This window comes from Mobula hypostoma, chromosome 4 (assembly GCF_963921235.1).
Source record: "Mobula hypostoma chromosome 4, sMobHyp1.1, whole genome shotgun sequence".
Taxonomy (NCBI): domain Eukaryota; kingdom Metazoa; phylum Chordata; class Chondrichthyes; order Myliobatiformes; family Myliobatidae; genus Mobula; species Mobula hypostoma.
Window position 1 is genome coordinate 65,518,481 of NC_086100.1, and position 144,179 is coordinate 65,662,659.

At 41.3% G+C, this 144,179-nt stretch overlaps 1 long non-coding RNA gene across 1 annotated transcript; it reads right to left on the reverse strand.

The window, feature by feature from the left end:
• Positions 1-225: 225 nt before the first annotated feature.
• Positions 226-45,734, reverse strand: LOC134344811 (uncharacterized). The gene is made up of 3 exons (XR_010017529.1): positions 45,546-45,734; positions 40,875-40,928; positions 226-753 (listed from the first exon to the last, which is right to left on the reverse strand). It is a non-coding gene; the product is annotated as an uncharacterized LOC134344811 (long non-coding RNA).
• Between the last annotated feature and the right edge of the window lie 98,445 nt (positions 45,735-144,179).

Sequence of the window (144,179 nt, forward strand, 5' to 3'; positions counted from 1 at the left end):
GGATGCACTGAAACTTGGTGCCACCACTGCAAGGTCTCAGAGTGCAGAGGGAGGGGCTGGGTTGGGGTGAGGAAGTCCCTCAATTATTATAGCAGTATACAACCCCAGAGGGCCACATGAATGATAGCAGTGGAATGGATGTGTAGGAATGTTATAGAACAATACTGAAAGCATTGACTTTGAATGTAAAGAATGACAAGGCATTGCACAGTTTATTTGGGTCAATATTGTTTAGTATGAATAAAGTTTATTTTGATAAAATATATTCAGTCTTTCAGCTACCGCAAGTGGAGGGACCAAGGAGCCAAGCTGGTGGCAATGTTTGTTCTTTTTTATCCTTAAAGCAAGCATTACTGAAACATAAATCCTTTACTTTTGTGGTCAGTATTATTGGATGTACCAACCACAAATGTAAAGCTTTTATTTTGAGCTCCCTGACTCGAGAATTGGCAGCAAACTCTCCCTCACCCTCGAGAGAGAGAGAGAGATGGACTACCGAGAGCAGAGCCCGCTGACAGCCACTCTCGCTGTCCTCAATATTCTGGTTCCCATTATGATTCAGTTCGTGACACCGGTGAGAATTCATGTCCACAGGGCCATGCAAAGCACTGAAGTTGCCCGACTTCAGGCTGAATCTGGACATAGGGAAATGTGACTGATTGTCGAACTCCAAGAACAGGAACACATCGCTGGGCAGAACCGCAGCTTTGAGCGCTGCTGTGGATCGAAAATCCTGACAGGACCGCAGCTACCCTGAAAAGGAAAACAGAAGCATTAGAATAGGAAGAATTTAACTGTTTCTCTGTTGAGCTGGGAGAAGTCACCTTCTGGTGCCATCTTGGCATTTGGAACATTCTGTGACTAGTCTACCCTCAGCACAGGAACAAGTCATGTAGTGGGATTATAAAATATATTTTGATGTTGTTCTTATGAAAACAATGCGTATCACTCTCCAAGAGAAGAAAAAGACTTGAAATCATAAATAATAACTTTGTCTTAGAATTTATGTAGTCTGGAAACAAATGTCTCTGAAAAGTTTTATTGATCCTTTCTACATTTGTAAAAGGATATTTGGCGTGAGCGGAGTGAGCCCATACTTTGAGGAGTTTAAAAGATGGGCTGATGCAATTGAAATATATGAGCTTCTGAGAGCAAATACTAGGTTATGTAGAAAATTACAGGACAAAAGAATACCACTTGGTCCTTCCTAATCACGGCACCAGAAGCTAAAGGAATGTTTTCTCTGATAAAGGAGTCTAGAACTAGGCTCATTCTTTCAGTGTCAAGGTTGATCACTTAAAATTCAGGTATAGTGGCTTATCTTCATTTGGAGCCTTGAGAATCTTTAAAGTTCTTTCAGATTGCTGTGGATGATTTGTCATAAGGTGTATTCAAAACAGCTCTTTAGACTGTAGGATACTGAAAGGTTGCAGGAAATGGAGCAGCAGGTAAAAATCAGATCAGCCCATGATCTTATTGAATGGCAGGGCAAGTTCAAATGACCAAGTGTCTTTTCCTTGTCCTGCTTCCTAGAAACCTCATTTCAGATATTGGTATAATTATACGGTACTAAATTGTTTTAAAATAAAAATACTAATATTTTAAGTGTTGGAGAAACTGAAAGGATTGTTCGGTATTCAGAGTAAAGTGCCCAATTTCAACTTTACTACAAAATTAGTTACCCCTGTTAACTCTTTTTAATTAATATTCCTAACCCTGAGATGTAGCGTAAAAACCTTCAGGACCTTGAAGAAATGGAAAAATCCTACCGCAAGAGGTCTTGTCACCTTGCACACTTGGAATGTTAATTGAATTATTGCGCAATTAATCCAGGTCATCATGATGCTTCACAGGTATTAAAAACTAGCTGGAGCTGTAATTCATCAGTTCAAGAAAATCATGTTACAAAGGCTGTAGACATGAGGAGCTGGCCTTTTGGCCCATCATATCTGTGCTGACCATGAAGCCAGTCTAAACTAATCCCAGCAGGTCAGGTAGCATCTCTGGAAAAGAGTAAACAGTCAACTTTTTGGGCCGAAAGCCTTTATCAAGTACTTATGAAGAGTCTTGGCCCGAAAATTCAACTGTTTACTCTTTTCTATAGATGCTGCTTGGCCTGCTGAGATCCTCCAGCATTTTGTGTGTATTACCTTGATTTCCAGCATCTGCAGATTTTCACTTGTTTGTGATTAAACTAATCCCATGTGCCCACACATGGTCCATATCCCCCTAATCCTGTTTGTTTGCCTGTTGCAATGCGTCTTAAACATTGCTGTGCAACATACTTTTACAACTTGTGGAAACAACCCAGGTGTTTTGTGCTGTTGCAAACTTCACACAAGCATCTTAAATTACCAGTGGAATAAAATTAAACCAAAGGTATATAATGAAAAATTAAAAGAATGCACTTTATTTTTGCCATCAACACAATGCAAAAGGGAAACATTGTAACATCTAAACTAAACATTTTGTAACTAAGGTAGAAGAAATATTAATTTCCAAAGCAAAAACTGCTGGAGGAACTCAGCATACTATGCAGCATCTATGTAAGGGAAAGGAACAGACAATGTCTAATTTCTACCATCTTTCCGACTGCTGCACCGTAATAACATTGGACAATTGACAGATAAGGTACTAGACTAGGAGCGTTCCTATCAGTATGTAAAAGTCCGTCGTTTATATTTCATTTCAATAACGAATATTACCATATGTTGTGACTGTGAACAAAGTTACTGGAGACACACTGAAGTTAGTGGATATAGAAGCCTTTATTCAGCACCACATGCAGTAGGCATCATATTCGAGACACTCTTGGAAGAAGAGGCCTGCCTGACCCATTATTACATGACATATCTATATGCTAAAGATCAAAGGTAACAGCAGGCCAATTCTATACTTCCAATGGATCAACAATGCTTCCTTTGAATTACATATGGTTTTCAGTCGCCTCCCTCTTCATACTCATAATTCAAACATCCGAGATTAGCATTCTCATTCTCTCTGTCTCTCTGTCTCTTTCTCTCTGTGTGTGTCTCTCTCTCTTTCTCTGTGTCTCTCTCTGTCTCTCTGTGTCTGTCTGTCTCTCTCTGTGTCTCTTTCTGAGTCTCTGTCTGTCTGTCTCTCTCTGTCTCTCTCTGTGTCTCTGTGTCCCCTGTCTCTCTCTCTCTCTCTCTCTCTCTCTCTCTACATTCATGTATATGCAGATATCAACTGAATGGGTGTTTCTTGGTTTGCAATCAACCCCAATATGCAACTCCAGGAAGACCATTGTTCAGAGCTGCATTTTAAATTCAAGGTACAATCCACGTTCAGGTCTGAAGACGGGCTGCTGTTGAAATTAGCATTTGCTATATACCATAATCCCAGAACACTCTCTAACACCATATCTATATATTGTAATTTAACTGCCTGCAAAGAACACCTTAAAATATTCTGGTCAGACTGATCTTTTGGATGTCATATAAATTGCATGACATTAATGCTTAAAAAAAACCAGTATGAAGCAGTTATAAGAATAGTCAGTCAATAACATTATTTTAGAAATTACAGTTAAAATTTACTATGACTAAATTTGTTATAAAAATAATCACATAGTTTCTTTGTTGACCAAGGGCATCGGACTTTTTATTCATATTGTAATCATAATCTGATATCCAACTGATTAGAGGATGAAAGTATATTTCACATGATTATTTTCATAGCTTAAACAACAGATAACATAAAAAAAACAGCATTGTTAATTGGACTTAGTAAACTCCAGCCTATTGTTGGTAAAATATCCTGTTACCCTGAAATTTGCCCATTATTTTTGTAGCTATTCTGACTTGCTATTTTTAAATACGTAAAATGTTTCATGATGTTAAATTTCTCTGTCCACAGATGATACTTGATCTGTTGAGAAATTCCAGAATTTTGTGTTTTTCATAATTCCATTGTCATTTTGCAAATAAATCAAAACAGCCACTCACTGGATAACAAAGGGGTTAAAAACGAGAATCAAGATCTATGTTATCTTACCCCTTAAAATAACAATTTTATTTGCAAATATGTGTCAGATTTCCTAAGTAGTTTAATTCTTTCAATTGTATTTTAGTTTTATACATGGTTAAATTGAAATGATAATTTAAAGAAAATGAGACTAACATATCAGTTAATGCTTGAGTAAGTTTTTTTAGATATTATTTAGAAAACTAATAGTTTTCTAAAAATGCTGTACTGTTTCATTTTATTATAAGTTTGTCTTCAGTTTTATCGCTGCAGTTAGTGATAATCAGGATAGATTTCTAACTTAATTTGTTTCTATTTTGCTTTCATGTGTTTTATTGCCGAATCCTAATGGCAAATACAGGCACACTGTAGTTTTTCAGCTATAACACAATACGTACACGTGTAACAGTCATCAGTAGATCAGTTCAGAGGTCATACTTAAAGAAACAGTGTTAAGCTTGCAAAATATTACCATTTTTTAAAAGTGAAAGCTACTTCAAAGTGGCTTTGTGTTTTCTCCCTGATGCCACGACAGCTAGATCACCAAAGCAGCTGTTACTGTCATTTAGTCAAGTAATCTCAATGCGCAGAGATAATGTTTCGCTCTTTGGTAAAACAACAATTTACTTTGGTGCGATGTAACCTGTAAAACATAATACTCATTGAGTGACTCTGACCACTTTACCTTTATCGTGCGGTGGACACATCTGAAGGAAATGCATATTGAGGAGAACTTAACCTTTGCCCCTTGCTTCTTTGACACAGTCTTTCATTTCACTTGGCACTGGCAATCAAAGAACCAAGCTATAGAATACAGAACTGGCCAAAAAGTGTATCTTATTCACCTCAAGGTTCACATTCCAGTCACAAATGAAAGAAAATTAATGTACAATGTCAGCAGATTCCAACTATCACATTACAAACAGTAGGAAGAAAAAAAACCTTGGCAATGTTTCCACTGTACCCTTAACCTGGATAAATGTTTTATTTTGGAACAAACCTTGGAGGTTAGTCCCAAAATAAAACATTTTAACTCTGATGCAAAGCTGACAGTGCAATCTGCCCAAAACATTTAAGGAATTCAACTTTTTAAAATCTATTATTTATGTTAACTAATATGAAGCATGAGAAAAAGCCAATCCTCTAAAAAGAGCCAGGCTATAACAACTATAAAAGGAAACTGTTCCACTCTTATCTTTGTCTTCAAGCAGAGATGAAACCTGTCAGTCCAAAAAGTCTGTGCCAGTTTTGTTTTGTCTATCATCAGTAATCTTCTAGGCCAGCTTGCTTCTCCAGCCCTTCAAGCAACAATCTCATTTTTTGTTTCAAGAAGTTCTGAAATTTGCTTTACTTGGATTGTCATGGAACATTTCACATAATAACACCCTTCGGTGTAAAGATATTTTCTCAGATTTGTTGTTCTAATTGTGAGTATAACCATTGTTCTAATCTAGAAAAAGCATTCAATAGTTATTTAACCTATCCTAAAGTTTCATAGGATATGCCCTTCCCTTATTCTATCTATGAATATTGACCTTTGTCATGGCACGATGGATCTAACAGCCTGTATGTGTGGTAGATGATGATGAGGCTGTGAAATAACTTTTACGTTTATTGATTCTTGACAGAGCATTGGTTCTTTTCAATGAGTTTGAAATATAGTCTGAAAGAAAACCCTTATTAAATAAAAGCAAAAATATATACTTTTTTAATTTTGTAGATTTTGTGGCGGGAGGAGAAGATGGCGGCGCGACGTAGCTCGCAGCGGCCACTCCGGTAGTGATGTCTGTTATTTGTCAAGTAAGGTGCTGTGCACATTCCTGATTTGATGGAGACAGACGTGAGAGCACGGAGGAACATCTGGCAAAACTTCTGAAATGCCTGCTTCACTGCCGCTGCTACTGTGTGATCCAGAATCTCTGGACGGGAAGGCCCGAGTCCTCGGCGGCCGGGACGGGGTCGAAGCACTTGGCAGAGGATGGCGCTCGGTGCTGGGTGTTGGAAGGCTGGTCGGAGGCTCGAAGTTTTCGGATGGATTCAGAGTCCGCTGTGGTCCGGTGCTTCCAATGGTGTGGCATCGGCAAGTTTGCGGCACTTGGAGGTTCATGGCAGGGAGAGTTTCTCCCTTCTACCATCTGCGTGAGATGAGGAGTCTATTGGAACTTTGAGACCTCTTTTTTACCGTGCCCATGTTCTGCTCTTTATCAATTATGGTATTGCTTTGCACTGTTGTAACTATATGTTATAATTATGTGGTTTTGTCAGTTTTAGTCTTGGTTTGTCTTGTCTTTCTGTGATATCACTCTGGAGGAACATTGTATCATTTTTTAATGCATGCATTTCTAAATGACAATAAACGAGGACTGAGTGTCCTCATAATCTAATCTAATCTATAATGTTAGGCATATTAACAAATACAAGACATAATATCAAGGATGCATTTCACCCTAACCATGGACTTTTTACTCTCCTCCCATCCGGTAGGCACGACATGAGCCTCCGCTCCCGCACCAGCAGGCACAGGAAGAGGTTCTTCCCTGAGGCTGTGACCCTGCTGAACCTCACATCACAGCGCTAAGCAGTATTGCACCCATATTGTACTGTCTCAGTACTTTTATATTTGTGTGCTGTAGCACTTACTTTTTATTCACAGTTATTTTGTAAATAACACTATTCTTTGCATTTCTGGTTAGATGCTAACTGCATTTCATTGGCTTTGTATCTGTACTCGGCACAATGACAATAAAGTTGCATCTAATCTAACATAATATCAAAATCCCATGAAGAGTCAGACCTACATTTCCATTAGGCAGTCTTGAAGTGACAACAAATTAGACATAGATACATAACTCTTGTGTGCACAGATTCTCAACCTCCACCATTTCTGAGCACGTTCACAAATAGAGGCTCAAATTCCAATAATTATAAGAACTTCTAATATAAAATTAATACCTCACAGTTACAGTTTCAAATATACATTAGATACCCTTGTGCCACAGTAGAGCAGCAAATAGTGGGGTACTATTACAGCTCAGGGCATCGGAGTTTGGAGTTCAATTCCAGCGCCATCTGTAAGGAGTTTGCATGTTCTCCCCATGACCGCGTGGGTTTCCTCCGAGAGCTTCAGCTTCCTCCCACAGTACAAAGACGGACTGGTCAGGAGGTTAATTGGTTATTGTAACCTGACCTTTGATTAGGCTAGCGTTAAACTGGTGGGTTGCTTGTTGGGCCAGAAGGGTCTGTTCTGCGCTGTATCCTTAAATAAAATAAATAATATTTAAAAACAAATAAATGATACATATTGTGAGTTTGCTTTGCATGTTCAGGTTACTTAACAGGACTCCTTCAAATCAGCTTAATATTTCCAGAGCAAACATTCTCAACATGGATTCAGCACTGGAAAAGATTGAAGCTTTTGGGAAATAACTATAACGCCTTAGAAGATACGAAAAAAACATATATTTTTAGAATAATTCCACTCATCATCTTGGCAGGATAAAAGACTGTGCTGTCCCACAGATGGCAGCATTACCAGGTGCTAAAGAAGCTGGTGGAGATCTTAGAGACCCGCAGGTGGGATGCGAGAAGCAGCCTTTCCCCAGTGAGATGACAACTCAGTCCATTTGTTAAGGCTGGTAAGAGCACCAAATGCACCCGCCTGAGAGCTCCTTCAGGATTTCTCTCCACAGGCAAGCAGGGCAGATCTCAGCAGATAGCTACAGTTCCCCACAAAAATCACCACCACATCTCTCCACCCAGACATAGTACTGTGGTGTACGGCTGCCAGGACAATCCTCCTCATTGAGTTAACCATCCCATGGGAGGGAAGAGTGGAGGCTGCTGATAAGCGGAAGAGGCTGAGGTACTCAGACCTGACAGCTGAGTGTAAGGAAGCTGGATGGAGGGCCGCCACCTGCCCTGTGGAGGTAGGATGTCGGCGCATCGACGACAAGGTTACTCTGTGATATGGCAGTGACCGGAGCGAGGGTCAGGAGTACCACTGGATAGTTGGCTGGAGAGGCAGAAAAGGGCAGCTTTTGGCTGTGACAGAGGAGGAAGGATAGAAATTGGGGGACTGACTGACTGACTAACCCCATCGGAAGCTGCAGGCATCCCTGCCACTAGTCCGCCACCAGGAGCTGTACCAGGGCTAAGGGAGCAAAACATCAATGGGTGATGGTCCCCGGCTGACGACCGTGCAGCTCACCTAAGGAAATTGTGGGAGGTGTGACAGGCAGCAATGCCAAACAGGAAGCAATATCTTCCTGTAAACCTCATTCTTTGATTTTGGAAACATGGCAAAATGGACTGCAAATTTGAGTTTTCCAAACATCTAAGTGGAGATGGGACAGCAGATATCTGGGAGCACCACCACTAAGAAATCCCCCTCCAAGTCGCTCACCAACCTGACTTGGAAATATATCACCGTTCCCTCATTGTTGCTGGGTCAGAATCGTGGGATTCCCTCCCTAACAGCACTGTGGGTGTCCTTACACCTCAGGGACTGCAGCAGTTCAGTTCATCACCACCTTCTCAAGGGCAACTTAGGGATGGGCAATAAGTGCTGGCTTTGTTGGCGACGCCCACATCCTATAAATGAATAAATCTTTAAAAACTGTCATAATTACAGGCATACTATGTTATATATATGTATGCTTATAATGATTATATTAAATATAGATCATATTTATTGCAATTATAATTATGAATTATCTGGTGGAGATATTTGCTATTTACTTGACAGCATTTAACAAAGCTTTGTTAGGATACCTCCTATTTGGTGCAACTAACTGATGCCTTTTGCAGTGAGGAGTTGTATTTTGGCATCATGAAAGAACTATCTAGAATTAAATGATAAATCCTGATATATATTCATATATATCACCATTACACAATTTGTTAATCATAGAACAAAACTAGTTCATATTAAGATAATCTAAATGTTTAGTTTTGTGATTAAAACATTTTTTAAAAGTAGTGTAAATGTCTCTTTGCATTAATAGACCACTTTATGTTGTCAGAATATTATTAAGTTGGACATTAAAAGTTTGTTCCACTATGAACAGGATACATTAGCTTATTGTGTTAATATCAATACAGGCAAAGTCAATGATCACAGCAAAGCAGAGGTTTGCTAGTTTCCTCAAGGATTGAAGGTCAAAGGCCAAAACACTTGAAGCTGCTGTCTCATACCTCATTCAACCAGGAACAAATCAACAGCAGCAGAGGCCTGAGAGGTTATCAGTTTGTCATCTTTTTCATAGATGCATTGGGGTTTTGCACTGATCTTATATTTGGAAATGCTGCTTCTGTTAATGTTTCAAAGTGATATATCCAGAAGTTTGTACTCCAACATAGAGTGCATTATCTAAGATATGTTGTATTATTATTAGGCCACTGCAGTCAGTGAAGGAGCAGCATTCCTTACCAAATCTAGAATTCAGTTATCTCTGGACATGAGTTCACATGCTTGCTTTGGGAGCGCATACAATTTTTCTCAGCGGCACCAAGATGAACACAACAAATTTAATTTCCCTCTTCAAATCATGCTTTGGAAAATTCTTAAAGGAATCTTTAGACAAAAATGATGGATCACAGCTGAATGCAACTGCTTCTGTGGGAAATCTGCAGCAATCCGATGAAAATGCCTACTTTTTTGTCCTCTTTGTGATGTTTTTCTACTCATTCCTGGCATTTGTTGTATTTCTGGGGCATCTGCGAGCAAAGAAAAAGAAATCCCAAACGGATCCTTATGAAGAATTTATGAATGGAAAAGAAAGCAAGAATGGATTTCCTTTCCAAAGTGGATCTGTACTTAAGTTTGACTTTGAAGAAGAAAGTATTTTATAAAGATCTACAAAATATGAAGTAGGAACATTTCCAAAAGTGACCTTATAAAAGCCGTTATTTTACCATTTAACTGACAATTTAGATAATGAAGTGACAAATTAGCAAATTTCTTTTACAGTTACAAAAGTTTAGATGATCTGAAAGAGCAGAATAACATGCAGAAATGTTGATACTTGGCATTCAAAGAATATATGACACATAATGTTGAAGAAATCAGTATTCTCAGAAGAATCTGAATAAATTTAAGTATCTGGTTAATTTTTTTAAATGTGTATTTGTTACTTTCTAGTTTCCTTTGCCATGTAACATTATTGATAATTATTTCAATAGCTTGCATTTATAAATTTTAATACTTGCATATAAAAATAACTTCACTAAATTTTAAATTAGTTTATCGTTTTAAATTTGAATTTTAGTTGGTAATTAGTTAATAACATTTGTAATTTTATGTTGAAATATATTACTTATTCACATTTAAGCAACAATGTTGGTTTTCAATATTCGAACATTTTCCAACTTTGTTGTTAAGTGAGATGTTAAACCTTTGCTCCAGCTGTTATTAGTTTTGTAAAGTGTGCCATGCACAAAGCTTTAACTATCAATAAGTTGCATCAAAACACTGAAAAAGTAATCTATAAACATCATTCTTGAAAGTATGCTGATAAGTACTGGGAGACACACCTAAATAAATTGAAAGGACTGTCCATCAAAACATTTTCATAATTGGTGGAGAAAATAAAATAAAATTTTTGGTACCTTCCTGTTTCTCAGAACTAGTTCTCCACCTTTCACCTGATACAATGGACCTGGTAGGTTTCGAGAGGTGATGATTCAAAGCAGAATCTTGTGACAACCACAAAGGTATCTCCTTCTGTTTTAAGTGTGGCAAATTTCATGTGTCAGGGAAGCCTCTCTGAAGGGGTGGGTTATCTTTATGCTATATATTTGTAATATATTAGCATGTCCTTTATACTTCAGCAGTCATTTAAATTAAATATTGATCGCGGCCTTTTCTAAGTTGCAGAAATCCTAGCAGCTAATGGGAAGTGGGAGCTGCTGGGATGGGCAGGTTTGTTCTTTATATGGTATGAATTGTGGACATGCTGCTCAAGGTCCCTCAAGCAATTCTTCAGCCATGCTCTGTCAACATAATCCCTATCTATACCCTCCTCACCCTTGGTTGGAGTTGCTGCTACCATTCACCATCTTGCCTTACAGGCTCAGTTGCCTTCAACCTGGAATTCTTTCCAATATTTCTACCCCTACCTCAGTTGATTGCCCGCTTCTTGCCCATTTACCCCGTTGACTACCTGCTGGATTCTAACATCAAAATAAAGAGCATCACATTGAAGCCTGCTATACCTACTGAAAACTCTACCAATAAATAATTTTCACAATAAATTCAGATCAGACTCTTCAAAAATTCAACCATGTGTGTTATGTAACTGCATAGTTGACAAGTTGATATGATTGTCACTTAATAACAAATTCAAACTTTGAGTGCGATGTTCAAGAAACACTTGCTTTCTGAAATAAATCAAAAAGCTGCATGCTAGCTGTGTCAGAATTTAATTTCATTCTAACAATTAAAATGCGAAAACACAATTATTCTAAACAGGGCATGAAATTGGCAATAGTAATGCTTGTTATTTTGGTGTTTCTGATTCTATTTGATAGCTATGACTATATTATGACTTTGTGGCTAAGTACAGCTCCAATGCCCTGTTCAAGTTTGCTGATGACACCATTGCCATAGGTGGTGATGAATCAGCAAATGGGAGAGAAATTGAAAATCTGGAAGAGTGGTGTGACGACAACTTCTCACTCAATGTCAGCAAGACCTACTAGCTGATTATTGACCTCAGGAGAAGGAAACCAAAGGTCCATGAGACAGTCCTCATCAGAGGATCAGAGGTAGAGAGGATCAGCAACTTCAAATTCCTCGGTGTTATTATTTTGGAGGACCTGTCCTGGGCCCAGCACTTATGTGCAATAATGAAGAAAGTACGGCAGTGCATTTACTTCCTTAGGAGTTTGTGAAGATTTGGTGTGACATCTACAACTTTGACAAACTTCTATATATATGAGGTGGAGTATACTGACTGGCTGCATCAGAGCCTGGTATGGATACACCAATGCCCTTGAAAGGAAAATCCTACAAAATATACGGCCCAGTACATTACAAGTAAAGCCCTTCCACCACTGAGCACATCTACATGAAATGCTGGCACAGGAAAGCAGTACCCATCATCAGGCACCCCTAAACCCAAGACATGCTCTCTTCTCCCTGCTGCCATCAGGAACAAGGTACAGGAGCTTCAGGACTCACACCACCAGGTTCAGAAACAACCAACAGACTCTTGAACCAAAGGGGACAATTTCACTCAACCCATCATTGAAATATACCCACAATCAATGGACTCACTTTTAAGGACACTTCATCTCATGTTCTTGATATTTATTATTTATTTATTATTATTCTTTCTTTCATTTTGTATTTGCACAGTTTGTTGTCTTTTGCACACTGGTCAAACACCCAATTTGGTGTGGTCTTTCACTGATGATATTATGGTTATTATTCTATTGAGTATCCCAGCAAAAAAGAGTCTTAGGATTGTATATGGTGACATACAAGTACTTCGATAATAAATTTACTTTGAACTTTGGTGTTTAATGTATTGTGTGAATACTTCCGCCAGAATTTCTAAATACACCAGGCTGGTAAAGGTAGTACCAGTAACTAACACCCTCTGGAAGAATACACTGTAAACAGATGATGCTAACCAGTCTGTAACTTGACATTTGACACTGTAATTTTGGAGTTTAACATTTATGTTGCCTTTTAGCTTTAGAGATCAGTGCAGGTTAGGTATCAGGAAAGGAATATCAACAATTTAAAAAGTAGCAGCTGACTGAGTTAATCTTTCTGATGAAACAATTCTACAAGTCTGGACACAAGAGATCATAGATGCTGGAATTCATTTTTGTACTACAGGTCTGGTGGTTTTCTTTGATGCTTTAAATTGCAAGAGACACCTCTCTGGGACTAACGGACTGATTTGCTGACTTTAGTCATAGTCATACTTTATTGATCCCGGGGGAAATTGGTTTTCGTTACAGTTGCACCATAAATAATTAAATAGATAGATAGATATACTTTATTGATCCCGAGAGAAATTGGGTTTCGTTATAGCCGCACCAACCAAGAATAGAGCATAAATATAGCAATACAAAAACCACAAGGAATCAAACAACAAAATGCAAACTATGCCAGATGGGAAAAAGATCAGGACCAGTCTATTGGCTCAGGGTGTCTGACCCTCCACGGGAGGAGCTGCAAGTTCGATGGCCACAGGCAGAAACGACCTCCCGTGCTGCCCAGTGTTGAATCTAGGTGGAATGTGGCCGAAGTCCAACAGTAAAAAGTTCAATATCCGGTCTACAAACACGTTCCTCGATCGTAATATGCCCCGGATTGCACCATCTGTTGTTAACCAGAACAGTAAGCACCCAACTCCTTTACGCTTACCGCTTTCAGTGCACTTCCGGTCAGCCAGAATGGTCTAGAAGCCGTCCATGGAGAAGTTTTGATCAGGTATGTCCTCGTGCAGCCCCGTTCCAGTGAAACACATAACACTGTGCTCCCGAAATGTTCTCTGATGCCTGGCTAGCGCCGTGAACTCGTCCATTTTATTACCCATCGAACTCCTCTTCTCCATAAGTTTCTGTTGTCTCGACCCGGTCCTCTTTCCTCGACTTTGTGATCCCCCTCTGCATCCTCTGTGTGTTTTCCTCCAGATTTTAGCAGGGGTGTCCACCGCTCTGCTCGCTAAACCGGCCGGCATTAGTGCAAGCAGCTGGTCCCTGGAATGAACAATGTGACCATGCTTCTGTCCTGTGTGTCGGGATGTAACTATTTCCAGTGCTAAAAACCCAAATAAAACTCTCTCTAACAGCATGTTAGAGAGGGTGCAGCTTCGACGTGTTACCGTGAAAAAAAAACAAAAAATAACGTAAGTTAAAAGTAAGAAGAAAAAAGCAAGAATCCGATCGGAACGATTGTAACAGGCTGCATGCACAACCGGTGCATGCGCACTAAATAGTAATAAAACCATAAATAATTAAATAGTAATATCTAAGTTACGCCAGGAAATAAGTCCAGGACCAGCCTATTGGCTCTGGGTGTCTGACCCTCCAAGGGAGGAGTTGTAAAGCTTGATGGCCACAGGCAGGAATGACTTCCTATGACGCTCTGTGTTGTATCTCGATGGAATGAGTCTCTGGCTGAATGTACTCCTGTGCCCACCCAGTACATTATGTAGTGGATGGGAGACTTTGTCCAAGAGCTGTTAAGACGCTTACATAAATTGACTGTTACTGGACAAGCAAGATCAGGTAGTTATTCATTACCCATGGACTGTAGTGTGAGTGGCAGAATGAAAACAAAGAACAAGTAAAGCTGGTAACAGTGGGAGGAGGGGGAAGAGGAGTTCTCAGCAGGGGGCATTTTTACCAGGCTGTTTAGGAATTAATTATCTGACTGAGCTTCAGTGAGGAACAATATGTGAGATGCCTGCTCTTTAGTAACCACACCCTCAATGAATCAGAATCAGAATCACAATCAGGTTTACTATCACTGCCTTCCCGAGGCACCACTCCTTGAAGACATCCTGGATACTACAGTGACTAGTACCCATGATGCAGCTGACTAATTTTACAACTTTCTGCAACTTACTTTGATTCTGTGCAGTGAACCCCCTCCACATACCAGACAATGATGCAGCCAGTCAGAATGCTCTCCATGGTACATTTGTGGAAGTTTTCAAGTGTTTTAGTTGACAAACCAAATCTTCTCAAACTCCTAATGAAATATAGCCACTGTCTTGCCTTCTTTATGGTTGTATCAATATGTTGTGACCTGGTTAGGTCCTCAGAGATCTTGACACCCAGGAACTTGAAAATCCTCACTCCCTCCACTTCTGATCCCACTACGAGGATTAGTTTGTATTTCCTCGATTTACCTTTTCTGAAGTTCACAATCAGTTTTTTGGTCTTACTAACACTGAGTGCAAGGTTGTTGCTACAACACCCATTACTGCAATACACTCAAACAACAGGAATTCTGCAGATGCTGGAAATTCAAGCAACACCCATAAAAGTTGCTGGTGAACGCAGCAGGCCAGGCAGCATCTCTAGGAAGAGGTGCAGTCGACATTTCAGGCCGAGACCCTTCGTCAGGACTAACTGAAGGAAGAGTGAGTAAGGGATTTGAAAGTTGGAGGGGGAGGGGGAGATCCAAAATGATAGGAGAAGACAGGAGGGGGAGGGATAGAGCCAAGAGCTGGACAGGTGATAGGCAAAAGGGGATACGAGAGGATCATGGGACAGGAGGTCCGGGAAGAAAGACAAGGGGGGGGGACCCAGAGGATGGGCAAGGGGTATATACAGAGGGACAGAGGGAGAAAAAGGAGAGTGAGAGAAAGAATGTGTGTATAAAAATAAGTAACAGATGGGGTACGAGCGGGAGGTGGGGCATTAGCGGAAGTTAGAGAAGTCGATGTTCATGCCATCAGGTTGGAGGCTACCCAGACGGAATATACTGTAAAGATGAAGCCACACTCAGGTTGGAGGAACAACACCTTATATTCTGTCTGGGTAGCCTCCAATCTGATGGCATGAACATCGACTTCTCTAACTTCCGCTAATGCCCCACCTCCCGCTCGTACCCCATCTGTTACTTATTTTTATACACACATTCTTTCTCTCACTCTCCTTTTTCTCCCTCTGTCCCTCTGTATATACCCCTTGCCCATCCTCTGGGTCCCCCTCCTCCTTGTCTTTCTTCCCGGACCTCCTGTCCCATGATCCTCTCGTATCCCTTTTGCCTATCACCTGTCCAGCTCTCGGCTCCTTCCCTCCCCCTCCTGTCTTCTCCTATCATTTTGGATCTCCCCCTCCCCCTCCCACTTTCAAATCTCTTACTCACTCTTCCTTCAGTTAGTCCTGACGAAGGGTCTCGGCCTGAAACGTCGACTGTACCTCTTCCTAGAGATGCTGCCTGGCCTGCTGCGTTCACCAGCAACTTTGATGTGTGTTACTGCAATACACTCAACGCCTTTTATACACGCTTTGAAGAGGAGAACACAACTACAGCTGTGAAGATCCCTGCTGCACCTGATGACCCTGTGATCTCTGTCTCAGAGGCCAATATTAAGCTGTCTTTAAAGAGACTAAACCCTCGCAAATCAGAAGGTGCTGATGGAGTATCTGGTATCTGAAAACATGTGCCAACCAACTGGCTGGAGTATTCAAGGACATTTTCAACTTCTCACTGCTACGGGCGGAAGTTCTCACGTCAAAAAGGCAACAACTATACCAGTGCCTAAGAAGAATAATGTGGGCTGGCTTTATGACTATCACCTGGTAGCACACATCGACAGTGATGAAATGCTTTGAGAGGTTGATTATGACTAGACTGAACTCCTGCCTCAGCAAGGACCTGGACTCATTGCAGTTTGCCTATCGTCATAATAGGTCAATGGCAGGCGCAATCTCAATGGCTCTCCACACGGCTTTAGACCACCTAGACAACACAAACACCTACGTCAGGATGCTGTCTATCGACTATAGCTCAGCATTTAATACAATTATTCCCACAATCCTGATTGAGAATTTGCAGAACCTGGGCCTCTGTACCTCCCTCTGCAATTGGTTCCTTGACTTCCTAACCGGAAGACCACAATCTGTGCAGATTGGTGATAACATATCCTCCTCGCTGACGATCAACACTGGTGCACCTCAGGGGTGTGTGCTTAGCCCACTGCTCTACTCTCTATATACACATGACTGTGTGGTTAGGCAAAGCTCAAATACTATCTACAAAGTTGCTGAGGATACAACCACTGTTGGTAGAATCTCAGGAGGTGACGAGAGGGCGTACAGGAGTGAGATTATGCCAACTAGTGGAGTAGTGCCACAGCAACAACCTGGCAGCCAACATCACTAAGATGAAAAAGCTGATTGTGGACTTCCGGAAGGGTAAGCTGAAGGAACACCTACCAATCTTCATAGAGATCTCTGAGGATCTAACCTAGTCCCAACATATCGATGTACTTATAAAGACGGCAAGACAGCGGTTGTATTTTATTAGAGGTTTGAAGAGATTTGGCATGTCAACAAATAACACTTCAAAAATATCTACTGTTGTACCGTGGAGAGCATTCTGACAGGCTGCATCACTGTCTGGTATGGAGGGACTACTGCACAGGACTGAAAGAAGCTGCAGAAGGTTGTAAGTCTAGTCAGTTCCACCTTGGGTACTAGCCTCCAAAGTACCCAGGACATCTTTAGGGATCGGTGTCTCAGAAAGGCAGCATCCATTATTAAGGACCTCCAGCACCCAGGGCATGCCCTTTTCTCACTGTTACCATCAGGTAGGAGGTACAGAAGCCTGAAGGCACACACTCAGTGATTCAGGAACAGCTTCTTCCCCTCTGACATCCGATTCTTAAATGGACATTGAATCTTTGGACAGTACCTCACTGATTTTTAATAAACAGTATTTCTGTTTTTGCACGTTTTAAGAAAAATCTATTCAATATACGTAATTGATTTACTTGTTTATTTATTATTATCATTATATATGACAGTGGAACAGCAACGGCAAGTGTTTCTGGGAATAATGCAGAAGGTGCAGGATCAGTTCGTTCCAAAGAGGAAGAAAGATCCTAAGGGGAGTAAGGGGAGGCCGTGGCTGACAAGGAAAGTAATGGACAATATAAAAATAAAAGAGAAGAAGTATAACATAGTAAAGACGAGTGGGAAGCTGGAGGATTGGGAAACTTTTAAAGAGCAACAGAAGGTAACTAAAAAGGCAATACGTGGAGAAAAAATGAGGTACGAAGGTAAACTAGCCAAAAATATAAAGGAGGATAGTAAAAGCTTCTTTAGGTATGTGAAAAGGAAAAAAATAGTTAAGACCAAAATTGGGCCCTTGAAGACTGAAGCGGGTGAATTTATTATGGGGAACAAGGAAATGGCAGACGAGTTGAACAGGTACTTTAGATCTGTCTTCACTAGGGAAGACACAAAGAATCTCCCAGATGTAATAGTGGCCAAAAGACATAGGGTAATGGATGAACTGAAGGAAATTTATATTAGGCAGGAAATGGTGTTGGATAGGCTGTTGGGTCTGAAGGCAGATAAGTCCCCGGGACCTGATGGTCTGCATCCCAGGGTACTTAAGGAGGTGGCTTTAGAAATCGTGGACGCATTGGTAATCATTTTCCAATGTTCTACAGATTCAGGATCAGTTCCTGTGGATTGGAGGGTGGCTAATGTTGTCCCTCTCTTCAAGAAGGGAGGAAGAGAGAAAACAGGGAATTATAGACCGGTTAGCCTGACGTCGGTGGTAGGAAAGATGCTGGAGTCAATTATAAAAGATGAAATTACAACACATCTGGATAGCAGTAACAGGATAGGTCCGAGTCAGCAAGGATTTACGAAGGGGAAATCGTGCTTGACTAATCTTCTGAAATTTTTTGAGGATGTAACTATGAAAATGGACAAGGGAGAGCCAGTGGATGTAGTGTACCTGGACTTTCAGAAAGCCTTTGATAAAGTCCCACATAGGAGATTAGTGGGCAAAATTAGGGCACATGGTATTGGGGCAGAGTACTGACATGGATTGAAAATTGGCTGGCTGACAGAAAACAAAGAGTAGCCATTAACGGGTCCCTTTCGGAATGGCAGGCGGTGACCAGTGGGGTACCGCAGGGTTCAGTGCTCGGACCACAGCTGTTTACAATATATATTAACGATTTAGATGATGGAATTAAAAGTAACATTAGCAAATTTGCCGATGACACAAAGCTGGGAGGCAGTGTGAACTGTGAGGAGGATGTTATGAGAATGCAGGGTGACTTGGACAGGCTGGGTGAGTGGGTAGATGCAGCTTAATGTGGATAAATGTGAGGTTATCCACTTTGGTGGTAAGAACAGGAAGGCAGATTATTATCTAAATGGAGTCAAGTTAGGAAAAGGGGAAGCACAACGAGATCTAGGCGTTCTTGTACATCAGTCACTGAAAGCAAGCATGCAAGTACAGCAGGCAGTGAAGAAAGCTAATGGCATGCTGGCCTTCATAACAAGGGGAATTGAGTATAAGAGCAAAGAGGTCCTTCTGCAGCTGTACAGGGCCCTGGTGAGACCACACCTGGAGTACTGTGTGCAGTTTTGGTCTCCAAATTTGAGGAAGGATATTCTTGCTATTGAGGGAGAGCAGCGTAGGTTCACAAGGTTAATTCCAGGGATGGTGAGACTGTCATATGTCGAAAGATTGGAGCGACTGGGCTTGTATACTCTGGAATTTAGAAGACTGAGAGGGGATCTTATTGAAACATATAAGATTATTAAGGGATTGGACACGCTGCAGGTAGGAAGCATGTTCCCGCTGATGGGTGAGTCTAGAACCAGAGGCCACAGTTTAAAAATTAAGGGTAGGCCATTTAGAACGGAGTTAAGGAAAAACTTTTTCACCCAGAGAGTGGTGGATATATGGAATGCTCTGCCCCAGAAGGCTGTGTAGGCCAAGTCTCTGGATGCTTTCAAAAAAGAGATGGATAGAGCTCTTAAAGATAGCGGAATCAAAGGTTATGGGGATAAGGCAGGAAATGGATACTGATAGCGGATGATCAGCCATGATCACAGTGAATGGTGGTGCTGGCTCGAAGGGCCGAATGGCCTACTCCTGCACTATTGTCTATTTTTTCATTTATTTGTTATTTTTTCTCTCGCTATATTATGTGTCGCATTGAACTGCTGCTGCTAAGTTAACAAATTTCACATCACATGCTGGTGATAATAAACCTGATTCTGATTCTGATTCTGATAGTCACAAGTGCATACTCATAGCAGGGTAAGGTGAAGCCAAACTGAGGAATAAACATGATTTTTCTCCAGCCGGTAGCTACTTTTTTCTTAGACAGTTCCCTGGAATCAGGAATGATTTACTTCCCATCTGGTTATGTTAGTTTTGGGGTAGCTGATGAGGCAAATAGTGAATCTCACAGTTTTCTCTGGATGGACAGGAGGTGGTTGTCAGAGTAGGCAATAGCCACGTAGGCAAGGCTTTTGTGTGCTCCTGATGTTTGGCCTTGAGGTTCTCAGTACCATCTTGAATTTTGCTTCTCTGCTTTACGTGACCACAGGTTAGAGGTTTGCAGGAGTCAGTGGGGATATTGCACTTCTACAGCTAGTGTAAGTAAGTGAATCACATAATTGTTTAGTGTTCTTATGATGACCACAAGCTGTTATTGCCACCTACATGTTTGGCTTCCTGTGACAAACTATGACATAATAAGGATTGGGAGCAGGAGGAGGCCATCCAGTACTTTAAGCCTGTTCCATGATTCATTGAGATTACTGTTGATCTTTTACCTGGTTGTCATTTGCCTCATTCACCCTGTTTGTTTTCCCTTACTATCAGAAGATTTATTGATTTCTGCTTCTTCACAACGCAGTGATTCAGTTAGACAATGAATTTCAAGACATATGCCGGTGATATTAAATCTGTTTCTGATTCTGATCTATCATCAATGCCTCCCACCATCCAGGCCATGCCATCTTCTTTCAGCTACCATTGATCAAGTAGTAGAGAAATATGAAATCTCTCACTGCCAGGTTCAAGAACAATCCTGGTAGAACATAGAGAACAGAGAAAACCTACAACACAATTCAGGCCCTTCGGTCCACAAAGCTGTGCCGAACATGTACTTACTTTAGAAATTACCTAGAGTTACCCATAGCCCTCTATTTTTCTAAGCTCCATGTACCTGTCCAGGAGTCTCTTAAAAGACCCTATCGTATCTGCCTCCACCACTATCGCCAGCAGCCCATTCCACGCATTCCCCACTCTCTGCGTAAAAAACTTACCCCTGACATCTCCTCTGTACCTATGATGAAGGACCTCAGCCCAAAACGTTGACTGTTTATTCCCCTCCGTAGTTGCTGCCTGATTTGCTGAGTTCCTCCAGCTTTTTGTGTGTGTTGCTCAAGAACAGTTACTTCCCTTCAAACATTCAGTTCCAGCGCCAACCTCATAATGCTAATCTCTACCTCAATATAGCAACACTTACGACCACTGTAACCACCTTACACTACAATGGCGACCAACCTTGACGGTATTAGAAAAGATTTGGCAAGCGTGGACTGGGACATTTCTTTTTCTGGCAAAGATGTACTTGGTAAGCCGGAGGCCTTCAAAAGTGGCATTTTGAGAGTACAAAACTTGTTTGTCCCTATCACAGTAAAGGTAAAGCTTGGTTTTCAAGAGTTATTTAGGTCCTGGTTAAGAAAAAAAAGGAGGTGCTTACCTGGTATAGGCAGATAGGAACAAATGAGCTGCTATAAAAATATAAGAGAACATTTAAGAAATAAATCAGCAGGGTTAAAAGAAGGCATAAGGTTGCCCTAGCAGATAAGATGGAGGAGAATCCCAAGGGATTCTGCAGATATGTTAAGAGCAAAAGGAGAGGAAGGGGCAAAAATCGATCCTTTGGAAAGTCAGAATAGTAATCCATGTGTGGAGCTAAAAGAAATGGGGGAGATCTGAAATGAATTCTTTGCATCAGGAGACAGACACAGAGTCTATAGAACTGAGGCAAAGCAGCGTCAACTTCCTGGACCCTACACAGACAGGAGGAGCTGTTTGCTTTCTTAAGGCATACTAGGATGGTTAAATCCCCAGTGCCTGACAAGGTGTTCCATTGGACCCTGTGGGAGGCAAGTGCAGAAATCGCTATGGCCCTAGCAGAGATATTTAAATCAGACAGTGGCAGGTGAGGTAACAGAGCATTGGAGGATAACCAATGTTATTCTGCTGTTTAAGAAAGGATCTAAAATATATATCCTTGTGCATATGACAATAATCTCAACTTTAACTTTGACCTTCATTTCCTCAGATAGATTATTAGCATAGATTGTGAATAGCTGGATGACAGGTGCAGTTCCCTGTGGTATCCCACTGGTTACAACCATAGGATGACAAGGGTTATGGGCCAATGACTTGACTTTTGATTTAGCTCCCAACCCACATAGGTGTGATTATTATGCAAGTACATGTAAAGTTTAATTGCATAACACATTTGCATGCTCTAACAAAGCTGTTGCTAATTTGATTGCTCTGGAGGGTTTTTATCAGAACACGTCTCAAGATTTTTGGCAGTTTGCTGTATGATGGCGGCAGCTCTGATCTTTCCACCAGCAACAACATCAGCAGCTGTGAGCAGGAAAAGGATGAGGAAGAGAAAAAGGAGTGAGCGAATGGGATCAGTCAGATGCAACCTATTTAGTCACACTCTGCATGACTGTTTACAATCAATTCTTCTGATTACATCAGTCCAAATAGAACTGCAGCTCTCCACTTGACAGTGTGAGAGCAAAGGTTTGTGTGTACATTTTGCACAATGAATCTCTGTGATAGGACACCATTTATTCAGCGATCAGCTGGGGGCATGGGATGATGTGGCGAGGGAGAAACATGAGAGTTGAAGAGGATAATTAGAAGAGACAGAAGAATGTGCTAGTATGTTAATTGGCTACTGTAAATTAGTTATTGGTGTAGGTAGATAAGCGGCATTAAAAATAAATGTGGAAAGCAGGCTTAGGAGATCAAATTACAAAGGGACAAGAAAGTAAGGAAAAGGAGAGTGGGATGGATAAAACTTTTTTTTTGGAGGACAGCATGAACCTAATTGACTGAATGCCAACATAGGTAAATAAAAAGCAACCTGCTTTGTAGTTTCCCGCTATGACTCACCAACACACACTTTCCTTGGCTACAAATATAAATGTCTTATAATAAACATTCTGGACTAAATCATGTTTTATTGCATGCAATTATGATTAGATTATGAGGACACTCAGTCCTCTTTTATTGTCATTTAGTAATGCATGCATTAAGAAATGATACAATGTTCCTCCAGAATGATATCACAGAAACACAAAACAAACCAAGACTAAAAAAACTGACAAAAACCACATAATTATAACATATAGTTACAACAGTGCAAAGCAATACCGTAATTTGATAAAGAACAGACCATGGGCAGGTAATAAAAGTTTCAAAGTCTCTCGAAAGTCCCATCATCTCATGCAGATGGTAGAAGGAAGAGAAACTCTCTCCCTGCCATGAACCTCTAGTGTCACAAACTGGAAGCACCCGACCACAGCCGACTCTCGAGTCCGTCTGAAAACTTCGAGCCTCCGACCACCCCTCCGACACTGAGCACCGAGCACCGAGCACCATCTCCGCCAAGCGCTTCAACACTGGCCCTGGCAACAGGCAATAGGCAAAGCCGAGGATTTGGGGCCTTCCCCTCCAGAGATTCTTGATCGCACAGTAGCAACGGCAGCGAAGTAGGCATTTCAGAACTTCCATGCACTCACCACTCTCAACATACAAAACTTACCCCTGGCATCTCCTCTGTTCACTCAGCCTATTCTCATAAGGCATGCTCCCCAATCCAGGCAACATCCTTGTAAATATCGTCTGCACCCTTTCTATAGTTTCCACATCCTTCCTGTAGTAAGGTGACCAGAACTGAGCGCAGTACTCCAAGTGGGGTCTGACCAAGGTCCTATATGCCTCTTGGTTCTTGAACTCAATCACATGGTTGAGGAAGTCCAACGCTCCATATGTCTTCTTAACCACAGAGTCAACCTGCGCAGCAGCTTTGAGTGTCCTATGGACTCAGACCCCAAGACCCCTCGGATCCTTCACACTGCCAAGTCTTACCATCATTACTATACTCTGCCACCATATTTGACCTACCAAAATGAATCACCTCATACTTATCTGGGTTGAACTCCATCTGCCATTTCTCAGCCCAGTTTTGCATCCTATCGATGTCCCGCTGTAACCTCTGACAGCAATCCACACTATCCACAACACTCCCAACCTTTGTGTCATCAGCAAATTTCTATCCCATCCCTCCACTTCCTCATCCAGGTCATTTATAAAAATCACGAAGTGAAGAGGTCCCAGAACAGATCCCTAAGGTACACCATTGGTCACCGACATCCATGTAGAATATGACCCGTCTACAACCACTCCTTCCTTTCTGTGAGCAAGCCAATTCTGGATCTATAAAGCCTCCTTACCTTCTTAATAAGCCTTGCATGGGGTACCTTATCAAATGCCTTGCTGAAATCCTTATACACTATATCTACTGCTCTACCTTCATCAATGTGTTTAGTCACATCCTCAAAAACTTCAATCCTACTCGTAAGGCACGACCTGCCTTTGACCAAGCCATGCTGACTATTCGTAATCATATTATGCCTCTCCAAATGTTCATAAATCCTGCCTCTCAGGATCTTTTCCATCAACTTACCAACCACTGAAGTAAGACTCACTGGTCTATAATTTCCTGGCCTATCTCTACTCCCTTTCTTGAAAAAGGGAACAACATCTGCAACCCTCCAATCCTCCGGAACCTCTCTCGTCCCCATTGATGATGCAAAGATCATCACCAGAGGCTCAGCAATCTCTTTCCTCGCCTCCCACAGTAGCCTGGGGTATATCTCATCAGGTTGTAGAGCTTATCCAACTTGATGCTTTCCAAAAGCTCCAGCACATCCTCTTTCTTAATATCTACATGCTCAAGCTTTTCAGTCCACCATAAGTCATCCCGACAATCGCAAAGGTCCTTTTCCATAATGAATACTGAAGCCAAGTACTCATTAAGTATCTCTGCTATCTCCTCTGGTTCCATACACACTTTTCCACTGTTGCACTTGATTGGTCCTATTCTCTCATGTCTTATCCTCTTGCTCTTCGCATACTTGTCGAATGCCTTTGGGTTTACCTTCATCCTGCTCACCAAGACCTTCTCATGGCCTCTTCTAGCTCTCCTAATTTCATTCTTAAGATCCTAGATTTTTATCATTACCTAGTTTTTTGAACCTTTCATAAGCTTTTCTTTTCTTGACTAGATTTTCAACAGCCTTTGTACACCATGGTTCCTGTACCTTACCATCCTTTCCCTGCCTCATTGGAATGTACCTATGCAGAACACCATGCAAATATCCCCTGAACATTTGCCACATTTCTGCCATACATTTCCCTGAGAACATCTGTTTCCAATTTATGCTTCCAAGTTCCTGCCTGATAACTTCATATTTGACCTTACTCCAATTAAACGCTTTCCTAACTTGTCTGTTCCTATCCGTCTCTAATGCTATGGTAAAGGAGATAGAATTGTGATCATTATCTCAAAAACGCTCTCCCACTAAGAGATCTGACACCTGACCATGTTCATTTCCCAATACCAGATCAAGTACAGCCTCTCCCCTTGTAGGCTTTTCTACATACAATGTCAAGAAACCTTCCTGAACACATCTGACAAACTACACCGCATCTAAACCCCTCGCTCTAGAGAGATGCCAATCAATATTGGAGAAATTAAAATCTCCCACCACAACGACCCTGTTATTATTACACTTTTCTAGAATCTGTCACCCTAGCTGTTCCTTGATGTCCCTGTTCCTATTGGGTGGTCTATAAAAACACCCAGCAGAGTTATTGACCCCCTCCTGTTTCTAACTTCCACCCACAGAGACTCAGTAGACAATCTCTCCATGACTTCCTCCTTTTCTGCAGCCGTGACACTATCTCTGATCAGCAGTGCCGTGCCCCCACCTCTTTTGCCTCCCTCCTTGTCCTGTCTGAAACATCTAAAGCCTGGCCCTCTAAGTAACCATTCCTGCCCCTGAGCCATCCAAGTCTCTGTAATGGCCACAACATCATAGCTCCAAGTACTGATCCATGCTCTAAGCTCATCTGCTTTGCTCATGATGCTTCTTGCATTAAAATAGGCACACCTCAAACCATCAGTCTGAGCACATCCCTTCTCTATCACCTGCCTATCCTCCTTCTTGCACTCTCTCCAAGCTTTCTCTATTTGTAGCCAACAGCCCCTTCCTCTGTCTCTTCAGGTCCGTTCCCAGTCACCAGCAATTCTAGTTTAAACTCTCCCCAATAGCCTTAGCAAACATCTCTGCCAGGATATCGGTCCCCCTCGGATTCAAGTGCAACCCACCCTTTTTGTACAGGTCACGCCTGCCCCAGAAGAGGTCCCAATGATCCAGAAATCTGAATTCCTGCCTGGCTCCAATCCCTTAGCAACGCATTTATCCTCCACCTCACTCTATTCCTTTACTCACTGTCGCGTGGCACAGGCCGTATTCCCGAGATTACTACCTTGGAGGTCCTGCTTCTCAGCTTCCTTCCTAACTCACTGTAGTCTGTTTTCAGGACTTCTTCCCTTTTCCTACTTATGTCGTTGGTACCAATATGTAGCATGACCTCTGGCTGTTCTCCTTTCCACTTCAGGATATCGTGAACACAATCAGAAACATCCTGGACTCTGGCACCTGGGAGGCAAACTACCATCCGTGTTTCTTTCCTGTGTCCACAGAATTGCCTGTCTGACCCCCTTACTATAGAGTCCCCTATCTCTGCTGCCATCTTCTTTCTTTTCCTACCCTTCTGAGCCACAGGGCCAGACTCTGTGCCAGCAGCGCAGCCACTTTTGCTTCCCCCAGGTGGGCCATTCCCCCACCCCCCACTCAACAGTACTCAAACAGGAGTACCTATTGTGAACAGTTTATCTTCAAGATTTTTATTATTACTCTCCTACTATAATAGGCAGAGAGTATCTCGGGCGCCACAGTTGCATAGAGATTGGCGTGACACTATTACAGCTCAGGACGTTTTGGAGCTTGGAGTTCAATATGTAAGGAGTCTGTACCTCCTCCAAGTGGAATACATGGGTTTTCCCTGATATTCCAGTTTCCTCCCTCAGTCCAAAGACATACCAGGTAAGTTTATTGTCCGTTGTAAGTTATCCTGTGGTTAGGTTTGGGGTAACTGGGTTTGTCGGGAGTTGCTGGGGTGGTGTGACTCAAACAGCCATAAAGGCCTATTCTGTGCTGTACCAGTAAATAAATAAATAAATATTTTTCCTAGGGTTGAAATGTATAACACCAGAGGGCATGCATTTAAAGTGGGAGGGGATAAGTTCAAAAGAGATGTGAGGGGCAAGTTTTTTTCACACACAGAGTGGGTGCCTGGAACGCACTGCCTGGGGTGGTGGCAAAGGCAGATACATGAGGGAATTTTAATAAATGTTTAGATAGACAAATGAATTTGAGAGAAATAGAAGGATATGGACTTTTTTGTAGGCAGAATGGATTAGCTTAGTTGCCCATTTAGTTACTAATTTAATGAGTTTGTCACAACATTGTGGGCTGAAGGACTTGTTCCCATGCTGGACTCTTCTGTGCTCTAAATAGAATTAACATTTCAAGTCAATGACTTTTCCTAATAACTGGCTGGGGAGGAAATATTGAAGGAAACCTTAGTGATTGACTGTATCAGATCTACAGTGAAGTCTAGAAGAATGAATGGAGATGAAGAATTATCCAGCTTTAAATAATATTTTGTTTTCTACTTTGCTTGATTACTTCCATAAATGGTTTCAACCATCTGATCATTGAGCAGTTCCAATTGTTTTATTGATGTTGATGGTGTTACTTTAGGAACAGCCAAACTATGTAGATGGATTTGCTGAATGCAGTTTAGGGACATGAAATTAAGAGTTGGCAGTTTAATACTGCAAACATACTGGTTAAAACAGTGTAATGCCAGATACATAACACACTAGCGATTTCACTTTCACACAATAGAGATGTCAGGACAAACCACAATGCAAGATGAAAAGGTAATTTGCACATGGCCCTGAAACCCAGCTATTGCAGTGAAGCTGGCAGTATTTTCTCTCTTGCAGCTCTTGTTTGTTGTGTGAGGCTAAAAAAATACAAAGCAATATAAAATTATGAATTCTATTTACTGTGTATAAAATACAGTTCAACTCACAAGCGTAAAATTAATTTATATTGACAGCCAGTTATATTGATTAAACTGTCATAGTCTTCTCTGATACTAATATCAAAATGCATCACTCTTCTTTCCAGTTTTTCTTTTTAAAGTTTATTTAAAGGTTATTATCCACAGTATGAATGTTGATAATCTCAAAGCTATTAGCAGTAACGCTGGCAAATATCTTAATTTCTTTAAGTTAGATGCTAAGCCTGGGAAAAAATTGAAATGGGATTTGGAAATGCTGGAGGGTAAATATAATGCACTCAAAAGTAATTGGAAGTAGAAAGTCCAGGGGAGAAATCTGTAAAACTGTCTCCATATAGGACTATGCCCTGTAGGTATAGCAGAATAATGCCAAATGCATAAAGGTTGAATACAAAACTGAGACATATGCATTGCAATGAATAGGCTCTGATCAGGCAAATAAAGATCTCGCAGTAAAGCTGAGCTGAGGGTCAAGACAACAGCTAACAAGAAGCCAATTTAAAGGGATGTTTAACATAGACTAAGCACTGCATGATGTGCAAAAAAGTAATTGAAAATGTATTTTTGAAGTTGAAATTTGTAAGACATTTTTCTTTATACACAAAGTGTAGTAGGTGCTTGGAATGTGTTCCCAGGGGAGGTCATTGATTTAGAAACAATAGCAATATTTCAGAGACATTTAGACAAGCTTATGAACAGGCAGCAAACAGAGGGATATGGACCACGTGTAGATGGATGGGATTAGATTCATGATCAATGCAGATGTGAGAGGCTGAAAGGCCTACTCCTGTACTATTATATAATCTATGTTCTAATTTTAAATTGAACTGGCAGCTTTCTCTTACATTTAAAATAAAACTTCATGAAATAAAACTTAGCAAGTAGTTAATACATAAATATAAATTTCAATGATTTCATATATAATAATGAAATAATAGAAAACCTACAGCACAATACAGGTCCATAAAGCTGTGCTGAACATGTCCTTACCTTAGAAATTACCTAGGGTTAGCCATAGTCCTCTATTTTTCTAAGCTCCATGTACCTATCTAGGAGTCTCTTAAAAGACCCTATCGTATCCGCCTCCACCACCGTCACCGGCAGCCCATTCCACGCACTCACCACTCTCTGTGTAAAAAACTTACCCCTGACATCTCTGTACCTACTTCCAAGCACCTTAAAACTGTGCCCTCTCATGCTAGCCATTACAGCCCTGGGAAAAAGCCTCTGACTATCCACATGATCAACGCCTCTCATCTTCTTACGTGCCTCTATCAGGTCACCTCTCATCCTCTGACGCTCCAAGGCAAAAAGGCCGAGTTTACTCAACCTATTCTCATAAGGCATGCTTCCCAATCTAGGCAACATCCTTGTAAATCTAAAAGTCAACTTTGACTTTGACTTGATTCGCCTGTAACTTTACCTTTATATAAGCACATAAGCTATATTTCCCTCATCAAACTTTGCTGTTATTTCACTGTAATATTTGACTTTAATAATTGTACACCATCACTCCATGTTTACAAGTAACTGCTAATTCCATCCCAGATCTCCATTTCTAGAATTTACCCAACTATCAAGTTCAGACAGAGTGCTCCATAGTTATTGGCCCTTTTTCTGAGTAACTTTATGGAACAGCTTTTGTATCGACAGAGTGAAGACTTTGAATTTTGATATATTAATGTTATTATTTCTGGTACCTTACGACGAGAAGGCTGCAGGGTGGCGTGCAAGCCAAAGTTTGAGACCATTTCACCGATTATAGCTTCCACTGATCGCTGATTAACGTGACAACAGTGATTGAAACACCAAGGGGAGTGCGGAACTTTGGAGATCGTTTCAGTGTTCCAGCGCTCTGCAGTCTCCGAGAGGATTCTGGGAGGCAGAGGCAGGATACGCGAATCTTGTACCAGGCAGGCTTTAAGATGGTGTACAAGCCAATGTTTGGCTCCATTTCACCAATTATAGCTTCCATTGTCCGCCAATTAAAGCTGTGAGTGTGAATGAAGCATCGAAGCGAGTGTGGAGGGTAAATGCTGGCTGCTTGCCTTTTGATCAGTGGTTCTGTACCAAAGAGGGGACAGCCAGCTGTGCCTGGAGAGTGTTGCCCAGGTTTTTTTTCCTGTGTTCAGATGTGGGCTTGGACTTCAAAATCTTTCTTTCAGTCTTATAGTTTTTATATTTTGTGTTTTTTCGCCCAATATTCACGATTTTTATGAGGGGTGGGTGACTTGGGGGTCGATGTAAGTGATCTGTTTTGCTTGTTTTTTTTGTGCAGGAGGAGAGATTTAGGGATCAATGAGCCTGATCCATCTTGTTTGTTTTTTGTGAGGGAGGAGGGAGTTGGGGGTTGATGTGCATGTTCCATTTGTGTTCGTTTTTTTGGGGGGGAGATGGGATTGGGGGGGGGTTCATGATCATGCTGCCTTTATTTTCTTTCTTGGTTTCATGGCTACCCGGAGATTTGACGATTTTCAGAGTTGTGTGCTTCGATAGTAAAATGAACCTTTGAACTAATTTACGTACTGTAAAATACATTGTTGCATATTTTTGCACTCACCGATATTAATATGCAGTTACTGCAGCAATACTTTATAAATAAGTGTGATTGACAAAACCACAGTTATAAAACTACTGCTGAGGGATTGGCCAGGGTTGTGGAAAATTTGGTATTTATCCCACCCGATTTTATACCTTGTTCATATTTATAGGTGGATCAATTAAAATACCAGACGCACACAGTATCCCCTTATGCTGACAAAATTAGAATGGTCCAGATGTGTTGATCTCAACAAAAAAAGTAAAATGTATTCAATTTACTGAAATGGGAGTGGGGAATTATTTGCCACTATCATTGACAAAACCATGGAGTTCTCCAGCTGTTTCAATGAATTATTACACTAGGGCATTTTGCTGGAGAACTATTTCTTGGATCAAGTTATCAACAAGTCATACAAAAGCTTGACTTATGTTATGGATCAGAATCACTTATTAAGGGAAAAGTGATTACAATATGGTAAAAAGTTATATTAACTTCAAGAGACATAGCTACAGATGAATACCAGATGGAAAGAAATGTAGGAGGCGGCTTGGCCCAAAAGCAGAACAGAGGGGAGGATTTAGCAGTGAGTGATAAAAAAACAGCAAAATAAGTCACGAAGGGCCATGAAACCAGAGAGAATAGGTACTAAACACTATAGGCATCTGTGTGACTGAAGGGTAGGAGAAAATGGTCAACACCGGCAGGTTTGATGAGTGAACAGGACTGTGGATGAAAGCTGGGCTTAATTTGGCTGCAGGTGATGAGTTAGAAATGAATGGCAGGTGACTCCTATTAGCTGGATGGACACTGGGAGGAGCTTGTATGTTCATGCCTGCCAGGATCTATATTCCATGGCTGGCCCTCAATGGCCCAGAATGATCTGGGTAGGTCCAGTGGAAATCCTTGATGAATGATTGATCGGAGATGAAACTGGATGGTGCCCAAGACCTCCCCTCTGAGCTATACCTTTGCCCATCGGCAAGGAACAACATCCACAGTGATGTGAATCCATCAAGTGGTAAACCATGTACATTGGACTACCTACCACCATCCAAGGTTCCTAATTTGGCAGGGGAATGGGAACCAGACCGATATTGCTGAAGATGAGGTAGTTGATTTACAGAGGTGACGTGTAGTGAGATTTCTAGAAAGAAGAGGCTGATGTTAGAGCAAAATTATAGTCAGAATGATGAGCTGCAATGTAAAAGGCAGACATAATCGAAAAGAGTGAACACAGGACTGAAGGTGTTATATTAGAATGCGCAAAATATATGGATTAAGGCTGATGAACTTGGAGCACAGTTACATATTGGCATGTATGCTGTTGCATGCATCACTGAAGAATGGCTGAAAGAAGATTATAGCTGGGAGATTAATATCTAAGGATACACATTATATCAAATGGAAAGGCAGGAAGGCAGAGGCGGAGGCCTGGCCCTGTTGGTAAAAAACAAAATCAAATCATTAGAAAGAGGTGACGTAGGGTTGGAAGGTGTTAAATCATTGTAGGTAGAGCAAAGGGATTACAAGGCTAAAAAGATGCTGATGGGAGTTATATATAGACCACCAAACAGTACTAAGGATACAGTCTACAAGTTACAATGGGAGATAGAAAATTCATGCTGAAAGGGCAATGTTGCAATAGTCAAGGGGAATTCAATATGTAGGTAGACTGGGAAAATCAGGTTAGTGCAAAATTTCAAAAGGGGGATTTTGTAGAAAGTCTATAAGATGGCTTTTTAGAGCAGCTTGTGGTTGAGCTCACTAGGGTATCTGGATTGGGTGTTGTGTAATGAACCAGATCACTTGCAGGTTGAGTCGGTGGTGAGGAAGGCAAATGCTATGTTAGCATTCATTTCAAGAGGTCTAGAATACAAGAGCAAGGATGTGATGCTGAGGCTTTATAAGGCACTGGTGAGGCCTCACCTCGAGTATTGTGAACAGTTTTGGGCCCCTCATCTTATAAAAGATGTGCTGGCATTGGAGAGGGTCCAGAAGAGGTTCACAAGGATGATTCCAGGGATGAAAGGGTTATCATACGAAGAATGTTTGATGGCTCTGGGTCAGTACTTATTGGAATTCAGAAGGATGAGGGGGGATCTCATTGAAACCTTTCAAATGTTGAAAGACCTAGACAGAGTAGATGTGGAAAGGATGCTTCCCATGGTGGGAGAGTCTAGGACAAGAGGGCACAGCCTCAGGATAGAGTGACGTTTATTCAAAACAGAGATGCTGGGAAATTTCCTTAGCCAAACGGTGGTGAATTTGTGGAATTTGTTGCCACATGCAGCTGTGGAGGCCAGGTTGTTGGATATATTTAAGGCAGAGACTGATAGGCTCTTGATTGGACATGGCATCAAAGTTTATGGGGAGAAGGCCAGAAACTGGGGTTGAGGAGGAGAAAAAAAAGGATCAGTCATGACTGAATGGTGGAGCAGACTCGATGGGCCAGCTGGCCTAATTCTGCTCCCATGTTTTATGGTCTTATGATCTAAGATATCACAACCATGGCTAACAAGGGAAGTCAAAGAGAGGGCATATCATAGAGCAAAAATTAGTGGGCATTTAGAGGATTAAGAAGTTTTTAAAGACCAACAGAAGGCAACTAAAAAGTTATTAAGAAGGTAAAGATGGAATACTAAAGTAAGCTAGCCAATAATAACAAGAGGATACCAAAAGCTTCTTTAGATACATAAAGTGCAAAAGAGGTGGCTTTAGACCACCTGGACAACACAAACACTTACATCAGGATGCTGTTCATCGACTATAACTCAGCATTTAATACCATCAATCCCATAATCCTGATTGAGAAGTTGCAGAACCTGGGCTTCTGTACCTCCCTCTGCAATTGGACCCTCGACTTCTTAACTGGAAGACCACAATCTGTGCAGATTGGTGATAACATATCCTCTTCATCGATGGTCAACACTGGTGCACCTCAGGGGTGTGTGCGTAGCCCACTGCTCTACTCTCTGTATACACATGACTGTGTGGCTAGGCATAGCTCAAATACCATCTATAAATTTGCTGACAATAAAACCATTGTTGGTAGAATCTCAGGTGGTGACGAGAGGGCGTACAGGAGTGAGATATGCCAACTAGTGGAGTGGTGCTGTAGCAACAGCCTGGCACTCAATGTCAGTAAGACAAAAGAGCAGATTGTAGACTTCAGGAAGGGTAAGATGAAGGAACACATACCAATCTTCATAGAGGGATCAGAGAGTGAGCAGCTTTAAGTTCCTTGGTGTCAATATCTCTGAGGATCTAACCTAGTCCCAACATATCAATGTAGTTATAAAGAAACAAGACAGCAGCTATACTTTATTAAGAGTTTGAAGAGATTTGGCATGTCAACAAATACACTCAAAAGCTTCAATTGTTGTATCGTGGAGAGCATTCTGACAAGCTGCATCACTGGCTGGTATGGAGGAGCTACTGCACAGGACTGAAAGAAGCTGCAGAAGGTTGTAAATCCAATCAACTCCATCTTGGATACTAGCCTACAAAGTACCTAGGACATCTTTAGGGAGTAGTGTCTCAGAAAGGCAGCATCCATTATCAAGGACCTCCAGCACCCAGGGCATGCCCTTTTGTCACTGTTACCATCAGGTAGGAAGTGTAGAAGCCTGAAGGCACACACTCAGCAATTCAGGAACAGCTTCTTGCCCTCCACTATCCAATTCCTGAACGGACATTGAATCTTTGGACACTACCTCACTTTAAAAAAAAAACATTATTTCTGTTCTGCACATTTTAAAAATCTATTCAATATACATAATTGATCTACTTGTTTATTTATTTTATTTATTTTATTTATTTATTTTTCTCTGCTAGATTATGTATTGCATTGAACTGCTACTGCTAAGTTAACAAATTTCACGTCACATGCCAGTGATAATAAATCTGATTCTGATTCTGAGGCGAAAGTGGACATTGGACTGCTAGAAAACGATGCTGGAGAGGTAGTAATGTGAGAAAAGGAAATGGCAGATGAACTGAATAAGTATTTTGCATCAGTCTTCACTGTGGAAGAAACTAGCAGTATGGTGGAAGTTCCAGTGTCGGGGATCATGAAGTGTGTGTAGTTACCATTACTAGGGAGAAGGTTCTTTGGAAACCAAAAGGCCTGAAGGTAAATAAGTCACCTGGACCAAATGGTGTATACCCCAGGGTTCTGAAAAGGTACTTGAAGAGATTGTGGAGACATTTGTAATCAACTTTCAAGAATCACTAGATTCTTGAATGGTTCCAGAAGATTGGAACTTTGCACTCCATCTTCAAAAATGGAGAGAGGCTAAAGAAAGGAAATTACAGGCCAGTTAGTTTGATCTCAGTGGTTGGGAAGATGTTGGAGTCGATTGTTAAGGATGTGGTTTCGGGGTACTTGGAGGAACATGATAAAATGGGCCATAGTCAGCATGGTTTCCTCAAGCGAAAATCTTGCCTGACAAATTTGTTGGAATTCTTCGAAGAAATATCAGGTAGGAAAGACAAAGGAGAATTGGTTGATATTATGTACTTGGCGGTGTCTGGGAGGAGGTCAATCGCACAGTTGTGTGGTCTGTGAGGTGGCAGTGTGCTGGCTTTCCTCTCACTGAAGGCAGTGGAAAGGTCACAGCACTCTTGTGGGAGCTTGGTAAGGTTGAGAGTTTCCTCCATCGCCAAGGATTTATGGTGTTTAGGCAGGTGGGACCCGAACTCAGCAGTGAACCAGGTGAAGTGAGAGTTATCATTCTAGAGCCAGAAGTAACCGGAGATGAGAGAAGTGTTGGGTGAGGCTATCAGGAGGAATTAAATGGATTCGCAGTGCTCTCCAGTGCTCATGTCCACAGACTGTGTGCATACTCTGACCATCTTAGATCCCAAGGGACATCCATCAATTGCTGTGATATAGAAGGGATGAGAGATAGGATCAGTAGGACGTCCAAGCTGCACACAGAGTATCCAGTCCAGAAAGCTGCCTGCTGCACTGGAATCTACCACATCCTCCTGTGCTCATGGAAACGTTGGGGTGTGGAGGAGGACAGAGAATGTGAGCCAGGCTATGGTGCTGGAACAAGGGGCTAGAGAGAGCTTGCCAGATAGAAGGCTTCTCATCTCTGGTGATGAGAAATCTGGTGTTGTTGCTTGGACGTAGTGAGCATTTGGTGTGTTAGTGGCAAGTTGCTCCAAATTAGTTGCACAGGTTCTTTCTTCACCGATACTCACACTCTAGGGCCATTAAGGGAGCTCTCCTTAGATGCTTGGGCTCTGGAGACATGCTGAGGAACGTCACGCAGCTTAAAGTGGTTCTGGGAACATAGCTGAGGGTCTGGCTGATGCCCTGGAGGATTGTTTCATAAGACACCTGTCAATACAGAGAGCCAGAGTGATGAGGCTTTTGATGTTGGTGGGCATCTCCTGGGTAGATGGTTCCAGTGGCCCATGAGGCCATGATGGTAATGGGCCAGCAGTGTTTCTGCATTCTAGCCGCACTCTGCAGTGAGTGTTGTGAATTCCACAGTGTAATTCAGCCTTGAGCGTGAGCCTTGATGAAGGTGAAGCATCTGATTACTTCCTGGATGATTGAAAACCTGGCAGATCTCAGCTGTGAAATCCTCATATCTGTTGCAAACGGGAATCTTATTGTCCCAGTTAGTGGCAGCCCAGGTCAGAGCTTACCCTGTCAAGAGAGAGATGAAGAAGGCAATCTTGGATTGATCTGTAAAATATGAGCTGGATGGAAGTCAGAGTGCAAGGTGTACTGGGACAGGAAGATGCGGCATCAAGTTGGGGATCCGTCGAAGCACTCGGGTACCAGAATCCTGATCTCTGAAGGAGGAAGCTGACCGATGTGGGTTTGCTGTATCAAGATGGAGAGTTGGTTGAGAGTGGCAAGCAGATGGTCAGTGGTTTCCTTCTGCTTCTGGATTATTTGATCATGGAGACAAACAGTTTCCTTTAGGCAAGTAAGCTCTGCTGGGTCAATCACTGGTTCACTCATCCTGTCTAGAAATGTAGAGGAGGCTTGACCCAAAAGCAGAGCGGCAGAGACAATTTACCGGTGAGTGGTCACTTTAATATTAAACTGCAAAATTATAAGCCCTAAAGGGCCACAAAAAAAAAGAGAGAACAGGTACTAAACACCACAGACAACAAGATAGCTGAAAGCCAGGAGCAACTGATTGAGGCTAGCTGATTCGTATTAGTGAGCAAGGACTGTAGATGAGTGCTGGGTTTAAATAGGCTGCCTGTGTTGAGTTAGAAATGAGTGGCAGGTGACTCCTTTCTTTATTTTTAAATCTTTTTATTGTTATATTATACAGAAAAAATAACATGAGAACATTGAAGTAACAACACTCACAATGTCTCAAAAAAGACATTATCTTAAAGATTGAAAAAATATTTTGTGATAACAAAAAAAACCTACTAAGCAGACAAGTGAGAAAAAAAAGAACCCATTAGGTGTACAACCCCGGAGTCATGCGTCATACAAAAAGCTTCTAAAAATAAACATCAAACTGTCAGCAAGAAAAGAAAGTATACTAAAAAATTTACAATTAGATCATGGAAAAATTATATCAATTAGCTCAAATGATAATAACGAGCAAATGAGCCCCATCTTTTCTCAAAATCAAATAAAGGTTCAAAGGTTCGACTTCAAATTTTCTCCAAACTAAGACATAGCATCACTTGAGAGAACCATTGTGACAAAATGGGAGCTGATGTATCCTTCCACTTCAACAAAATGGCCCTCCTAGCTATCAATGTAACAAATGCAATAACATGTTAGTCAGACACAGAAATACCATGAATATTTTGAGGAATTATTCCAAAAAATAATTTTGGAAATAATAGTTAATTAATAGTTAATTTATTAGGTTGTAGATTAATTTTAAGTGCTTTAGAAATTGTTGAAAAAACTGACTTTCAAAACTGTTCCAATATAGAACAAGACCAAAACATATGTGTCAGTGTAGCTATCTCAGTTTTACATCTATCACAATGACTATCAACATTAGAAAAGATTTTAGAAAGTCTCTCCTTCGTCAAATGATAATGATGTACAATTCTAAATTGAATCAATGAATGGCTAGCACAAATTGAAGAAGAGTTAACCAACTTCAAAATCTTCACCCAATCCTCCGTCATAAAAGTCAAATTAGCTTCCTTTTCCTATTCCCGTTTAATCTTAGATAAAGGACGCTTATCCCATTGTAATAATAAATTATAAATTCTTCCAATAGAACACTTGATTGAAGGATTCATACTAATAATAGTATCTAACAGGTCAGCCTCCAATACGTAAGGAAAGTTACTTAAATATTTTTGTAAAAAATGTCTAACTTGAAGGTATTGCAGAAAGTGTGAGTATGAAAGAGAATATTTATCAATTAATTGCTCAAAAGACATCAATCTATCTTCTTTAAATAAATCCAAAGAAGTATTAATACCTTTATTTTTCCAAAGTAAAAAAATTGGATCACTCAAAGAAGGCTTAAAAAAGTAATTTCGATAAATTAAACTACAAAGTTTAAATTTTTTAAGATTAAAAAATTGCGGAACTGGAGCCAAATTTGTAAAGAATACTTAATCACAGGATATAGGTTTAAATTAACAACTTTAACTAATTGCATTGGTAAAGCAGCTCCCAATAACGAGGTTAAATAAAACTGTTTTACATCTTTCAGTTCCAGGTCTACCCAAATTGGTCAATCACTCTTATCAATCCAGTATAACCAAAAAGACATGTATTGCACATTAACAGCCCAATAATACATTCTTAGATTAGGCAAAGCAAGACCTCCATCATTTTTCAAATTTTGTAAGTGACATTTACTAATTCCTGGTCTTTTATTATTCCAAATAAAAGATAAAATAATAGAATCAATCCGATCAAAAAACTTCCTAGTCAAAAAAAACAGGAATATTCTGAAATAAATATAAAAATTTTGGTAAAATCATCATTTTAACTATATGAATATGACCAACATGTGAAAATGTAAGTGGACTCTATCTACTAAATAAATACTTCATAGAGTCTACTGAAGGAACAAAATTGGCTTTATAAAGATCCTTATATTTTTTAGTAATTATAATACCTAAATATCTAAAAGAGTCTGTGACTTTAAAAGGAGTATTATCATATATAGAGACAGAATCATTTAAAGGAAACAATTCACTTTTACTAACATTTATTTTATATCCTGAAAAACTTCCAAATTCATTAAATAATTTTAGCAAGGCAGGAATAGATTCGTCAGGGTTAGATTTATAAACCGATAAATCATCAGCATAAAGAGAGATCTTATGCATGGTCTCATTCACAAAAATCCCATGGATATTTTTAGCCTCATGAAGAGCAAGGGGTTCTGATATTAAATTAAACAACAAAGAACTTAATGGACAACCTTGCCTTGTCCCCCGTGAAAGCTGAAAAAAAAAGGAGACCTACAATGTTAGTGACAACAGTAGCAATAGGGGCTTTATGATATCATTTTAATCCAATTATTAAGATTAGCACCAAAGCCAAATTTCTCTGAATCATTGGATAAATATTTCCATTCGACTCAATCGAATGCTTTTTCAGCATCCAAAGATACAACACATTGTGGAGTTTTAAAAGAGGACAAATATATAATGTTAAATAGTCTCCGAACATTTGAAAAAGAATAAAGACCCTTTATTGTTGATCTTTAAAAATAATTTTACCCCAAATATTCTCCAAACCGATTGGCCATTATCTTTGACAGAATCTTAGCGTCGACATTCAGTAATGAAATAGGTCTATATGAAGCACAGTCAGTGGGATCTTTATCTTTTTTAAGAATTAAAGAAATAGAAGCCTCATAAAAAGTAGAGGGTAAGTCACTTTTCACAAAAGAATCCTTAAACATTTCCAACATATACAGAGAAAGCAACTTTCCAAATTTTTTGTAAAATTCTACAGGATAGCCATCAAGTCCTGGGGACTTACCAGATTGCATTGAAAAAATAGCTTTATGAATTTTGGCTTCAGTGATTTGAGCATCAAGAGTTTTTTGATCCTCAGCCGAGATTTTAGGAAAAACAATCTTTCGTAAAAAAGCATTCATTTCAGAGGAATCTAACGGACATTGAGATTTATAAATTTCAGCACAAAAAAATTTGAAAAATCTTATTAATTTCTTCATATTCCTGAGCCAAGGTACCATCTTTCCTATGAATTTTCATGATTTTGGCTGCAGCCATTTTTAATTGAGATGCGAGCAGTTTACTGTATTATTTTTATCTGCAAACATATAAAATTGGCTCTTTAATTTAAGCAAATATCCTTCAATGGGATGAGTTAATTACAGGTTATATTGTGATTGAAGTTCCACCCTTTGTTTAATTAAATCAGTATTGGGGGAAATTGCATAGATATTATCTAAATCTTTAATTTGTTTTGAAATTCTATCTAATTCTGCTTTAGTCTGTTCTTTAAGTTTAGCTGAATAAGAAATAATTTGACCACGTAAAATGCTTTATATGTATCCCATATAATTAATTTAGACATACCCCTTATATCATTAAAAAGAAAAAAATCTTTTATCTGGTTTTCAATGAAACTGACAAAGTCAGAGTTTTGCAATAATGTCTGAGACATGCGCCAAGGTGGGCAGACAAGAATGACATCATCAAGTTCAGAAGACAAACTCAGAAGCGCATGATCATATATAGCAATAGCATCATATTCGCAAGTTTTAACACTAGGCAAGAAGCGGGGATCGATTACAATATAATCGATCCTCGAATATGTTTTATAAACATGTGAGAAGAAAGAATATTCTCTATTATCGTGATGAAGATACCTCCACAAATTAATCAACCCAAAATCAATCAAAAAGGAAATAATAAATGATGCGGATCGATTTGGAAGTCGTTGATTGGTTGAGCTCTTATCAATCGTAGGATTTAAGCAGCAGTTAAAATCCCCGCCCGTTATCAGCATATATTCATGTAAATCAGGCAGTAAGGCAAATACCTTTTTTAAGAAAAAGGATCATCTAAGTTAGGACCATACAAATTAACCAAAACAACTTTTCTGTTACAGGTCGTCTCTTTAACAATTAAAAATCTACCATTAGAATCTGATTCAATATCCTCTTGAATAAATATATTAGGTTTAATAAAAATAGACACACCTCTTGTTTTACTCTGAGAAGTAGAGTGGAATTGCAAACCATTCCACCATCCAAAAAATCTATTTTGATCTCCCGCCCTGATATGTGCCTCTTGAGCAAAAATTATATCAGGTTGGAATCGATTAATAATTTTAAAAGTCTTTTTTCATTTAATAGGATGATTCCAACCACGTACCTTCCAACTTATTATATTAATCCGTTTAAATACCATACTATAATTTTATTCTACTTTATACATGCGCAGGGCACATACCAATATGGGATAATCAAAAACGGCTGTGATGAAGAATACAACCACATAAAAAACACGCATGCATCGGAACCACCTAATGGGAAAAAACTCCTAACTCTAAACCCACCCACCCACACCCGGAAGCCTGAAAAAGGAAAGCAATCTACAATAGAGTTCAAAGCTACTGACCTCTCTGTCTGTGTTTTCTTTCCCTCCGCCCCGTTAGTAAAAAAGTAGAGTGACCTTGTAAAAAAAAACAATAAAGTCTCAGCAAAAAAAGGTATTTACATTCCATCAACTAATAAACAAGAAAGAACCAAAATAATGTTATCTCTTAGAGAGAAAAACCAGGGCCATCTTTAAGTTTAATATTAATACCCTAAAAAAGCTTTAAATTCAATTATAAAATGTTATAATAAAACAGAAAAAATATATAAAAATCCCTATTAGTAGGAAAAAAACTACCAATTAGCTGATTAAAAAAAGAAACAAACAAGTATTAATTTAAAGGAACAAATCCCCTTATCTTCTTCTCTCAGCTGAATGTTCAGATGATCATTTAGACAGTCATACTTGAGCCATAAATCTTTCCAAAGGAAAACCAACAATATGCAATAATGAACAACTCTCCTTGTCTTCTTTAATCGGTCTCTCAATGAAATATACAAATGATCTTCATAAATATTCTTTCCAAAATGCGAATAATATACAGATAGCCAAACAGCCTTTCAGATAGTTCATTCAGCAGCGCATCAGTAACAGCGGCGGGGAAAGCCTGAACAAAGTCCAGTGCAGCTTTTGGATCAAAAAAAGTACGAGGAGGAGAATTCGCAGGAAAAACTTTAATTCTTGTCGGATACCTCAAAGAGGGAAAGAGTTTTTTTTATCATATGCTTGTTTCATTACCAGGGCAAATTTTGACCTTTGTTCCATTATCTCTCTTGGATAATCTTCGTAAAAGTGGAGCTCAGATTCCATATAACTAAAAACCCTCTGTTTTCTTGCCTGTCGCATTATTTGATCTTTAATTTTAAAGTGATGAAAGCAAACCAGAACAGATCTTGGTTTAATAGAATCCTTCAATTTCGAGATAAACGCCCTGTGCGCCTTTTCTATAGCAGGCGGCTTTGACAGAACGGTAGGAAATAAAGTGTAGAAAAGCTTACCAAAGTAAGCAGTTAAATCTCCATCTTCAGCTCCTTCTTGCAGCCCAACAATTCGTGTATTCTTTCGTCGAGACCTAGTTTCCAGGTCTATAATCTTATTTTGATATATTTCAAAACAAGTTGTAGCTTCAGACAACTTTTGCTTAGTTATCTTCAATTCCTCTTCATGTGTAATAATTTGAGTTTCCAGGTCTTTAAGTTTTCCCAGAAATGACTTCATTTCATTACTATTCTTTTCCAGTTGGTCTTTAATTGGCCCATTCTCATCCTTAATTGAATTCAGTGTCCCAACGATACCTTCAGCCCACGATGGCATTTCATCAGATCTTCCTTTTGCACCTTTCCTTTCCCATTACCTTTATCACTAGGTTCAGGTAAATTCTTCCCACTTCTCGTAGACATAGACATATTGTTCCCCCTCAAGAATCAGCAAGTAAAAAATTTAAATTCAAAGTTTAAACTAGGGGGAGAGAAAGAAAACTAAGAGCAGCGCAAAAATACTGCTACTCCGTTTGCAGACAGGGGCGGTCCTCTAATGGCAGGTGGCTCCTGTTAGCTGGATGGAGACTGGGAGGAGCCTGCATGTGCAGCCCTGACTCTAGAGCATTGAAACAAAATCATATTGTAAATAAGAGGAGTGAATTGGCAAAGGTAGACACTTAAAGGGAAAGGACTAAATAATAGTGCATAATGAGTCAGAAAGGGGAGAAAGGTCACAGAATAAAGGTAAAAAGTCCAACAAAAAGGCTTTCTATCTGAATACATAAAGGATTAATAATGTTGAGGGGCATAAATAGAGATAAATGGATTGGATCTAACTGTTTTACAGAAATTCTGTATAGCGTGACCAAGGCCAAGTAAGGGAACAGAATGTTCATGCTCACAAGTGGTTATGCACTGAGAAGGCAGGCAGAATTACAATGAGTGGGGTATGTGCCAGTGGAAGGAGTGTGGTGTGGTAGCCATGATAATCAAAGATGACATCAGTACAGCATTAAGAAAAGACCTTGGCTCAGAACATCAGAATGTAGAATCAGGTCAGAGAGGTACAAGAGACTGCAGATGATGAAATCTGGAGCAAAATAATAATTAAAAACTTTATGGTGGAAGTCAGTGGTCAAGCAACATCTGCAGAGGCAAAAGGATAGTCGATGTTTTGGTTGGAAACACTGACTTGTGAAGGTGAATGTAGAATCAATGTGGCCGAAACATTAAACACATATTTTGCAGGTATTCTCCGTAGAGGCAAAAGTATGCAAAAACCTTACATAACTAAAGGGTAAAAGAGAATGACGACCTTAAAACAATATCTGGGTAATTTATGGGATGGGATTATCAGCGAACAAATCTCTTGATAGGCAGCTGCAGAGGTAAAGAGTGCATGACTGTATCTTCCAATGTTCCATAGACGCTGTGATCATCTCAGCAGAGTTTTAGGTAACAGATGTCAAGATTCAAGATTGTTTATTGTCATTCTTCAGTACTTGAGTTGTAAAGGAGAATGAAATAGATTGTTACTCTGGATCCAATGCAGCATAAAAAAGACACAGTAAGCATAAAGAACACAATAACAAAACAAACTAAATACAATAAATATAAATATAAAAGCAATCTTATCAGAAGCAATGTATAAGTAACTCTTACATACACAGATTGATGGTACATACATAAAGTGATGCTGGTTGATGTGCTTGTAGTGGTGGTAGGGATGGGATGGGTTAATAGATGTAGCAGTAAAGTAGTAAAAGGGAAGACAGAACCATAAACTAGCTAGCAAGGCACCAGGTTTAGGAAAAATTGTGTATTCTATGTTAAGGACATGGTGATAGACAACTACAAAAATCACATTGTTACAAAGCAGGGCAAATATGTGAGGGTCTTCAGAACTGGGAACAATATGTTAGCATGGATAGAAAATTCATTAAATGATCAAAAGCAAGAAGTAGAAATGTGTGGATCATTTTCAAGCCAGACTGCCACAAATATGGTGCTACGTAGATCAATATTAAACCCTTATATCTATATTCAAGATTTAGAAAACAATGAAACATATCCAGATTAGTCAGGGAAGTGATATGTGAGGAAGATATAAAGAGATTACAAAGCAACATAGCAACATAGTAGGAAAACTGAATAATCCATATTAAGGACATGTTGTTACACAATCTTGAAAGGCAGGGCAGGTTGAACAAGTGGGCAAGAAGATGATTGATGGAATACAAGTGTCAGAAATTCTGAGGCTATTCACTTCCATGAGGTGAATGAGAAAGCACTATATTTTATTTTAAATAGTGAAAATCTGTTACATATTCAGGCACTGAGAAAATTGAATGTGCTTGTTTATAAAATGTACGAAGTCAACAGGAAGGTAGATGTTAGTTTTACAGCAAAGTTTGGAATACTGAGGAAAAAAGTCTGACACAAGGGTAAATAGATTTAGTGAGCCTGCGCTTGTTTGGTTTCTGTACCAAAGAAAGATGTGCTCCTTTAGGATGCACTACAATTTAAATTTACTAGCTTGATTCCATGAATATGGGATTGACCTCTGAGAAGACATTAAAGAAGAAAGGTATGTTGTGATTGCCTGTTCCTGCTTTTATTTCTATTGCTTACATTCTTAATGTCTTGAACATCTAGTAGAATTCACCTTCATAATTTTTGCAAACCTAAACAAGGTCCCAAACCATTACTGCATTTGTGAACCATCTTTAATTGCCCCCAAGAAGATGGCGGTGAGCTACCTCTCAAACTACCATATGCTATTGTATTTGACTACTGAAAACAAAAGAATGATTTCAGTTTGTACCTAGGCCTGTAGGCTTACGACTTCATCTTATTTTTTAAAAATCCAAGAAAAGGCAGAAAATTACAGCTTCTGATCAATTTAACTGCACATTTGCTCTGAATATCTTCAAGTGGCCCCTTGACCAACCAGTACTTATTTTAAAAACCTTGTTTGCACTAAAGCTTAATTCACACATGTTAAAGATTTGTGCCTGATTCACTGCAAAATTGCTGTCTTAAAGCACTGCAGCCTTACTGTGATTATTAAGTTTTGAATAAATGGTTCAACTTCCTATTGTTGAATTAAAGCTTGTTGGAAAGCAATGTGATTTGAATCAAGCAGAGAAAAGAAAAGCCCAAGTGCTGTGTGACTGAATTAGTTGCAGATCAGCTTGGTTTGGGATAAATATAATCAGATGCAAACAGGGTGAAAGGTTTAGTAACATTTCAAATTTAACTTTTGAGGTTTTCCTTCCTTCTAGGCATATGATAAAAGAAAGAGGGAATTCCAAACAGATCTTTTTCGTGAATCCAAAAGGAGTGTAGCAAATATACCCATGAATGCAATAGGAGCAAATAGTCCTTTCTGATTTCTGTCTTTAAATTGGTCATAAATTGTAGCAACAATGCAATTTTCAAATTGTACTTGAAAGCATTTAGAGGTTGTGTTCCTACATCTTCTCTGTAACACGGCAGACTTCATGCAGTACAACTAGTCATCTCCTGAGACTAGTATTTATTTAAGAATTACATTTATTACTGCTGTAATTCCACCCTTGATCAAATTATGCAACAAAATAATTTTGGCTATTTTCATGAGACCATGTCTGTGGATTTCAACTGCAATATTTACCGACTGCTTATTACTCACAAATAGAAGAAATGTAAACAGGATTCATAAGATACTTACAGTTGCTTTTCATATCTTGAGATTCATTCGTGGAAATACATCTTTCATTCATGTTAATTAAGTGTTTGTATTTCAAAGTCATTGTGTGTGTTTTCAAAATTCAGATCCATTTAGGTCAATGGAACTAAATTTCAGAAGCAGAGTGAAATACACAGCCACTGTGATGCATACATATTTAAAGGATTTGTTTTTTTTCCATCCAAAGAATAACCTTAAGAATAAAGTCACTATTTTTTGTCCACAAATATAGCTTCCAACTTGTGGAATGGAAGGTCCATAATAGAGAAATGATCAGTTAATGTGATATTAATGGTAGTTGAGATACAAGTGTTAGCCAAATACTGGCAAAATTCCTCTGCTTTATTTTGAACTAGTGTCATGGGACATTTCACATACAGCTGATGTGTCTTATCAGAAAGCAACACTTCCAACATGAGCGAGACTAGTATTCCCAGAGTCCTGTACCGTGGATTATGAATGTAAGATTTCTGAAAATATCTGGTGTGAAAAGAGAAATAAAATCTTGCTCTTTGTAACAGCCTTCAGTCTTAGGTCATCTTAAAGCACAACAAATAATAAAATTCTTTGGAAGTATGATCACTGTTGTAACGTAGGAAGCATAGCAGCTTATATGGACATAATGCATAACTGATCAGCTATATTGTTTTAGTTAATCTAGCTGTAGAATAAATATTCTTCCATAGCAGGTATAATTTATTCAAAATTGTGGATATTTAACACCTACTTGACAAGGCACAATCCCACATCTGACAGAAGTAACAGTGCCTCTGACAGAATACACTTATCTTTGCAGTAAAGCTTAAGACTGGGAATGGAACCAACAAACGATCGATTCAAAAGCAAGTGAGATTACTAAGCGAGGCATGGATGAGACTATTTAACTTTCTATGAACTGTCTTCAATCTTGAGGTTCAGGAAATTCCACAAAAAAAACAATCATCATTAATAAGCATTTTATTCAGCAAACGCATAAACTATCTGATTAAATTCAGCATTAAATCCACTATGCAGAAGTATTTAAAATGTTTCCATTTAAGAATGTAACATTCAACATGTATGAGCCAGCTCAATGAAATATTTCACAGTACATTATTTGCATTGACAGAGGTGTAAATAAGTTGGCAGTAACATATTTTTATTCACCAAACAAAACAATGTGTGTACAAAGAATGTTTGAGAAATGACAATAATGAGATTCAGATGGCAAGAGTAATATTGCAATAACAATTCTAACAAAAGAGGGGGAAAGGAAGTTCTAAACTGAAGCACAAGAGAGCAAATGTAACATTTCTGACATCAGTCACATTCTCCATTACCCCATGAAAAATATGTGATTAAAATTTCAAATATATGACCCATCTGGAATCTACTTTTTCCCAATGTCTAAATGTTGCATGTTGGTCGGTGGGGTGGGGGGGTCAGATGTAATTTCAAAGTGTTAAATGCTTAATTTAGAGCTCCTAACAAAATTCCATATTCCGATTCAATGAAAATATAGAGGACTAAATTGTGTTGCCTTGTGAAACAGGGATGGAAATTGTAATGTAGGATTACTCTAGATCCATAGCTTCTAATTCACTTGTACAACAGTTACAAGCAGCCAGTGATAACTGTTCTGTGCTTTGACCTGTTGTCTTTACAGGAGATCCAATTTCCCAAAAGGTTAGCAGTAGTTAAAGTTAATTTGCATTTTAAACCAACCTGTGCCTCTTCGGGACATGCAGATGGGGTAGAAGGAATAGCTGTGAAGTCAATACTGGATAGAGGATAAGGTTAAAGGTAAATTCTGTTGTAGACAACTCAGATGTGGAATTTTTTGGATATACTACTGAAGAAAACTCACAGGCATATATGATAAAAATGCTCATTGAAAGATCTGCTGGAAAACCTGTATGTAGTGACAAGAGAAATAAATAGTAACAGGTGAAGGCCATGTAGCCTTTCAGATCTGCTCCACCATGAAGTAAAGGCATGCCTTATCTTACATTTAATCTTGAATCTTATCATTTGAGCCAGATTGACAGCAATAATTTTACACAGAACATTGCATACATGTTGAAGTGTTTCCTTTACAGCACGGAATCACAGCATTATAAGATTGTACTGTACCATTCAACACAGTTTATCCACATGTACTAGTGGGCATCCCTCCATATTAACCCCATCACTCAGTAATTTCTTGAATACTGTCAGCAAATCAGTCTCAATCACCCTCTCAGGCAGTGCATTCCAGCTGCTTACCACTGGGTCAAGAAGGTCCCCCCCATATTCACTCTGAATCTCTTTCCTCTTACCCTCAATCTATGTTCTCTATTGTATAGACCTTTGACATAGGGAAAAAAAAAATCCTGCAGTCTCCTTGACTATATCCTTCAATTTTATATACACTTAATCAGATCTCCTCTTAACCTTCTCCTCTCCAGGGAAGAGAAAACCCAGCCTCTCCATTCTCTCCTCATAATTGAATAGCTCCAGCTCAGGGAACATGCTAGTGAATCTCCCCCACACCCTCTCCAGTTTTATCACGTCCTTCCTTGCTGAACAGAAATGAAACAGTGCTCCACTTGAGCTGTGACCAAGGTTTGATAAAATTTAGAACAACCTCCCTATTTCTGCCCCAAATAGTGAAGGTCAGTATCCTGTATGCTTTCTGAATCATGTTGTTTACCCTCAGTATATTGCTATTTTCAAGGATCTATGGATTTGTACTTTGACATCTCTCTGTTTCTCAGTAATCCTGAAGAGCTTACAATTCATTGCATATGTCCTGGCCTCATAGGCATTTCCAAAATGTCCAATTTCTTATTTGTCTAGGTTAAAATACATCTGCAATTTTTCATCCCATTTCACTAAAACATTGATATCTCATTGCAGCTCAAGACTGTATTAATTCTGCCAATATTTGAGTCATCTGCAAATGATTATGCATCCCAAATCTACATCCAAGCCATTCATGTATATTACAAACAGCAAGAATCTCAGCACCGACTCTTGTAGGACACCACTAATCACAGGCAGCTCAGTCACAAAATCAACCCTCTGTTTCCTATTGACAACCTAGTTTTGGATCCAGCAGATCAACTTGACCTGGATCCCTGAGCACCTAACTGCTTCAAAAGGGCATAAATCATACTGGTATCCAAGAAGAGTAGGGTGAACTGCCTCATTGCCTATTGCTCAGATGCATTCACATCTACCGTGATGAGGTGCTTTGGGAGGCTGATCCTGGCCAGAATTAACTCCTGCCTAACCAAGGACTTCAATTTGCCTACCATCATCATAGGTCCTTGGGAGGCACAGTCAGTGCGGATTGGAAATTATATCTCCTCCTCGCTGATAATCAACACCGGTGCACTTCAAGGATGTGTGCTTAGGCCACTGCTCTACACCCATGACTGTGTGGCTAGTCACAGCGCAGATCCCATCTATAAATTTGCCAATGACACAACTGCTGTTGGCAGAATCTGAGATGGTGGCAAGAAGATGTACAAGGTTGAGGACAGGTCAACTGACTGAGAGGTCGCAACAACAATCTTGCTCTCAACATCATTAAGACTTAGGATTTGATTGTTGACTTCTGGAAGGAGAAGTCGAGGAAACACACACCAGTCCTCATCGAGCAGTTAGTAATGGAAAGGGTGAGTCGGTTCAAGTTCCTGGGTGTCAGCACCTCTGAAGACCTAATCCCGACATATTGATGCAATTATGAAGACGGCACACCGACGGCTATATTTTGTTTGGAGTTTGAGGAGGCTTGGTATGGCACCTAAGATTCTAACAAATTTATACAGGTGTACTGTGGAGAACATTCTAGCTGGTTGTGTCACTGTCTGGTATAGAATCAGAAGAAGTTGCAGATGGCTATAAACTCAGCCAGCTCCATCATGGGCACTAGCCTCCCCACCATCAGGGATATCTTCAAAAGTTGATGCCTCAAAAAAGCAGTATCCATCATTTAAAGACCCCACCAACCAGAACATGCTGTCTTTTCATTACCACTATCAGAGCAGAGGCACGCTGTATGTTTTATGAACAGCTTCTTCCCTGCCATCATCAGATTTCTGAATGGACAATGAATCCATGAACACCACCTCACAATTTTTGCTCTTTTTTTATATACTTATTTATTTTTAATATATTTCCATAATTTTGATCATTTATAGTATATATTTTGTTTATTGCATTGTACTGCTGCCACAAAACAACAAATTTCATGACTTAAGTCAGTAATAATAAGCCTGATTCCGATAACATTTTTAACCAGCTTCTCATGAGGGACCTTGTCAAAAGCTGCACTAAAGTCTGTGGAAATCAAATCTACTGTACTACCCTCATTGATAAACTTTGTTACCTCTTCACAGAATTTAATCAAACTGGTCAGGAAGGATCTGCCTTTGAAAAAGCCACAGTGTAGTCTCTGATTAGTCCCTGCCCTTCCTAGTGATCTTTATCAGAATTATTTCCAGTCTCTTCCCTACCACTAATGTTTGGCTTACAGATCTATAGTTACTAGGCTTTTACTTGCTACTTCTTTTATTTTTTGAAGAGTATGACTATTTTTGCTGTACTCCAGTCAAAGGTACCTCATTTGTATCCAGCAAAGATTTAAGAATCACAGAAGTGCCATTAATCTCTTTCCTTGATTCCCACAGCATCTAATCCACAGATTTATTCATCTTTAAGCCTGTCAAGACATCAAGTACCTCCTGTTACATTATGAAAACCTACACTGGACTTTTACCTTCACCTTCATGGAAATCTGCAATGATGTTTTTTTTGTATTCACTTAGGACCTTACCTATCCCTTTTGGCTTCAAGCACAGATTGCTCTGTTATCCTTGACGGGTCCTATTTTTTCATTGGTTATTCTTTTGCCTTTAATATATTCATAGGATATCTTTAGATTTATCTTAATTCTGACTGCCAGTGATTTTTTTTGTGACATCTGTTTGCCTTAATTTCCTTTTTAAGCATCTCTACACATTATTTACACTCTTGACAAATCTCTTCATCATTCGTCCCTATTCCTGACATTGACTTCCTTTTGCATTTTATACAGTCTACGACATCCCCCTTGGTTTGTAAAATGAATGTGCTCTCTTAAATTGCAGTGGTGGTGTTCCCAATGCTTACCATTTGATCTGTGGAGCACAGATCTGCTTTTGGAGCAGAGAATAAATAATCCCTCTACTCTATTTGGAATACCCCTCCAATGGCCCATCACCAAGTCTCCCTAGCAAAGTGCTATAGAAAATAGAAAATGGCAAAAAATAGTCAGCAGGTCATACAGTGACTGTGCAGAGAGAAAAACAGAGTGAACGTTTCAGGTCAACGATTTACCATCAAAAGTAGAAAGCATGTTTTTACCTGAGGGGAAAACAACAGCATCATAGAATTAGAGACCACTACAGCCAACCATGTCAACCTATATCTCTGGCTAATCCCATCTCTCCGCTTCGAGACCATTGCCCTCCATACTTCTCTCAGCCATATATATATCCAAACATCTCTTAAATATTACAATTGAATTTGCACCTACCACTTCTGTTGGCAGCTCACTCCATGCTCTCACCACCCACTGAATTAACAAGATCCCCTTCAGGTTCCCCTTAAATATTTCACTTTTCATCCTAAGCCTATGTCTTCTAGTTCTAGTCTCACCCAACTTGAGTGGAAAAAAACTGCATGTATTTACCCTAGCAATATCCCTCATAATTTTGAACATATTGATCTCCCCTCATTCTCCTACACTCCAAGGAATAAAATCATAACCTGTTTATCTTTTCCCTATAAAGCACGTTCTTAAGTTCCTTAACATCCATGTAAATTTTCTCTGTACTCTTTCAAGCTTATTGATTTCTTTCATGCAGGTAGATGACCAGAACTGCACAGAATATCCCAAATTTGGCTTCACATCAAATTTGGTCTTACACAACTTCAACATTACATCCTAACTCCTGTACTCATTCCTCCGATTTATGATCTGCTGTCTCTCTTGATTTCTGTTTTGGATCCTCCTATGGCTGAGTTCCCCACCAGCAATTGGCCATGAAATAGATCTGATGACTGTTGAGAGGAAAAAGGGAGAAAAAAAAAGTGATCCTGATGTTCATTTAGCAGTTCTACATTGTTAGCCATGCAGAGTCTCCGTGAACTAACAAATTTTCTTGTTCTACCCCGATTTTCCGTTGATATTACTAAAGTATCATTTGCAAGACATAATGATCAAATGGAGGGTTGCTTGTACTTTAACCAAATCTCATATATCGTGTAATTGCCAACAAAATCTTAGCTGTTGTGTGCTGGGGCAGCAGGCTGAGGGTGGCAGACACCAACAGAATCAACAAACTTATTCGAAAGGCCAGTGATGTTGTGGGGATGGAACTAGACTCTCTCACGGTGGTGTCTGAAAAGAGGATGCTGTCTAAGTTGCATGCCATCTTGGTCAATGTCTCCCATCCACTACATAATGTACTGGGTGGGCACAGGAGTACATTCAGCCAGAGACTCATTCCTCCAAGATGCAGCACAGAGTGTCATAGGAAGTCATTCCTGCCTGTGTCCATCAAACTTTACAACTCCTCCCTGGAGGGTCAGACACCCTGTGCCGATAGGCTGGTCCTGGACTTATTTCATAATTTACTGGCATAATTTACATATTACTATTTAACTATTTATGTTTCTATTACTATTTATTATTTATGGTGCAACTGTAACGAAAACCAATTTCCCCCTGGGATCAATAAAGTATGACTATGACTATGACTATGAAAATCTTAATTTTTTTCTGCTTTTCTAAATAAATTTCAGGATGCATGTAAGATGCAGAAACAGTGACATTTTGATTTCAGCTACAACAATGCAGAAGTCTGATCTGCTCTTCCAGTGGCACTTACATCCATCCTGATAAAGGGTTTTGAGAGGCTGGTGTTGAAGCTATCAGCTCCTGTCTGAATGATGACTTGGATCCACTCCAATTCACCTGCCAAAGCAACAGGTCTACAGCAGATGTTATCTCATTGGCTCTTCACACAACCCTGGAACATCTGGACAGCAAAAATGCATATATCAGGATGCTCTTTATCAATTACAGCTCAGCACTTAACACCATCATCCCCTCAAAGCTCATCAGTTAACTCCAATATCCCCTTGTGCAATTGGATCCTGGGATTCCTCACTTGAAGGCAAACACTTCTCTCCACAATCTCCATCAGCACAGGAGCACCACAGGAATGTGTACTTACCCTCTGCTCTACTCGCTTTACACCTTTTAATGTGTCACTAAGTACATTTCCAACACCATATACAAGTTTGCTGTATCAAAGGTGGTGATAACACCAACCTCTCACTCAATGTTAATAAGACCAAGGAACTGATAGGAGACTTTAGGAGAGGGAAACCAGAGGTCCATGAGCCAGTAATCAACAGAGAATCAGAGTCGAATAGGGTCAATAGCTTTAAATTCTTGGGTGTCACTATCTCAGAGGACCTGTCCCATCATATAAATATTATTGTGAAGAAAGTATGACAGCACGTTTACTTCCTCAAGTTCTGCGGAGGTTTGGCATGTCATCAAAAACCTTGGCAAACTTCTATAGATGTGCGATGGAAAGTGTGCTGACTGGCTGCATTATGGGCTGGCATGGGAACACCAATGCCTTTGAGTGGAAAATCCTACAAAAGGTAGTGGATTTGGCCCAGTACATCATGGGTAAAACCCTCACACCTATCAAACATATCTATATGAAGTGTTGCTGGAGAAAAGCAGCACCCATCCTCAATGATCCTCACCACCCAGGCCATGCTCTTTTCTCGCTGCTGCCATCAGATAGAAGGTACAAGTGCCTCAGGACTCACACCACCAGCTTCAAGAACAGTTACTACCCCTTCACCATTAGGCTCTTGAACAAAAGGGGATAGCTAAACTTATTAAAGGACTCATTTAAAGACTCTGTTAAATTGTTATATTGGTGGATGTTATATTTTTATTTCATTCCTATTATTTATTGCTATTTATTTATATTTGCATTTGCACAGTTTGCAGTTTACAGTTCCTGATGTTTACTGTTACTGTTCTATAGATTTGTCTATAACTATGTGTGCAGAAGAAGAATATCAGTATTGTATGTGGTGACATGTATGTACTTTGATAATAAATTTTATTTTAAACTTTGAAAATAAGAAGGTACCATCGATGGAGATCAGAAAATTCCGCAGAACTTTTCTCATTCTTACAATTTCAAAGTTCAAAATAAATTTATTATCAAACTATATATACGTCACCATATTCAACCCTGAGATTCATTTTCTTGCAGGCATACTCAATAAATCCAAAAACCATAACAGAATGAATGGAAGGTCGCACCAACGGGACAACCAGAGTGCAAAAGACATCAACTGTGCAAATCCAAAAAGAAAATAATAATAATAATAAATAAGCAATAAATATTGAGGACATGAGATGAAGAGTCTTTGAAAGTGAGTCCAGCGGTTGTGGGAATAAGTCAGTAATGGGGCAAGTAATCCCTCTGTTATCCCTCTGGTTCTACACCTTGATGGTTGAGGGGTAATAACTGTTTCTGAACCTTGTGGTGTGACTCTTGAGGCTCCTGTACCTTCTTCCTGATGACTGCAGCGAGAAGAAATTATGACCTGGGTGGTGGGGGCTGCTGATGATGGAGGCTGCTTTCCTGTGACAATGCTCCATGTACTCAATGGAGGGGAGGGATTTACCCAGGTTGGACTGAGCTAAATCCATTACTTTTTATAGGATTTTCTGTTCAAGGGCAATGGTGTTTCCATACCAGGCTGTGATGCAGCCAGTCAATATACTCTGCACCACTCATCTATAGAAGTCTGCCGAAGTTTTAGATGTCACACCGAATCTTCGCAAACTTTTAAGGAAGTAGAGGTGTTGTCAGCTTCTTTGTAATTTCACTTGCATGTTGGGCCCAGAACAGGTCCTCAGAAATGATAACACCGAATAATTTAAAGCTGCTGACCCTCTCTATCTCTGATACCCCAGTGAGGACTGACTCATGGATCTCTGATTTTCTTCTCCTGAACTCAATAATCAGCTTCTTGGTCTTACTGACATTGAGTAAATTTGTTGCTGTGGTACCACTCAGCTAGATTTTCAATTTTGCTCCTATATGCTGATTCATCACCACCTTTGATTCAGCCTATGACAGTGGTGTCGTCAGCAAACTTAAATATGGCATTGGAGCTGTGCTTGGCCTCGCAGTTCAGTGTAGAACAGAGGGCCAAGAACACAGCTTTTTGGTGCACATGTGCTGATGGAGATTGTGGAAGAGACGTTGTTGCCAATCCGAACTGACTGAAGTATTCAAAAGAAATCCAGGTTCTTTCTTACCAGAGGATACATGAAGTACTTAGGTTGTCTTGTGTTATATAATCTCTGCAACTCTTGTCTATGGTTATTTAAATTACTTTAACATCAGTTAGGAAGCAGGACACCCTCTTTTCAGTTTCAGTTTTGTTGTCTTAATCCGTCTGTCTCAAAGGACATTGGGTGATGATGATCATCATCACAAGCCTGGGCAGAAGGTATGGAGATCCTGAGATGTCCAGTTGTCAAGATACCCCTCTTGGCCTCACCAGTGAAGTCCAAAGGAAAGCTTATGAAGCAATATGTTTGGCACCAGCTCAGATGCAGGAGCTGCCGGCAGGACGATCAATGACATCCAGCCAGTTTAGGGGCTCCACTCCAGATTTTCTGTATGGGTTTACTCCAGTAGCCTTCGTCTCTCCTGAGGCTGCCCACAAGGCAGTGGTGTTATTTACCCATAGCTGAGGATCTGGCTCATGAGCGCCACGGTGTGCCCACACATTGGTGGGCTTGAGTGCTACATGTGCAGGGGCCAGACCTCCTCCCTGTCCATTGTAGTTTAGCCTGAATCCAAAAGGAGTTCAGTTTCTGTGTGTCACCAGTGAGGAGGCACTACGTGAGGCTTGCTTTTGGAGAGGCTATATATTGATAGGGAAAGACCTACACATTCAGCTCTTGTTTTCACAAGACTGCTAGCCAGCAGTGGAAGCTGAAAATGAGAGTGACAAGCACTACACACTACACCACCATACTAGATGCATCACAACATCCATTTTGACACCCTTAATTACAGTATGTCATTGAAAATCATCACTTGCTTATCATTGGAAAGGAAAACAATCTATATAGTGGCACGAAGACACTATTCTGTTACAAAGAATGCCAACTTAGCATAGCAAGAATGCAAAAACTTGTCGGGAAAAATATAGCTGGTTTACTTTCTTATTCTGCATAACATGCTTGGAAAAGAAAACATAGTGAATTACTTCTTAATCTATCGGGAAGAAAAAACAATTATCTAATTCTAATATGAAGGAGGCCAGAGCTTCAGGCAGATCCCACGTAATATGAAACTTTCTGGCTCAGATACGTGGCTTAGTTCCAGAGGAAAGATTGTCCAAGAAAAATTAATTCAAAGTATGAGCATGGCACAACTTTATTTGTGGTCATATGCACAGAAGTGAGATAAATTACTTTAGAGTCAGACTTGGTGCAACTGTTATTCTGCACATCATTTTGCCATGTGCGAAGTAAAATGGTTCAAAGTTCAAAGAAAACTTATTATCAAAGTACACCCCAAGATTCACAGTAAATATAAGAAACACAATTGAACCAGCGAAAGACTGCAGCCAACAGGATGGACAAGCAAACAGTGTGCAAAAGATGACAAACTGTGCAAAACAAAAAAATCTATATATTTTGAGAACATGAGATGAAAAGTCCTTGAAAGTGATTCAATGGGTTGTGGGAACAGTTCAAAAATGGTGCGCATGAAGTTGAGCGAAAGAGAAATAACTGTTCCTGAACCTGGTTGAGTGGGTCCTGAGGCTCCTGTACCTTCTTCCTGATGGCAGTGGTGAGAAGAGAGCATGTCCTGGAGGCTGGTTGTCCTTGATGATGGATACTGTTTTCCTGTGACAGCACTCTGTGTTGTTATGCTCAATAATGGGGAGGGCTTTACCCCTGATTGACTGGGCTGTATCAACTATTTTATGTAGAGAGTTCAACAAGTCCCCTCTAAAATTTTCCCATCTATCCACCAATGTATTGGAAACATGGAGCTGAGGAACTCATAGAAGTTGTGGGGAGTGATTGCAATTGTGTGTGCAGATACAGGTTTGCTTAAAGAAACCAGTATGATGTCCATTCAAGTTTTGTGGCAAGCATTCCTTAGGTGAAGTGGTTATGCTTTAGGAGATAGAGAAATCATCAGTTTGAGAGATGTAAATTCATTTAGAGTAGAGACTTCACAGCATCAAGAGTTAATGATGTATTGTTGAAGCAGAGACATTTACTGTAATTATGGAATGATAAATGTCTTGTTTGCAGCTTCACTTGACCACAGTTGAGGATCGCTTCAGTTTACTTCCAAAAAGGCAGGAATAGGATGATTCATACTTTGGCAGGGAGTGGTTATAAAGGCACTTCGGGGGGCTTCAGATCTCTTCTGCCTGCATCCAACCGTGGCTACCAGCGCCAATTATCTGGCTGTGTTTTGGAAGGGAGAGTAAAAGACTCTTTTTTTAACATTAACATTTTGGAGTCTTTGTTGTAAATCAGGAACAGGGACTAGATGGTACTCCATTGGCATTCCTGGAGGGATACTACTGGTATGTACTTCAGCTTCTGCAGTCAATGAATTTATAATAGGTACTCCTGTACCTAAATTGTGGACAATCATTATAGCAAAAAATTCTGGGACCAAACACAAGATACAAACAAGTAATTAAAGCGTAATTCTTTACATCTTTACTGCATTGAGATTATATTTAGTTAAAAAGGGTAAATAGATCAATATCTCTGTGTAAGAAAAACAGAATGAACCTGTCTGCGTGTTACGAAGATGCAAAGATAGAAGGATCACAAGAAAATGCATTACAGGTCTGATCAAGATGTGCAGTTATTTTGCCTGTGATATATAAGAAACATTTCTGATCTGCTGGACGTGGAGTGGGGGAGGATGTTCCCTATTCTACATCAACAGCAGTCACAACTGATGACAGGCAGAACATATTTCGGCACAATTAACATCTTGTCAGCACAACTGGTTTTAATAGATGACATATCTAGTAAGTGTTTTAAAATGCCAAGTCACAGTAATCTTCCAGCCTAAGAAAACCCTTGCACTAACTACATGCTGTGTAACCCATAAATTCATCATTACTTCAGAAGCTTTAACCTGGTTTACAATGAGTGAAAGGTCACAGGACAACATCCTACCATTATTAACTTACAGGCTGCAGCGCAATATGTATTTTATTCCTCTTAAGCTGCTTCTCCTTTAGCTCTTATCCTAGCCGGAGAAAAAAGTGTGGTATATGACCAGGAAGCTTGGGCATGTTAGCCTGTGTATTGATTATAGCCATGCCATTTTCATATACTTGAAATAGATGGTGACAAACTGCATTTATATCTTAGTATTTTAAACAAGCATGCAATGAAGATAATTCAGATAAATGTTCTTAAGTAATAATAGCAAAAAATGGTGAAAAGTTACACTTAAGGCATTATATGGAGACTCGCATCCCTGATCAAATGGCTGAAGCGACTCAGTGGGTCAAGTGTCCCAGTGCATCTGTGGAAAAGGAATGGGCTTGACCTGCTGAGTTCCTCCAGCATGTTGTGCTTCGCTCCAGATTCCAGCTTCTGCAGTCTCTTACATCTCTGTCTTGTATTCCTGATTTTGAAATCAATAAATTTACCAACATAGACACATTACTGTGGCCGGGAAATAGAGCAAAATAGGTTAAGTGTTTGTGGATAGGATTATTTTCCTATTTGGTCTTTTTACTTAGAATGGGGGAAACAGTGATAAAAGGTGTCAGGCCGAAACTTGCCCATTCACATGAGATCTTGACTGAGTCACAGTGATCTTCAAAGAAGGGTATATTTTCAGAGTTGTGCTGAGATACACATCAAGGTAATTGTACAGATCTTTATAATATCAACATGATTTTTGGGATCTTTATGTTCAGAATTCCGTTTCTAGCAATCATGAAGTGTTAGTTGTCATTATTTGCTGGTTAAATACCAGAGCAATTTGACCCTTGGGCAAATGCAGTTTATTGTGGAATGATGGTTGAAAGGTTGAGTGGAGTTTTGACGGAGGTGGTGTATTCACAGACCTGACTGTCCAGGTAGGCCCATTGACTCTGCCTGCTCCTGCTCCACTGAACTCACGTTCTTGACTCCATTCGATTCCCCTTGTTTCAGTCCCTTCCCACCTACATCTGTAACACTTCACATGCTCCTGATCTTCTCAACAACTTTCAAATCCCTGGGCTTGACCACCACATTTCCACCCTGGATATCCAGTCCCTATATACTTCTATCTCACATCAAGAAGCCCTCTGCTTCTTTCTCAACAAATTACCCAACCAGTTCCCCTCCATCACTACCATCCTCCATCTGGCAGAACTGGTCCTCACCCTCAACAATTTCTCCTTCAGTTCTTCCCACTTTCTCCAAAACTTAAGGGGTACCCGTAGGCAACTGCATGGACCCCAGTTTTGCTTGCCTTTTTGATGGCTACATCGAACAATCCATGTTTCAAGCCTTCCCTGGTAATGCTCCCCAACTCTTCATACACTACATTGGTAACTGTGTTGGTGCTACACCATGCATCCATGGTTGGCTCATCAATTTCATCAACTTTGCCTTCACTTCTGCCTGGCCCTTGAATTCATTTGGTCTATTTTTGAAACCTCTCTCCCCTTTCTCAATCTCTCTGTCTCCATCTCTAGAGACAAAATTTCTATCAATTTTTTTTATAAACCTGCTGATTCCCATGGTTATCCTGATTATACTTCTTCATACCATGTCTCCAATAATGCTATTTCCTTTTCTCAGTTCTTTCATCTCCACCACATCTGTTCCCAGGATGAGATTTTCCTTTCCAGCTACACCACAAAATACTGGAGGAACTCAACAGGCCAGGCAGCATCTATGGAAAAAAGTACAGTCAACGTTTCCGGTTGAGACCGCTCGGCAGGGCTGGAGAAAAAAAAACGCTGAGGAGTAGATTTGAAAGATGGGGGGAGGGGAGAGAGAAACACCAGGTAAAACTGGAAGCGGAAGGATGAAGCAAAGAGCTAGGAAGTTGACTGATGAAAGAGACAGAAGGCCATGGAAGAAAGAAAAAAGGGGGGACGAGGAGCGCCAGAGGGAGGTGATGGGCGGGCAAGGAGATAACATGAGAGAGGGACAGGGGATGGGAAATGGTGAAGTGGGAGGGAAGGCATTACTGGAGATTTGAGCAATCGATGCTCATGCCATCAGGTTGGAGGCTATCCAAACGGAATATAGGGTTTTATTCCTCCAACCTAAGTGTGGCCTTTTCCTGACAGTGGAGGAGGCTGTGGATGGACAGTGGAGGAGACCATGGATGGACATATCGGAATGGGAATGAGAAGTGGAATTAAAATGGATGGGCACTGGAAGACCCTGTTTGTTCTGGTGGAAAAGCTTGGCAAAGCAGTCTCACAATCTACTTCGGGTCTCATCGATATCCAGGAGGCCACGCCGGGAGCACCAAAGACAGTAAGTAACCCCAACAGACTCACAGGTGAAGTATCGCCTCACCTGGAAGGACTGTTTAGGGCCCTGAATGGTAGGGAGGGAGGAGGTGTAGGGGCAGGTGTAGCACTTGTTCCGCTTGCAAGGATAAGTAGCAGGAGGGAGATCAGTGGGGAGGGACAATTGAACAAGGGAGTCACATAGTGAGCGGAATGCTGAAAGTTTGACGGGGGGAGGGAGGGAAAGATGTGTTTGGTGGTGGGATCCAGTTGGAGGTGGCGGGATGAAAAGCCTCATCCTGAGCGTGGAGTCAGAAGAATTGAGAGAAGGGGATGGTGTTTTTATAAGTAGCAGGGTGAGATGAGGTATAGTCCAGGTAGCTGGGAGAGTCCGTTGGTTTATAATAGACATTGGTGGATAAGCTGTCTCTGGAGATAGAGACAGTGAGATTGAGATTGAGAGAGGGGAAGTGTCAGAAATGGACCAGGTGAATTTGAGGGCAGGGTGAAAGTTGGAGGCAAAGTGGATGAGGTGGATGAGTTCAGCATGGGTGCAGGAAGCAACACCTATGCAGTTGTCAATGTAGCATAGGAAAAGTGTGGGATGGTCACCAGTGTAGGCTTGGAACATAGACTGTTCCACGTAGACAACAACAGGCAGGCGTAGCTGGGACCCATGCGACTGCCCATGGCTACCCCTATTGTTTGAAGGAAGTAGGAGGACCCAAAGGAGAAATTATTTAGAATGAGGACAAGTTCCGCTCGGCAGAGGAGAGTGGTGTTGGAGGGGAACTGGTTGGGTCTGGTGTTCAGAAAGAAATGGGGAGCTTTGAGGCCTTCCTGGAGGATGGAGATATTTAGGGATTGGACATCCATATTAAAAATAAGATGATGGTGGCCAGGGAACCTGAAATCCTACAGAAGATCAAGAGCGTGTGAGGGACTGAACCGGGGGGGGGGGAGGGGGATAAAACAGAGTTGAGGTATGCAGATATGAGTTCAGTGGGGCCAGGAACAAGCTGAAACAGTGGGTCTACCTGGACAAGCAGGTTTGTGGATTTTGGGTAGGAGGTAGAAACGGGAAGTGCGGGGTGCGGGAACTCTGATGTTGATGGCGGTGGGTGGGAGATCCCAGTGTCAATAAGGTGTTTCTTAGTGGGGTCCTGTTCGAGGGGTAAATAAGAGGAGGTGTCTGAGAGTTGGCACTAGGCCTGAGCAAGGTAGAGGTCAGTTTGCCAGACTACTACAGCAGCCCCCCTTAACTGTGGGTTTGATGGCGAGGTTAAGATTAGTGCGGAGGGAGTGGAGAGCCAAGCGTTCGGAAGGAATGAGATTGGAATAGGAGAGAGAAGTGTTAAAGTCTAGACAGTTAATGGCAATGAAAAGGTCCAGAGCAGGCAGAAGACCAGGGCGGGTTGTCCAGGAAGAGGAGGAGGGTTGAAGAGGAGAGAAGGGCTCACTGAGCTGTGGGCGCAGGAGAACAAAAGTAAAGCCTTTAAGGCTGATTTATACTTCTGCGTAGGTTCTGCACCGTAGCCTACGCAAGTGGCCTACGCCGTTGTGAGCATTTACACTTGTGCACTGGTGTGTCTGCGTCGCTCTGCAATTCACCGCCAAAACGCTAGTTGGCAGTAGGGTTTCTATGCCACTGTGTTGAGTTTCTTCATGTTGAGTTTCTTTGTGTAATTCAAACAATGGCGACTGAAACTGAGCGCATCATGTTGGAGCAACACACATCAAAGTTGCTGGTGAACGCAGCAGGCCAGGCAGCATCTCTAGGAAGAGGTGCTGCCTGGCCTGCTGCGTTCACCAGCAACTTTGATGTGTGTTGCTTGAATTTCCAGCATCTGCGGAATTCCTGTTGTTTGTATCGTGTTAGAGTTGGAGCTAATAGATGTTGAACAAGAGTTACTTTTATTGAAGTTACTGTAACGCAGAAAAGAGAGAAGACGTCGGAGGAGATGGTGTGTACGACTATTGAACGGATTGAGACAGAAGGAGGGTGAATTTTCTCTGCTTGTCCGGCCACTGAGAGACATGGATGAGGAAATGCATTTCAAATATTTTCGGATGTCAGCAGGTAGATTTGACGATTTGACGAGAAGAAGCAACCAAAAATGAGAAGGAGGAACTGCGATGCTACCAAGTGGACCAATCACAGTTGTTGCGGTCTGCGTCACTGTGACGCATAGTTATATTTTTGGGGAGGTGTGTTTCAGGCTACAGCATAGGGTACGGTGTAGGGTGCACGGCTACGCTGTACCTACGTCGTAGATTCGACGCAGAAGTATAATAAATTGACCTTTACTGTGGACAGAGTGTTCTGTCTCAGAGAGGAGGTTGGAGGAAATGGTGAAAACCCGGCATGGATCAGAGCTGGGATCGAAAGGGGGAAGGGGATTGGTGGTGTTTGAGGATAAGGGAGGTTCGGAGTGTTCAGGGATGGTGAAGTGAGAGGAAGATGGAGTCTCTGAGGACCCAGGAGCTGGCGGTGGGATCTGAGAGAGACAGAATTGCAGAGTGGTGGTAAGGGAAGGGGAGATGAAGGCTCCAGCGGCAGCATGTGAAGACCCGGTTGGGAGGTCAAGGCTGGAGTCGGAGTTGGAGGTTGCGCAATCGGCACTTTAGCGACGTCCGAGGTCATTGGAAACTGCATTAATGCAGTGGAGTTCGGGTTTTGAGTCCGCTCTGGAGTGTTAGAACAGTTGAGATCAGCAACAGGAATCGTGGTCTGGAGGCATCCAGGCCTGCTGGTGTCGGAGTCAGCAGGTAGACGGGCGATCTTCCGATCCTTTGCAGGACACGAGAAAGTCAAAGAACCGGTGATTGAAATCGTGGATCCGGCGGAGGATGAAGAAGAGTACAGGTTCATTCTAGGTGGTGGAGAGAGAATCCTGGAGTTGAGGAAGTGGCTGGCATAGGGACAGCAGGTACCTCCTCATTGCAGAAAGCATGGTGCGTAGAAGGCAGTGGGAGGAGCAGTCAACTGAATGTGAGTACCTGGGGTCCTCAGAGGGCCCAAATCGAGAGGCTTGAAAATGAATCTGGAAACCTGATAAGCTGACAGTGAAGACATGTTGCCAGAAAAGATACACCTCTGCTATCCTGAAAATTTTCCTTTCCAAGATAGCAGAGGTATCCTCCTTCTTCAAAGAATGGGTGGTCCCTTCCTCCACCATTGATGCTACCCTCACCAAGATCTCCTCCATTTTCTGGACCCCATCTTCCCACTGCCTTAACTGATCATTCCCATTATGATTCACTTGTCCTTTCATCTCTTTCCATTACTCCTCCCTCCTGAACATATCTCTGCAAACGACAGAAATGCTACACCTGCCCATTCAACTCCATGCAAGGCTGAAAACCGTCTTCAGTCCTTCCATGTGAGACAACACTTCAACTGCAAATCTGTTGGAGTTGTCTATTGTATACACTGCTCTTGATAGACTCCTGTACATTGATGAGACCTGATGTAAATTGGAGAACCTCTTTCTCAAGCACCTCTGCTCCACCAGCCAAAAATGGAATTTACCGGTGCTCAACCATTTTAACTCCTATTCGCATTCCTGTTCCATCATGTCAGTCCATGGCTTCCTCTTTTACCATAATGAGGCTACTCTCAGGGAGAAGATGCAACAACTCATATTCCATTTAGGTAGCTTCCAACCTGATGCCATGAACATCAATTTCTCCTGGTAAGTTTTCCTCCGTCCTCTTCCCTCTTTTTCTATTCCACACTCTGGCCTCGTACCTAGTCTCCTCACCTGCTTATCACCTCTCCCTGGTAGCCCTCCTCCTTCCCTTTCTCCCATGGACCACTCTCCTCTCCCATCAGATTCCTTGTTCTCCAGCCCTTTACTTTTTACACCCACCCAGCTTCACCTATCACCTTGTAGCATGCTCTCCTTCCCTTCCCACTACCTCCTTTACACTGGCAATTTCTCCTTTCCTTTCCAGCTTGACCTGCTGGGTTCCTCCAGCATTCTGTGTGTTGAACAGAGGTAACTGTTTCTATCAGTAGGTTCAAGATTCAAGGTATATTTAATATCAAGGTATGTGTGCAGTATACAACCCTGAGATGCGGCTTCCCCACAGACTGCCACGGAAAAGAAAACCTATGGGATCCATTCAAAGAAAAACATCAACACACTAAGAAGATGAACAAATTGCGCAAGTGGCAAAAAACGAGCGAAAAACACAGAAAATAAACACAAAAATCAAAAGTGTCCAGGCATATTCAGTTCAGTTCAGTGTTTGTTATGTGCAGTCTGTCCTGATTCAAAATTGCCCAAAATAGCAACAAAGAAAGGAGTGACCAGAAACCAGAAGCATATCATAACGTGAACTAGAGTCCAATCCACAATCTGCCCTGATTAAACCTTGCCCAAGACCCAAACTCCACCACCATCCTCCAACAGTATGAAGAGAGAGAGACAGAGAGAGATGGAGAGGGGGAGAGACGGAGAGGGAGAGGGGGAGAGACGGAGAGGGAGAGGGGGGGGAGAGAGAGAGAGAGAGAGAGAGAGAGAGAGAGAGAGAGAGAGAGAGAGAGAGAGAGAGGGAGAGAGACAGAGACCATCACACACAGACACCTTCCGCCAGCAGCAACAAATGAGAGGCTGGTAGATGGTGATGAACACCCATATGCACTCCACATTTGCCTAGATGATTTCAATCTTCTGTGGCACTCTAGTCTGTGAGATAGGCAAGAAATCGAGCCAATCATGGGCTCGCGCCCCATTTGCAGGCTTCTTGGCCTCGAAGCTCCACCCTTCACCGGAAGCCTCATGGACCACCCTTAGAGTCAGCAGACTGCCAGATTGCTCTATGGGTCTAAAAACACCACCAAGATGTACATCACAGGCTCCAACAGTTGCAGAAGCACATTTGAAAGAAAAAGAAGATGTAAAAGAAGTGAAAGGAGTTTTGTGAACCTTCTGGAGGATATCACCCTCAGTCGCATTGTTTGCTGGCACCATCTTCATCCAGAAAATGTTTCTGAGACCAGAGAATAGGATTTAAAATTTTGGGCAAACAACAGAACATTTTTTTCAGTCAGGGAGTAGTTATAATCCGGAATTTACTTTCCAGGAAAGGTGAAAACAGAATTAAGCTGTACCTTCTAAAGGGAATAGGATTGTCTCTTGGGAAAAGACAATTTATAGGACTGTTAAGAAAAGGATTGATAGGTTAATTCTACTAGGAAGTGATGGGTTGAAGAGCTGCAACAATTCTATGATTGTGACGTGGAGAAACAATAGGCTTAACTGTTAATGCACATCACCAAGGACTGCTCATCAAGAGTATCTTTTGCATGACACTCATTTTTGCATTGTTCTCTAGAATCAAAGTGTCCTTCATGTGCTGAAAATCCTCACAGAATGAAGATGGAACAGGTGACAATTTGGCCAACAAGACTCCTTTTATTCCAAGAGCATCGTGAATGCAGTAAAGCATCCCAAAACACCCTGCAGGAGTATGAGAAAAATGCCTGATGATCTGACACATCAACAAGTATTAAGGCAGGTGATTAAGAGCTAGGTTGAAGAGATAGATGTTGAAGAGTATTAGAGATGGATGGTCAATTCAGGAAGGAAATTACAATGCTTAGAGCATTAGAAGCTGAAGGCAATGCTGCTGGTGAAGTCATTCATTAACTTCAGTGATAATCAAAAGGCCAGAACTGAGGAAGTAGCTATTTTGAATTGTTTGAGTGCTAGAGGAGATTGCTGATAGATGAGGAGCAAAGTTGTAGTTTTCTCGTGCAGTGTGTTGAAACTCTGACTAAACACCAAGTTAAACTGGAGCCAATGAAGACAGAGGTAGTAAGGTTAACCGTTTACTGTTCACTCTTTCACATTAACATCGTATGTTGAAAAGGCATTGCCTCTATGATGTTTCTTTGTTGATAGAAATGGAGTCTTTCACAATCATTTTGCATGCATGAGCCTCGCTTCCGTTGTTTTTCAACGAACCGGAAGTTACCGACAAGACGCTGCGAAACCGGAAATGATGTCATGACATGCCGCGATATACCATAGGCAATAAATTTTACTTTTTGTTAAACTGTAATGTAGTTATCAACCTTCGACTTTAACCAGAAAATAGTTACAAACAAATGACTTAAAGTGGAAATTTAATAAAGTTAAATAAACGCCTTAAGGGCAACACAAAAGTCATGTCAGGACTAGGAAACACAGATGAAGCTATTAAAACCAAAATTTAGCTTATCTGGTAGCTCATGTAGGTCAGAGGTGGCGAGTGAATGGGTCCTCATGGACAAGAACTCCGGCTGGGCTTGGGGATAGGATGTAGGACTGGGAGACTAGATGCAAACAGGCAAGCACTGACTATCATGGGCAGAAGTTGCTCAAACTCTAGCTACCTCCTGGCCATATAAAATTAGGATTTAAAAACTTGCCTCTGTTTCTGATCCATTCATGCTAGACACAAGAAGTAGCTTTAGGGTTCTGTGCATGTAATAGTCATTGATTAGCATAAATTCACGAGGCTCCTACTTGAATCAGGGGGGCGCCTCAGCCACTAGTCTTTAAGATAGCTGCAGGGTAGAAAAAAGAGAAGTAAATAGCCCACTTTGATTTTAACTCCTGTACTGCCCGCTTTCTTCCAGGTGGAGAGAATTAAAATTCCCCATCGATTCTTCCCCCTACACTGCCCCATCGATGTGAGTTAAACAACTACACCACCTACTGTTCAGAGTGGAGTCAACACTTTTACTCTTATTTGAATATTGTGGCATGTTAAGATCAAGATACCTACTTTAAATAAAAGAACAAATAAAATTCCTCAATAGTGAGAGGAAAATAATTCTGCATTTGTACAGAGAAATGTTAGGAGAATTTAAAGCAAACAGTTGATTGTCTTACATGAAATCTACAAGCACCTAATAAACACTGTGCAGATATTCGTTGGTCCCTGGTTGGTGTGGTTAAATTGGCAGCATGTGACAAGGCAACAAATGTGATGGTCTAAGTAATCCTGCAAAAATTTAGGGCTGATGGAGGTTGAGGGCGGTGCAGTGACACAGCTAGAAGCGCTCCTGCCTCACTGAGACAGTATCCAGATCCTTAACCCTGATGCTGATGTGTAGAGTTTGCATATTCTCTCATCACCACAATACCTCCTACAGCTCCAATTTCCTTCTGTATCCTAAAAAAATACCTGGGTGGGTCGGTTAATTGTCCACTAAAAATTTGCTGCTGGAGGGTAGATTCTTGGGGAGAAGGGTTGGGGAAGAGAGTTGATGGGAATCTGGGGAGAATACAATGGATTGGGGAGGGATTAATGTTAAACTAGACACTTGATGGTTGGCATGGGCCCAGTGGGCTGAGGGACCTGTCTGCAAGTTACATTTATGATTCAATGGCACCTCAGCATTATGCCATATAAAACAATCACAACATATTAAATACAGCAAAAAGCTAATCTATTGTCAGTGCAAAATAAGAAAATAACATTACTCACAAATGTACTTTGGACATTGAGCAGAGTATGTATACCATTTACAATCTTGAGATTCACCTTCCTGCAGGCAGCCACAAAACCAAGAAACACAGTAGGATCCCCCCCCAAAAAAACACTACAAAGACTGTCACACATCTAATGTCTGAGAAAAGGTTGTCATACAAAAAGGGAAAGACATACTAAGGTGGGGTTGGATGACGGTAGTGAATAGTGAAACTGAGACATTCAAGCATAAATTGGGGTCTGTGGGTTCACATTTGGATTGGAATTCAAGGCATATTATATGCCTTAAGATTAATATGCCGTCATTGAATAAGATTGACTAGGAAGAGGCTGTGGATGTTGTGTATTTGGATTTTCAAAAGGCCTTCGATAAGGTGCCGCATATGAGGCTGCTTAATAAGATGAGAGCCCATGGAATTATAGGAAAGATATTGAAATGGGTGGAGCATTGGCTGATAGGCAGAAAGCAAAGGGTGGGAATAAAGGGATCCTATTCTGGTTGGTTGCCGGTTACTAGTGGTGTTCCGCAGGGGTCGGTGTTGGGGCCGCTTCTTTTTACAATGTATATCGATGATTTGGATTATGGATTAAATGGTTTTGTGGATAAGTTTGCGGATGACACCAAGGTAGGTGGAGGAGCAGGAAATGTTGAAGAAACGGAAAGGTTGCAGAGAGACTTAGTCAGTTTAGGAGAGTGGGCAAAGAAATGGCAGATGAGATACAACGTTGACAAATGTACGGTTGTACATTTCAGAAGAAGAAATAATCGGGCAGGTTATTATTTAGATGGGGAGAAAATTCAAAAATCAGAAGTGCAAAGGGACTTGGGGGTCTTCGTGCAGGATACCCTGAAGGTTAACCACCAGGTTGGATCGGCAGTAAGGAAAGCGAATGCTATGTTGGCATTCATTTCAAGAGGAATAGTGTATAAGAGTAAGGAGGTGTTGATGAGGCTCTATGGGGCATTAGTGAGATCTCATTTGGAATACTGTGTGCAGTTTTGGGCCCCCTATCTTAGAAAGGATGTACTGATGTTGGAGAGAGTTCAGAGAAGATTTACGAGGATGATTCCTGGAATGCAGGGGCTAGCATATGAGGAACGTTTGTCGGCTCTTGGATTGTATTCATTAGAGTATAGAAGAATGAGAGGGGATCTCATAGAAACATTTCGAATGTTGAAAGGGTTGGACGGAGTAGATGTGGAAAGGTTGTTTCCCTTGGTGGGTGAGTCCAGGACAAGAGGCCATAGTCTTAGAATTAGAGGGTACCTAGTTAAAACAGAGATGAGGAGAAATTTTTTTAGCCAGAGGGTCGTGGATTTGTGGAATTCGTTGCCATTGAGGGATCATTGAGGGTGTTTAAGGAGGAGGTTGACAGGTATCTAATTAGTCAGGGTATCAAGGGATATGGGGAAAAAGCCGGTAATTGGAACTAGATGAGTGAATAGCTTAGCTCATGGGGGAGCTGCGAAGCAGACTCGATGGGCCGAATGGCCTATTTCTGCTCCTTTGTCTTGTGATCTTGTGTTGGATGAGTATCACAGTAGAAAATGAGGATGTTGAGGCCTAAGGATGAGCCACTGTGAGCAGTGTTACAAGCATTATGAAGGCCCACATTTGGATGAATGATCCACTCTGGCTGAGCACCACACTTAGATAGAAATTTCATCCAGGATTGCTCCTCATATCAAAGTGATACAAAAAACTCTTTCTGCAATGAGCTCAGTGACATGGTCAATAATATTTCAACTCATGAAAATAGACCACTATTTAAAGACTTACTGCTGTGCTCACAATTTGAGCCAAATAGCGACAGCAAATTGAATGAAAATTGTCGATTTTTGCTCAAGTTTTGTTCATGTAATTAACTGTATGTCTTGGGGAAAAATTGAAATCTCCACAACAACTCTATTTCCATCTTTATTTTTCTCTTCTAGGGCTCTTTTGAAGACCCTGATCATGAGTTACATGCTGACTACGGTTCTTTGCGGGAATGGGACCCGCTCTCGGGGTTTCATGACTGGCCGTTGTTTTGCACGCCAAGGGCTTGGCCTAAGGATTCAGCTCGGCTTTGGAAGCCTAAGATCTTGGGGCTCTGGAGACGGGCGGATCAAGCGTTGGTGTCACAACAGGAGACCTATGTGTCATTAGGGGAGTTGGAATATCTGTGGCTGTGTGCCCAGAGAATCGTAATCTTTGGGCACAGAGCTCGAAAAAAGCAACATGGTAGACTTTAAACATTGTAAACCAGCGAGTTGTTTGTTATGTCTCTTCGCTCGCTGTGAAAATGGAGACATCTCTTTCTCCCTTATTAGGAAGAGAGAGAGCCTGTGGTATGTTGAATATTGGGTGAGACGCAAAGTCTTTGGGGTAACTGCAAGTCTGTGTCCTTTCTGTTGCTTTGCTCACACTTGAGTGCTTGGTGGTGGGTGCCGATGGTTTTTTTTGCTCGTGGAGGGGGGATTGTTGCTTGCTGCCACTTACGTGCGGGAGGGGGAAGCTGGGGAGAACTTTGGGGTTCTTACATTTGACTGTCATTCATTCTTTAGTGCACTCTATTGTTTTCGTGGATGGTTGCGAAGAAAAAGCATTTCAGGATGTATATTGTATGCATTTCCCTGACATTAAATGTACCTTTGAAACATTTGAATGTAAATCGGAGCAACCAACAATTTGGAAACAAGACCTGATTATCACCATATTATAGAAATCCATGAAATAACAATTGGACAACTTTATTGCAGCTCTGACTGTGATACTGATCATTTATTTCAATGTACTTAAATCAAATTGTAGTGCAGGAAATTATATACAGGCAAAAATCTCTTCTTACCACGAATACATTTCGCTCAATTGAAATCTGAAGACGTGTCATCTCACTTCATCAAAACTCTCAGGGCCTCTATGATTTCCCAAGCTATGAAAGACAGCTGAGGAGAAATGGGTTCAGTGTGGTGAGTCAATTATCACATAGCCTTGAGCTCTTGTGGTACCTCTCAATGTAGCTCATGCAGCTTGTTCATTGAGAACTGTTCTCACCAGAAACTCTCAGAACCCTTTAATGCAAGAACAATCTTCATCACTCCAAACTGCAGATGTTCAAAACAAAATAGGCAAAATATCAAACAAACCACAAGGTGTGAAAATGGTAACTGGTTAAGTGCGTAAGAGTGTTCAAGAAGCTGCTTACTGTGTTTCCATGCAAGAAAAGCAGAGGGCAATAAAAAAAACCTTTTGGTCTATTCCAAGGAAGGAACCTCCTTTAAAATCCTTCGTTATGAAACGGACAAATGAAGGATCATAAAAAGTTCAAATGCTGGATTTAATATTACTCAGAACTCTCGTAAACTATGTGACTATTCTTACAATGTGCTTGAGGACATTGCAATCCACATAAAATTTGATCATGAACCTACCATGGAGAAAGTAAAGAAAAACATCAAACTGTAAACAACTAGGTGTGGATGGCAAAGCAGCTGAAGTTTAATTGAGAGGTATCTGTTCTCCTCCTCCATTAGCACAACTTAAAATGCTTATATTATAGATGAGGTAAAATTCTACGAGACAAAAAATTCAGTATTAAAATACAATACAATAACTATCTCTGTAGACAAACACACACAAAATACTGGAGGAACTCAACAGGCCAGGCAGCATCTATGGGAAAAAAAAGCACAGTCAATGTTTCGGGCCGAAACCCTTCAGCAGGACTGGAGAATAAAAGCTGAGGAGTAGATTTGAAAGATGAGGGGAGGGTAGAGAGAAACACCAGGCAATAGGTGAAACTTGGAGGGGGAGAGATGAATCAAAGAGCTAGGAAGCTGATTGGTGAAAGAGGCAGAAAGCCATGGAAGTAAGAAATGGGGGTGGGGAGCAAAGGAACACCAGAAGGAGGCAATGGGTGGGCAGTGAGATAACACGAGAGAGGGAAAAGGGGGTGGGAAATGGTGAACTAGGGGGTGGAGGTATTACTGGAAGTTTGAGAAATGAATGGTCATGCTATCAAGTTGGAAGCTTCCCAAAATGACTACAAGGTGCTGTTCCTCCAACTTAAGTGTGGCCTTATCACGATCGCAGAGGAGGCCATGGATGGATTTATCAGAATGGGAATGGGAAGTGGAATTAAAATGGGTGGCCACTAGGAGATCCCGCTTGTTCTGGCGGGTGGAGTGTAGATGCTCGGCGAAGTGGTCTTCCAATCTACGTCGCTATATCCTTACTTCGCAGTGATAGATAACTGCTCTGCTTCAGATCCTTGTTGGCAGAGTCTCATTGTGACTTCAGATACACCAGGCAATTTGAAAAGCAGAATTATACTTTGGGGCAGCTACGAGAAAAAAGGAAATCTCAAACACAGCACTTGTGGATCTCAAAGCCCTTGCTCTGTTTTCAGATCTAAATTGGTAACTTGTTTTTTTTTATTGTCGCAAGTACTGAGGTACAGTGTAAAACTTTGCTTTGCATTTTGTTCAAACAGACCATTTCAGGCAACTCCTCAGGGTCCTCAAGTGCTTTCATGTTGGTAACGATGGAATGATATAATGTGGAAGATGTGAAACTAAGAATGGTGGTCCAGCTCCTATACACTTCTGGATTTTCTTACTGTCCAATTAGGGTACGCTTCACACAGGAATTTAAATTTGGATCATATTTGTTTATTTTATTTTACTTAAGAGATACAGCACGGTAATAGGCCATTCCTGCCAAATCAGCCCGCATTGCCCAATTACACCCATGTCACCAATTAACCATATGTCTTTGGGATGTGGGAGGAAACCAGAGCACCTGGAGGAAGCCCAAGTAGTCACAGAGAGAATGTACTGTTGACCAGAAAGAACTGCAATCTACAAATCATTGAACAGGAATGAGGCAAGGGCAGTGGAAAGAGACAAAGCAAAGGTCTTTGTTCTTGCTATGTGGTGGCAAGAATAGAAGTGATCATTTGGTGAGTCTGTCTTCGTAGTCGCCATTTCATGAACTATTTGATAAATTGATTCTTGATCTGGGATCACTTTATCAGAGCAGTAGAACATGGACATAAGGAGTTTCTGCCAATGATCTGCTGAACCTGAGCTTAATTTCAGATAAGAAGCTGCTTATTATGTAAAACGGCAGGTCTGCAGAAGGAACAACCTGTGATTTGATCATCTGTAGCCAGTGTTTGGGTGACGTGGTTAGACTGATTTTAATCAGTCAGAATGGGACAGAATTAAGGAAATCACCTAAGGCACAAGACCAAAGGAAACAGCCATAATGCAATACTGCTTGTAGCCCTGGGGTACATCCAATGAGAACAGACACAGGTCAGTCAGATGACCTTGAGCCAATGAAACTGAAACTTCATAGATGATTTGATAAGGAAAAGAACAGGAATGGAGGATTTTGAGGGCACAGGCAGCAACAACTCTTCGGAAACCAACCATTGTGGGGTATTCCCAGGGGTGCAGTGGTAGCCGGAGCTGTCTGAAATGTGTTTGGCACCTCTTTAAGAAAAAAGCCAAAATGAACAAGCTAATTAATTAGGTGCCGCCCAGGGTGATTTGAGTCTCTCAGAAACTGCTGATCTCCTGGGATTTTTATGCACACCATTCTCTGGAGTTTACAAAGAATGGTGCCAAAAACAAAAAAAAATCCAGCGAGTGGATTTAACACGATGTTTTCGCTCATGGAACAGCCACTCGCTGGATTTTTTTTTGTTTTTGGCACCATTCTTTGTAAACTCCAGAGTATGTTGTGCATAAAAATCCCAGGAGATCAGTAGTTTATGAGAGACTCAAATCACCCTGGGCGGCACCTAATCAATTAGCTTGTTTATTTCAGCTTTTTTCTTAAAGAGGTGGCGAATGCATTTCAGACCGCTCCGGCTACCACTGCAGCCCTGGGAATACCCCACATCGGAAACGTGGAGGCCACATTGGTATCATGAGGAATGTCAGACTAGTGTAGACACTTTTTCCTGGGTATTACCTTTCCACATCTTTGACTGTTCATTGAGGGTCAGGGAAACCTAGTAGATGTACACACATATATTCAGTTGTGTAAAGGTGCTTGTCAGTAAATACAGATTCTCTCTGTACCTAACTGATCATTATTATTGAGGGTAATCCTTGTAACAGTACAAACTCCTTATAGACAGTTGCGGAATTGAACCCCAATCGCTGGCACTGTAAGAGCATTATGCTAACCACTGTGCTTCCATGCCACTCACTTATCTGGAGGCAACTCGTGAACCTTGGTCATCCCAAAGTAAAAGAAAATGATCCAAGAGGTCTTGCCCATGAAATTCTCTTTGTAAGTGATGTAGCAATTGTTTGGTATTCAGGAGGGGAACTGCAAAGTCTCATGAATCATTTTCTTCATGGCTCTGATAATTTCATTGACCCAAAAAAGACAATAGTTACGAATCAACTAATTGACAAAAATCTTTACACGGAATACAGGAACAGTCAAATAATTAACATATTTGATCTTCACTATCTCATTAAATCTTAGGATAGAACTGAAATGATCACCTTCATCTGAAAGGCAACTAACATCATAACTAAACTACAAACCTACTAAAGGTTATACAAACCACTTAACACAACAGAGGATACTTAAAATGATTAAATACACATAAATTAACTCATTAACTCTCTAACAGTGTGCATTATTTAAAATGTATCTCTTGCTCTTACAGCTATCCTTGTCCATTAAAAGAATGGATTGAAATAATTGAATCTGAGCTGGTGCTTGTTCAGACCTAGCTTCTGGGAGACTTCAAAATGGTTTGTCTTCTGCAGGGCACCGTCTGCTCAAAGGTACTGATCAGCCGGTGTTTGTGGTTTCTGCATTTGTGCAGTTGATTGTATCTTAAACTTTTTCAGTTACAGAAGTAAGTGACGGAAGTTCCACACAGATTCATCAGCATTTTTGAAGAAATTGCAGCCTTACAACAGTTAAGACAAAAGGGAGCATTAAGACAATAGCACCAGTAACAGTGGGAATGAGGGTGGCATTAGTAACATTGGTGTAGTATTAATACCAAGAGCATAAGCTTTAGGTGTAATAGCTGTAGCAGTAGTAGTGACTGACGCCAATAGATATAATTTTCCTGTTTCTCTATGCCATCTGTGAAACGGTGAAAATATCGACCTATAATAGGTCTGCCAGGAACAAATTACAAAATGACTGGTTCAGATCAGCTTCAGAAATAAAAAGGATCACTGTTCATCAGTTCAACTGTTTGATGATTGAGCCCGTGGGTGAAGTGCTTAAGTGACTCCACAAGGGTTTCGGAAGCATTTAGGTTGCGTAGCAAAGCAGCAGTGTTTTTGCATTAAAACAACTCTTGACCTTTCCAGTAATGTACTTCTTTGATGCTTGCTCATAGAATTTTCAAGAGGCTAAATGTCGTATAAAAAGAGAATTTGATTGGCAGTTTAGTAAACAGACCAGACAACATTTATTTTTTTATTTTTCTCCATTTTTGACCATGTTGCATAAATGTAATTTCACATTGAAGTCAGGTAAAATTGCTCTTTATTTCATTAAAAAGGATAACCTTCATAATTCAGTCAAGGAACAAACTTATTCCTGCCCTTCTCTTGTATCTTTTCTACTAAAATGTAGTTCAGCAAGATGCTTCTGAATGTAATTTTAAGGGTTCAGCCAAGTCAACACAATATTTAGATTGCGAAAGCCTTTCCAAAGGCAAGTTTTGTTTAACATAACTATTAAATAAATATTTTAATAAACATTTGTCTTTTCTCTCAAAAAACCTTGTGGCCTAAAAAGTTGTTCTCTCATTGAAAAAACCTTGTGGCCTAGAAATTCAAATATATAGCAGATGTGTTTTTAAGTGCTGCAGGATCAAATTGTAAATTTTTAAGTGTAAATGGCACTATGCACATTGCACAGAATGGGATGGTGAATTGTGTGTTTCTGTGAATGGGAGACTACTATGCAGGAAGGTCTTTGGACACACTGCAATGATGTCAGTGACTGGTCAACAACATTGTACAAAGCAATTGCAACATCTACGAATGAACGTGTGCACCAGGAGAGGAAAGGGAGTATGCGCATTGGTGTTAGTAGGGTGCTTGTCCACTTTGATCCCTACCTGTCTGCCCTACCTTATCTGATCATGTATTAGATAAGCTTAGTACCTGTTTCTGTGAACCTGCTCCTACTTTCCAGTGGCAGTTCCAGGTGAGAATCGTAACCTCTTACACAGGTAATTTTGTGATTTGTTTACAGCTGGAATTCTGCACCGTCATTATATACAGCTCAAGGTCTGAGAACCATGATAGATATGCATTCATCACCTTACCCATTGGGTCTGCTGGAATACTGGTCACCTGTGATCCTGGATGGAACTGTCACTAGATACCTGTGCAGTGTCAAGTTAAGAAGCACTTGGATGCTTGATACAATACCTAGCTCCCTATCACAAACTAATGCTCTATTATAATACCATTGCTTGTACAAGGAGACAGTTTTTTGATATTTGACCGGCATAACATTAAAGAAAATTCAAGTCACCAAAGTAAAACAGTAACATCTGCCGAATTGGATGTCAAAAGTTACCATAAGGAAAAAGTGCAGCAAGTGAGCATGTTTGATATGGTCAAAACATATGCTTTGTATAAAGTTTTTGCAAAAAATTTGGAAATGGGTTCCTTATATTCTCAATAGAAGACAGCCTGTTTATTGTAACTATTTCTGAAGAAAATCAAATTCCAGAAAATACACTTTAAATATTGAATTAATTGCTTTTTCCAGATTATGTACGGTCCTCTCTCATTCACCAACTAAAACACCTGTTACCACTATTAGTGTTTACAGCACAAAGTATATAGTCGGATACCACATTACAAAATTAGAAATACATTCAAAGAGATAAAAGTTTTAACATATGATGTCAAAATGTATGACAACAAAATGATTTTAAGGGAAATTCAACATTTGAACACCCGAGTTGCACCCTCTTTCGAATTGTTTCCTTTCTTGAACACAACAGACTTACCTTTCACATTCACTATTTGAAATCTTTAATATCGGGATCATTCAAATAACAATTTTTAAATGATCACAATTGCATCATAAATATTGTTTCCAATGCAAAACTATATTCTATATATGGCATTATTAGTGAATTAGGCAAAATGTTAATCATTATAATTCCTTGAGATAGATTCTAATTCTTTCCTGAAGCTACCAAATACTTCTTCTTTCCAATCCTTCGTAATGAATAATATATTTTTTAATAAACACACTCTTCACAATTTTGGCCCTGATAACACGTTAAAACTTATGCTCATTCTCAAGCTTATCGTCTTTTTTTTGTGAGTTCTATTGCATTGCCCTTTCATACTTTTATATTAGTCAGCTAACCACAAAGATTGAAGTTGTAAGTAAATTGTGTCAGTAGACTCTCAATGTCTAATACTCCATAATAAAAACATTACAGACGTTTGACTTTTTGTCTATACAGCAGATTTAAATCAACTCTTGATCTGGATGATGTAAATAAATTGTAAAAAATCAGATGCAGACTTTTAAAATGTTGCACAATTGCCATTCATCCCATGACCAAACAATCAATCAAACTTTCAAATGACAGGCATAATTTATGCCTGGAGCACATGAAGATTATATAAATGGGTTTAACCCTATTAGTTATGGACAGGTCATGGGTGCAAATCCTGACACTCACATATAATTCACCCTGAAGCCTGAATTTCCTGATTAGACTGAGGGGAATTGACACCTGTCAGACATAATGAGCACTGTCCCTCCTGTAGCTTCTGGGGCCAAGCTCATTACTTTATTGGTCAACTCCATGTGTAAAAATTATCTGATTGGGACCTTGCCTGTTTTCAGGAAAAAAAATAAATGTACTCCAGGACTTAAGGATTCACATGTGCTTAAGGAGGCTGCCGTTATTGTTCATATGCAGGGTAAGTAGGTTAGCAATTTCAGAATCAATTCCAGGTCTGCAGAATAGCAGTGGACCCTCAGGTTCTCTGAAGGGGCAGTAGAAATACTGAGTGAAGTCAGCATAACAGGTATTACTTAGCACCAAACAATGAAGCAAGACAAAGTGATGGTCAAGGCGGAATGTGCCAATTTTAATATGGTCTTGAATAGCCAGTTGAAAGAGTAACAGGAATCTTGTACACCTCACAAGAAAACATCAGCAAAGGCTTTAATAATTTGCCACTGACACTTCCAGTCCTTCACTGGAAGTGTTTCTTCAGGCGTAAAATAACTACATTCATTCCCACAACAGCTATGAATGTAATGTAGGTGCTTCTTGCATGGACATGTGAACATTTTCATCTAGGCTTAAAGCTGGTAAGTTTTACTGCATTGTACAGAAACCTAAAACACTTTTCATTTTCTGTGCTCTTTTTCAAAGAGTACTCTGCTAAACCATGGAGTAGATACTGGGAAAGGCCTGTGGAGATGGGGAAATAGGATGAATTGTTGTGTTCGTCCATCGTCGATGTCGATGAGGACCTTGAGACTAGCGCATGATTTGGATTTAAGTGAGAGAGAGTTGCGTAGCGTCAGCCTCACTCTCTCTCTTCCCAATTCCCATCTGGATCCAGTGGCAAGACAGAGTCGAAACGGCTGGAGATGGGACTAGGCGCAGTGGATGACCAGGACATCTTCTGTGTCTTGTCCTGCTCTACACGTTCCACAATGCTTGCAGAGACGGCCTTCTTGTCCGTTGGACCTTCCATTGGTCTCGTCTGCTCAATCCGCTGGAGACTGTCTTCACATGCTGGGATAGATATCTCTCTATCTCACCGAGGGTTTGAGACCCATCAGCTACCCTCACCTGCTTTAGCCAGCTTGTCAAAGTCATTGCCCGGGATGTGGCCGCTGTCGCATGCAAACAGCTATGGCGAGCCACGGGTGAGAGCTGAGTGCCAGGTGGGGACCAAGGGTGGACTAACCGCCTTGAAAAGGATATGACATGTTCCCCCTCCATAGGTGCTACCCCTCCCAGACACCCCATACACCCCAATAGGAAAAGCAGTATGCATGAAAAGTTATTGATCTGAAATGTTGACTTGGAATCAACTTTATTATCTCTCTCAAAAACAAAATTCAGCACTGCTACAACCCCAAGCTTTCAGCTATGATTATCATCAACCAGAACTTTTTCTGTTTGACCTTTGCCATTTCAGCTCCAATTTTCAAAAAGGCCAAAAAAAGTATTGGACTTTTAAAGAAAAACATTTGGTTTAGAAGTACTTACATATTTTCCATTACACATATTTCTTTTTGTTGTATCTGAAATTCTAATTTTTGTTTTCCTTTATTCAAGATGAGAGGAGATTTTACAAGTTGTAAGACACTAGTGAGCCAGTTTATGAGAGCAATGATCAAAATGTAATAGATTCTGGGTGTGTTGCTTGCAGTATATGGCCTTTCATAATAGGAGCTGTCCCAAAGGACAAGGTGACCCATAATGCTCTTTGGCAAATCACATTTTCAACAATATCTTGCTTAAGGCTCTTTCTCATGAGCACATAGGAATGTGGACCTGTTTATGCAAACCCTTGCCATAGAAGAATAATTTCACCATGGAAATCTGTTTTTTTTTTCAAAAAGAATACTTGGATACAAATAGTTAGGAGTTTGACAGTGGAGGCCATGAAATTCCCCAAGGGAAGAAAGAATAAAATCATAAATGCTCTTGTCCTGGGTCCTTGGCATACATCACAGAAAATTCAGAATTAGTGAATCTTCAAACACTTTAATGGGAGATTGTTATCTAGAATGCTTCTAGTGACTGTGGGCCTTCAGTTAAAACATCTTGTCTGCTTCATGCTCAAGCCAGTATATCATATTTCTGAAATGTGCATTAAACAAAATAAAGAACGGCAGCTATATTCCTAAATCAGCAGCATTATAAAAGACAGATTCATGTACATGGCATGCCTTATAAAATGAGAACCATAAAATTTTAAGCTTGGTTGCGCTTTATAGGGCAGTATGGATAAAACTGAATTTTACACTAATAAACTATGAATTGCCTGCAGCTTTATGGAATCAGCTCTTTGCTGTTTAACATCTCTTCTGTTTTGAAGGCACTGATGCCTTGCTAGAGTGCAGTTCTGTGAGCAGTGAGTACTCATTAGGAATTTTCCTAAGTGAGTGCTATCCTACTGCTTACCATAACAATTAATGTTATCAGGTTACTTGGTGGCGACATTGCATTCATTTCTGAAGCAGACACCTATATGTAACTCTGCTGCGAATTATACAAAAGCACAAGAAGGTGAAGACCAAATGAACTCTTGAGAATGCTCTGTCATGTAACAAGGATATGGTTTTTCCTAACTCACCTCAACCTTATACCCTACCCTAAAGTTCCTCAAGTTTGGTGTTCAAGAGTATGTCGATCTCAAGCAGAAAGACTTAAACATTGAATGGCTGAACTTTCAACAAACTCTGGGATAAAAATTTCCAAAAAAAAAATCACTATCTTCTGAGGGAATATATTTTCTTTAACTCAATCATTAAACTGGAGAAACATTATAGAATCTAACTTATCAGCCTTCATATATTTTCAATAAAGATGCTCTCATTTTTCCACACTTCAAAAATTACTATTAAGCTAATTTTTTGTCCTGTTTTGACAGAACAATGCCCTAATCCCATGAATCAATTGAATGTCCGTTAATCAATTCTCTCTGAAATAATGAGATCAAAATCATGTAGAACTCTATGCTCATAGTCTTATCAATCTCTCTAACACGCCACTTCTTGCTACAAAAGTTAGCTGACTGTAAAATATGCAACTTTAGTTGGTACCTCTAAGAATTGTAGCATTTAACCAACAGCTCTTTGTAAATATGTTGCTTCACTGGGTTTACAGAGGCCATCTATTTTTATGAAGGTGCCAATGTAAGATATTCAGCTCTGCTCAGTATAATTTCTTTCACAAAAGTCATCTTTCCTCCAGTACCACAGGGAGTGAATGAGAGAAGCTACTGAGAAAAGATGTCAGAAGTACCGATTAATGAAGCTATGGAATTCAGATGTTATGTCTGAATCAGAATTCCAGTCTGAGTTCCCTCCCAGATAATATGTGGCCAAGTGACAGCCATATGTGACCTTTTAGGACAAAAGATGAGCGGCTAGTTTTTTTTTGCTCTGAGTTCAAACATCGACAGTCTGTTATGTCTGCTGCTTGAATGAACAACTGAAAGTGAAATAGACTGCAGTTAAAAAGAGTGCAGAACATGTGGAATGAAAAATCAATTCTACAAATAGCATGAGGAGGACATCAAAAGTCATTGGAGTAACTGAGGTGAACCATGCAGGAATAGGGACAGTGCTAGATCTGGAGTAGTGATTGTACAGAATGCAATTGTCTTCAAACAAAGTCAGTTCTGTGGAAGATGGCTTACTAGATGTATCTATACCAATGTGTTGGTGTAAGAGCAACCAATGACTCCTTAGTTTGTCTTGGGAGCAAATATATAATCTCCGCCCAAATTAAATCATCAACAACAAGATGTACAGCTGAAACCATGAATTATGTGATATAAATTTACACATTACATTAAGGCCAGGTGATAAGCAATGAGGCCAAAGAATCAAGACAGATTTGCTATGGACTTCATTGTGGTAGACCATAAAGACGTCACACCCATACTTGAAAGTAGCAAGGTCAAGATACAAATGTGGTACAGATGGGAGTGATCATTAGGACAGGATTACATCAGCCATCAACTCGGCTGTTGTTCACAATGTTGGGAAAGCAGAAATCCAGGAAGTCAATTGGAAGTGTTACGTAACCAGCAACAATGAATATTAATCGAGACAGGTTTTATAAAAACAACTGAACATTTATTAAACACGTATAAACGATAAGGAGAAAAAACAAAGGAAAACTTTGACCGGAGGTTAAACAGGTATGCAGCCATTCATCAACTCCTCTCGGCTCTGGTTCTTAAAGCGTTAACTGCGAAAACAGTTCTTAAAGCGATACAGTCAGATACAGTTCTTAAGGCGATAACTTCGAAAGTCCCACAGTTTTACACATTCAATCGAGAGAAACTTCTCTGGAGAACAATTTCTTCACCGACGCACCTTTACTGCTGGCTCCGTCCACAGGATTCCCGATGCCGAAAATAAACAGTTTAAATCGACTGACCTTAAATTCCTTTTAGAGAGAGAGAGCCTTTGCATGAACTCATTGCACTTTCACAGGAGTTATCTCAATGCAGCTTCTCTTCAACGAAGACTCAGTAAGGTCGATCCTTTATTAAACTGCCAACCGATGCCAACTTCTCTCGATCCTTCACTTCAACGAATTCTTCACTGTCCCTTCAAAACTGTCGGAATTGAGTGAATTGGCACTTCCAGCCACAAACTTCCAGTCCAAGTAATATAGAATCTTTCAACAGAACGTACAACCGTTTTAAAAATGAAACTGCATCACAAAAACAAACGCCAGAAACGGAGATACAACACGTTCTACCTGGAAATCTACAAACTCAAATACCCCTACTACGTCACTTGAGTTGACCCTTATATAGTCACGGGGCACATGTCATCATGTGACCTGACATCGATGGGAAAATCACATCAGGTGACCTCCAAAAGACCATTACAGCATTCTCACAAAAAAAAAACAGATCTCCTTGAGCATGTAACAGAGGGAGCCAAAAGAGGGGTACAATACCGCCACAGAGGTGGTAAAGACTCCTGATATTAAGTGTGGAAAATAGACTATGATGAAATAAATCTCCTGTCAGAATGGTGTCAGATCTGTCAGAAGATTGTAATTAGTCATCACACACCACACTCCAGATCATAAGTAATCTTTGCATATTTCATAACAGAGGAATGGGTGTGGAAAGATGTTTTACCAAGTATCTAGATGATTGTGTGCTGAAGTAAAGCACACAGGTTGACAGTTACTTTGCGTGTCTTTTTTTCTTTTTGCATTCTTTATCATTAAAACAAATGAATAATGAATGTATTATTGGGTGGTACATTTAAACTGGAGGTCATGACCAATTATTCCTAGTTACCATTGTCATAATGCAGAAGTTTCCAAGGGCTGTGCCTGTAGGAAATACTGCTGTGTCTCTATAGGTGTGGCCATGGAATGAAATGTTCTTATATCATACAATCTCTTCTACAAATAAAGCACCTCATCTGTTTGTTTAAGTTTGGACTTTCCTCCAATTCCTTTGTGACTGAATGAAAATACTTTTTGATAGACATTATTTTTCTTTCTGATGTTTTACCTGCCTGTCATTTCTCTGTGATTCAACTCAAAGGGTACTTAACTCCCGGTGAATACCATTATTTATTGATCACTCATCTTTTAAAGATACAGTGGACTCTGGTTAATTGGGATAGCCTAGGAGCAATGCATTTTGCCCCAATTGAGCGGCTGCCCCAATTAGACGAAGTTTCTTGAAAAATAATTAAAATCGTACAAAAAAGCCAAATTACTGTTTAACTGAGTAGTAACCAATTATGTATTTAAATGAAACACAGAACAAACTGGAATATTAACAATGCTACCACAGTACTATAAAAACTGCAGTTCCTAATACTTATAGATGGAAGAGTTCATCCAAAGTATGCTAGCATTTTTTTTTGATTGATTGTAAATAAACAAAATTGGTGCAGACACCTTGTGCAGATAATGGACTGCCATCAAACGATGCCATCAATGATTACATCCTACAAACCTTCATTTTCTTTGCAACATTCAAAGTTCAAAGTAAATTTATTATCAAAATACATATGTCACCACATCCAACCCTGAGATGCATTTTCTTGCTGGCATACTCAGAAAATCAAAACCATAATAGAATTAATGAAGGACCCCACCAGCAGGATGGACAACAAGCCACCAAACTGTAGATACACAACATAAGAAAAAACAGAAATAATAATTATAATAATAATCATCAATGAAACCAGGAATCAGCACTCCATGCAAGCATTTGCAATTTACAGCACTAAAAAAATGGGACCACGAACCAGAAAAATGAAGACATTATCTCTATTGAAGAAAAAATTAACCAATGGAAGAGCACGAACTTCCATGGAAGACATCACCACAACCTGAGCAGAGTAAATTTCAACAAAGAAGTGAATGCTTGGCTCAGAGTTGGAGAAATCTTCCCAGAAACAGGAAAGGATGGTTCCTTGTGGCAATACAGATGGTTAAAACAAAAAAATATAAAAATACATAATAAATGACCAATAAATTCAAGATGGTAAACACAGAAATGCTGAGGCATTATAAGGCATTGGTGAGGCCTCACCTTGAGCATTGTGTACAGTTTTGGGCTCCTCATCTTAGAAGAGATGTGCTGGCACAGGAGTGGGTCCAGAGGAGGTTCTCAAGGATGATTCCAGGAATGAAATGGTTATTGTACAAGGAACGCTTGACGGCTCTGGGTCTGTACTCACTGGAATTTAGAAGGATGAAGGTGGGGGATCTCATTGAAATCTTTTGAATGTTGAAAGGCCTACACAGAGTAGATGCGGAAAGGACGTTTCCCATGGTGGGAGAATCTAGGACAAGAGGGCACAGCCTCAAGATAGAGGTGCGTCCATTCAAAACAGAGATGCAGAGAAATTTCTTTAGTCAGATGGTGGTGAATTTGTGGAATTTGTTGCCACGTGCAGCTGTGGAGGCCAGGTCGTTGGGTGTATTTAAGGCAAAAATTGCTAGGTTCTTGATTGGACATGGTATCAAAGGTTACAGGGAGAAAGCCGGGAAAATGGGGTTGACGAGAAGAAAATAAAAGGATCAGCCATGATTGATTGGTGGAGCAGACTCATTGGGCCAAATGGCCTAATTCTGCTCCTATGTCTTATGGTCTTATCCTTTCACTCTTGATCTATGCATAGAATGCCTTGGGATTCACCTTAATCCTACTTGCCAAGGACTTTTCCTGGCCCAACTTAGCTTGCCTAATTCCATTCTTGAGTTCTTTCTGGCTTGTTTATAATTCTCATGTGCTCTGTTTGATCCTAACTTTTGAAGCTTCACATAATTTTCCTTCTTCTTCTAGACTAAATTCAAGACCTCTCTGCATATCCAAGGTTCTCTTAACTTTCTATCCTTGTCCTTCTTTCTAACAGGAACATACCTTTCCTGTACTCTGTGTAATTGAACTTTAAACACCCTCCACATGTTTGATGTGGACTTACCAGAAAAAGGCGCTCCCACTTCTCTCAACTTAGTTCCTGCCTAATGCCCTCATAATTTGCCCTACTCCAATTTAAGACTCTCCCACAAGGACCATGCATATCCTTATCTATAGCTATCCTGAGGGTTAAGGAGTTGTGGTCACTGTTCCGTAACTGCTCACCCACTGAAAAGTCAGAAACCTGGCCACTCACTACCCAACACCAGATGCAGTACAGCCCCTGCTCTGGTTGGACTTTCTACATATTGATTTAAGAAACTCTCCTGGATACATTTAATAAATTCTGCCTTACCTAAACCCCTTGCACTAGGAAGGCCACAGTTTGTATTAGGAAAGTTGAAATATCCCATGACAACGATCCTATTATTTTTATAGATTTCCTTAATCTGATTACATATCTGTTCCTCAGTGTCACCGTTGCCATTGAGTGATCTGTAGCACAATGCCATGAGTGTGATTGCACCCTTCCTATTCTTGAGTTCTACCCAACTGGCTGCACCCTCCAGTGTGTCTCCCCTGAATGCAGCAGTGATACTGTTTCTGATTAGTAGTGCAATTCACCCCACCCCTCCTCTTTTACTTCCTTCTCTACCTTTTTATAAAACTTTGAAAATCTGGCATATTAATCACCCATTCCTCCCCCTCTCTCAACCAAGTCACTGTAGTGGGCTCAACATTGTAGTTCCATGTATTGATCCATATTCTAAGTTCACAACCTTTACCCATAGTATTCCTAGCATTAAAGTACACACACTTCAAATTCCACCATAACCGTTTTTGTCGTTTTTGCTCATCAATGCTTTTCTTGGCATCTACCTTCCCATCTGAGCGCCCAGGGCTAATGCCTCTGGAGATTACCTATCTTGGGATTGGAGGTCTGTCTGTGCGTGGGTGGGAAATGGGTTCGTTTTTACTGTTGTTTTGTTGTGTTTAGATTAGATTAGATTAGATTATGAGGACACACAGTCCTCTTTTATTGTCATTTAGTAATGCATGCATTAAGAAATGATACAATATTCCTCTGGTGTGATATCACAAAAACAGGACTTTATACTTTATTGTTGCCAAACAATTGGTACTGAAACGTACAATCATCACAACGATATTTGATTCTGCGCTTCCCACTCCATGGATTACAAATATTAAATATTATAAATATTAAAAATAGTTAAAATTAGTAAGTATTAAAAATGTAAATTATAAATCATAAATAGAAAATAGAAAAATGGGAAGTAAGGTAGTGCAAAAAAACCGAGAGGCAGGTCCGGATATTTGGAGGGTACGGCCCAGATCTGGGTCAGGATCCGTTCAGCAGTCTTATCACATTTGGAAAGAAGCTGTTCCCAAATCTGGCCGTATGAGTCTTCAAGCTCCTGAACCTTCTCCTGGAGGGAAGAGGGATGAAAAGTGTGTTGGCTGGGTGGGTCATGTCCTTGATTATCCTGGCAGCACTGCTCCGACAGCGGTGTAAAGTGAGTCCATGGACGGAAGATTGGTTTGTGTGATGTGCTGTGCCATGTTCACGATCTTCTGCAGCTTCTTTCGGTCTTGGACAGGACAACTTCCATACCAGGTTGTGATGCACCCTAGAAGAATGCTTTCTATGGTGTATCTATAAAAATTAGTGAGGGTTTTAGGGGACAGGCCAAATTTCTTTAGTTTTCTCAGGAAGTAAAGGCGCTGGTGGGTCTTCTTGGTAGTGAACTCTGCTTGGCTGGACCAAGTCAGGTCATTTGTGATATTGTCCCCGAGGAACTTAAAGCTTTTGACCTGTTCCACTTGGGCACCACTGATGTAAATTGAGTCGTGCGGTCCACTACTCCTTCTGAAGTCAACAATCAATTCCTTCGTCTTGCTGACAGACCAAGACTGAAAAACTAACAAAACCACATAATTATAACATATAGTTACAACAGTGCAACAATACCGTAACTTGATAAAGAACAGTCCACGGCACAGTAAAAAAGTTCAAAGTTTCTCGGAAGTCCCACATCTGACGCAGATGGGAGAAGGAAGAAAACACTCCCTGCCATGCCCGACCACAGTCCGACCCTGAGTCGTCCAAAAACTTCGAGCTCTGATCAGCCCTCCGACACCGAGTACCGAGCACCATCTCTTTCCGAACGTTTCGACCTCAGCTTCGGTCGCCAGCAGCAGGCAAAGCCGGGGATTTTGGGGCCTACCCTTCGGAGATTCTCAATCGCACAGTAACAACAACAGTGAATCAGGCATTCCAGAAATTTCTCCAGATGATCATTTGCTTCTCACGTCTGTCTTCATCAAATCGGAATTGTCCACGGCCCCTATTTAACAGAATCGATATCATTTCACTGGCGAGCTGCGTGCGCTGCGTCGCGTTGCCATCTTCTCCTCCCGCCGAGGAGTTGTTGTTATTATTATTGATATGTTGTTCTGCTGAACATTGTGGACATGTTATGTTGGTGCAGCAGAGGGGCAGCATGTTCTGAGGTTGCATTGATTGTAATGGAAAATATGCTTTTCATTGTATGTTTCAAGGTGCATGTGATAAATAATGAACCTGAATCTGTATGAAGAGTTATCATCGTCGTTATTGGGAACTATTTCAAAGGAGAAAAATGTTGTGGTGGTAAGGGAAATGAAGAAACTATATATTGAATTAATAATTAGAAATATTAACATTTTCAAATTCGTTGCAATCAAAAGAAGCCTAGAAACATGGCTCGGTTTAGTTTTTTTCCCTCCATGGTAAAGAGGCCGAAGTGTTGACTATTTGGGCTTAACTGGTCAGGATTAGACATGGGGTCTTCAGCACATTATGCGTCCAAATATTGTTGTAGCCAGATGATTTGGTAATATTTTGTCTTCAGTCTTACAGGAACAGATTTCTACCCTTAGAATAAGAAAGTAAGTAGAAAATTGAAGGCAAATGTATCAATTGAAAAAAACACGACAAAAGCATGTCACCTACATAATAGGGGGTGGTCTGGACAGATGTTCCTGTATTAGTTCCCAATGGATATGGATCTATTATGAAAAATTATCCTTACCATTTCAAACAGCCATAAATGTGATTGTGATAATTGGCTTAAAATTAATCTCTTCAAAACATAAACTTGTTTCATTATGCAGTGTGAATTGTATTTAATTTGATACATAATGTAATAAATCTTTGCCTCTGGAAAACTTTGCTTTTATTGTTGATTATCTAATAATGTGTAATTAATAACAGAACATTACCTTAAACTGGAAAACCATTTTTTTATCACAGATTTTTGTGAAGTCCCTGTGATTGGTTCTCTGTTACGTGATATAATCAGCAAATATAAAAGTGTCAGGAATATTTATGTAATTTGTATTCACATTGCTAGTGATATCTGTCAGCTAATTTCTGCATAGTATTTATTTACTACTTCCGTTTCTTTTGTTTTGCTCTGGATAGCTACTGATCCGAATTGAACCAATTATTAAAATTAGACTTTTATGATCTAACTGACATGTTCTTGCTCATTTCTTTAGACTGTGTATATCCACCGAAAGCTCTATTTGTCATCATCATAGTCCATACTGTTCTATGACTTTGTATCATCAGCAAACCTGGACACACTAATCTTGGATATGATTCGGTAACATCTGTATAGCACTTGTCTTATCTCATGTGACTGGTCACTGCACTCTTTATGAGAAAATCAAACTACATCGTACTTCACTAGGTGCTAGTAGGCCATCAGAAGCCCTAGGTATCGAAAGGAGGCAGTATATAGGAAATATACACTTCTGGAGATAAGTTTGTTTATAAAAATAAACAAACATGAGTAAGAACAATTCACGATTCCAACATTCTGTTTAGGTTCCAAATCTCAGATATCAAATGAAAACCAAATTCCTTGTTAGTTAGAATCAGTGTGATTTATTAGAATAACCTTTGTTACTCAAATTAACTAATTAGATCTACTGTTATTCCCTATTTCAAGCTTTACAGACAAACAATTTCCTTTCTATTTATCCCTAGTTAGTTGGGAAATTAATTGAATTCCCATTCTTAAGTATTATAATTAACTTCAGTTTCATTTCCAGTCAGTATGTCTACAAGTTCAATATATATATATGGCTTAATTCCTTTCACAACATTTCTCCAACATCACAACTTTTAAACAAAATCAATGTTGTTCAATAACTTAAAGTCTTTGTAAAAATAATCAGTTCTTCCAGAAAAATCAAATTCATATTCTTCAAATGAAAAAAATAAACTTATACATCCAACCATATTAAATCCTCTGTATCATTAAACATTTTGCTCCCGCGCTGGTTCTTTGATCTTGGGTGACTCACCATCTTGTTTCTTGGTTCATTGAATGAATTGGTGGGTCATCCACAGAAAGCTGATTCACAATACTTACGCAAAAAAACCTGACCAAATCCTTGGTGTGATTTAACAGACTAATCCCGGTTACACAGTAGAGATCTTGGACACTTGTCTCAGCCAATATTATAGCTGCTGCTTGTTATGGCTGTAGCTTTAATAAATATTTTATTGCTATCATCTCTCCTTCAGGAGCTGCATTTCTCAGGCTTGTCTGCACCTGTGCCAGCCAAGCCTTGTTCTCACATAGCTTCCCCTCCCTTATTTTTCTTATTTATATTTTTCTTATAGTTCTTATTTTTTTAAAAATTCGGTTTCATCCCTCCACAGGTAGAGCTTTCTAGCATTACATCTTTGGGTTTAATTAACCTGGGTTACACCCTCCCCTTTGAAACGTTGCAAGCTCCTTTGCATACGAGTACAGGTTGCACAGGTTTGGGGTGTTCAACGTAAGTGAAATCTGGAAGAGACACTACAATAGCTGAACTCAGACCTTGGAAACGGGGCTGAATTATTGTCACTAAAGGATTTCCTGACTCAGGATATGTAAAGATTTATAGGTTTTATTCTGTCTAGAAGACCTTCTGAGTTCGGGCTCTTCTTTGTGAGAATTCTGCTGTGTCTTTTCTCATCAACACTTCATCACGTGTCTCTTTTTCTCCTCTAATGTCACTCATCTGGGATTGACGAGATTTTCAGACCTTTTCCAGCAGGTAGGATACACTGATCATGCATTTTCTCATTTGTTGTTTCTTCTACTGGGTTTTCTTCAGACTTACAGGTTAAGTTAGCTTCTACCATGGATTCCTCTATATCAGGTAAGTAACTTCCATTTCTTTGGGATTTCAGTAATGGGTCTGCAACTGCAATGGTTGTAAGTGGCTGATCTGGGCTTGAGTTGGAGCCCACAATTATTCCGTGCAACTGTTCACAAGTTTCTCGACTCTCAGAAGGTTCATCTACAATGTCAAGTCTTGGGCTGAGATAATAAAACTCATCCTAGTCCTCTTCATAGTCAATTGAATTTTCTTCCTCTTCAACCGACTCTTTATTCTTAGTACTCCTGCGAGTTGTGCGCTTGTTAACAGGAACAGAAGAGAATTCATAGTCTTCAGAAGGAAGAAATCCTCAAGGGAGCAATAGATCCCTATATAATATTCTTATGGGCCCAGAATGGTTCTCAGGGTGTACCTTGTAAACAGGTTGATCACCAGCTTGGTTTACCACTACATAGACTTGCCATTTATTGGCAAGTTTGTTTTTACCTCACAGGCACATGTTCCTTACTAGCACTCTGTCTCCTTCTTTCAACTCTGAAGTTGTCGCATGTTTGTCCTGACGAAGGGTCTCGGCCCAAAATGTCGACTGTACCTCTTCCTAGAGATGCGGCCTGGCCTGCTGCGTTCACCAGCAACTTTGATGTGTGTTGGTTGAATTTCCATCATCTGCAGAATTCTTCGTGTTTACATGTTTGTCATATCTGGTCTTGTTTCAGTCTGCCATTTTCGGTCTGAAATTTTAAATTTTGTACATGAGAATGCCATGTACCAGGTTTGTCTTTCAAGGTAGACTCGATGGGCTGAATGGCTGACTTCTGCTTCTTTGTCTTATGGTCTAAGTCAACTGGGAGCCTGGGTTGGTGTCCAAACATGAATTCATACTGACTAAAACCAGGGTTCCCAGCATACTTAAGAGAGTCCTGTTAAACCTCTCGACAGGGATTCCCCTGGGATGATATGGCATCGTTCTGACTTCTTCCAATTCTGACTATCTCACACAGTTCTATAATCAAGTAGGATTCAAAATTGGGCCCTCTATCACTGGCGCTCAGGATAACCATAATGAGAGATGAAATGCTCCCATAGGCACTTTGCAACCATCTTGGCTTTTAGTTAGGTGCAGGAATAGTCAAAGCATACTTACTAAAGAGATCAGTTATTACTAACTCATGTTTTGTGTTACTTTAATCAGGTTTTAATGTAAGAAAGTCCTTGCAGACCAGCTGCAAAAGTCGAGTAGCCACAATATTCACTCGTAGAGCAGCTTTCTCAAGTAAGGTCTTTCTTCTTACACATCAACCACATGATTTAATATAGTGTTCCACATCAGCAGTCATCTTGGGCCAATAGAACTTCTTCTGACTCAATCCAGGGTACGATCAATACCCAAGTGACCAATGTCATTGTGAAGACTCTTAAGTACATCAGACTGAAACTTTTCAAGTAAAACAAGCTGGTAAGTTGTTTTATCTCCAGTTAATCTTTCTCTGTAGAGAATTCCAGGTGTTGGCACGTGGCCAAGTGGTTAAGGCGTCGGTCTAGTGATCAGAAGGTCACTAGTTCAAGCCTCAGTTGAGGCAGTGTGTTATGTCCTTGAGCAAGGCACTTAACCACACATTGCTCTGCGACGACACTGGCGCCAAGCTGTATTGGCCCTAGTGCCCTTCCCTTGGACAACATCGGTAGCGTGGAGAGGGGAGACTTGCAGCATGGGCAACTGCCGGTCTTCCATACAACCTTGCCCAGGCCTGCACCCTGGAAACCTTCCAAAGCGTAAATCCATGGTCTAACGGATGCCTATATATATATATATATATATATATATAAAAGAGAATTCCATCTTTTAACTCTGGATGATCACATTCTCTGAGAAGGTAGGGTAGTCTGAGGATTGTGTCTCTCACTGAAGGGGATGGCTTCTCTTCAGTTTCCATATTCTTGATGACTTCCCTAGTACAAGAATCAGCTGAGAGTCTGTAATCTGATCATCCGAGAGATAAGAAATCTTCTTGTGCGTAACCGTCCAGTACTGTATAGCGCTTGAATGCATCGTTAAGGATCCAACAAATGCAATGGCAACATCTTTGGTGGGTTCTGTCTGTTGGATAAGACGACTCTTACATACAGCTTGCACAATGTCAGCGCTAATTTCAACCACACCACCTGAGTTCACCGAACGACTTTCAGTAAATTTCAAGAAGTGTTCCTGGTCTTTCTGAGACTTTGTTTCACAAAGCAAGTTCTTGGAGCTTTTGGGACATGTTTTGCCAACATCAGTCCCTGTTTGTTCCGCAACAGGAACTGCTTCTAGTTTAAATGAGGCTTAGAAGCACCTTGACATGACTCCCACTCACTCGCCTCTTTTCAAGCTGTCTTCTCTTTTCCACTACTAATGCCCAATTGGGTTCATAACAGCAAGTGCTGGCTATGTGCCCATCTTCACCACATTTAAAACAGTACCAAGGTTTTGGTTTTGAGTTTGGCTATTTGTCAGTGGTTCAGGACTCTTGTTAATTTTTTGTGTCAGCCTTTCCTTTTAGTGTAGCCACTAGAAGAAGGAGTAACTGAAAGGAGAAGAGACAGTCACTTGCTGTCTTAGAGCTTGTTTATACCTTCTGTTTTGTAGTTTATAGAACAGCTAGTTGACTTTGAAGCTCAGGGATTCGTTTAGTCAGTTGAGAAGCAACTGAAACTAGCTGTGTTACGTCATCTTCTTTACAGCCACCTACGGTCTGAGACTCTATAACGGCACATTGTTTGACTGTTCCGAAATGTTGCTTCATGCGTGTGGTTCTGGAAGCATGCTTGTTTTCCTCGGTGCATAGAAGTGTCAATATCTCGGTAAACGATGGCAGGTTTTGGTTTTCTCCTGTTCCCATTGCGGCTCTAAGATTGGGGAGTGATCCCAACATCCCCCTACAAAACTGCTTTAGCAGATGCTCACTAGCCTCAGCTTCGGCAACTCTGCCTCGCCTTACAATCAATGTCAACGCTACATGTAGCTACTGCAGGTAGGCAAATGGTCTTTCACCTGTGTTCTGTACCGTATTCATGAATTTGGCGAAGAATTCATCACAGTCTTCCATAGTGGCAATAGCTGAATCTAGGAGTTGTACATAAATGGCGGGTGAAGCTCCAGGGTTTATTAACATGATGGTGTCAGAAGCTGACGGCAGAATACTTTTACTTATTTTCCGTGTTTTATGAAGATCAGACACACTTGGGTCTTGCAAGTGCAGTTCAATGCGAGAACGACAAGTCCCATAATCCGTCTCATTAGGTGGAAGAGGGGGTTCTACCAGAACAAAGTCGAAGTATTACTGGTAGATTGCTTTGAGCCAGCAAGTCATTACTGCACACAGAGAGAAAGATGGGTTCACTGCAACTCCACTAGTTAGTATTACGGGAATCAAATTATTCTGCATAGCAGCTAGAGCTGTTTCTGGCTACTTAGTATCGGAGGAGTCTGCTCTGAATTGAAGAATTGTGGTACATCTTCAGCAGTTTCAATAGTGACTGTTTCCCTACTCTCAATAGTAAGGGTTTCACTGATCTAGGTAGACATCTCTCTCAGAATTTTGTCATAATCTTTCCCACTGGGCTCCACTAAGGTTTTCAACTCACCTAAGTAAGCTTGAGTGGTGTCTTTTCCAACTTTGAGTGTAAACACTGGCTAAAGTAACTACATGGTAGGAAACCTGTTGGTCACCTCTTGCCTGTTGAGTGCAAGGTAGCATGAGGTACTTAGGTGATTCTGCACTGGCAACTGAACCATATTCTTTTAGAAAGTCTAGTATTTATTCATCTTGTTCTGTTCCTGTTATGCCACTAACTATTACAGCATTTGGGATTGTGACACCCTTTTCATCTATGACATTCATTTTCTTTCACTGCAGGTTTTAACTGAACAAGCAAGTTTGAACAATAAGATTCTTTTAGTGCTTTTGTATACTAATGATGTGATCCAATACCCTATCTCCTGGCTGGCTTGCCAGATTTTGAGTAACACCTGTGTGGCGCTGGTCTTACCATGTCTTACGCCCGTTGGATCAGCAACACAATTCCCTCGAGAGCCATACGTACCCGAACCGGAACGCTACACTGGGGGCCTAGGGAAGGGCTGGGCCTTCTATTTACAATGCTCTTTGATCTTTGAGCAACAGCCACGTACGTACACCTCGGACAGATCAAAGATTGCATACATCATGGGGCTGCTGCAAGGGGATGCCTAGGCATGAGCCACCGCGATCTGGGACAACCAACCAGATGTCCGTTCCTCCTTTGTCTCCGAAATGAGGAAGGTCTTTGAACAGCCCATTCACGGTAAGGATGCTGCTAAGCCCTTACTAACTCTTTGTCAGGGTTCGCAAAGCATAGCAAAATACTCCATCGAGTTCCAAATATTAGTGGCCGGCTCTGGGTGGAATGGTTAGGCACTATGGGAAGTGTTCCGATAGGGCCTCTCAGATAAGATGAACTGGCAGCGAAGGATGACGCAGACAGCCTGGATTCTCTGATCTCTCCAGCCACCAGGCTCAATAATCGACTTCAAGAGCGTCTGAGAGAAAAGACCAGTCGCCCGGCTCCTCGGGTCAGCCCACATCCCATCGTGCCATCTTCAGCGAGCCTCCCTTCCCCAACCCCGCCAAGTATAGCTTCTGCTCTGACCGTCCCCACCACCCTGGGGGAGGAACCGATGCAGCTGGGACAGAACCATCTCTCCCCGCCGAGCGACTTTGGAGACGGAGAGCTGGGGATTGTTACTATTGCGGCCAGCCAGGACATTTCCGGGATACCTGTCCACTGCGGCCAAAAGGGAGGGCTCACCAGTAGAAAGGGGGACCCTGGTGAGCCGGATGACACTCCCTTCAGCCCCACAGAGCCAGATGCAGATCCTGGCTACCGTGAATTATCAACAACAGTCCCTGTCCCTATCAGCCTTGGTGGATTCCGCTGCCGAGGAAAATCTGCAGGACGAGGACATAGCCTCCTGGGCCGGAATAACTCCAGAGCCGTTAAGTCCCCTCTGGAGGCCTGGGCGCTGGACAGAAAACTGCTGGCTCAGGTTACCCGCTGTACACCACCCCTGACCTTGATTCTGTCCGGAAACCATTGAGAGGAGGCATGATTTAATCTCATCCGTTCTCCTCAAGTCCCTGTAGTTCTAGGATATCCCTGGCTGAACCATCACAACCCCTACATCGACTGATCTACCGGGAGGATAGCCAGCTGGAGCCCATTTTGCCACGCCACCTGTCTGCGGTCGGCTCCATCCCCCAGGGAGGTTACAGCGACCTCGCCTATCTGGAACCCCTTGACTTGTTTGGAGTCCACGCAGAATACTATGACCTGAGACAGGTATTCAGCAAACAACGGACTCTTTGCCTGCCTCTGCACCGCCCATATGATTGCTCTATCAACCTTTTCCCAGGGTCCTCATTACCCACCAGTCGTCTTTATAACCTATCCCGACCAGAGAGAGAGGCTGTAGAGAAATACATGAGTGAGTCCCTCACAGCGGGCATTATTCGATCTTCATCCTCCCCAGTGGGCGCCGGTTTCTTCTTTGTAGAGAAGAATGATGGGTCACTTCGTCCCTGTATTGATTACCGTGGCCTAAACATAATTACAGTTAAAAATAAGTATCCACTGCCCCTCATTAACTCGGCATTTGAACCACTTCACGGAGCCACCATCTTCTCAAAGTTGGATCTTCGTAATGCCTACCATCTAGTCAGGATGAGGGAGGGAGACGAGTGGAAGACGGCCTTTAATACACCTTTGGGCCACTTTGAATATTTGGTCATGCCGTTTGGCCTCACCAATGCCCCCGCCACTTTTCAAGCCCTAATCAATGATGTACTGAGGGACTTCATTAATCGCTTCATGTTCATCTACCTAGATGATATCTAAATATTTTCTAGCAACCCCCAGAAACACATTCACCATGTCCGTCTAGTCCTCCAGAGACTGTGGGACAACAAGTTATTTGCGAAGGCGGAGAAATGTGAGTTCCATGTCCCTTCAGTCAGCTTCCTGGGCTACATCATCGAGAGCGGGCAGGTGAGGGCAGATGCCGAGAAGATCCGGGTGGTGGAAGAATGGCCCAGACCCATGACCCGCAAGCAACTTCAGCGGTTTTTGGGGTTTGCAGACCTTTATCGCTGACTTATCAGGGACTACATGCGGGTGGCGGTGCCCCTTACCTGACTTACCTTGCCTACCGCACCTTTTCGTTCGGACTCCGAGGCTGATTCGGCATTCACTGACCTGAAGAGGCCGTTCACAACCGCTCTCAACCTCGTCCAACTGGACTCCCCCGCCCCACCGTCAATTCATTGTTGAGGTTCATCCCTGTGCCTTCTTTTCTCACCGACTGTCCCCTGCCGTGCAGAATTATGATGTGGGGAATCGGGAACTACTGGTGGATGAACTAGCATTGGAGGAGTGGAGGCACTGGCTGGAGGGGGTGGAACTCCCGTTTATTGTTTGGACTGATCATAAGAACCTGGGATACATTCAGACTGCCAAACGTTTGAACTCCCGCCAGGTCTGTTGGGCATTATTTTCTTGGACGGTTCAAGTTTTCCCTCACATACCATCCAACAGTCCAAGAACGGGAAGTCGGACGCGCTCTCCCGCCAATACAACTGCAAGGAGGACACTTCCAGCCCAGAAACTATCCTCCCACCATCCTGTGTGGTGGCAATCCTCACTTGGGAGATTGAGTCTATAGTAAAGGAAGCCCAACGGGATGACCCTGACCCCGGCAATGGACCCGCCGATTGCCTTTTTGTGCCTGATTCCGTCAGATCTCAGGTTCTCCGGTGGGGGGGACACATCTCGGTTCGCCTGCCAGTCCGGGAGTGATTGGACCCTGACTCTCCTGAAAAAATTCCATGGAGGCGGATACCTGTTCCTATGTCTCTGCATGTTACATCTGTGCCCTTGGAAAAGCCTCCCATCGGCCACCTGCGGGATTACTTCGTCCCCTACCTGTCCTTGGTTGTCCCTGGTCACACATCGCCCTAGATTTCGTCACTGGTCTACCCCCTTCACACGGAAACACCACCATACTCAATGTGGTAGACCGGTTCTCCAAGATGATGCAACTTGTAGCCCTGCCTAAACTCCCTTCTGCTCAGGAAACCGCAGACTTTCTCGTCCGCCACGTCTTCCGCCTCCACGGAATCCCCGTGGACACGGTCTCCAATCGAGGTCCCCAATTCATCTCGCAGGGAGGGAAGGCCTTCTGTCAAGCCTTAGGTGCCTCAGTCAGCCTGTCATCTGGCTTCCACCCACAGACGAACGGGCAAATGGAACTGGTCAACCAGGACTTGGAGGTGACGCTACGTTGTATTACAACTAATAACTCGTCTACCTGGAGTGACCACCTCGCGTGGGTTGAGTACACCCACAACTCTCTGGTTAGCACTGCCATGGTAAAGTCTCCCTTTGAGTGCTCCCTCGGGTACCAACCCCCGCAGTTCCTCGTGTAAGAAGGGGTTGCGGTACCATCTGTTCAAGCCCATATCAATTGGTGCCGCAAGGTTTGGGAGGACACACACACGGCCCTGCTTAGATCAGCTGATCGCAATAGGAGGATTGCCGATCGACACCGGACTCCTGCGCCTGAGTATCAACCTACGCAGATGTTGTGGCTTTCATCCAAGGACATCTCTCTCAAAAACAAGCCTATGAAACTCGCCCCCTCAAAAACAAGCCTAAGAAACTCGCCCCTCGCTTCCTGGGATATTTCAAAGTCGAAAGTATCATCAACCCCGTCAGCAGTCTGACTTAAACTACCAAGATCTATGCACATCCACCCTACTTTTCATGTTTCCCAATTAAAACCACTTTCCGTCAGCCCCTTGTGTCCTCCGACCGAAACCCCTCCACATGCCTGGATCATCGACAACCATCCGGCATACACCGTCCAACGGCTACTAGTTGTGTGCTGCCGGGGCAGGGGCCTCCAATACCTGGTCGACTGTGAAGAGTACGGCCCAGAGGAGCGCTCCTGGGTTCCCTGCTCCTTCATCCTGGACCCCTCCCTCATCCAAGACTTCCATCGGGACCATCCAGACAAGCCTGGAGAATTGCCTGGAGGCTCCCATGGTGGGGGGTGGGGTGGGGTGGGGTGTACTGTCATGGTCCCGTCTGGCAATTCCCCATATTGCTATTACCTCCTCAATTGGGCCTTAATCCCCTCAGCTGATTTCCAATCATTCCCAGGTCCACTAATTACAGCACACCTGGTTCCCATTAGCGAACATAGGATAAAACTCGGACAGCACAGCCATGCTTTGTCAGTTCGTTGGTCGACTCTAGTGTGAGTAAACCTTGTTTCCTGATCCCTTGGGACTGTCACTTTTAAGATCTGCATCATTTCCTAGATACCCTACGTAAACCTCATCTCCGTGTAGAGACTCTCCCGGATACCGGCTCCCCGTTTGTGGCGGTGCTAACACCTCACGACTCTGTATCCTGCACTTGGGTTTCTCCTCGACCTCATCCTTGCAACACTCAGCCTTTCGGGTGAGGGGAGTTCTCCATCTTGTCCACCAGGGTCTCCAGAGCTTTATTTGAAAATATTATTTTTCTTTTGCCTGTGTGCTTCAATCTCTTCCTGCAAAGCTGTAAAGACCACTAGAATGATTTCCACCACAGGTTCTAGCCTCCCTTTCTGAGAAGTAGATTGACTTTGATCTACATTAGACTGCACGAGGCATTGATAGCCTCTCACTTACCCGGGCCAGGCACAGAACCACTGATAATCAGTGATGTGTTTACTGCTAACTGGTTATGTGCAGCCATTAACAGAGCTATGTGCTGACAAGTAGCTAATTATCTCAAGAATTACACACAAAATACTGGAGGAATTCAACAGGCCAAGCAGCATCTACAGAAAAGAGTATCGTTGATGTTTCAGGCAGAGACTCTTCATCAGGACTGGAGAGAAAAAAAGAGGAGTCAGTGTAAGAAGGTGGGGAAGGGAGGAAGATGCACAAGGTGATAGATGCCTACTGTCACGATGAAGCAACACTCAGGTTGCAGGAGCAACACCTCGTATTCCGACTGGGAAGCCTCCAACCTGAAGGCATAAACTTTGATTTCTCGAACTTATGGAGATCCCCCTCCCCTCCTTCACTATTCCCAGTTTTCATTTCCCTCCCACCTCATCTTCTTACCTGTCTATCACCTCTCTCTCTTAGGTGCTCCACCCCCTTTTCTTTCTTCCATGGCCTTCTGTCTTCCTCCATCTGATTTCCCCCCTTTTTCAGCCCTGTATCTCTTTCTCCAATCAACTTCCCAGCTCTTTAGTTCACCCCTCCCCCCCGTTATCAAACTAATCCAAATTCCTTGTTAGTTGGCATCAGTGCGATTCATTAGAATAATCTTTGCTACTCCAATTTCTCTAACTAATTAGAACTAGTGTTATTCCCCATTTAAGGTTTAAAGACTAATAATTTCCTTTCTACTTATCTCTAGTTATTTAAGAACGGGAATTCAATTAATTTCCTCAGTATTATGGTCAACTTCAGTTTCATTTCCAGTCAGCACGTCTTCAACTTCAAATATATACTATATACACAGCCCAACTCCTTTCATGACAATTCTCCATCACAACCTTTAAACAAAGTAAACCTCACTCAGTAAAGTAAAGTCTTTGCAAAAATAATCAATTCTTTCAGAAAATCAAATTCAGATCCTTGAAATGAAAATTTCACTCCCGCGCTGGTTTTTTGATATTGGGTGGCTTCCCATCTTGTTGCTTGGTTCATTGAATGAATTGGTGGGTCATCCACAGAAAGTCGATTCACAATACTTACACACAAAAAAAACACTGACCAAATCCCTTGGTACTTGTTAACAGAACTAATTCTTGGTTACACGGTAAAGATCTCGGACACTCATCTCTACTGATATTGTCTCATATGGCTTGTTATAGCCATGGCTGTAATAAATCTTATTGTTATCTCTCCTCCAGGGGTTTCACTTTAAGATTTAAGTAAGCAGGGTAGGGATACTCATTACTAATTCCACTTCTAACAGCTTCTATCGTTAGTTTCTCATTAGCTGCATTTCTCTCACTTGTCCACGCCTGTGTCAGGCATGCTTCGTTCTCACATAGCCTTCCCCCGCCCCCCCCCCCCAATTCTCTTAAAATAAATAATGTGGTTTCATCCCTCCACAAGTGGATCTTTCCAGCATTACATCTTTGGGTTCAATTAACCTGGGTTACAATTCACCAACAAACTTCTAATTTTGTTATTAGACATGAGATAATAGTAAAATAAATTTTCTGATGAACTAGGTAGGTTAAAGAGAGATAGAAGTAGAATCCCAGTGAGTTGAAAGAATGCTAGAAACGGGATCCCAATGAGTCTGAAAGGATCTTGGTAATCAGGGCCACAGAGCACAAAAATTGAACAACAATTTTCACTAACACTACCAAATGGTGTGCAAGTGTTTAAAAAAAACTTCGCAAGTCTTTGCTAAAGGTAAAAGATTTCCTTCAGTTCAAAGTTTAATTTATTACCAAAGTATACATCCCTGACATTCTTCCCTAGATATCCACAAAAGCAAGAAAAGAATGGCAGCATGACCATCAACCGCCAAATTCCTCCTCCCTCTCTTCCCGCATTTACCTCGATGTTTCAATCTCCCTCATCACTTTAATCGGCATAACATTGTTGAACATGGACTTGCACGGCCTCCTCCCCCCCCCCCCCCGCAACCTTCTTGCATGCTACCGCTGCCTTAGAATTTCCTCAGGGACTGCAGAGCACTGAAGCACCCAAACAATCTCCAAACTGCAAACCATAGGCTGCAACAGTTCCTGAATCACATTCAAGATGAAAAATAAATGTAAAAGATATAAAAGTGAAATCTGGTTCCATGATCTATCCAGAAGATGTCGACCGAAGGAGAGTTGTACGCAGGTGCCACTTTGACCAGAAGTTCCTTCTGAAGTATCAGTGTTCATGTCCTCTTGAGAGAACCTTCATACAGAAGTTTGGGGCCAAAGTTCAGGTCAGTAGAATACCATCAACCTCAAATATTAACTGTTTCTTTCTCTGTGAAAGCTGCTGGACTTGCTAAGTGTTTTCTGCATTTATTGTTTTGATTAAATTTCTTAAGACATTTGTAAAATTGACAATATCGTTAAATCAGTTTTAAATTTACCTCACAACCATAGTTTATAGAAGAAAGGGATATCATTCTCTACCCCATTTAGTATTTTGACCACTTTAGTAAAACTATTCTTTGTGTCTGTTTTCAAGGCGGAAGAATCGTATCCCAACGCTCATCCTATTCTTTCTTCTGTATTACATTTATGCTTTGGATGGCTTCTTTTCTTTCCAAGACAAACTGACAGAAACAAAGCTCTCTATTGTAAATAGCCTAGGACACTCGACAGCTTTGTCATAACCTCCTGGGATTCAACTTCAGCAACTTCATTATGTCTGTCAGCTGTACAATTACCATGATCAATAAGGCAAAAAATGTTACTGGATATTTGACATTCCCAAGCTTTCCATTTCCAAAATGCAGCATGAGGCATTTGTCCACGTGAAGTTTCATTTATTAGGGATGTTTCTTTTTGTGACATTTCAGCTGCTCCCCAGAGCCCAGCATCTCTTCTGCTTGGTGCCACTTACAAGTCCAGGTCATTTTCATTGTGACTGTGATTCCAAGTTAACTGTGTGGAAATTCATGTTCTAACATTAGGTCTTTAAAGGATTCCACTCTCATAACTCAATATTTGTAGACAGATGAAAAACATTTAAGTATTGTGATTAAACCTATCCTTCAATTAGGAGTATTTAGCCCAAGATATTATGTAGCTATATAAAATGTAAGCATTTCAAGTGGTTTTAAGCACAATATAATACACCAAGATGCAAATAATTAAGTATCCGACTATACAGAAATCCTTGTGACTCAGCCTCCAGTTTGTAAGTTAAGTTTGTTTTCTATATCACTTCTGCTTTCATATAATGAAAAGCAACTCACTGAGGCTCCTTTGGAGGGATATTTCATATACCAGTCTCTAATACTCAGAAGGAAAAGGGCAGTAAGTACTTAGGCTCCCCAATTCACACAACATTCTGCCTGAGATTGTTCACTGTTTATAGTTACTGAGTTAACGTCTTCAAAATTGTTACACAACATCATTCTGGAGAAACCAACTTCATGTGTATTGTGGTGACTTTGCAAGTAGATTCCAGATTCATGACTGCCTTTCCAGAGTGCTAAAAAGGAAGGGACAGTTAACATTGAACTTCATGACAATATTCACATCTTGAGAAAGTTGTTTTTATATGGAAGTAAGCCTATGAAAGGCAGTTGTCCTCAATAGTAACAAATGATCCTTATGGTAAATGGATAATGACAACTTGATGTAAACTTTACTCAGTATATTAAAAACTACCAATAAAACTGAAATAGATAACAAATGAGTTCTCATTTTCATAATGAAAGCTCTATAGATGTCTTAAGATTGTGAATGAAATACATTTCTTCCTTCTTGAAATTCTTTTTCCATAACAACTTGTGACATTCAGATGTTTTATTTAATTTGAATAATATTTTTAAAACCAGTGAATGAATGCATCATTTATTAAATAGCACATTTTCTGTATTCCATTGAGAGTGTCAGAACACAGATATAAGATACAATGAGAGATCTGGCACTTATAGACATATTGAATACTGCCTTTCACACTCCTCCAGCTCTCAGTCAGGAATGGAGAAAAAGTGAGATATTTCTCAGATTGGAGATATGTTCATGAATCATCATTCTGAAATTGGTCCAGCTAACGTTTGAGGTTTGTGACATCATAAATATTCAGTGAAAATGTTGATTACACTTCTACCAAACCCACACACTTCCCACAAGCTCCATCTGCCAATTCTAACCCTAGAAAAGGCATGCAGAGATTCAATCAGAAAGTGCATCTTCTCTTTTTTGGCAAAATAACACACATCTTCATCCACTTTACCAAGTATCAAAACAAAACTTAATTTTAAAATAACTTCTACCACTTCTTCCGTGCTCAGTGAGGCAGACAAGATGTGTTTCTGCTTTAAGTGATGCTGCTGTATGCAGCCAGTATGCATGATGATATCCAATAAATCACCAGTGAAAATTATGATGCCTACATTGCAATGAACAGTTGTCAGTTAATGGCATTCTTTAATTTGTGTAAAAATCAACTTTAACATCTTAAATGTTTAAAAGTAATATTACCCATATCAAATCTGGGCACCAAGTAAACTCACTTTGATTGATTCTTATCAAGGACAAAAGCCCAAGGCTTCAGATCCCATTGGTTGTCATCCCTGTCTGCCCATCTTATTGTTGTGAGGGCAAGGAAGGAGGCATGAACCTACAATCTTTTGACTTGGAAGAAAAATCAGTAATATTGACTCAGTTTTCTGAAAGTAACAAGTCACCCTCAGTGAGTGTGTTTACATATTGTGGACACAAGAGACCAAACACAAACACACAGAAATCTGGAGGAGCTCAGCATGTCAGGCAGCATGTCATTTGGTCCAATTCATCTATGCCATCTGTGATGCTCATCCACTCTAATCCCATTTTCCCACATTAGGCCTACATTCCCTTATTCCTTTTCTATTTTACTATCTGCCTATAAGCAGTGATTGTCACCTGACTTTACCACTCGTTAATTAAAAAAAACAGACAAAAATAAATATTAGAGAACATTTAAACACAATTAAATGCATGTTAATTTAAAACAATCAATTCATGGTAACAAGAATTACCCAAACTTTCTCACAACCATTCCTTTGCATTGCAGATAATAGAGCTATCAGGTGGTCAAGGCCAACCCAGCAAATGTTCAAAGACTGATTTTTCATGTCAATGTCAGACAACAGCTGGGGCAGTGTTAATGAAAACATCAGGAAGTTTTGGAGTCCTAAGCTTCCTGACAGTTATGGAAGAAACAAAGAAATGCCAGGATTTCTCAGGAAAATTCAGATCAATAGATTTCCTAGCTTGTCCTCTTTCCCCTACCCCACTTTTTATTCTGGTGTTTTCCTCATTCCTTTCCAGTCCTGATGAAGGGGCTCAGCCTAAAATGTTGAATGTTTATTCATTTTCATAGATGCAGCCTGACCTGCTGAATTCCTCCAGCATTTTGCATGTGTTGTAGTGGATTTCCAGCATCTGCAAAATCTCTTGTGTTTAAGATCAAGACAGTGACTTGTTTGAACACCCACCTGAATCAATCCAAGCACACATGAATATTTCACTATTGGAATTATCTTTGATTTACTTGGCTTTGGTTTGCATTCCTTAGGCACAAAATATAAAACGCCTGTGTGGTTTTAAGACATGCATTTCGAATTGTTTCCTGCTGCTGACTGTTTCAATTTTTTGATCATTTCTTGTTAACTCTTCCCCATGGCAAATTTTGAGGCGGCATCTAAAAACTGTTCTTTATTAAATTAATTACTGACACTACTAGTAGACACCAAGTTTGATACAAAAATATTTTTCAATATTTTGTCTGAGGATTTTGAAAAGATTTCAATATGCAAAGTTAATATGCTGAATGGGTTCGCTTGCATTGAAAAATGAGGAAGTACAAGTGGTTGGGTTATGGAGGGATGTTATAAACCTGGTCAGGCAAAATCCATATACATTTCCTTTATTCTCATGAACGAAGATTTCTTTGCTGTACCAGCTGTAGAAAAATTGACCACAGCTTGAAGAACTGTAAGAACATCATGTAAGCAAGAGTAGGAGAAAAAGGTTACATGGGACCTTGATCTTGCTCCATCATTCCCATACGACCATGGCTGATGTACTCTTTTTCTCAGACTATCTTCCTACTTCAGCAACTTAAAATGCTTTTGTATGAAGATCATTATAGTGCCTTATCTGTTTCCTCTCCCCAACCTCCCCAATCATGAACTGGGTGACAGGAAATCTCTCCAAGCATTTAAGGGACATTTCTTGGAATTTCTTCTTTGGCAGTAAAACATTATTTTTCAAAATATCTGAATCTGTAGGAGGCAGAGAAGCCCGAAGTCCTACACCACCAAGTTCAAGAACAATTCCTTTTCTTCAATCACAGGGTTCTTGAATCAACCAGTAAAATCCTAACATTACAGTTTAGCAAACATTACAGTGTACCAAAAAAAAGGCTTGGCTTTTTATTCCAATTGTATTCTTGTAAAGATTGTGCATAATTTATGCTTATATGATGTTATATGCATGTGATGCCATTGTAATTAAGTTTCTCGTTGCACCTGTGAATATGACAATAACTCAACTTTGAATTCAACTCAACAGCACTATATTTATGTCACTTTCTGGATACAGCTTAAACTGTACAGACCAAGATTGTATGGGCTTACCAGTACAGAGCAGTTATGGTTCTTGGGAGGAGATTTTAACTGAGCTGCAATGACTTGTCAATTTTCGGGAAGTACCGTATATGCTTTTAAATTTCATTCCCAGTGAATATCAAGCAATTGACATTATCAGTAACATTTCTACTGAAATATGAAGATGTGATTAATGTAGATGTTGCTACTTTGCAAATTCCAAGTACTTAGTCACAGTTTATTAATCTGAGGACATAACATTTTTTCTCCTCCATCTTTAACAGGGACTTTCAATTAGTGTTCTGTGATCCTCATACACAAATGGCTGAAGTGTGGCTTTTGGCTTAACTGCAGATGCCAGTGCACCTACTGTGTCATTAATTCATTAAATGATCTGGCACCAAACCAGGCCCATCAGAATATTCACTATGCCAATCATCAACCACCCATTTACACTATTTCTATATGAATCCCATTTTTGATTTTCCCCACATTTTAGGACAGAGAATGGAACAGGACTGGACAGGCTTGTAGCCATGATGTTGTGGCAATCTTGTTGCCAATGTATATGTAGCCTGGGGAAAGTACACACTCAGGACAACAAATACTTTTTTGTGTTTTAATTCCTTTATCTGCTTTAGAAGTTTACGTGCCAAAAGAGGGTCTCAAAACAAAACGAACAAATTTACAACCAGTTCTTGCCATTACAATGTCAGTTTAACTTTTGATCCACAACCTTCTGTAGCGGCAAATTGTGTATGCAGTATAAAAATCCATAAAGCAAACCACACAAAACTAATACAGAACTAATACGGTAGTGGCCATTCTGAAGGAACACAATACAAGCAACATTAGAATCCCCCCAACTCTGTATCTTATACATAGCAACGAAAATGTAAGCGAATACATCTCATCTAAGACATCTACTACGTTTTAGTACATACGTGCTGAACTTCCCAACAGCAACTAAACATTCACAGTACGCTGTTACATGCATAATCAGTCATGATACAATAAAGTTAAACAAGAGGTACACTTTGGCACAACTTTTACAAGATATTGCCAGGTAGTTAAATTACAGGAAGACTGACCTACTTGGCCGGTAAGGAACTTTGCACAAGCCACGCTATCCAGCGCCGATGCCTTCACTCGTGAAAATCTAAAGCATCCTCATGTAGAACATGTCAAATTACCGATATTCTTGATTTGCCAACAAGCATAAACAAATTCACATGGATATTGTCAATTAATACTCACCTTTCCTCACCATGCCCAGTTTCTCTGGGAGGAACTCGATTCCAACGGCCCACCAGCTTCTTCAGCAGAAAACAAAATGGTCTCCCCACTATCCCGCGAGTGCGTCATGACATCACCATCTCCACTTAAAGGCACAGACAACTACTCTAGCATTACCCAGATGGATGCGTAAGTAAACTTTTAACGATACTGAATAAGGTTCGACGGTCACCCGGTTACATATACTAAATGTCCTGCTCATGTGTATCATGCGTTTCCTGCCATTCTCTTCATGTTTGTGTATCTATCTAAAAGCTTCTTAAACTCCACCAAACTGCCTGCTTCCATTACTACTGCTGGTAACCCATTCCAGGCACCTACCATTCTCTGTAAAAGCATACTTCTCACATCACCTTTAAACACTTCTCTAACCTTAAAAGCATGTCCTCCAGCATTTGACATTTCTACCCTCAGGAAAAGATTCCATCTACCCCAACTACACCTCTCACAATTTAACAATCCTCCATCATGACTCCCCTTGGCCTCCAGCACTCTGGGATGAACAACACACGTTTGTGCAACCTTTCCTGACGGCTCATAACTTCTAATCCAGGAAAACCTCTTCTGCCCTGTCTCCATAGCTTTCCGATAACTGGGGCAACCAGAACTGCACACAATATTCCAACTGTGTTCTGACTGAAGTTTTCTATATCTGCAGTATGACTTCCCTATTCTTCTCTCAACACCACTTCCAATGAAGACAAGCATGCCTCTTAACCACCTTATCCATTTGTGTAGCCCTTTCAAAGAAATATGGACTGGGATCCCAGGATTCCTCAATGCTAACACTGACTGTATACTTTGTCCTTTCGTTTGACCTCCCAAAGCACAACACCTCACACTTGCCCAGATTGAACTTCATCTGCCACTTCTCTACCCATATCTGAAACTGATATACATCCTGATGTATTCTTTGATGGCCCTTTACACTGTCACACAACTCAAACAATCTTGGTGTCACTCAAAACTGTTAATCCACCCATCTACATTTTCATCAAATCATTGATATATATCAGAAATAACAGAGGACCCAACACTGAATCTTGTGGAAAGCACTGGTCACAGGCCTCCAGCCAGATAATAGATTTCCACCCAGCTCTGTCTTCTATGGGCAAGCTAGTTCTGATTCAAAACATGGAATTTACCCCAGATGCCAAGCATCCTTATTTTTGAATCAACCAGCCATAAAGGACCTCATCAAATACCTCACTAAAGTCCATGTAGATAACCACCAGACCTCATCTTTGTCAAGCTCCATTCACCTCCTCAAAAAAGCTTGATCCCAAGAAAGCCACACCAACTCACACCCCTCCCCCCAAAAAGTCATGCCATTTTTTTTAAAATTCTATAGTCTCTGGGATATTACCTGTTACTAATGAGAATACAGAGATCTTTGTCAATGTCCCAGCAATCTCCACACTTTCTTTCAATTTTCTGAGATATATGCCACCAGGCCCTGGGGATTTGTCTGCCTTAATGCTTTTCAGAAGACTCAACACTCCATCCTCCTTAATTTCAACATGTCCCAGCACATTAGTACAACTCACTCTGCCTTCACTATACTTCAAATCCTTCAGTAAATATTGACACAAGGGCAGATTTAGTACCTCAGCCTATTGCTCTGACTTAAAGAACAAATTATCTTCTTCTTTCTTCCCCTCCCCCCGCCCCTTCAAGTGGACCTGCCCTCTCCTTAATTACCCTCCTTTTCTCAGTGGCTATTGGAGGGCCTATAATATAACATCATTTGGATAACTTCACCTTTCTCATTTCAGAGCACCAAAATCCCTTCTGTGGATGAGACCTTCAATGTGTGCAGTTTGAGTACTGCTGTGATATTGTCCTTTACAAGTAGCGTAAACACTACATTTTTACCCCATCTCTATCCCGTACAAAACAACAAAACCCAGGAGCCTTGTGCTGCCAGTCCTGTCCACCACAATTAGGTCTATGTAATTGCAACAACATCATAATTCCCTTTACTCTAAGTACATAAGCTTTGTACTCTGAAGCTCTAAGTTCATCCTCCTTATCCACAATACTCCTAACATGAAAATAAACACATTTCAGACCGCCAAAGAGTCTTACAAATGTCTATGGTGCAAGAGAAATTGCCTAATCAAGAATCAAACTCAATCACTCAGTTGGAAGTCCAACACTCCCACTGATGATTGTGAGTGAACACAATTGCAAAAACAATGATGCAGACAGGAGTTGAGATGCAGATTCAAAAGCAAGTTTTACTTTCTTTAGCCAAGTTGGCGGGGGGGGGGGGGGAGGGAGGAAGAAACAAGCAACCAGTCCAACTCAAAAATGTAGTAATCCAAACACAAATTCAGCAATCCAAGACCTTGATGCACAAATAAGATCCAGAAATGGCAGACTGTAAGCAGACATCACAAAAACACTGAAGAAAAACATACCAGAGACTCTTGCTACTGACAAGATGGCATTTTAAGACTGAACAAAGTAAGGCAGAGGAAGCAGGGTTTAAAATACACAAACATTAATTGGCAACATGTGCAGTCCACGATGAATAACAGGAGTGTCCAATCAGTTCTGTAAAAACCATAAGAGAACGATGCGTGTCCCTGATGACCAACCCCAGAATAGACCACCCCCTTACCATGTAGCTGTACAGTGGAGAAAATTCTAACTGGTTGCATTACAGCCTGGTGTGGAGGCTCCATGCACAGCAGTGCTAGAGGCTGCAGAGGGGCATAGGCTTGGCCAGTTCCATCACGGGCACAACCATCCCCACCACTGAGGACATCTTCAAGAGGTAAATCCCCATGTAGGTGACATCCATCATTCAGGACCCTCACCGTTGAAGACATGCCCACTTCCTCATATTACCATCGAGGAGGAGGTAAATGAGCCTGAAGACCCATACTCAGTGATTTAGGAACAGATTCTTCCCGTCAGCCATCGGAATTCTGAACAGTGAATGAACCCGTGAAAATAACATTGCTATTCTTTTTTAACCCTTTTTATTTTTATAATTTATAGATTTTTATGCTTTTGCACTATACTGCTGCAGCAAAGCTATGGCTTTCTACTATATATTAGTGATAATAAATCTGATTCTGATTTCACCTAAACCTGCCCGATTCTACCACTCTCATATACACCAAGGGCAGATTAACGGCCGCTAATTAACCTACCAACCTGCATGTCTTGGTCTGTGGGAGAAAATTAGAGGGCTGCAGGAAACCCAAAGTGACACAAGTGTGCAGACTCAACATAGCAGTACCAGAGATCAGGATTGAGCCCAGGTCTCTGTCACTGTGACACTCTGAAATCCTGCAAAACATTATTGCACTAGCGCTGGCCTCCAGCATATCATCTAATGAGTCTGCAGTCGGATAAACTGATTAGACTTTTGCATTTTATCATGTCAGGACTTTGTGGTGGCATTAACAGTAAAACCATTGATGGTTATTACATTGCAAAACCGATGGCAACTCCAGGTTACAGGCACGTGTGCCACATTAATATAGAGATCCCACAGGAAGTGATTCAGCCTTCAACTTAAGCAAAGTTGTTTGTAATTTACATCTCCAGAATCAATGGAAATCAGTTGGACTAATGAAAACTTAAAATATTTATGAACTATCACGGCTGTAAAATAACCTGGAAAGAGAAGGCAGCATGCAGTGTCCAGCTGCCAGTTGTAGCAGATTGAATTATCAGTGACCCCGACTGATTCAGTCAGCTGAATCTGCGGTGTATTCCATGCCAAGCTGCTTTCATTGGCACAATGGGGCAGAGAAATCACACAGCCATCCCTCGAGTGCAGATGGAGTTTTCTTTGCTTTGCTTCTTTCTGCAATGCCTATATAATTTTTCAAAAATCCTGGATAAGATTTAACTCCCATGGTCCCTATATTAATGATGGTACTTTGTTTTGGATAGGGTTTCTTTTTTTTAAGATGCCTCATGCAAGCATCAACTACACCTTAGCCTAATGCTTAGTCAAATACCTTAGTCTAACGTTTTCATGCATTTGGGGCTTGGAGGATGTGAGTTGATTTAACAATTTGTAACCAGAAGAACAAGGAAGGAAGTCTGGGTTGCCAGCTTGCTGACGGAATGGCTGGAAGTAAGAGTGGGGTGGGTGGATGGGAGATTGTGTCAGGATACTCTTCACTGAAGCAAGACTGGAATCGTCGAGACATAGGTCAGTCATGAATACAGTACACATAGATGGCAAATAGTAGGAGACAGTGACATGAATTGGGCTAGTGGTTTGTAATGGATGGTTGAAACGACCTGGTACGGTGGTGGGAAAAATCAAAGATCCTAGCACACTGATGGGTGGCTTGGAGAAAAGCAAATTATGGAAATTGGAGATCCCACATGGAGTTTAGGTGGAATGCAATAGAGACTAAAAGTGTTAGTGGGGAGGGGACATATCCTAAAGAATGAAAGCTAAGTAATTGACATCTAAATTGCAATGAACAAACAAACGACTCTAAAATTCAAAGAAACAGTGGTTGCCCCATTCAAGTATTGCACATACTCATGTTAAAAATACAATTATAAAATATAAAATAGCATCGAGAAATAATAAAGCTGAAATAATAAAAAAAAACAAGCAAACCAATACTGGTAAGGTATTTAACACGGTCCTTTGTGGGAGGCTCAGCCAGTAGATTGAGATGCTGCCATTTGGATTCAAAATGAGCTTGCCCACACAAGACAGAGGGTGTTGGTCGATGGGACTTATTGTGGGTGGAGGTCTGTGACTGGTGGTGTTCCACAGGTGTCTGTACTGGGTCCTCTGCTGTTTGTGATCTATATAAATGACATGGGGGAAAATGTAGATGCGTGAACTAGTAAGTTTGCAGACAATGATGGGTTGTGGTGCTGTGGATCACGTAGAAGATGAACAAAGGAAACAGCAGGATACTAATGAGTTGCATATGTTGTCAGAGAAATGGCAGACAGAGTTTAATCTGGCCAAATGTGCACTTTGGAAGATCAAATGTAAAGAAGAGAACACTGCTAATGGCAAGATCCTTAACAGTGTTGATGTGCAGAATGACCTTGGAGTCCAGGTCCACAGCGTCCTGAAAGAGGCTTCACAGGTTGATAGATAGGTAAAGAAGGCTTGCCTTTATTAGTCAAGGAAATGAGTTCAAGAGTTGCAAAGTAATGTTGCAGCTTTATAAAACTAATTAGTTCACATCTAGAGAATTGTATTCAGTTCTGGTCATTCTACAAGGAGTGATTGATAAGTTTGTGGCTTAAGGTAGAAGGAGTCAATTTTAGAAAACTTAGCACATTTATTTTTCAACATAGTTCCCTCCTACATGTACACACTTAGTCCAGCGGTCATGGAGCATATGGATCCCTTCTTTGTAGAAGTGGCCCACGGCAGGGGTGAATGATAAGTTCATGGCCTAAGGTAGAAGGAGATGAGTTATTAACTTCAAACTTTCTGCATTATCACTCAAAGAGTGGAACTGCATGTGCATGTAACGAGAACGTCTTGGACCTCCAGGTGGTCCACAGCAGGGGTGATTGATAAGTTCGTGGCCTAAGGTAGAAGGAGATGAGCTATACAGCTCTTGTTACATGCACGTGCAGATCGACTCTGAGTGAAAATGCAGAAAGTTTGAAGTTTCTCTTCATCTCCTTCTACCTTAGGCCACAAACTTATCAATCACCTCTCGTATTGTAGGAAGGATGTTGCGGCTTTGGAGAGGGTGCAGAAAGGTTTATCAGGATGCTGCCTGGATTAGGGGCCAATGTACCGTAATGAGAGGTTGTACAAACCTTGGTTGTTTATTCCAGAATGGTGGAGACTAAGGGGAGATCTGATAGGGGTTTATAAGATTATAAGAGGCATAGATAGAGCAGACAGCCAGTATCTTTGCTCCCGGGTTGTAATGTCAAATACCAGAAGTTGTGGATTTAAGGTGAAAGGGGCCAAGTTCAAAAGAGATGGGCAGAGCAATTTTTTTTTGCACGGAGAATGGTGGGTGCCTAGAATGCTTTGCCTGAGGTGGTGATGGAAGCAAATATGATAGAGATGTTCAAGATGTTCTTAGAAAAGCACATGAATGTCAAAGAAATGGAAAGATATGGACATTGTGTAGGCAGAAAGGATTAGTTTAGGTGCGTATTTGATTATTAATTTACTTAGATCGGCACAACATTCTGCGCTGTCAGGCCTGCTCTTGTGTTGCACTGTTTGATGTCCTAAGTTCTATTCAGTAATATTTTCTTTAGGAAGATCTGGGTAGTTGTACCTAAAGTTGTAGCCATAGTACCCTACCTTGTAGCCATCTTTCCAGTTTCCTCCATCAAAAATTTATAACAAAAGCTGTTAGAAATGCTCAACATGCCAGGTCGATTCGATGGAGTGAGCTACAGGCTAATATTTGAGGTCCAGATACACCATGATCCCTACGTACCATTGGTCTAGAAACAGGGCAGACCAGGCACGGCAGCACAATGGTAGCAATCAGGAGGGATTGTCCCTGGGAGTCCACAAACCGGACAGATATCATAGCCTCTGATCAAACACAGACAGAATCAGAATCAAGTTTAACATCACCGGCTTATGTCATGAGATTTATTGTTTTGCAGCAGAAGTACATTGCAATACAAAATAGTAAAAAAACCTATAAATTACAATAACCAGAAAATATGTTAAAAATAATTAAATAAGCCATGTAAAAAGAGAGTGAAAGATAGGGAGGTGGTGTTCATGGATTCATGGGCTATTCAGGAATCTGATGGCAGAGGGAAAGAAGCTGTCCTTAAAACTTTGTGTGTGTGTTGTCACTCTCCCGTATCTCCTTCCTGATGGTAGTAATGAGAAGAGGGCATGTCCTGGATAGTGAGAGTCCTTAAATGATAGATGTTGAATTCTTGGGGTGCCGCCTTTTGAAGATGTCCTTGATGGTGGGGAGGCTCTTGCCCGTGATAGAGCTGGCTGAGTTTACAACACTTTACAGCTTTTTCCAATCCTGTGTATTGGTGCCTCCATACCAAATGGTAATACAGCCAGTCAGAATGCCCTTCATGGTACATTTACAGAAATTTGGTAAAATCTTTGAGGATCTCTTCAAATTACTAATGAAGTATAGGTGCTTGTGTGCCTCTTCGTAATTGCATCAATGTATTGGGCCCAGGCTAGATATTCAGAGATGTTAACACCCAGGAACTTGAAGTTACTCATCCTTTCCACTGCTGATTCCTCAGTGAGGACTGATGTGTGTACCCTCAACTTACTCTTCCTTGAGGTCCACAGATTTTGCTGCTGATCCGTATACAATACTTCCATAGTCTAATCTTGATCTTATTTATGCTACATAAATATACTTCAGTGATGCAAAATCAGCACCCCATTCCAATCCAGCAAGGCACCTCATAACATTTATCACATTTTTACATTTACTAACTACATATCTAACATGTTCTCTCCATGTTAATCTCAACTCAAAGTGCACTCCCAAAAACTGAAAACTTTCAACTCTCTCCAAGTTACTTCCATACAGATTCAAATTAAGTCCCCTGAACTTTTTCCTCGTAAAGAACATGGCTTTTGTCTTCTCCACTGAAAATTTAACACCCCACTTTGTCCCCCACTCTTCAACTTGATTAATTCCATCTTGCATTTTCGTAACTATATGTTCAATATTTCTCCCTCTTTTCCACAAAACCTAGTTATCTGCAAACAATGATCTCCCCATTTCCGTTGGAATATTTACGAATATATCATTTATCAAAATGGAGAATAAAGTTGGACTCACTACACTCCCCTGAGGCGTCCTGTTTTCTACAACATACTGGCTTGATAGCTCTGATCCTATCCTCACCTGAATAGTTCCCCCGTTTAAAAAGTCCTTAACCCAATTGAACATTGCCCCCCAATTCCCATTAAATGTAGCTTGATTAGGAGCCCCTCTTTCCATAACATATCATAAGCTTTCTCAACATCAAAAAAAACTGCAACCACTGTCTCCTTATTTACTTGAGCTTTCCTTATTTCATCCTCTAGACACAACACCGGATCCATAGTATTCCTTCCTTTCCTGAACCTGCTTTGATACATAGCCACCATACCTCTACTTTCCAAGAAGTACAGTAACCTCTCATTTATCATACATTCTATAAATTTACATACATGTGACGTCAAGGCAATTTGCCTGTAGTTTTCTGGCCTGCTGGCATCTTTCCCAGGTTTCCTTATTGGAATAATTATTGCCTCTTTCCAGTTCCCTTGTATTCTCCCTTCATCCCAGACTTTGTTATACAGAAGCAGTAGTTTCTCCAGACTTCCTTCACTCAAGTGTTTTATCATACTGTAACATATTTCATCTTTACCTCGTGCAGTCTTTCTTGTTTTATCTAGTGCCTTTCTTAATTCTCCCATGCTGAAAGGGAGATCTTGCATACCGTCAAGGTTAGTTTTCCTACATAAAGCTTCCGTATTTTCAGCTTTTGTTTTCTCTCTACCTCTTCTTCCCTTCTATTATCGGAACTATGTGTCATAAAAAAAGTGTTTGCCAACAACTCTGCCTTTTCCTTATTTGTTACTGCAGTCACATTTCCATCAACCAGAACTGGGTACCTCCACTCTCTCCTGTCCCCTCCCATCCTTTTTATCATCCCCTCATCTCTCCTACCTGAGTTGTGTTTCCGATTGAATCACAATACTTTCTCCAGTGCGTTCTTTTAGCATGTCTTATTGTCCTCCTTACTACTGCCTGAGCTTGTTTGTACTGAATCATATGTTGGAAATTATGAGTTCTTTTAACCAGTTTAAATGTCTTATTTCTATTTCTCACTGCTTCCTTACAATTATCATCCCACCATGGTATTATTGTCTTCTTTATTCTTCCTTTACTTTTAGGAATGGATTCTAATGCAGCTGATATTATACCTTGTTTTAATATACTGTCAAGTGTTTCTACATCCATTCCATCACTGATCTGACCTAGATATCTATCACTTTTTTCCAGAAGTTTCTCCCAGTTGGCTTTCTCAAGGATCCATTTCCACCTGTATTCTCTGTGACCAATGAAGCAGAAATATTTATCTTGCACCAGATTGGGTAATGATCACTCCCTACAGTTCCTTCTTGGTACACTAACCAATCACACACTGATGCAATGGAATTTGATAGTAATGTAAGATCAAGCACAGATTCTTTACCTGTATTAACATCAATTCTAGTACTACTGCCATCATTTAGGCACACTAAATACTTCTCATCTAGCAACTCCTCTATTACCCAACCATTGATGTCTGTTCTGTCATCCCCCATAATACATTATGTCCATTGAAATCACCACACCAAACAATGTTACTACTATTCTGCCCTTCTATCTCCTCAAGCTTGTTTAACTCTAGTCTTTTGCATGGATTATAATAATTCACAATCACCAACTCTTTCCTTTCAGCCCATACTTTTACTACCACATACTCTTGTTCACTTCCTACACCTAGTATTCTATAAGGAATATCTTGCTTTACACAAGTTGCACATCCTCCTCTTCCACCCTCTCTCCTGTCTTGCCTTACTGCCTCATAACCATATAAAACAAAATCTAAATTAGGTTTTAACCAGGTCTCCTGGATACACACAACATCTGGCTTTTCTCTCCTACTCGCGATAAACTGCTCGAAATCTTGTCCATTAGCAATCAGGCTTCTTGCATTCCATTGAAGAAGTAGCATTATTAGTAATATCAACCCACACATACTGTCTCTTGACTTGACTGTACCCTGAGTTCATCGTTTACTTCTTCCCATTTTAATCCTATCATACCCAAATGGTGCTCTGCAGCTTTCACAATAATCTGAATCCTTTCAGTTTTAGATTTGATCTCATACATTGCGTTTACCACTCCTGCTATAAAGGTCACCAGTTTCTTCTTCTCTATCCATGCATTCTTCTTATCTTGCCTTTCTTTAGCTGCTGCTTGCTCTTTGCCGAATCCTCCCTCATTCATTTTCTTCTGTCCTGCCAACTTGACTGCCTCAGCATGAGACTTTTTCCTTCACCCTTATCTGCTGCACCTCCACCTCTTTTTTCAACACTTCACACCCCCAGTACGCTACACTATGGTTACCGCCACAATTACAGCACTTTGGTCTCACTCCCTCTCCACATTTTCCGTATTCATGTTCCCCACCACACCTTGCACATCTTCTCTTTCCTTTGCACACTTTGGCCACATGCCCAAACTCCTAGTAACTGAAACACCTCATAGGTTTTGGTATATATTCTCTTACATTGTATCTTAGGAATCCAAAATATAACTCTTTGGAGGCACCTTTTCCTCGAATTCTACCAGAACAGTTTCAGTCTCTCTTTTCTCTGCTCCCCTTGTCATTCTTTTCACACTCTTCACTGAACTATTCCTCACCCTCAAGTTCTCCACTAGCTCCTTCATATTAACACTGAGGGGAACCCCAGATATCACCCCCCGGCAACCATTTACCCTTTGTGCTCCAACTCTTACAACCCTGGACACTTTGACTTTCCCAGCATTAGTCACCTTCATTGCCTTCTCCATCTGCTCTTCAGTTTTACATCCTATCAGCAGGTTTCCATCTCCTAAAGTTCTCGCATGGTTCACTTCTCCTACTTGTCCTCTAATGATTTTTGTTAGCTTAAGCAGATCAATTTCCTTTACTCCCCCTTCCCCCTCAAATCTTACCACTACATTTAGCAATTTTGTCCTCGGGCCCTTCTCCTCAACTTTTCTTCCCTCACTTTCCAATCCACCTACACTCAACCCACCTCCTTTCTTTCTCTTCCGACCCATCGTCTTCCTGTTCTTAGTCCCTCTCCCTACCTCTTCCCACTCATACTCTGTGCTACTGCTGTCACCATCAGTCTCCTTCCCTGCCATCCTATCAGAGTTTGCAAGGGACCGTGTACAAATATCGTTCCGGACCTATACAAGCCGTCGGTCAATATTCCCACAGAATGTCCCTCACAACAGCCAGCAGCCAGCAGGTAACTCTGGCCCAGCAGTTCAAAACAGCAGCCTAAAAACCAGCCAGTCAGCCCCCTACCCTGTACTCTGTGCCATTGGTCTTTAAATATCCTCCTCATATCAGATGTGGAAGTCCAGAAACAGCTGCTTATGGTTAATTCTTCCAAGTTCTTGCCAAATGCTCTTGTAATTTGTCCTGCTCCGATGTAATGCTCTCCAACAAGGCCCTACTTATCTTATATACACCTACCTTAAAATTTAAGCAGCTGTGGTCACTGTTCCCTAACTGCTCACCCACAGAAAGGTCAGTCACCTGGCCAGGATCATTACCCAACTGTTCCAGTACAGCCCCTCCTCTTGTAGGACTATCTACATATTGATTTAAGAAACCTTCCTGGATGCACCTAACAAATTCTGCCCCAACTAAGCCCATTTCATTATGAAGGCCCCAGTTTATATCAGGGAAATTGAAGTCCTCCATAACAATAACCCTATTGTTTAGACACCTTTCCTTCATCTGCTCGCATATTTGTTCCACAATGTGCCTGGTGGCTCTTAGAATGTTGAAATTACAATCCCATCAGAGTGATTGCATCTTTCTATTTTTGAGTTCTACCCATATAGACTCAGTAGACATGCCCTCCATTATGTCCCTTCTGTGTGCAGTTGTGATATTGTCTCTAATTAGTAGCTCAACTACCCCCCCCCCCGCCACACCTTAACTCCCTTTCTATCTTTTCTAAAGCATCATAACTCTGGAACATTAAGCACCTATTCCTGCCCCTCTCTCAACCAAGTCACCATAATGGCCACGACATCGTAGTTCCGTGTACTGATCCATTATCTAAGTACACCACCTTTACCCATAATACTCCAAGTATTAAAATACGCACTTTTCGAAGTACCTGTCCCATCATATCTAGTACTTTGCTCCTGTCTGTTTTTACTGGCCCTGACGTCTACCTTCCTTTTCATCCTTTCACTTTCTGACCAGGTGCTCTAGTCCTGTCTAATAGAAATATCCATTGCACTGTCCCTCCTGAGAAGAAAGACCAATTTCACACGAAGGTATCTGCGGTGGTTTTGTGTGACATAAAGTTGTGTTAAATGGGTTAGATCTGAAATGGCTTTCAATATTCAAATGATGAAGGAGGCACTGTGGGATATCGATAGAAATATATTCCCTCAAATTCTGTGGCCCAGTGCTTTATAATTACCACCAACTCTGCTTCAGTGACGAGCATTGAAAAAGACATGTCTGGATTAGTATCAGCCATACTTAGAAGTGCCAACCTGTTAAATTTTAACATCACATGCAATCCAAGCCAGCAAAGGAACAAACAACTGTCAGAGATAAGTGATTCCACATCCTTTTAACTTTGATGGTTGTGTCAAAGATAAGTGGAAATAACTTTTTCAAGATAAGTGGTCATCATGATACAGCAATCCTGACACATCCAATGCTGAATAATGATAAGCAATCAAAGAGCTAATGGAATCAATCAGAATCAGCTTTAATATCACTGACATATATCACGAAATTTGTTGTTTTGTAGCAGCAAAAATGGTATAAATTACAATAAGTTTTTTTTTAGTGCAAAAAAGCGAGCATAAGTAGTGATGTAGTGTTTATGGGTTGGTTCATTGTCCATTCTGAAACCTGCTGCTGGAGCAAAAGAAACCGTTCCTAAAATGTTGAGTGTGTGTCTACAGGCTCGTGTACATCCTGCATCTCCCCTCTGCCACTTACCCCTGCAAATAGCCAATGTGCTGCACCTTCACCCTCACCTCCACCGAGAGCCGCAAACAGTCCTTCCAGGTGAAGCATCACTTTGCTTGTGAATCAGCAGGTGCTGTCTTTTGTGTTCGGATCTCCCGATATGGCGTCCTCTACATCAGTGAGATGCGATCAAAATTGGGGGACATCTTCATAAAGCACCTCTGCTTCATTCACCTAAAGCAGAGCTTCCTAGAGGCCAAACATTTTAATTCCAATTTTCTTTCCCATTCTGACATGTCAGTCCCATGGAGTCCTCCATGGAGGAGGAGCAATATCTTATATTCTGTCTGGGTACCCTCTAATCTGATGGCATGAATTTTGATCTCTCCTTCCAGTTAAAAAAAATCCCTCCCCCTCCCCTCTTCTTCTATTCCCCTCTCTGACCTCTTACCTCTTCTCACCTACATATCACATCCTCCTGCGTCCCCTCCTCCTTCCCTTTTTGCTATGGTGCACTTTCCTCTCCTAGTAGATTCCTTTATCTCCAGCCCTTTACCTTTCCCACCCACCTGGCTTCCCCTATCACTTTCCACCTAACCTCCTTCCCCTCCCCTCAACTTCTTGTTCTGGCATCTTCCCCCTTCCTTTCCAGCCCTGAAGAAGGGTCTTGACCCGAAATGCTGACTGTTTATTCATTTCCACGTATGCAGCCTGACCTGCTGAATTCGTCAGCATCTTCAGACTTTCTCATTAGATTATTAGATTAGATTATGAGGACACCCAGTCCTCTTTTATTGTCATTTAGTAATGCATGCATTAAGAAATGATACAGTGTTCCTCCAGAATGATATCACAGAAACACAAGACAAACCAAGACCAAAAAAAACTGACAAAAAACACATAATTATAATATATAGTTACAACAGTGCAAAGCAATACCGTAATTTGATAAAGAACACACCACTGGCATGGTAAAAAAAAGTCTCAAAGTCTCCCGAAAGTCCCATCATCTCACACAGACAGAGAAGGAAGAAAAACTCTCCCTGCCATGAGCTTCCAGCACCGCAAACTTGCCAAGGCAGCACTCTGGAAGCACCCGACCACAGCCGACTCTTGAGTCCGTCCAAAAACTTCGAGCCACTGACCAGCCCTCCGACACTGAGCACTGAGCACCATCTCTGCCGAGTGCTTTGATCCTGGCCCCAGCAACAGGCAATAGGCAAAGCCGAGGATTTGGGGCCTTCCCCTCCGGAGATTCTTGATCGCACAGTAGCAGCAGCAGCGAAGTGGGCATTTTAGAAGTTTCTCCAGATGTTCCTCCGTGCTCCTCACGGCTGTCTCCGTCAAATCAGGATTGTGCTTGGCCCCTATTTAACAAATACGATATCATCTCGGAGCGGCCGCCATCTTCTCCTCCCCTTCTCATGTTTATGATCCTATACCTCTTCCCTGATGGTAATAATGAGAAAAAAGCAGGTGCTGGTGATGGATTCCTTAACGATGGATGTCACCATTATGAGGCTCTGCTTTTGAAGATGTCCTTGGTGCTAGGGAGGCTAGTGCCCATGATGGAGCTTGTTGAGTTTGCAAAGCTCTGCAGCTTTTCCTGATCCTGTGCAGTGGCCCCTCCATACTAGATAGTGATGCAACCAGTTAGAATGCTCTGTTAAAATTTTTGTGGGTCTTTGGTGACATGCCAAATTTCCTCAAAGTTCCAATAAAATATAGCCAGTGTCATGCTTCCTTAGTAATTGCATCAGTATGTTGGGCCCAGGATAAATCTTCAGAGAGGTTGGCACCCAGAAACTTGAAGCTGCTCACCCTTTCTACCGCTGAACCCTTGATGAGAGCTGGTGTGTGTCCCTTGACTTCGCCTTTCTGAAGTCCACAATCAGCTCCTTGGCCTAGTGACCTAGAGTGCAAGGTTATTGTGGTGATACCACTCAACCATCTGATCAATCTCACTCCTGTATGCCTTCTCATCACCATCTGAGATTCTGCCAACAACATTTGTGTAATCGGCGAATTAATAGTTCCCACTTGAGTTGTGCCTAGCCATACAGTCACAGGTGTAGAGAGAGTAGAGCAGTGGGCTAAGCAACAACCCCAGAGGTGTCCTGGTGTTGATTGCCAGTGAGGAGGAGGTGTTATTTTTGATCCGCACTGACTGTGGTCTCCCGATGAGAAAGTCAAGAATCCAGTTGCTCGTGGAAGTACAGAGGCCCAGGTTTTGAAGCTTGTTGATTAGTACTGAGACGATGATAGTGTTGAACGCTGAACTGTAATTAACAAACTGCAGCCTGACATAGGTATCGCTGTTGTCCAAGTGATCCACAGCCAAGTGGAGAGCCAGTGAGATTGCATCTGCTGTAGACCTATTGCAACAGTAGGCAAATTGCAGTGGGTCCAGATCCTGCTTAGGAAGGAGTTAATTCTAGCCATGACAAACCTCTCAAAGCACTTTATCACAGTGGAGGTGAGTGCAACTGGGCAATAGTTGTTGAGGCAGCTTATCCTGCTTTTAAAGACAAGAGATACTGCTGGAAATCCAGAGTAACACATACAAAATGCTGCAGGAACTAAGCAGGTCAGGTGACATCTATGGAAAGGTATAAACAGTCGTCATTTCGGGCCAAGACCCTTAATCAAGAATGAGCAACACAAATCAAAGTTACTGGTGAACGCAGCAGGCCAGGCAGCATCTCTAGGAAGAGGTACAGTCGACGTTTCGGGCTGAGACCCTTCATCAGGACTAAGTGAGGAGCTGACTTAAAATGTCTGATGCCATTTTTCTTCAATGAACAGTCAGAATTCTTCTGACATGTATTGTGATCTGTTGTCACTCACATTTGTTCTGGTAATCCATTTCAGGCAAAGATAATCCTCAGAGGGGAGACAGTCTTGGCTGAGGTGGTTGCTTTCATTGGTATAACCTCCGGCCACTTCGAATGAGCATTAATCAGAAACATAGAGTCCATCAATGGCACAGCAATATTTACTATTTGCCATGATGACGACGGCCACTCCCACAGGTGTGATGGTGCCTGTGGGGTGTATTTTGAACTTTTTGGCATCCCAAACAGCTTTTGGCCAAGTTTTCAATCTGTTCCTCTATTCCCAGCCTCTACACGTAGCTTTGGGTGAGACTCTTCATCTTGACTGTACCCAGGTATCCTTCAAGCAGATTTTCTAACAGTTGTGCAGTTTAGAGGGAACCACAACACAAGATCCACACATCAGCATTTTTTGACATCCCAACAGATGGTCTCATCTTGCTGAGAACTCAGGAAACATAGAGTTACCATGAGCGGGTCATCCTTGTGTGGTGATTTCATAGACATCTGATAATGTCAGGTCATTCCTGGGTTCTCTTTGTTTTTCAGAATTTGTTACTGGCAGCAAATGTAGTGTGGAACACTTCTGCTGGGTCACAGTATGAAGATGTCTCTTCTTCAGTTGTCAATAGTGGAAGACGTGGCTAGCCATCAGTGTTGCTGTGTTCTTTGGTAACCTTGAACTCAATGTCATAAAAGTCGGCTGTTAGGAATAGTGCCCAATGTTGTAACTGGGTAGCAGTCATCACTGGAATTCTTTTCCTGACCTTGGAATGGACATAAGGGGCTGGTGATCACTACACTCTTCAGTGATCTTGAAGCAAACACAATTGGGCATTCAGATCCATCTTTCATAACGTGTGACAAAACGGCTTCAATGCCATGAAGGGACACATTGTACACCAGTCTGATGGGCAGGATGGGTCATAATGGGTGAGCAGTTCATTGGATATTATTAGTCTCTTTGTTTCCTTGAATACTTTTCACAGCTTTCTGACCATTCCCACTTTGCTCCTGTCTGTAGCAGTGCATTCAATGGATGAAGCATTGTAGCAATGTTTGGGAGAAACTGGTGATAAAAGTATGACTTGTGTTGTGACACTTTTTCCGGTTTGGGTGCCTGCAGCACTGCTTCAGTTTTCTCTTGTGACTTATGTAAGCCCTGCTTGTCAATGACATAACTAATCAAAATAGGACATACATGGTAAATGGTAGGGCATTAAAGAATGCTTTAGAACAGAGGGATCTAGGAATAATGGTGTATAGTTCCCTGAAGGTGGAATCTCATGTGGATAGGGTGGTGAAGAAAGCTTTTGGTTTGCTGGCCTTTATTAATCAGAGCATAGAGTATAGGAGCTGGGATGTAATGTTGAATTTGTATAAGGCATTGGTAAGGCCAAATCTGGAGTATTATGTACAGTTCTGGTCACTGAATTATAGGAAAGATGTCAATAAAATTGAGAGAGTACAGAGGAGGTTTACTAAAATGTTGCCTGGGTTTCATCTCCTAAGTTACAGAGGAAGGTTGAACAAGTTAGGTCTTTATCATTTGGGGCGTCGAAGGTTGAGGGGAGACTTGATAGAGGTGTTTAAAATTATGAGGGGGATTGATAGAGTTGATGTGGTTAGACTTTTTCCATTGAGAGTGGGGATGATTCAAACAAGAGGGCATGGGTTGAGAATTAGAAGACAAAAGTTTAGGGGTAACATGAGGGGGAACTTCTTTACTCAGAGAGTGGTAGCTGTGTGGAAAGAACTTCCAGCAGAAGTGGTTGAGGCAGGTTCGATGTTGTCGTTTAAAGTTAAATTGGATAGATATATGGACAGGAAAGGAATGGAGGGTTATGGGCTGAGTGCAGGTTGGTGGGAATAGGATAGGGTAAGAGTTCAGCATGGACTAGAAGGGCCGAGATGGCCTGTTTCCATGCTGTAATTGTTATATGGTTACATGTCCAAAATGTGAGATTTCATTCTTGAAACAATCACATTTCTCTCTCTTTGCATGCAGACCATATTCAATCAGCCTGGTAAGCACTTTACCAAGGTTTTGCAAGTGCTCTTCATCATTTTTGCTGGTCACACTGAAGTCATCAGGATAACATTGTGTTCCTGGGATATCTAGGAGCACTCGGTCCATTGCTCTTTTCCAAATTGCTGGAGCTGATGGGACGCCAAAAATGAGATGATTATATTGGAACAGTCCCTTGTGAGTGTTGATTGTGAGGAACTTCCTGCTTGTCTCCTCTATTTCTATTTGCAGATAGGCTTGTGACAAGTCAATCTTTGAAGACCTCTCCCCACCTGCCAAAGATGCAAAATTGCCTTCTATTTGTAATAAGGGATACCGCACAGTACACAACACCGGGTTGAAACTCACCTTGAAATCGCCACGTATGTGAATGGCTCCGACTTTCCCTTTCTTGATCGCTGAGACAATGGTTGTGGCCCAATTGCTCCACTCAACCTTCAAGAGAATTCCAGACATCTCCAAGCTCTGCAGTTCAGCATTCACTTATAGACTTAAGGCTACGTCCAAGCTACGCCGGATAATTTTGAAAATGCTGGTTTCGAGTAAAAACGACAGGCGTCCACACTAAGCGTTTTTCAAAATATCTCCGTCCACATTAGACGGATATTTGTGTGAATCTCCTCCTACTGGGCATGCGCAGGACACACAGAAAACAAGCAAAGAGGAAACGGTATACTTGGTGCGCGTTTGACCAGTTACAGAGTAGAAAAACTTAAAAGGAATTGCTCTTGGCTCTCTTGCAGGAGGACTTAAACTAAAAAAACAAATACTGGAGCGTATGGAGGCAACCGACAAGGAGTTCACAGACAGTATGACCCTGCTGACGACGAACATTGAAAAACTGACTAACTCTGTTGCATTAATAAAGCACCTTGTTAAATGTATAAAACGTCTGCATCGGTGTTATCTTGTATTTCCATACAATGTTACATTAGGCTGTTACACATCTATTGTCAGAGAAGTACTTGCATAAATAGGTGCACTGTGCACACTTTATGGAATCTTGATGTTGCTGTTTCATCCAGTTCAATTCTGGCCTTCGGGCTTTTGAGTTTACCAATCCCCTTTTCAAAAACCTTATCATTAGCATTAAGCAGCTGTGCCAGTCTCTGATTGGTGCTACCATTTGGGCTGCCATTGCCTGTTGTCACACTGAGAGCTTTGACGGAGTGCCAGTCTAGCTGGAATTTTCTCAATAATTCACAGTTGGCCCTCCACTTTTCAGTACATAAGGTCCTAATGCTTTGTTTGGCCTCCACACATCACGCTCACCTTCAGTTTGCCTTTGGGAGACAATTCTTTGCCTTTGTAGGTCTTTAGCATCACTGAAGTCTTCTCCAATGGTCTAAAAAACAGCCTGTTAGCCTCTGGAATTATGGACAAAGCTGACCCTGTATCCAGCTCCATTTTCAGTCTTACACCAGGCACATCTATTGTGATCCAGATGATTTTGTGACCTCCTTCAGTAATATTATGCAATTCTAAGCATGACAGTTCACCTATGTTGTCAGATTCTGTTTTACATTTGGTAACCTTTATGATTTGCTTATTTCTGTTTGAGACTTTTCACTTGGTTGTGCTTTTTGTCTGCCTTTCACATTCTCTCTACGTGAACTTGTTTGTGACACTTTCTGCAGACTTTTACTTTGAACCAACAGTCATTTGCATCATGGGAGAATTTACTGCATTGATAACATCTTTGGCTTTTTGCACCATTCAGAGACATTTTGTGCCTTTCACATTCTAACCCCCTTTTCTGTAGATCTGCTTCATCCTTTGCTGCAATCTCTGATGATATTGCAATGGTCAATGCCCATTGTGAGGTTAGGTCTCTCTCTGCCAGTGGCTTCTTTTGAGTGCTTTGACTATACATGCCACATGCAAGTTTGTCCCTTAATGCATCAGAAAGTCCTTCTCTAAAGTTATAGTACTGGGAAAGTTTGTGCAGTTCTGCAATGTACTCAGAAAGACTTTCATCTTTTGACTGATTCCTTTTGTAAAATCTAAATCTCTCAGCTATTACCAGTGGTTTTGGGCTTAAGTGATTTTGTAAAATTGTAACAATTTCATCAAACGTCTTGCTTGGTTACATAAGAGACTGTACGTCCTTGCACCCATTAAGTGAAGAAGTGCCGGTGCTTTTTTTGCTCCTCCATGTTGTCACAGTATAATACAGTTCATCCCTCTTGATATACGACTCCCAGCCTTCATTAGCACTATCAAATTCATCAACTTTCCCGACTGAAGCCATCGCCACGTTATTTTCACTTTAAATTCATTGCTTTTTCCACTATTACTCATGTGTCCCTCGGCTTTCTCATGATGTTTAACTCTTGCAGCTTCATCCCTTAACTGTCCATGCAGTTCGTGATATTCTCTGATATTCAGGTTCGCACTCATTGCCAACTTGTTGTGTCTGTGCACAACTACATATCGATTAAATAAAAGCATGCACGTGGGAGATGGTTTAACTGGTGTATTCGCATTGCAGCAAGAGGTAGAGAGAGAGAGAGAGTGAGAGAGAGAGAACCATGTGCATATGCCGACAACAGAACAATACGTAGTGCTAAGGGGAATCATTGCTCTAAAAGAGCATACATTACAGAAAGAGTGGCCAGTTTCAAGTGTGTAAACATCTCTGAAGATTTATCCTGGGCTCAGTGTATTGATGCAACTATTAAGAAAGGATGACAGTGGCTATATTTCAAATTAAATTTGAAGGGACTTGGTATGTCACCACAGACACTCACAAATTTCTACAGATGTACTGCGGAGAACATTCTAACGTTGTATCACCATTTGGTATGGAGGGGCCATTGCGTGGGATCGGAAAAAGCTGCAGAAAGTTGAAAAGTTTCCCAGATCCATGATGGGTACTAACACCCCAAGCATCCAGAATGCCTTCAAAAAACGATGCCTCAAAAAGGTGGTATCCATGATTAAGGACCCCCATCATCCAAGATATGTCCTTTTCTTATTGCTACCATCAAAAAGGAGGTACGGAAGCTTGAAGACACACACTCAATGTTTCAGGAACAGCTACTTCCCCTCTGTCATCAGATTTCTGAAGGGCGATGAATCCATGAATGTCACCACACAATTTTTTTCTCTTCTTGTATGACTTATTTAATTAATATGTGTACTTATTTTAATTTATAGTTTTTTTATTATTATGTATTGCAATGTACTGCTGCCATGAAACAACAGCTAGTGATATTAAACATGATTCTGATTTATTGAATTGTTGCTTTTTATTTAGAGAAATCTATAAAATTTGTGATTGTGTGAATAAACTGGAGTCCTGTTGCAGAAGTTACTTACCAAATAGAAAAATGAGAGAAACAGAAATGTCTTTTTATTAATTCTGTTAGAGTAAACATTTACATTAAATAATTCCTCATTTTCTTACGTACTTTTTTCAAAGACACTATCGAACTCCTATTACAAAAATTCCAACAAAATATAAATTGTGGCAAATAAATTTCAAAAACTAAAATCCTATTCTTTTAGATATCATATTACAGTTTAAATAGAGTCAGGTAATTTTTTCTATCATTTTAAAATTTAGCAGAACATCTGGAAAGAAGTATTACATTTCATTGGTAGGAACTAAGTGACAGAAAATTTAATTATTTGCATTTTCATAAAATATGTCATAAGAATTAATTTGTTAGTGATATATCTGTTAAGCAATCCAACAAATCACGCTGACCATGGAACAATGTAACTGTGTTGTGAAATGTTATTTTGGATTTGTTCACCAGAGGGCAGTAAAATATTACAACAAGCTGCATGTCTAACAATTCAATTCGAAAATTAATTTATTTGATACATTTAAAATATTCATCAGGTCTAATACAATATTCCCTATGAGTCAGAACATCCTTTAAAAAGAACAAAAAGTCTTAATTCCAACAAATTCTGTTCATTTAAAAGAATTTGTGTACTAAAAATACAATAACCATCAAATGATATCTTATAATCAACTGAAAAATGAAAGTAGTATTAACTAGATATTACCAATCAATTTTTACTCCTAATATTTTAGAGTGAAGGAAATAAAATTAGTAGTATGTATTTTATTTGCATCCATTTGAATCTCAATCTCCAAATACTGTATGTGGAAAATTTCAAAATGTGCAATCAAGCATGCACAAAGTTTATAGATTTTAAAACCTGCATTGAATAGACTAATCAAATAATCCCCTTGTTAAATTAGTTGGTAAAAATATTAAAACATGATCTTATTTGTCCTCCACATATTTGGAGCTGATCATCTCTATACCCATGACTGTGTGGCTAGGCATAGCTCAAATACCATCTATAAATTTGCTGATGGTACAACCATTGTTGGCTGAATCTCAGACGGAGAAGAGAGGGTGTACAGGAGTGAGATATGTCAACTTGTGAAGTCGTGTCACAGCAACAACCTTGTACTCAATGTCAGTAAGACAAAAAAGCTGATTGTGGATTTCAGAAAGGGTAAGATGAAGGAACACATAACAATCCTCACAGAGGGATCAGAAGTGGAGAGAGTGAGCAGTTTCAAGTTCCTGGGTGTCAAGATCTCTGAGTACCTAACCTGGTCCCAACATATCGATGCAGCTACAAAGAACGCAAAACAGCGTCTATACTTCATTAGGAGTTTGAAGAGATTTGATACGTCAACAAAAACACTCAAGAACTTCTATCGATGTACCGTGAAGAGCATTCTGACAGGCTGCATCACTGTCTGGGGGTGGCTACTGCACAGGACCGAAAGAAGCTGCAGAGGGTCATAAATTTAGTCAGCTCCATCTTGGGTACTAGCCTTCAAAACACCCAGGACATCTTCAAGGAGCGATGTCTCAGAAAGATAGCGTCCATTATTTTGGACCCCCAGCACCCAAAGCATGCCCTTTTCTCATTGTTACCATCAGGTAGGAGGTACAGAAGCCTGAAGGCACACACTCAGCGATTCAGGAACAGCTTCTTCCCCTCCGCCATCTGATTCCTAAATGGACATTGATCCCTTAAACACTAACTCACTTCTTTAATATATATTTTTTCTGTTTTTGCATGATTTTTAATCTATTCTTTATATGTATACTGTAATTTATTTATTTATTATTATTTTTTTCTTCTATATTATGTATTGAACTGCTGCTGCTAAGTTAACAAATTTCACAACACATATTGGTGATAATAAACCTGATTCTGATTCTGATTCATTAGGGTTGTTCCTGAATCAAATCCTTTTTCAGCACCTTAGAACATGCCTTCACACGGCCTCTCTCACAGTGTATAAAGTGTTCCTATGCTACTTTACATCAATCATTTCCTTCCCCCCTGTTGCTGGCATCTGACACCTTTGTAAATGTGAGAAAGACATAGCTCTCATTTCCATCCTTTAGTCATAATGTTTAGATAAGGGTTGGCTGTTTTTCCACTCTAAATTAGCCAGTGTATTCAGGATTTTTCCCAAATCAAAGCTTCAAATTGGGGCAGAAATTCATCACAGATTGCTCGCACTGAAAGGGTGTTAAATTTTCAGCCTCTTATAATTCCTGCCTCCCCATTTCTATTCACTTCAGTGACTCAGAAAATGCTTGTGTTTGCATCTCTGCTTCGCTTGCATTCAGGAGTCAATAATGGTGTGTATTCGGCAACCCCTCGCTCACAGGAATGCTTGGAATATTGATGAAGTCCAAGTACATCCACTCCATCAATGTGCAGTTGATGTATAATCATATATAGATGACAGGTCAGATAATCCCAATGATTTCAGGTTGGTGTTCCCAGATTTATCAACACAGCTACTGCAGAACTAAATTCATATAGATGTAAAAGTTTCACCTGAATTTCATTCCAGATAGTATATTCTGTTGTATGGTTTAATGCCAGGTTCTGGACTCTCCTGATATTAAGGATATCCATGTATCCTCTCTGTATAGTCTGGTTAGAATTTACAGGTTTCTCTAATTTCCTTTCCCATTCTTCTCTTCTCTAATGAATATAGGCCTATTGACTCAACCTCTCCTCCTATATCAGTACTGCCATCTCAAGAACCAGTCCAGCAAATCTTCATGGCACTCTAAAGCAAGAACATCCTTCCAAAACTGCACACAAAACTCCTGATGATGTCCCTCTGAAGTTCTGTACAGCTGCAGTGAGACATCCTTGCATCTGTAATTAAATTCTCTTACAATAGTGTGACACACTGTTTGTCTTTGTAAGTTCTTCTTGCATCTTATTGCTTGACTGGCGTACAGGGGCACAAAATCTTGTTGCAACTTCCCTTTCCCAATTTATCACCCCCAATTTGATACTCAGTCTTTTAGTAACAAATCGGGTAACCTTACATTTATTCATGTTAAGCTGTATTTTCTTACCCATCGTTTCTAAATCACATTGGAGCCCATGCTAGTCTTCACACATCGTCATTAGCCTTTCTCTTTCTCCATCTATCCCAACCAGCTTTGCAAACTCAAAGATAGAATATCACAAACCTATATTCAACATTTAATGTACTGTATATTGTGAATAGTTGGGGTCAAGCACTGATCCCTGCATCACTCTGCTAATTAATGACTACTTCTTAGAGAAATATCATGATAGTTCTACTTTCATTTCCCTAACCAGCTAATCCTCAGACAGTCCCAGAATATCATCCACTATCTCATGTGCTTTAGTATTGCATGCCAATCTATAATGTAAGATCTTACTGAAAAACCTTCTGGAAGTCTAAAAGTGTCACATCCATTGACTTGCTTCTGGGTTGCATTGCACTTGTTGCAAGAACCTTGTCTCAGTGGTATATCACAAACAAGAGAAAATCTGCAGATACTGGAAATTCGAGCAACGCATACAAGATGTTGGAGGAACTCAGCAGGTCAGGCAGCGTCTATGGAAAGGAGTAAACAGTAAGAGCTTCGGGCTGAGACCTTTCATCATGACTGGAGAAAAAAGATGAGAATTCAGAGTAAAAAGATGGGGAGGGGGAGGAAGGAGTACAAGGTAGAAGGTAATAGGTGAAACCAGGAGAGAGGCAGGGGTGAAGTAAAGAGCTGGGAAGTTGATTGGTGTAAGAGATAAAGGACTGGAGAAGTGGGAATCTGATAGGAGAGGGCAGAAGGCCATGGAAGAAAGGGAAGGGGGGAGGAGCACCAGAGGGAGGTGATGGGCAGGTAAGGAGATGAGATGAGAGAGGGAAGTGGGAATGGGGAATGGTGATGGTGGGGGGGGGGGTGCATCACTGGTAGTTTGAGAAATAGATGTTCATGCAGCAGTAGCGGAGGCCATAGATTAACATTTCGGAATGGGAATGGGAAGTAGAATTAAAAGAGGTGGCTGCTGGGAGATCCCACTTTTTCTGGCAGACGGAGCATAGGTGCTTGGCAAAGTGATCTCCCAGTTTATGTCGGATCTCACCGATATACAGGAGGCCACACTGGGAGCACTGGATTCAGTAGATGAGCCCAACAGACTGACAGATGAAGTCTCGCTTCACCTGGAAGCACTGTTTGGGGCTCTGAATGGTAGTGAGGGAGGAGGTGTAGGGGTAGGTGTAGCATTTGTTCTGCTTGCAAGGGTAAGTGTCAGGAAGGAGATCAGTGCAGAGGGATGAATGGACAAGGGAGTCCCGTAGGGACGATCCTTGTGAAAAGCAGAAAGTGGGTGGGGGGGTGGAGGATGTGCTTAGTAGTGGGATCCTGTTGGATATGGCGGAAATTACGAAGAATTATGTGCTGGTCTTGGAGGCTGTTGGGGTGGTAGCTGAGGGCAAGAGGAACCCCATTTCTAGTGGGGTGGGGGGAGGATGGGGTGAGGGCAGTGTTGATGGGGGAGGAAGGGAAGCCCTTTCTTTGGGCTTTGGAGATGAGGCCATCTCCTTAATTCTGGAATGAAAAGCCTCATCCTAAGAGCAGATGCAGTGGAGACAGAGGAATTGAGAGAAGGGGATGGCAATTTTACAAGTAACGGTGTAGGAAGAGGTATAGTCCAAGTAGCTGTGAGAATCTCTAGGAAGAGGTGCAGTCGACGTTTCAGGCCGAGACCCTTCATCAGGACTAATTGAAGGAAGAGTGAGTAAGGGATTTGAAAGTTGGAGGGGGAGGGGGAGATCCAAAATGATAGGAGAAGACAGGAGGGGGAGGGATGGAGCCAAGAGCTGGACAGATGATTGGCAAAAGGGATACGAGAGAATCATGGGACAGGAGGTCCGGGAAGAAAGACAAGGAGGGGGACCCAGAGGATGGGCAAGGGGTATATTCAGAGGGACAGAAGGAGAAAAAGGAGAGTGAGAGAAAGAATGTGTGTATAAAAATAAGTAACAGATGGGGTACGAAGGGGAGGTGGGGCATTAGCGGAAGTTAGAGAAGTCGATGTTCATGCCATCAGGTTGGAGGCTACCCAGACGGAATATAAGGTGTTGTTCCTCCAACCTGAGTGTGGCTTCATCTTTACAGCAGAGGAGGCCGTGGATAGACATGTCAGAATGGGAATGGGATGTGGAATTAAAATGTGTGGCCACTGGGAGATCCTGCTTTCTCTGGCGGACAGAGCGTAGGTGTTCAGCAAAGCGGTCTCCCAGTCTGCGTCAGGTCTCGCCAATATATAAAAGGCCACATCAGGAGCACCGGACGCAGTATATCACCCCAGCCGACTCACAGGTGAAGTGTTGCCTCACCTGGAAGGACTGTTTGGGGCCCTGAATGGTGGTAAGGGAGGAAGTGTAAGGGCATGTGTAGCACTTGTTCCGCTTACATGGAAAAGTGCCAGGTGGGGGCCAGGGAACTTAAAATCATCAAAAAGTTTAAGAGCGTGAGAAGTGTCACGAACATAGGTAAGAAGGGATTGAACAAGGGGGGATAAAACCGTGTCGAGGTATGCAGAAACGAGTTCAGTGGGGCAGGAGCAAGCTGAGACAATAGGTTGGCCAGGACAGGCACCTCCAATGGGATCCCACCACTAAGCACATCTTTCCCTCCCCTCTCTCTCTGCGTTCTGCAGGGATCGCTCCCTACACGACTCCCTTGTCCATTCGTCCCCCCCATCCCTCCCCACTGATCTCCCTCCTGGCACTTATCCGTGTAAGCGGAACAAGTGCTACACATGCCCTTACACTTCCTCCCTTAACACCATTCAGGGCCCCAAACAGTCCTTCCAGGTGAGGCAACACTTCACCTGTGAGTCGGCTGGGGTGATATACTGCGTCCGGTGCTCCCGATGTGGCCTTTTATATATTGGCGAGACCCGACGCAGACTGGGAGACCGCTTTGCTGAACACCTACGCTCTGTCCGCCAGAGAAAGCAGGATCTCCCAGTGGCCACACATTTTAATTCCACATCCCATTCCCATTCTGACATGTCTATCCACGGCCTCCTCTGCTGTAAAGATGAAGCCACACTCAGGTTGGAGGAACAACACCTTATATTCCGTCTGGGTAGCCTCCAACCTGATGGCATGAACATCGACTTCTCTAACTTCCGCTAATGCCCCACTTCCCCCTCGTACCCCATCTGGTACTTATTTTTATACACACATTCTTTCTCTCACTCTCCTTTTTCTCCCTCTGTCCCTCTGAATATACCCCTTGCCCATCCTCTGGGTCCCCACCCCCACTTGTCTTTCTTCCCGGACCTCCTGTCCCATGATCCTCTCATATCCCTTTTGCCAATCACCAGTCCAGCTCTTGGCTCCATCCCTCCCCCTCCTGTCTTCTCCTATCATTTTGGATCTTCCCCCTCCCCCTCCCACTTTCAAATCCCTTACTCACTCTTCCTACAGTTAGTCCTGACGAAGTGTCTCGGCCTGAAACGTCGACTGCACCTCTTCCCATAGATGCTGCTTGGCCTGCTGCGTTCACCAGCAACTTTTATGTGTGTTGCTTGAATTTCCAGCATCTGCAGAATTCCTGTTGTTAGCTGTGAGAATCCGGTGGGTTTATAAAAGATATCAGTAGATAAGCTGTCTCCAGAGCTAGAGACAGAGAGGTTGAGAAGCGGGAGGGAGGTGTTGGAAATGGACCAGGTAAATTTGAGGGCAGGGTGAAGTTGGAGGCAAAGTTGATGAAGTCAATGAACTTCAGGGGTGCAGGAAGGAGCACTAATGCACTCGTTGACGTAGCATAAGAAAAGTTGAGGAGTGATGCCAGTATAGGCTTGGAAATTAGACTGTTCCACACAACCAACAAAAAGGCAGGTGCACACTGCCTATAAAAAGTATTCACCACTGCCCCCCCGCCCCCCCAGAAGTTTTCATGTTTTATTATCTTGCAATATTGAATCACTGTGGATTTAATTTGGCTTTTTAAAAACACTGATCAACAGAAAAAAACTATTTTGTGTCGAAGTGAATACAGGTCTCTACAGAGTGATCTAAATTAATTACAAATATTAAACACCAAATAATTGATAATAAAATTCACTGGCTGATAAATGGAGGGATGGAATTTAATCCTGCTAATTAGAATTTTGGTTGTATAAAAGTATGGTGTTTACAATGTAATAGCAGATAAAATAGTAAAGAAGACCCGCAGGGTGTTTGCCTTTATGAGCTGGTACACAGATATAAGAGTATGGACGGTATGGTATGACTTTATAAAACTTTGAACAGATTACCACAGTATTACACTAAGTGCTTATGTGCAGTTCTGCTTGCCGCACTATGAGATGTGAATGCATTGGAGAGGGCCATTTGCCAGGATGTTGCTTGAGATGGAGTATTTCAGGTATGAAAAGAGACTGGACTGACTGGATTTGTTTACCTTGGAGCAGAGAAAGCTGAGAGGAGATTGATAGTGCTATACAATATTATGAGGGGCAGAGATGGAGTAGATAGAGAGAATCTTTTCCCATAATGGAGATGTCTGAAACCAGAAGGCATAGGTTTTATGGTGGGAAATAAGAGGTTTGGAGGGGTTCTGAGGAAACAAAAAATCATCCAGAGGATGGTTGCAATCTGGAACATACCGTTGGATAAAGTGGAGGGGCCAGGTTTTTACACAACATTTAACAGGTACTTGAATTTGCACTTGAATCACCAGGACATAGTAGGCCATGAGCCAAGTGCTGGTACTCGATGGTCTGCAAGGTCATTGTGGGTCAGAGGACCTGTTGCTATGCAGTAGATATTCCATGTTTCTATAATATATCAATTTCTATTCTGATGAAAGGCAGATGTTCATATTTTTGTTTAACATTAATTATTATTTTTACAAAGTTATTTTTTAAAAAACAGCTCTTTTTGCTTCTCTTTACGCTGTGAGAATAATTTAACATGATAGGTTGCTTAGACAGCTCACAGCTTCTGGGCACCATAGATCCCATTGAACTAGTGTCGACCTACAGTAAATATCGGAAAAGGACAAGTTCTTGGCAGTGATCTGTAAACCTCGAAGGGGAATTTTTGTCTAGGTTAGTGATGACCACAATTGCTTCATAAATAGTCATAAAGTTATCTCCCATATTCACAGAATAATGATCCATAGTTATGCCTGCCTTTTTGTCAGCTACAGTGCATGGAACAGTCCATGTTCCAAGCCTGTACTGGTAAGTCTCCCCAAAATTTTCTGCACCACAGTGTTGATTGCAATAGTGTTATTTCCTGCACCCTTGTTGTGCTTGTCAATTTCATCAACTTTTCCTCCAACTTCTACCCTGCCCACATATTTATTTGGTCCATTTCTGTGACCTCTCTGTCCTTAATCGATCTCTCTGACTCCATGTCTGGACATAACTATAGACATCCTTTACAAACCCACCGACCTTCATACTTATCTTGACCCTGCTGCTTCCCACCCTGCAATTCCTTATCTCAGTTCCTCTGCCCCGCCACATCTGTTCTCAAGCTTTCCATTCTAGAACATCGAAGATGTCCTGTTTTATCAAAGAATGGATTTCCCTTCTACCATTGTCAATGCTGCCCTCACCCACATCTTCTCCATTCCCTATACATCTGCTCTCAATCCATCCTCTTGGTATCATAACAGGAATAGGGTTTCTCTTGTCCTTACCTGTGACGCCATGAGTCTCCATATCTAGCACATTATTCCTCAAAACTTTCATCCTCTAGATCCTACCACTAATCATATCTTTCCCTCCACTTCCTCCTACCCTCTGCTATCCATAGGGATTGTTCTGCATGTACCTCTCTTCTCCACATGACCTTCCTCACTTATCTCCCTCCCGGCACTTACAACTGCAAGCATGACAAGTTCTATACCTTCCTTAAAACCTCCTCCATCACCATCATTCAGGGCCCCAGTCTTTCCAGCTGAGGAGACACTTCAGCTTTGGGTCTGTTGGGGTCATTTATTGTTTCTGGTGCTCCTGGTGAACCTCCTCTACAATAGAGAGACCAACACAGACTGGGGGAACCACTTTGTTGAGCACCTTCTGCTGCAAAAGGCAGGATCATCCAGTGACTATCTAGTTCTATCTGACTTCCCACTCCAAATCTGACAATGTCTGTCCGTGGTCTCCTTTATTGCCACGATGAGGCAAACTCAGATTGGAGGAATGTAAAAAGAGAGAATGGGGGAAGGGTGAGTACTCCATCTGGGTAGCCTCCAACTTGATGGCATGAACATTGATTTCTCTAACTTCTAGCAACTACTTCCCCTTCCCCAGTCTCTCTATTTCCATTCCCCAATCTGTTTCTCTTCTTACACCTCCTGTTTTCCTCAGCTGCCCATTGCCTTCTTCTGGTAACCCTCTTCCTTCCATGGTCCATTGTCCTGTCCAATTAGATCCATTCTTCTTCAGTCCTTTATCTCTTCTCTTAGCTTTTTACTTCATCCCCCCACCTTCCCCAGCCACCCACCTTCCCCCTTCACCTGGTCTCATCCATTACTTGCCAGCTTGTATTCCTTCCCTTCTGTTATGTTTGTGGTACTGGGAAGCCAGGTGGCTATGAATAACATGCACGAGAGACAGAGAGGTGAGGAACAAATGTGCAGCTGATTATTTAGCTTGTAAGTCATCTACCCAGAATGCCCTCTCACATTGTTCAGTACATAACACACAGGAAAGCTTGACAGAATCTCTTAAGGAACAAAATATACATGAATACATAACATATCCCTGCCCCACTTATTTTAAAGGTTTCTCCCCCTTCCCATACACAGACCAACTACTGAACTATTAACATTCAGTAAAGTAATTCTCAAATTCAACCAACAACAAAAAACACATTTTTTATAAACTAGGGAAAGATGGTAAACTTCCTTTATTCCCAGATATCACCCTGGGGGCTAATCTGCCCCATGTTTTAAGGGTTAGTCACTAAACTAGAGATTCAAACAGTCTGGAGACTGCCTGTCCCTGTGAGGTACCGACGGCCTGGGAATAAAGTCACTTTGTTTCTTGGTGGTGTATTTATAGATCTTGGCTTGGATACTGCATTGTCAGTAGGAGGCACATCAGAAAGCACAGATTTTGGGGGAGTACTGGCAGTGTCATTTGATCTTAACAGAGTTTCTGCTATCAGCTCAGAATATTCTCTTATTCCTACAACTGGATCTGGATTGGTTAGTTTGTGCTGGTTTTCCGTAGCTTCAGAAGTGGACAAGAGCTGATCAACATGCTTTCTCCAGATGTAGTTACTAGTTTCCACTGTGTACAACACAGGACCAGTTTGTGCCACCCCTGTCACAGGTATCTATTTTGTTCCAGAGATGTAGTTCCGGGCAAGTACTATCTCTCCTGCTGTGAAACTTCAGTACATCGCTTTAGCACATCTCTCTGCTTGGGTTTTCTGTTCATTTAGCACACTCTGTTTTATGTTGGGGATATAAGCAGGTCAAGCCAGGTGCAAAGCTACCTTTTCGTCAGTGCAGTGGCTGAAGCCAATTTGTTGGTGGCGGGAGGTATGTCAGCAAGAAAGTGCTAAGATGCTGTTTGTGGGATCCACTTCCCACTTAAGTCTTGAGAGATTGTTTCATTGCTTATACGAATCACTCAGCAAAACCACTAGTAGCTGGATGATATGGTGCTGACTTATTGTGCTGAATACTGTTTGCTTCCATAAATGCCTTGAACTCTTCAGACAGGAGTTGTGGGCCATTGTCACTTACAAGCTCTTGAGAAAGCCCAAACGGCTAAAGGTGGAACGTGGCTCCTCAGTGCATTTTCAAGATGTAACGCTCTTCATGATGCTGACCTTGGGCCATTCGCTGTGCGTATCCACTACGACCAAGAACATGTGTTCTTCACTAGGTCCTGCAAAATGTACATGAATCCTCTGTCATGGTTCTTCAGGCCATTCCCATGGATGTAAAGGAACAAGCTGAGGGACATTCCTCACTCAGATAATGTGAGCATGCTTTGGCCTTGCTGTATTTTCAATGGTTATATCTAGTCCTGGCCACCAGGAAGAGCTGCATGCAATTTCTTTCATGCACACTATGCCACAATGTCCAGCATGTAGCTCATCAAGCAAGTGCTTTCTTAATGATAGAGGAATGACAAGATGATAGCCCCATAATAAACATCCTGTTTGGGCTTGGGCTCCTTCCATCGAGCCTGGTAAGGTTTCAATCCCATGGATGGTTCTCCTTTCTATTCGTGAGTTACCATGTCCACCACTTTAGATAAAACAGGGTCAGTACATGTATGCTTCTGGACTTGCTCTGCAGTTACTAGAGCTGTAGGTACTTCCTTAAAGTAAAAGATCTCTTTTGGGGATGGCCCTGGAACAGTTACAACCAAGGGAAGTCTGGATAGTCCATTAGCATTTGAATGGTGCTTGAACCTCCGGTACTTTATATCGTACTGATGTGCAGATAGTAACAGAGCCCAATTTGCAGTGGACTAGCAGCCCAGGACCAAAAATTAGTGTCAAGGGGCAATAATCTGTCAGTGGTGTAAATCATCGACCAAAGAGGAACTGATGGAATTTCCTAACTCCAAAGACAATTATGAGAGCTTCGTGCTCAATCTGGGCATAGTGGCTTTCTGCCTTGCTTAATGTCCTTTATACGAAAGTGATTGGATGCTCTTCGCTCAATGGCATGATGTGTGAGATAACTGCCCCCACACCACAGGGTGATGTGTTCAGGCCAGCTGTATGGGCAATGACAGGCAAGTGCAAGTGCTTCAGAATGTGACAAAGCTGGTTTGGTATTTTTAAAAACTTCTTCACAGTGATCTGAACTCTGCCAGTGTGTTGATTTATTTAAAAGGTCATGAAATGGTTTCAGCATGCAAGATAGGTCAGGAACAACCTTTGTCTAGTATGTTGGTAGTCCTAGGGAAGATCTTAATTGATTTACATTCTGTGGTGATGGAATCTCCATGATTACCTTCACCTTTTTTGGTGCCTTGTGAAGCCCTGAGGTGTTAATAACATGGCCCAAATATTCAACTGAAGGTTGAAAGAACTCACACTTGTCCTTCCGAACCCGTAGATCATATTCCTTCAATCTTTATAGTGTAGCATCCAAGTTTTGTAGGTGCTCATTTTTCCCACCAATGAGTACGTCATCCAAATAGCATTGCTCCCCTGTCAACCCACTCAGGATCTGGTCACCACGAAAGTGCAGAAGCCGAGGTGATGCCAAACAGAAGCCTTCGGTACCAGAACATTCCTTTGTGAGACACTATGGTCAACAGTTCCTGTGACTCTGACTCCACACACATCTGCAAGTACCTTTGACACAAGTCAATCTTACTAAATGTCTGTCCTCTAGCCAATGCTGCAAAAAGGTCATCAATGAGGGGAAGAGAGTATTATTCGGCCCTAAGAACCAGGTTAATAGTTACCTTGAAGTCTCCACAAAGCCTTAAAGACCCATTCCTCTTTAGGACAGAATCCACTGGAGTTGCCCATTTACTTACACACTCTGGTTCCAGTACTTTACTCTGGACCAGTCTTCCCAATTCAGCCTCTACATTTTGTTTGTGGGCCTGTGGACCAAGTTTTGCCTTTAGGCATTTGGGTTTTGCATCAGACTTAACAGCCAACTTAACATACTGCCCAATTCTCCATTGAATATTTCTATGTGTTTCTTTAATACCTCTTGCAGACCAGTGCTCCAACCAATCAAGTGCACTTTGTGACTGTTGAGTTTGAGCTGCTCCAACCACAAGTGGCTCAGAAGTGCTGGATAACTACCTTTAACAATGTACTGTGGAAGTTTCTTTCTTTCTTTGTTAATCTCCACTACTCCCCTCACTGGAACAGCCTCACCAGTGTAAGTCTTTAAAGTCAACCTTGCCCCTTCAGGAATGAGATGCTGCAATTTCTCCTTGTAAACTGTCTCGGCGCCAGTGGTACTGCAACACCCATGCCCACCTGCATCCTCACTGTGGCCCCATCCAACGGCAAGGTTAGATTAGATTAGATTCAACTTTATTGTCATTGTGCCGAGTATAGATACTAGGCCAATGAAATGCAGTTAGCATCTAACCAGAAATGCAAAGAATAGTGTTATTTACAAAATAACTGCGACTAAAAAGTAAGTGCTACAGCACACAAACATAAAAGTACTGAGACAGTACAATATGGGTACAATACTGCTTAGCACTGTGATGTGAGGTTCAGCAGGGTCACAGCCTCAGGGAAGAAACTCTTCCTGTGCCTGCTGGTGTGAGAGCGGAGGCTCCTGTGTCACCTACCGGATGGGAGGAGAGTAAAAAGTCCATGGTTAGGGTGAGATGCATCCCTGATAATGCTTTTCGCCCTGCCCAGGTAGCGTTTATGGTAGATCTTCTCAATGGTGGGCAATTTGGTGCCAATAACCCGCTGGGCAGTTTTCACCACACGCTGGAGTGCTTTGCGGTCCGATACAGGACAATTGCCATACCACACTGAGATGCAGTTGGTGAGTATGCTCTCAATGGTACAGCGGTAAAAGTCCGTCAGTATCTTGGGACAGAGGTGAGCTTTCTTGATGCTCCTCAGGAAATAAAGGCACTGTTGTACCTTTTTGATCAGGATGGAGGAGTTCAGAGACCAGGTGAGATCCTTGGAAATGTTGACACCAAGGAATTTGAAGTTTGATACACGCTCCACTACAGCTCCGTTGATGTAGATGGGGACGTGAGTGTGGCTCCTAGCATGACTGAAGTCTACAATGATCTCCTTGGTCTTCTGGGTGTTAAGGTCACTCAATAGTCATCTTTGTGTCCTGAAATAGATAAAACATGCAGAGCTTCTTCAACCACAGAGTGAGAGTTACTGAGTCCATCCTGTTCACATATTACTTTCGTTTTCTCCAAAAGTCATTTTTCTTTATTACTGTGATTTTGGCTGACTGTGTCTTTTTACTTTTACAAGCGCTTTCAATATGTATCTTTGCCACAGCTTTGGCAATCTAAATCTTTTTACCAGCATTCTTTTGCTGAATGCACAGTTTTGCCACAACAGTAACATTGATTGCCAATAGGTGTCATATTCTTAAAGTCAATAGAAACTTTATGAACTTGGAAAGATGCACTTAAGAGCCGTGCTTCTTTATCTGCCATCCCCATTGGTGTACTAAACTCAATTGCCTTCTATAATGTTAATCTGTCTTCTGAAAGGAAATGTTTCTGAGTTGCCTCACTACACAGACCATATACAAGTTTATCATGTAGTGTGTCAATCAGTGATTGCCAAAAATCATAATGTTCAGACAATTGCTTCAGTACTGCCACAAACTGTGAAATAGACTCGCCTTCCTCTTGATTCCTTTTGTGAAATCTAAACCTCTCAGCAATAATCAAAAGTTTATGTGAATAGTAGTCCTTCAAACTTTAACTATATCCTCATAAGGCTTATTACCAAGCTTAGCTGGTTGCACTAGACTGCATAATAAATTAAACGTTCTTGCACCCATCAGAAAAGTTAGAACAGGGAGATCATCTAAAATTTGCTTAGCCCATGCAAAATATTCAAATTTTTCAATATCTGAACTCCACTGCTCTGTTGTTTCATCATACAGACCCATTCTTCCAAACGTTGTTGCCATTTTCAAATACAATCACATTCCAGAAAAGTTAACTCGCCTTATCCGTCTCTCTGTCTCCCTTCCTCTCTTATTTGCTTTATTTAACCCTCCCATTCTCGTTGTCTCCCTTCCGATGTTTCAGACACCATGCTTCCTACGGCAGTTTTCTTTTTGCTCACCCACACCACATAGTGGTACATCTCCAGTGTTGCCCATGGACTCTTCTTGCTGAAGGGAAAAATACATTATATATCGTGTAAGGTCTTGTCTCCTCGTATGTTTGTGGTACTGGGAAGCTAGATGGCTGTGAATATCACACACAAGAGATGGAGGGGTGATCTCCCAGTGGCCACACATTTTAATTCCATGTCCCATTCCCATTCTGATATGTCTATCCATGGCCTCCTCTACTGTAAAGATGAAGCCACACTCAGGTTGGAGGAACAACACATTATAGTCCGTCTGGGTAGCCTCCAACCTGATGGCATGAACACTGACTTCTCTAACTTCCACTAATGCCCCACCTCCCCCTTGTACCACATCCGTTATTTATTTATATACACACATTCTTTCTCTCTCTGTCCTTTTTCTCCCTCTGTCCCTCTGACTATACCCCTTGCCCATGCTCTGGGTTTTCCCCCCTCCCCCTTTTCCTTCTCCCTGGGTCTCCTGTCCCATGATCCTCTCATATCCCTTTTGCCAATCAACTGTCCAGCTCTTGGCTCCATCCCTCCCCCTCCTGTCTTCTCCTATCATTTTGGATCTCCCCCTCCCCCTCCCACTTTCAAATCTTTTACTAGCTCTTCCTTCAGTTAGTCCTGACGAAGGGTCTCGGCCCAAAACGTCAACTGTACCTCTTCCTAGAGATGCTGCCTGGCCTGCTGCGTTCACCGGCAACTTTGATGTGTGTTGCTTGAACTTCCAGCATCTGCAGAATTCCTCATGTTTATGCTGTTTATTTTGTTTGTTAGTCATCTACCCAGAATGCCCTTTCACATCACATTCAGTATGTAACACACAAGGAAGCTTGGCAGCAATCCAGAAGGGTCAAAATATACATGAAAACATAACGCCGCCTCCCCACCTTCTTATTCTGCCTTCTGCCCCTTCCTTTCCTATCCTGATGAGGGGTCTTTCCATAGATGCTGCTGACTTGCTGAGTTCCTCCAGCATTTTGACTGTGTTTCCAGCGTTCCTTGAAACTAGATGACCAGTAGATGGCAGAGTTGCTCTTTCAAACAATTTGCCACATTTTTTTGCCGCGAAAATACTCTCAACAGGGAGAATTTCCTAAAACTGTAGGTGAAGATTTTTACACGAATTTGGCCATGAGATGGGAACCTGAGTAATAGGGCTGAAAATGTGGCAATTGTTCTGTAAGTAGATGTAGTGTGTGGTCAGACTGTGAAGAAGGACAGTTAGATGGAAGGGCAAGATTGCAGTCAGTGGGAAGAGTTGAAGTGTAACGGGGGGAAAAATTGAAAAGGGTGATGAAAACAGGACTGAAGGTGTTATATTTGAATGCAGGCAGCATATGGAATAAGGCTGATGATCTTGTCGTGCAGTTAGAGATTGGCAGGTATGACATCGTGGGCATCACTGAGTCGTGGATGAAAGAAGATCATAGTTGGGAGTTTTAACATCCAAGGATACACATTGCATTGAAAGCACAGGCAGATTGGCAGAGGGGTGGGATAACTGTTGGTAAAAAATCAAATCAAATCTTTAGAAAGTGGTGACAGAGGATTGGAAGATGTAGAAGCATTGTGGGTAGAGTAAGAAACTGCAAAAGTAAAAAAACCCTGATGGGAATTATTTATATACAGGCCTCTGAACAGTAGCCAGGATGTGGGCTACAGATTACAATGGCAGATAGAAAGGGCATGTAAAAAAGTAATGTTACAATATTTTTCAAAATGTAGGTAGATTGGGGAAATCAGGTTTGTGCTAGATTCCAAGAGCAGGAATTTGTAGAATACCTATGAGATGGCTTTTTTTAGAGCAGCTTGTAGTTGAGCCCACGAGAGTAAAGGTAATTCTGATTGGATGTTGTGTAATGAACCAGATTTGATGAGGGAACTTAAGGTAAACGAACCGTTGGGAACC